Source organism: Leptinotarsa decemlineata, unplaced genomic scaffold (assembly GCF_025532065.1).
Source record: "Leptinotarsa decemlineata unplaced genomic scaffold, Ldec_3_MD MMD2_tig00002974_RagTag_RagTag, whole genome shotgun sequence".
In the NCBI taxonomy this organism is placed as follows: domain Eukaryota; kingdom Metazoa; phylum Arthropoda; class Insecta; order Coleoptera; family Chrysomelidae; genus Leptinotarsa; species Leptinotarsa decemlineata.
In genome coordinates this window covers 1,377,812-1,521,990 of record NW_027412578.1, presented here as the reverse complement: position 1 = coordinate 1,521,990, position 144,179 = coordinate 1,377,812, and the positions used below count along the sequence as shown (strand labels likewise).

Sequence of the window (144,179 nt, the reverse complement as noted above, 5' to 3'; positions counted from 1 at the left end):
TGTTTTTGCTTCATAGGTACCAATGTCAAACAAAGCGTATACAGATGTCTTTTTAGCGTGCGAGTTATATTTAATGATGTAGTAATACTAACAAATTGCCATACATTCCTGTAACAAAATGATTGTCATTTGCCCGCATATGTTGAATAAATGAAATATTGAAAGATGATGTTTACAAAGTAACGTGTTAAAAATATTTTCAACACTAGTGTTGAAGTATTTTTAACAGGATTTTTCCTACCAATGAACATGATATAATTCTATTTTCAAAGAAGTTTTTTTATGAACAACAAATAGATACAATTAAATTCTGTTACTGTTACTGTTGTAGACTACCATCCTCCTCAATGTCCGTATATTTACTCCTGCTACCAAAGAAGCAGAAGACCTTCTGAAACAGTGACCTGTATATTCTTTTGGTTCCGGGAAGTTCAGAAACTCAGCAATGGTTGAGAGCATTTTTCCAAACGTGTTTATACTAACTGGCTTGGCACTGCACTCATAATTTGAGTATTTCAGAAAAAACGTTGATGATTGATAAAACAAAGGCATAACCCAACGTATTTATTAAAATAGTCAATATTATTCCCACAATGCTAAAAGAACGACCTCTTTTCGTTTTTGTATATGGAATTTGAATAATCAATTATTCATCCATTAATTTAATGTCTCCTATTAATAAGAAGCACACACAGCTCGTCACGTCGACAGGCTCCATATATACCGAAAATAGTAGCAACATTTATCACAAAATATTGCATTTATCTTCTAGATAGGCTGAGAAGTCGGTTTCGCCAACAAAATAAAACCTCACTTTTAACACTCATATCATAAATAGCTATTGCGGCACGTTGCGTCACATCCTGATAAAGTTTTCTAGTTTATGTTTCTATTACAAAGTATACAACAAATGAAAAAAAGTTTGTCGGTAGGGAAGGTTTTGGCTTTCCACTTCTCCATCTTACTATGAAACATGTGGAAATCTTCCAAAGATTATGTTATACAGCGTGACTCACGGTCGATGGTAGGTTAGACGTTTCTGGAAAAGGCAAAGCATGATTTTTCAGAAAATTTCACCTCTCACATTTCCCTACCTGTTCTATCGATCTAAAATATTTTTAGCATTGCGGCGTTGCCACTTCCATCAAAAAGTCCTAGCAACTTAATTTCTTTAAATAGAACATCCCGTATATTAATACATTTTTGGAATCGCTCTGATATTTTAATACTTTTTGTCGATAATGTTCTATACCTATCTCTATCTGTTTTTGAGATGAAAAATAAATTGTGCTAAATATGGTCCAAAATATAGCCTTAATTGAAATTAAGTACATCAGTACTCTCAATTCATGAAAAGTTGATATTTTGATGATAGTTTGAACAAACTCGAAATATTCAAATAACACCAAGAAATCGACTCCATATCATACAGGGCGTGCTAAAATTACTATTATTTCCATTGTGCATAAAAATAGTCAAAAGTTCATTTTTTTCAAATGAAACCCCTGTATATTACTCGGTAAATTGAAAGATAGTGGAAAATGCTTCAAGCTGATATATCATGTCTCTATATCTAATTCGTCAAGTTTTCTCAATAAAGTCGCTTCTTCTAGAAACATTGTTATTTTTAGAATTTGGATTTAGGTAGCAGTGGAATTATCAAGCTTATAGCAGTTCGGTTACTTTTATAAGTAATTATTCAAACGAAGTTCTTATGAAATTATCTATTATACACATGAACAAAGTGATCAAATCATTGTCAGAACGTGAAAAAAATTCAACCAAATTTATGCTGAATTAACACCAATTTTTCACACGTTCTGATAATGATTTGATTACTTTGTTCATGTGTATAATAAATAATTTCATTAGAACTTCGTTTGAATAATCGATACTTGCATTCTTTTTGGAAGATGATTCGAAACACCGTCGAAAACTCTTTGTAAATTACTTAAAAAAGTAACCGAACTGCTATAAACTTGATAATTTCACTGCTACCTGAATCCAAATTCTAAAAAAAAATAATGTTTCTAGAAGAAGCGACTTTATTGAGAAAACTTGCCGATTTTGGTATAGGGACATGATATATTATCTTGAAGCATTTTTTACCATCTTTCAATTTACCGAGTAATATACAGGGGGTTTCATTTGAAAAAATGAACTTTTGACTACTTTTATGCACAATGGAAATAATAGTAATTTTAGCACGCCCTGTATGATATGCAGTCGATTTCTAGATGTTATTTGAATATTTCGAGTTTGTCCAAACTATCATCAAAATATCAACTTTTCATGAATTGAGAGTACTGATGTGCTTAATTTCAATTAGGGCTATATTTTGGATCATATTTAGCACAATTTATTTTTTATCTCAAAAACAGATAGAGATAGGTATAGAACATTATCAACAGAAAGTATTAAAATATCAGAGCGATTCCAAAAATATATTGATATACGGGGTGTTCTATTCGAAAAAATAAAGTTGCTAGGACTTTTTTATGGAAGTGGCAACGCCGCAATGCTGAAAATATTTCAGATCGATAGAACAGGTAAGGAAATGTGAGATGTGAAATTTTCAGAAAAATCATGCTTTGCGTTTTCCAGAAACGTCTAACCTACCATCGATCGTGAGTCACGCTGTATATGGGACTCCACTTGCGTTGACACGGTCGCGGCTTCCCATCTACCATGAAGTTCGAAGTCTGCTGAAACTGCAACATTGTCTGGCGAGAAATTGAAAAGAAAAAAATACCAAAATCTTGATAACAACTATCTGCTTCATCCAGTAGCGGTTGAAACTTTTGATGTGTATGGCCCGGAGTCTCTGTTATTCGCTCATGAACTCGAAAGGAGAACAGGCTAGGCAACGAATGTTCACCGTTCTACCTCTTTTTTGATAGAAAGAATTAGTATTGCTATTCAACGTGGCAATGCTGCTTCGGTCCTTGGAACTACTCCTCCTTCACATAATTTTGATGAGATCATGCATTGCCCTAATTTCAGTACGGAACTGAAATATCTTCGAAACAAGCCGAGATATGTGGATATTCATCAGTCCTCTGTCAAGATTAATTCACAAGTGATTGATCCACCTTCTTCTTTTTCAGTGCGGTAAATGGATTTAGGTCATTCTTGCCCCCAAATATGAGTTGCAGTCCTTGTAGTTCTGGTTACCTTTCAGTGGAAGAGCTACATGAAGCAAGAGCCGAATCGATCCCTCTACGAAACCCTTCTTTACTTGGAAGGATCGATCGCAGCATGAGAAATGGTTCTTATGGAGATTATGTGAATCAGTAGAGAGTTGTCCTTAAAGTCTAGAGAAGAAAATTGGATTGGATAATTTCGGAAACACTTGCTACATGAAAAGCATTTTACAAGTGTTGTTCATCACGAAGAATTTCAAGAACGAGGTTTTAATGATGAACGAGAACGAGAGTGTTCCCTACTTATTCATCAAACTCAAACACCTGTTCATGCAGCCGCAGTTTTGTAAGAATGTATCATCTTTTTCTCCAACCGATTTCCTGGAATGTTTGAAGTCCACTAGATACTCGTTAGGACAACAAGAGGATTGTTCCGAATTCTTAGGGTTCTTGTTGAATACTCTTCGTGAGCAAAACAATAGCAAAATCAATACTCCTGATCATCAATGATTCCGTACAGTCCATCTCGTCTTGTGTTTGTAAATCTTTTGCTGGATAAATCCTCACTTGTTCACTTCGCAGTAAATGTTCAAGAGATAGTGAAAACTTATGTGAATTTCTGGAACTTCATCTAGCTTTTCCTAATGTGACTAATAACCAGTCCGTGCAGAGTTTATTGTTCAATCATCTGAAAATGGAATTTTTTAACAGGTGTTGATCGACTGTATTGCCAAACATGCGCCAAACTAACTGACTGTTATAAAGAAACAAGTATATCTGAGGCACCAGTCAATCTAATAATAACACTGATGAATTTCAAACAAGCCTCAAACTTTGATGGAAGCAAGAAACTCTTTCGAAGGTTCGAAATAGATGAACATTTCAATCTAGCAGACCACTATTATATATATCCAAGCAGTCATTGTTCACTGTGTTTCTGTCGCTGAATTTGGTCATTATTACGCCTTGGTCAAAGACGAAACGGACTGGTTTGAGTTTGACATTAGTCATGTCATGTTCTGGCGATGTATTGAATCTATTGGAGCCTCTGGAGACACCCTACATTTTATTTTATGAGAGAGAGTACATTGGCCGATCAAGATCTTCAGATGATGTGATGCTGCAGGTTTTTCCGGGTTTTCCTGCAGCTGAAAAAGCAAATGCGCCACTGGAATCAATGAAGTCGCCCCGGAGCGCCAATTAATTTTTATTGTTGTTTTTATTTTTATCTTTGTTTTATAATTTCACGAATAAAAAGAGAAGCAATCAATTTTAAAAAAGGTTACTCTATAGAGAGATGTGTAGACCATGCAATGAAGTAACTTTCAGACACAAACTGGAAAAAAAGCCCTCTCGAAAGTTACTTCTTTGCACGATCTACACATATCTGTATAAAGTTACCTTTTTTGAAATTGATTGTTTCATTCTTTTCCTGTGGAGAATTCCCACATTTCTTTGTATAAAGATGAAGAAGTAAAATGCCAGAACCTTTTCTTCCCAAAAATTATTTTCTCCTGAAAACATACCACTTTCAATTTATAAAAAAGGTGATGTTTCTTCAATGAACATATTCCACAATATGATGCAGGCAAACATATTGTTTTGAGATAGGTACCTAAACTAATTAGATCAATGATTTGTTTTGGTAAAGCAGGTAGATTTTGGAAAAAAAAATTGCATTAGTACTTCTAGGAAAATAGTTAATTTATAAAATTGAGCGATAACGGAAAAGCACAAGAGTCCTGGCAGAGATATTTGAATATGAACAACTCCAAGATTGTAGACTATTTCGTTGGTCAATTAAAATCCACTATGAAGTGCACACACTGTGGACACTCATCAGTAATCTTTGATCCTTTATGGGATTTGTCCCTTCCCATACCACAAAGATCTGGCCAAGTGAGTTTGTCACATTGCTTGGATTCTTTCACAAGAGAGGAAACTCTGGATGGAGATGAAAAACCAATGTGTTCGAGGTGCAAGCAAAGGAGAAAATGTACAAAGTCCTTATCAATATATAAGTTTCCCCGTATTTTAGTAATTCATTTGAAAAGATTCTCTCCGACGGAAAGGTTCAGAGGCAAATTGAATGTTTTCATTGACTTTTTTTCAGATGGATTAGATATGAGCAGTTATGCAGCAGACAATGTGGCTCCTTGTCATTATAATCTATATGCACTTTCAAATCACAGTGGGACTACTTACAACGGACATTACACAGCATATTGCAGACACCCATATAGTGGCACATGGCATGAATACAACGATTCACACGTGTTCCCAATTTCGCCAAAATCAATTGTGAGCAATGAGGCATATGTCCTCTTTTATGAACAGGAGGGAACGAAGTAGCACCTTTGATGTGTTTTTTTTCTTCTTTCCTTTTTTTTTATAATCTTAGTTCTTTGAATTGATTTGTATTTATAGTTGTGTCACATTTATAAATACATCAATTCTTAGTATTTTATGGAAACAAGTTCAGCAGGTTAATTTATTTATTCATTCATTTAAAAAAATTATCAATTGAACAACAAATCAATGTGCCTATAGATAACTACATCAAACCAACATTCTGGATAAAGACGGAAACTATGTTTCTACTGATCAAAGCAACAAAAAATTAGCCCCTGATAATCCGTTGAAATTAGTCCACTACAATTGCATTAAAAACTGTTCAAACAGATGTGGATGCTGGAAGGCCGAACTTTCATGTTCGTCTCTTTGTAAATATTGCGAAATGAATATTTGTGAAACCGGCAAAAGGTGACGAATTCAACATTTGGAATGAAGACGATACTGCTGGAGCTGAAAATTCTCTGTTTGTACCAGAGCTTTTGGAAACTTCACTGGGGAGCGAAAAAAACATTGAAAGAAATGAAGAACAAGATAATACTTGAATGTCATGAGCCACCATCTCAGAAACTCCCTCAGAAAAGACAGTAATCCGAAATTGTATTTGAAAAAATTTTCATTAAATGTAAAAATTATTAATAGAAAAATTGAAGGGGTATATTTTTAGGAGAGATCAATTTTTGGAAAAAAAGGTTAAGGCTTTCTACTTCTCCATTTTTTGTATCAATAACGAGAAGTAGAAAGCTGAAACCTTTTTCCCAATAAAAGTTAATGAAAAAACTTTATCAAAAAGAATACAATCTCCATTTTATTTTTAGTTTATGAGATGCTTAGTCTCATAAACTTGAGGATACATTTCTTCGTTAACCTATTTCATTTATAATTGATGAAATAATAGATTCAAAGTAACATTGATGAGCTGGAATGATTTATAAATATACTTCGGATAGAAAATTATATAAGTGATATACAACTATTCATTATAGTTCATATGATATGATGATGAGTATGAAAAAGTTTGTAGTTTTTTCATCGTATCTCAATTAGTTTATAAATTATAATGAGTTTAAACATAGAAAACCAAGTGAGAATGGTGTAGTTAGTACAGGAGAACAGACTTTTTAAAATTCGATATAAAATATGAATAACTTTTTTTCTGAAGAAATAATACATGTTTGTTTTCGTTACCTTGTGTGGAGAGGGAAAACAATATACAGAAAAATTTAATTGTTCAAAACAAATTGTTTATTGAATAAACAATAAATTTTGAATGAAAACAGATTTATTTTTTGGTTATCAGAGAGCAAGATGAATTATGATTAATAAAACTTCAATCCATTATTTGCATGAAAGATTATATTTTCGATAATAATTTTCAAATTATCTTCCGAACAACGTATTTGTTTATAAATTTTTTGTACAATAACAGATACTAATTTTTTTTAATCATTTTCATGGAGCTTCCTACCTGAACCCTCTGGGAAAATTCCAATTTTAGCGAACGTAATGATTTGACACTTATCGGTGTTTACTTCCAACAAATTATTTTTACACCACATTGAAAAATCTTCGATACTCGATTACTTCGAGCTTGATTACTTGCAAAACATTCCCGCCTATACCAAGCGCTTGAGTATTAGATATAAGTAAGCTGGGGTTGACTCTGTTAAAGGCTTTGGAAAAGTCAGTAAAGACAGAGTCAACCTGTAGCCTCCTCTCCAGATTTTCAGTTAATTGTGAGATTTTTACTGGACAGTTTAGAAAACTTACACACGTGTTTCGCTATACAAAAGCTTTCTCAAGCGTTTGTAATGCTACTGTACAGCGAAACACGTGTTGCGTGTTGTACTTTGCTTGTACTTGCTTAAATGTTGCTTGTCTTTTTACTTTCCTCTCTTGGCATGACCTTCGTCATCTACTCCCGCTTGTTAAGTCTGAAAACTGGTGGAAATAATAAGTTGCCACAAAAATTACCATAATCAAAGAGTTCATCTCTTCGTAGTTGAAAAATTCAATTTTTTTTATTGATCGAATCGTTTAGATTCCGCTACTTATCTCTTCATCTGAACCGTCTGGATCGGTTTCCGGCGCCCTACACTTTTTCTCACTCTCTTCTTGTCTGGGCTTCTGATTTGTGGGCGTCGCGTTTTGTTTGTGAATTTCGCCGCCTCGTTGCCGCGGTGAGTGAAATATTAACACATCCTCGAATTCTTCAGCAAGCTCCTCGATGGTGAGGAGTGATACGGCACTGCGACCAGCATCTTGAATGCAATGTTTCTTCTTCAATGGGATTTGTGCATGACCTTTTTCGTAAGGTGGAATGCCGAAGAAAGAGTTTGTCGTTAGTGTTGTATTGGATTTCTGAGAGAAAATAATTTTCGCCAACTCTCTAAGAAAAGATCACGTTGTGATGTAGGTTTGCCTGATTTATAGGATTTCATTTTCCAAAGTGGTGACGAAGCAGACTGAGAGTTATTCATGCTTTCTTATATTTCTGAAAAGTGATTCGATGTGCCCTAATATGATTGGTACCATTTGTCATGAACAAATCATACTTAGAATTCGCTCTGACAAATATAAACTTCAGAATAAACTGGAAAACTTTGAAAACGATGAAAAAAGTGTGAAGGAAATATAATGGAAACTCAGCTCTCATATGAACAATTCAAATTACAATAATTAATGTTTTATCATTATTTTATCACTTCATTGGAACGATTTTTCTTTCATTATTTATTATTATATTAAAATACTGAAAACAAAGAAAAATTAGTTGCATCATTCAATATATATATATATATATATATATATATATATATATATATATATATATATATATATATATATATATATATATATATATATATATATATATATATATCGGAAAAGTCTAGGGATATTTTTAAAAATGGCAATAATTTTTTTTTAGATCGCTTTACGGAAAAAAAGTTGACGGGTGATTATTAAACGAATGTAACTTACAACATAATTTATTAAATGGTCAAAAATACTGAGTGCGCATATAAGCAAAACTAAAAAATAATATGGCTCTTCTTTGGCACCCCGAAAAAAAATCATAATATAAAAAAAATTGGAATCAGTACAAAGTATGGCCTCCAAGCTGGTTTATTACGGCCCTACATCTATCGTGCATCGACAAAATGAGATTGTCAATGTCTTGTTGAGGTAAATTTGCCCATTCAGCGATTAAAAGCTCTCTCAATTGAAATGTTGTGTGAATGTTCCCCATATGCGGAGTAATTCTTTGTTGAAGCATGTCCCACACATGCTCGATGGGATTCAGGTCCGGTGATTGTGCTGGCCATGGCAATACATCGACTCCTTTGTTGGTCAGTCACTAGACGCGCGACATGTGGACGAGCATTATCGTGCATTAGGTGGAAGTTTTCACCAACAGCACCAGCAAACGGACGGACGATAGGTAGAAGAATGGTGTCGAGGTACTGTCGAGCTGTGAGGGAGCGATTTGGAAAAACGAGATCGGTTCTGCCGCCGATCATGATTCCGCCCCATAGCATAACTGTACCACCTCTGTATGTGTGGACTTCCTGGACGTGTCTCAAACGTTCATTATTTCCAGGTCGTCTCCACAGTCTTACTCGACGAGAATCTGGATGAAATCCAAATCTAGATTCGTCTGTAAACAAAACTGTGGCCCAATCATTTGCATCCCAGTTTTGATGTTCTTGACACCACTCTAATCTTCTACCGCGATTGCCTCTCGACAAAGGTGGACATCTAAGTGGCCTTCTGTTGTGGAGATCTGCTTCATGCAGTCGATTTCTGATAGTATCACGACCAATGGTTACGTGGTGCGTCTGCTGCAACACGTTAATCAACTCAGGTGCTGTGATTGTCGGTTGTCTTCTTGCGGTTAAGACCAAAAATCGGTCTTGAACTGCAGTTGTAGCGCGTCCTCGCCCTGGATGTTGTTCGGCTGGACTGCCAGTTTCACGGAAACGCCGCCACAATCGACTGATAACATTTTGGGAGACCCCCAAACGAAGAGCTACATCATTTTGTCGCATGCCACCTTGAAGAAGCCCTACAGCTCTATTCATCTCAGCCAATGGTAAGTGATGGCGTTCCATGTTAAAGCACAATATTTCCAGTTTAATTGCTGAGCAAGAACTGCATAGAATGTACAAACACGACACTTTCAGATTATTCATTTTAGCCGAAAACCTACAGTTTGTAAAAAACTTGATAAAAGATTAGTTACCGTTTTTGCAGGCTTTGTTCAACACATAGAAATCTACAGGGTGGTCGAGTGTACCAATTTAAACGAAATTAAACGACCTCATGCATTTATTTTTATGATATTTAATCTGTTATAAAAATATCCCTAGACTTTTCCGATGTGTGTATATATTTATATCTATTATTTTTTGCTTTTCATGGAATTATTTTCCAGCAGCTTAACTGCATTAACCTTTCTAGATTTCATATCATTTCTAGAAAAATGTGGATTCGTTTTCCGATGGCATTTCAGGTTAGCTTCCCAAATTTCTGCTACCGCAGTTGTCGGTTGATTGGTCAAACCACCAACACTGACATAAAAACTTGGCAAGTTGACTTGGGTGTCACACCAATAGGTGGTTCCACTTATGTTTTGCTTGCGTTTACGCAACTATTTTTATCAAGTACTTCCTTGGTTTTTCTCATTTTGTCTTCAATCGAGGACCGCCTGCCCGGTACTGACGATGCCCAATAGGCTGAAACAGCTGTCTACCGGTGGCTCTTAAATTTAAATCAATATGAGAATGATCAAAAAGTTCTATCTATTTATTTTTTGATTTCCATGGAATTATTTTCCAGCAGCTTAACTGCATTAACTTTTCTAGATTTTATATATAGATACATATATATATATATATATATATATATATATATATATATATATATATATATATAGAAAATTTGACGTTGTTCTTGTCTATATTTATTTATCTGTTCTGAGTATTTGTTAAGCAATTCATCTATTCTTATACTTTCCATAACTATTTGACGTTTTTTATTATTTTGAATCTAAATTCTAGTTTTGAAAACCGTTGGAAGCGCGAATGCAGGTCTATGTAGAAAAAAAGTCGAAAAAGCATATGAAATGAATTTTTTGTTGAGTCGTGAATGCAAATTAGGTCAAGATATCATCGCAGTGCGGCCCTCGAGAGTTGAAGAGGAGTTGGCTAATAATGTTAAGAGGTCTCTGGTACCAGTGAATCTAAGCGGTATTAACAAGCTGAAATAGTTGTGGTTTGAAGTCTCAGCCTTTGGAACATCATTAGAAAATCGACTCCACCTGACTGTTGGGACCTCTACAGTATAAATATTTCCTCTCCATCCTGCGGACAACCCTCAGTATCGGGGTTAGTCAGTCGAGTTAGATTCCTGACTTACTTTATATGTCAATTGAGTTAAGTTGCGAAAATAGCTTCGTAAAACGAATGAAACTCAGTGAAACCGAGAAATCTTTGCTTTAGTCAAACCATACTGAAGTCTGAGGTCACTTGAATGCTTGCTCGTAATGCAGACTAGGGTCAAACAAGCGTAAAATGAAATTTTGATACCTTTACCTACGGCTACCAAATTTCCAAAATCTGAAGCACGCTACGATGCTTTCGTGCTCTGCGCAATGATATTCGGTGGACACCAGAGTACGACGGTCTCTAACCGTCAAGAGATAAGATAAGAGATTCGTACAACAAATGCAGTCAGTATATGTATTAAAACTACAAATGAGCATTAACTCACTGTTGAAAACGTAGGCATGAATGTCTCACCTCGGTTATTCGCACAACAATTATCAATGGCACAGAAGAGACTGTAATGTAGAGAAGCAGGGTACATGCGATGTCTGGCATCCCCAGAGTGGCATCCTCCGGAATTCCCAGGAGATAGGACTGCCCCACGTAGGATTGGCTCTGCCTTACAGAGATATAACTCAGTACCTTGCGAAAGAGCAAGGGAATGGTAGAAGGCCGGGGTGTTTCTCTAGGCCAAAGGAGGCCTAGAGGGGCATTCATGGCAGGGTCGTTTCTGTACAAAGCTAAATCATGCAGAGAGGGAAAACGAACCAACAGCCGGACCAGTATCGGCCGCTGCATCTAGATGTAAACTGGGACCTAAAATCCCTAGGACCCAGGTCTAGGGGCTGGAAGGCCTAAATAACAAAATTCGACACCAAAGGCCACGAGAAGCCAAATGGATATTATTTCTAGACAATGGATATCGGGTATTCTTTTATGTCGCTCAGCGCAGCACTGGCGCAGTAACGAGCACCGGTGATCGTATTGTGGAACAATACATACAACACGACATGTATATGTTCTTTCATGGATCGCTTACTATTTTTGAATTTAAATAAAACAGTGCGTGTGTGAGATATCATCGAAGTTTTGCATTCGTTGGAAAGACCTATTGGTGCCAATATGTGTGAAACAAAACATCGTTCAAATGTCCGCCACAGCTTTTCGGGTGAAGCGCAACCAAAACGTTCAATTTTCTATGACTCTAGCGCATAAATCAGGCTAAATTTGACCGATGAAATGGGTTATGTTGACTTTGAGCACTGCTGTAGTTTGTGACTTAATCGTATACGCCTGCGACTTGAGAAAACTTCACAAGAGAAATGCTTACGGGGTTAAATCGGATGATCTTGACGGCCAGTTTACACCACCTTTACGTGAGATGACCATGCCCTCAAATCACTCGTGAAGAATATACAAATGTGGCATGAGCTGTGTGGCACGTAGCTCCTTCCGTTTGAAACCACATGTCATTGGTGTTCAGATCATCCAATACGGGTCGAAACCAGTTGGTAATCATTGACCTATAGTGGTCGCCTTTGACAGTGATGACCTGGCCAACGTCGTTTCCAAAGGAATATGGATCGATCGATCGTTTCGGCCAGCCGAAAATCTACAGCAAACAGTGACTTTTTCGGGATGCATTGGACGCTCTTGGGTTTCTTGTGGATTGGTATAGTTCCAAATTAGACAATTTTGTTTGTTCACGTACCCATTCATCCAGAAATGGACCTCATCGCTGAAGAACATTCTTCGATGAAAATAAGTGTCAGTTGGCAATTGCTCCAGAACCCATTCATCGAACACATGTCGATGTCTATGGTCGTTACCTTCAGTTCCTGGTTCAGATGAATCTGTACGGATGGAAACCCAAGTCACGATGCAAAATTCTCCAAGTTGTGGTCTGCAAAAGGCCGAGTTCTTATGAGCGATCGACTGCCTCTGATTCTCCTGCACAGTCTCACAGACTGCGACATACTGATGTTGGTCGATCGTTCACTGAACCAGTGGACTCAAATTCATCCAATTTATTGCGAGCAGTCCTCTAGGTGGGGCGATTATGGCGACCGTAAAATGGACGAAACGCGGTACGCGGCAAAAGAGGCTGAATAAATGGAAACTAATTTGACAGATGTAGCTTCAACAAAATGGCCGTTATCAATCGTCGAAGTTCGTCGTTGATGGTTTATTATCGTATATTCTGAGTCATTTTAGTTCTTTTCAACTCTTATTTGACACCTTAATATGTTTAATGTGTGCCTAACTTTAGTATGTTTTAAGTATAGTTTCATGATTCCTATTTTCCTGGAGAAGAACAAATGAATTGAAATGAAATAAAATGTATTGTCTCTTTATGTTTGTTACATCAGGTGAATAAAGAAATGTCATTATTATCATTATTACTATTATTGAACGATCAGAATCCGATTATGAACATCATCACGCACCCCTTCCATACTTTTTCTTTGTCTGACATACAAACACAATAAAAAGAATGTCCCAGCAAGCGCCACGCCATCGTGCCAGACGTGGGAATCAGTTCGATCTTTCTCTCGGTGTCCCATCACCATCGCCCACCCCATAACATGATTAACCAGTGTCACACACTGGTCGCCTAACGAGAGCACTCACATCAAGACACCCGATGTCCCGGCCACCCACCCAGTGTCGAACTATGCTAATTAGGGTAGGTGGAAAAGGCGATGGAAGCCGAATTTCAATGAAGGAGTTTCGTTTACGAATCTTTCCTTTGAACAAAAACAAGGACCTTCAATAACAGGTACCTACAATATGCCACATACAGATAGTTTTTATGTGCGAAAACACTTACAGTTTGGTTCCAAAAATTTCAGAATGATTTCCCACATGTCGGTTGCTGTGTACAGTCAAAATATTGAAATTACAAGTTCCCAAAGAACCGTGTCTACAAAGTTCTCAAATACGAGGGTGATATGATAAGTTTGCGACATGAACATGAAGATAGCAGCACTTGTAATTGAAATTTCATTGTTCATCTGTTGTCAGTTACTCACCAAAGTTTCAGCCATTTCGGACGCGCAGTTGTGGTGTAAGAGTCGTGTGAGTGACTTGATGTGAGTGTTTATGACAATGGACCAAATCGAGTATCAAACTGTCATTAAATATTTGTTTCTGAAAGGCAATACGCCTATGAAAATCGAAAATGAATTGGATTCTGTGTTTTACATTCTTGAAGCTGGAATTTGAATGCCGGAACTCATCGGAGAGGGATGTCGGGTAAAAAAAAATTCAACTTAGAATTGTATAATATATTTCATTCGACAATGTAGATGTATGTGAAGGTGATCACTACAAGCTTGTGGCCCAGAAGTATATACTCTTGGTTCACAGTGATGAGGTAGGTGACCTTAGTTGATCGCAAACTTATGAATTAATCAAGGTTTTCTCCTCAGAACCCAAGTTGTACCATTTATTGACTGTGACATATTCAATTTGGTTCCTGGGTTCTATGTCTGGTACGAATATATGAGGAAAGATTTTACTTGTCGTGGAATGTACGAATAGCCAAGTCGAGCTGCCAGCAAGACAATATAGGTAGGCGTAGGCGGTTCAGCCAAACAGTGGCACTGTTTTCTAAAGATAGCTTGCTCCTGGATTGGTATAACTGTCACCCTTCCAACAATATTGACATTACAGAATGATTTCTGTCGGAGGCAGAATAAGGAAGGTTGAGGGTGGAAATAAATAGACCTAGGAGGAGAAATTGGTCAAATTAGCATGTTTTTTTTTGTTTATACTCGCGAAAAAATTCTTACCGTAAATGATGGATGGCCTTATTAGATTGAATTGTGGTATATTGCAAATATTCCCAAAACAGTGGGTATGTTATACGTTCAGATAACACTGAATAATACTCACTGGTATTTTTCTATTTTGGTTCTTAATCCACAAATGTGTTAAGCTGAAACTCTTGCTCAGGAAAAGATAACCATAACTTCTCTTGATGAAAATAAAAAGTGAACATTTTTTTCACTTGAATATTAGGATTTTTGCTCCAAGGTCAAATCAAATCAAATCAGTTTTTATTTTCAGAGACTCTACAGCATGAAAGAAGTCAATTAAACTGAAATATAGAAATTACCAATATTAAAATATCAAACAGAAGTATGAAAAAATATGAACAGTTTAGTTTGAACACTAATACTATCCAATATGGAAGTTGAGAATATATTAAGGAATGTAGGTTTGATAGTTGTTTGAGAATTATAGGTAGTTTGTTGAATAACTTGATGGGCATAATTAGAGGGCCGTTTGCTGCTTTCGTCAATTTATGGTGGGGAACAACAAAATTATAGTTAGATCTTAACGTATATCATATGGCGAGCCGAAGATTATCTCTTGATTCAAATTTGTCCAGATGTGTTTTGACATAAACAACACAGTAGAATATATATTGTGAAATAATGGTTAAAATATCCAAATCGGTAAACAGCTCCCTACATGAGTCATTATATTTTTTGAAACACATTTTTCTCATTATTTTTTTTGAGTTATTAGTAATTTGTTTATTCCTGTACAGTTACCAAAGTTAATCAGACAATAACTGAGTGAAGATAGAATATAAACATAGTAGTAGGTAGCTCTTCAATATAAATAAAATTAATGTACTTGTTTCAAGAGAGTTGATCATCAATGTTCAAACCTAAAAATTTTACAGATGAGGTTTGTTGTATTGACTCGTTATATTGACTCGTTATATTGACTCTTTTATATAAAATTTTCACGAATTTACGAGTCGTTCATACAATTATTTATTTCAATTCTGTCCACAGGAATTTCACTTCATAAAAATAGTAGTATATTCGGAAGGGATACATTTTTTGAAAAAAAAAATAAAAAATAGTGCACGATCTACACATCTTCGAAAGAATTCATTATACCGTCAACTTTTTCTTCATTTCTTCAGAAGCTCGGCACTATTCACATGTGAATGGGCATCGTAAGAAGCCGAAAAGAACTTTTCCTGAACAAAGTTCATGATCATAGAAAATCAGAACACTGTTTACCAACAGATAGTATACTTTGTGTTATCCCAATTGACATTTTGGTTAACACTTTCAAATTGGATCTTACTTTGTATCATACTAATGAAAATACCAAATTGATTACTCCTGAAACTGTCTCCTTGATGATTATCTTTCGTGAAATCTACAATTTATAGCAACAACTCTCATCAAAATACCATGAAAGTACGTTCAGACAAAATAATACCGTGGAATATATATATTTTTTAATACTCTTTTAGCAGCTCTTCGTATTGTTGAAACTTTATTAGTGTTCGAATATTTATAAATTTTACTACCTGGTTTTATTCTCTCGAATCATAAACATGAAACATTATTATTCTTGAAGGAGTTATTATAATAGACATCTATATTGGTCAATATCGGTTATTAAAAGTCGATACCAGGATGATTTACTGTTACTTCACAGGGTCAAATTTACTCGTGGCAGAGTGGTACTTAAAAAAATCCCAAAATTTGAGTTCTAATCGAATACATGGGGTTGACTGTCTTTGTTCATTGTCTCACTGCTTGAACTGGATCCCATCCGCCACAGCAAAAAAAAATTAACGGACAAAATAACTATCGCGAAAAACTGACCTGACTAATAACCTAACATTTCGAAAGTACTATATTACTTCTATATAGTACTAATTTTCGCGGAAAATCATGCGCGCTATTTGAGGACGTGCTGAATTTTATGCTATGATAAAGATTTACTTGCTGCTTTCTGAATGTGACTTGGCTGGGGTTATAGAATGGTTAGCTTTTTACTTATCGGGTGTCTCCTTCCACGATAGCACCGCCAGATATGGGACTAACAGCTGTAGAAAAATATTCAAATCTTCCCATATTCCATGTTTTCGTACTGAGTTGCATAAATAACTTTGACACCTAATGGTGAGGTCCTGGCGATTCTTATATTTTATATGTCTGAAAGAAATACACCCATCGATTGAAACTACTTTGGGATACCAAATTCTCGAGATGGATCTCATTTTTCTTCCTACACATGGGACCCTTTTCACAATCCAATGTAGTCAAAATATCCATTAGTCCTTGGGTCTAAAGAAGAGCTGCGATCTCCAACCGACCTCTTTGTTCATTGGATAAAGAGCGTGAACTCCTAAGTTTTCCAGCTCTTGAAAATCTAATCTAGGCCAAGAAGACTAGGTGGAGCAGCCAAGAAGAGACATCGTTTTCTTGAGCAGCAGAAGCAAAATCTGCATGAGGAGAGAAAACAAACCATTCCTTAGCAGGTCACCACATGCAAAGATAATGATTTACGAAAAAAAAAATGCATGACTGAATGTCGTCAGGTGTAGCTGACTTACCGAAGTCTCTACATGGAAGAGTTGCTGCGTACATCAAAATATGAATCTTGCACTTCGACTATCTGAGACACTCAATATCGATCAATCATCTGTAACCTCTCCAGTATGCTCCAGTATAACTTCTGTGAAGGTTTTTCCGAGGAATGGTTCAGATTTTTGATTCCGGAGTTACACATTCAGATCTGAATGGTAACAGGTTATCTGTGAGGATCAGGAGACCAACTCATGGCTGGTGGATTCAGTTAAAGCCCTGGATCCATGCCAGGAAGCAGTCTGAAATGCGTCTCCGGAAATCAAATGTCTTTGTACTCGCTTACCTGATAAAGGTAGTCGTAGCAATTTGCTTTGTCCAGCAATCTGCTTCTCACTAGATTGAGGAAAATAAACCATGATCTGGCAACTTCAAGGGGCAAGGTGTTAAATCAATTTACTCTTTCAGCAAAGTAATTCTTGGTGTATATGTTGAAATATATACATCAATATAGAGTATGAAAAATGAATTAATTAAAAGGGGTTCCATTTTAGGATGATTACTTCTTCAAAAAGAAGGGCTCTATGAAAAATTATATAATCCTATATGAATTCAAAATTACTGTATGTACCTACTTACAGGTCAAATTGGAGAAATGGTGAAAGACAGGAAAGATATGATGTCATATTTTGTGATCTAGATCTAAATGAGTTTCACTTATTCAACAGGAATTGAAGAATAACTAGAAACACTGAAATCAATAATATTACTAAACATACCAAATCACTTTGACCCTCTGACGACAATTGAATATATTGAAAAGAAAATGCGAATTAACAAATTTGATGTATTTTTTTTTAATAATTCAAATAAGAAATCGGGCTTTCGGGTTCGAATACATTTCAAACGATTACATTTTAGGGTCAACTTAGTTGCTATGCGCTTCTGAAATTTAGAAGAGGCATTTTTCCTGGATTCTTAATTTATGCGACAAATAGTTTCAGTGATACAACTTAATATGCCTAAATTTTGTGTATATGCTTTCTTCAGTATCTGAGGTGAATCCAACCCTGTCTTTGACGAGTGTTGGGCACCAACAACTCTATGCAAAATGCTGTGTTTTGTCGGCACATTTATGGGTATTTGAGCACATTATAGAATATTCGAAAAGTGATTTATAACCCTTAAAACTGAGTGATAAAATCGACTGTCTTGTGAAGAATAATCAGCTGGAGAAATGGGTTCGGTTTATTGACTTAGCGTATTGAGAGTTATCGAAAAGCTTTTACAGTGAGAAGAACTTGAAAAATTGGAATTTTATAGATCCTCAAATCAGATTCTAGTATTCGAAATCAATCCTATATTCTATCTACAATATAATTGGATTATCCGGTATACATAAGCATATTGAAGGAACATGAATTTCATTTTAGGCTTTAACTTACTTAGGTGTGCCTAACCAGTGGACTAAAAAGGAGTAAAAAGCGATTGTATACTGACTGAAATAAATGTATCCATTATGGGTACCGTAGGATGGTTTGGAAACCTACCATAAATATTTGTGATGCTTTATTATGATTTTTTTCTATAGCGGCAAAATCCATCATAAATCATCACGAATAATATAATTATTTTTGATACATAAGGGATATTGTTTTTTCTATGAGATTCATCCCTCCTGCTGAAAACTTTAGAAATATTGGAATCAGAAAAGAAGGAGAATGTCTTAGAAATACTGAATTTCGAAAATGACATTCTTTCATCAAACAACAATTTTCTGGATCTCCAAGAATATTTTGTGATTCTGTGAATATAATAACTTTTGAAATACTGAACTTAATTGAACGAAACTTGGTAATAGGAGGTTTTTGAGGTGTCGAATTCGAGCCTGATGTTTTTATTGCTCTTACTCGTAGGGGGCGCCACCTACACGTCTTTTTCTTTTTTAAAGATTCATAACTTTTTTGGGCGTACTTCTAACACACTCGTTTGAAGAGTTCATTACTGTTGGGTACGTTCCTTTATGACATCCTTAAGCGAAATAGTTATTTTTGTATTAAGGGTGCATAATCAGTATTTGTTTTAATAAAATTTGCAAGAAATGTCAGCATTTTATTTCAGGAAATTTTGAATATGTAGAATAAACTAAAATAAACGAAACTAACTTGTATTCAAATAAATTGTTGGAAGTGTCCACCTTCAGCGAAGATACAGGCAGTCAGTCGTCTAGTCATTGAATCTCGTACCCGCTCAAAAATTATTGGTGTGTTTCTTATTGTTTCACAGGCGTCTACTATTCGGTTTCTTAGATCTTCCCCGTTCACTACTGGAGTCTTATAAACTAGTGACTTCAAATGTCCCCAAAAATAAAAATCTATCGGGTTTAGATCTGGGGACCTTGGTGCCCACGCCTGGTTATGTTCTTCTACACCTCTACCGATCCATCGATTCGGATAGACTGTGTTAAGGAATTCCCTGGCTACAACGCTAAAATAGGCCGGAGCCCCACATGCGGATACGAATTTCTAATGGTACATTCTGAAGTAGTGTCTGTAAGTTGCGCCATTCAGTCGGAGCGGAAGAAAGAAAGGACCTATCAAGTAATTATCAATTATTGCCGCCCATACATTTACAGAAAATTGATACTGATAATGCCTTTCACTAACTGCGTGCGGATTTTCGAGAGCCCAAACATGATTGTTATGAAAGTTTGTGATAGCATTTCGTGAGAAGTTTGCCTCGTCCGTGAAGAGTACATATCTTAAATATTGAGGATTTCCAGCCAATTTTCTCAAAAACCATTGACACATAGTAATGCGTTGGGGAAAGTCTCGTGGCAAAAGAGTTTGTACCCTTTGAATATGGTATGGATAAAACTGTTGATCGTGGATAATTCTCCAAACTGTGGACTGAGTAGAATTGCCGGCTTCAGCAATTACTCTTGTGCTTGTTTCTGGATTCTCCTCGAGAGCGTTCAAAACAGCTTCTTCCAAATCTGGGGTTCGGACTGCTCGTGGTCTTCCAATAATATCAGCTGCTCTCTTTAAACTACCTATTTCTGCCAAACGACGGTGGAGACTAGCAAATGTTGGAGCTGAAGCCAGTACTCGATTAGGAAATCGCTCCTGGTAAATACGTCTTGCTTCGCGCGCATTGCCATCCGCAAGGCCATAAACGAAATGCATATCGGCTAAATGAGCATTATTGTTTAAATAATCCTTTTTTCAAAATAAGTGTTTTCTACTTCTACTTACGGAAACTTCAACAAAACGTCTAACTGTCACAAAATAGGTAATTACCAAAACTACTCACAAACGTCAAATATATTTCCAAAGCATTCTTGTGAAAAATGCAAAATATTCGTAATATCTTCAACATGCATCGATTATCAAATAATCGACTTGAAGTTTTCAAGTCCAAATATTTAGAAAACGGTTGCTTACAGCGACTAGTAAGAAGGGTAGCTTATTTACGTAGATATGATAGAGGAATCGATTTTTTTACTGAAAAATGTGCTAGAAGTACGCCCAAAAAAAGTTATGAATCTTTAAAAAAGAAAAAGACGTGTAGGTGGCGCCCCCTACGAGTAAGAGCAATAAGAACATCAGGTTCGAATTCGACACCTAAAAAACCTCCTATTACCAAGTTTCGTTTAATTAAGTTCAGTATTCCAAAAGTTATTTAAAAAAAACGAAAATAAAAATAAAACTTCAACATCCTGTATCTGTATATATATATATATATATATATATATATATATATATATATATATATATATATATATATATATATATATATGTATATATATGTGTATATTGTGTGATGTGTGATGTTTCACTATTACAGTTGTCATTTGAATCAATAATGAATTTATTTTCACCATTGATATGGAAGTGTACAATCTCCATATAGTCTTTTTTAACTAAAATTACTTTTTTATTCCTGTTCTGCCAGTCTTTTTCGGTAAAATTAGATACTACTTCTTCAATTAGCTCTATTACCTGTTTAAAAAATTTTGTTTGCAGGAATGTTAGGCGTACACATTCTCGAACCATCAGCCCACCTTTTCGTAACTGTATCGTGAGTGTCATACCAAGTTTCGCCCAAATAGAAAAATGGCCGTTTTTCTTGTCTATATTTAGTTATTTGTTCTAAGTATTTGTAACTCAACTTCACTATTCTTCTGCTTTCTATAACTGCTTAACGTTCGTTTATTATTTCAAATTTAAATCCTAATTTCTTTATCAAATCTGAAGAGTCTTGTCACAGCAGCATAAGTATTCAATTTCTTCTTCATGATTTCAGTTGTAGGAATTCCATTGCTTCTATAACAGTCGTATATTGTTTTTTTCAATGATTTTATCAGATGAAGGTTTTGGCAATCCTTTATTACATCGCGTCTAGCGTTCATAAGGTTTGTTTTTAACTATTTTACGAACAGTTGAGAAAGGAATTTCGATCAAATCTGATGTTGCTAGTAATAGTTTGTTTCCCTCGAAACCAAACTTGAGATGTAGATTTTTATATACATTGAAACATACTTTCTGTGTTTCAATATTCAAATGCATCCGAATCTTATTCACTGGTATCTTTTTTTCGCATTGTTTAACATCGCTTTTAAAATCACTACACTGGAAAAAGTCTGCGTTGTTATAACACTCGTTATTATTATTAGTACTTGTCCAAGGACGCCACATTTTAAACAGATTACAAAAAAATTGAGTAATCATAACTGCACCAATATCGAATTTTCAACACTCAAATCGCGATCACTTCCTGAACACGACGGCGATAACAGTCCCCGCATTCCCCTTTAGCCAATCATAAAACTCGGTTAGTAAACATTATCCAATACGAACCGCCAATTCTACGGTCCACGTGGACTACTTCCCAGCCAGTTCATTTTTATGTATTGGAATTTTTGGCCTTTGAGAGTGCCGACAACTTTAAATATGCACAATATCGTTAACTTCGACTATACAAATCAGTACAGAAAACAAGATTGTCAAAATGGGTGTTACGAAAAAGATAAAGGAAAACGTAATAATCCCACAAGTCAGACGTCTCTCAAGTAATCGAGAAAAAAAACAGATTTGAGTTGTGGATTAGGTTTATTTAAGAAAGCACTATGTACATAACACAATCGACTTGAAAATTCTAGTCGAATTAGCGAGTAACCCCTCATCCGCGATGTCCAAGGATGATAACAGAATCTGAGGCCAGTCCGAGACAGAAAGGTAGTGAATTGCATACCTTCAGGAGTCCTTTTGCTACGACCCATACCGACAGGTAGAATTATGTTAGTTTTTTTATAAAGTAGTTTGTGATGTTAACATGCAATAAAAAAAATTGATTGTGGATTTTGGCCGTGTTCGTTTGGTAGGAAATTTGCATTTTACAATATTATCGTCGAGGAAAATCTTTTATTTTTGTATCGGTGGATGATAATTTTGGTTTACAAAATGCCCACTTTGTATATTTATCACGGACTGTCTTCGGAGGTGATTTTTATGTGGGTGGCTGGATAGTGTTAATTGCTAATGGAATTGGAGATTGCTTTACTTCATGTAAATTAACTTATAAAGAACGGGTTGAACGGAATGGATCTGAAAAACAGAATGACAAACCTGTAATATCCCCGTTAATCAATAATAACTGAAATATTTGTCAATTGATGAATAATTAATAATAATAATTTCCAAATTTGAAATATATATATTGTTAAATCTTCTGAAAATGGAATTTTTAACGGGTGATTATCGACTGTATTGCCAGACATGCGCCAAACTAACTGTTATAAGAAAACGAGTATAGCTGAGGCACCAGTCATTCTAATAATAACACTGATGATCTTCAAACATGACTCAACCTCTGGCGGAAGCACCAAACTCTTACGAAGGTTCTAAATAGATAAACACTTCAATCCAACGTACCACTATTATAATCTGCATGCAGACATCACTGTGGTTCTAGCGTTGAATCTGGTCATTATTACGCCTTGGTCAAAGACGAAACGGATTTAAATTTGACGATAGTCGTGTCAATAAGTGTTCTGGCGATGTATTAAATTTATTGGAGCCTCTGGAGACACCCTACATTTTGTGTTATGAGAGAGAGGATATTGGCAGATCAAGATATTCAGATGATGTGGTGCTGCAGGTTTTTCCTGCAGCTTAAAAGGCAAATGCGCCACTGGAATCAATGAAGTCGCCCCGGAGCGCCAAATAATTTTTGTTGTTGTTTTATAATTTCATTATTTGTATTTTGGAAGTGTTATCAATATCGTATCATTGAGATCTGAACTTTGCTTATTATATGAATGAAGTATCATCTTAATTCAATTACGCATTTCACCATTTCAAGGGTGGATGACTGCTCCTAGCTATATAGGTGATGACTGTTTCTTGATTCAAGAAAATGGTTGATATTCAACGTAGTCAATATTGAATGAATAACTAATTCTGAACCTGCATTTGTAGATATTATTTATATGTTCGTATTTTTTTATGTACATAGTTTCTATCGTATTTTTTATGTACATAGTTTCTATATGTTATTAATGATAATGTTAACATCATAAAAAACACATTGAAGTTTTTGGGAAGGATAGAAGCTAATATCACAATTATACCTAGAGAGTACATTTTCAACCAAGAAATGATTTACATTATTTTTCACGAAATTTGTGTTGAGATTTCCTCCTGAGATTACGGATTTATTTTCTATACATGTTTTTCGTCATAATTTTTGGGGGTAATATTTTAGAGAATTGGTCTCTGAGAATTTTCTATAGTAGTATTAAGAATATCATCAATTTTGTATTCTGTTCTGTCTGTTTAAATTCTGTTTATCCGTTAACCAGCTGTCGCACCCCTACGAACGACAACCCTCAGAAGTCGAAACTTGTGCGAGCTAAGGATTAACGAGGTCTTACCTTTTAACGTGTGATTCCTAGCACGGGTTGGACGATAGCAAGTGAAGATCGATCGTTCAGACTAGGGCTTGAACCAACGACCAACACGGCAGTCAACTCGAGTGAGTGAACAAAGCACCCACGCCGAACCGCTTGGCTACCGACCGACCAATGCAAAAACATTACATCTCCTCTATGGTTGGTTGTATTGTACATTTTACTGATTCAAGGGTATAATGTACCTACATTTGAAGAGTCTAAGATAATACTTTCAATATTACTACAGACACATTTTGCTATTTTTCCCTCTACGATCAACTAGGATCTGATATAAGAGTTCCTATTGGGTTTGATTCAATTCGTTATGGCCTTATCAAATTCTTCAGAGAGTATGTGCTTCACCGATTGCTGTTTCTCTATTACAATGTATATATTTGTATATCTTCCAATTCGAAGTACGTTTTTCGAAGTTAAATTGGAAGCTTCACTATCACTGATATTATTAGAGTTGTATTTCTATGTATTTATCTATTTCATACTCGTAGTCCTTCACAATGATCTAGAGGACTCTTGCAAAATCCCTGGTATATTCGTCAACTGCAATGAAAATTTTAATACTGATTCTTTTTTCAGAAGAGACTACATATTGCGTTTTTATGCATTCACCACTTTCGTCTGGTTCTATCTCCTTTTCTTTAGTGAGGTTATTCCACTCTTCCTCGTCTAGACAAACATTCAGATCTGTTTATGAGCTCAATATGGCATTTTTCAACCCATTATCTCAACTCCCATTATCAATGAGTTTATTGACTCTTTTGCCTCATTATAAACTTTTTCCTCTTGAAAAATCCAATTTGAGTTTTCCAAGCCTTCTTATTTCGCCATGTTCTAACTCTTTTCTTTTTTATTTTGGTTTGGTGATTTGGTTTGATTTTTCTTTCTTGTCGTTTCTGGTTTCAACCCTAGAAAGTCATCTTTATCGTATCCTGCTATATCCCTCATGTTTATTAACGCTGTCAATTTATCTCCAGTGATCTGTCTAGGAGAAGTAGTCATTTGTATTTTAGTCTCCGTCATTGTGTTAACTATTTTCATTCTGATTTGGGAGCCCACAGATATAAGTTCTCTATCCGTCAGTTTGTCACCAATTCTTTCAATTCAGATATTGTTAGTATTTGTTCCGAGATGACGTGCCAGAGTAGGTATTATCTATCTAATTATATTTGTATGAGGTTATCAAAAGTTCTGAGTTTATTTCAGTAGATCGACCAATATTCAACCAATATTCATATTTTCTGTTAAAATTAGTAAAATTACACCTGAAATAATTTCTATTCTTCCGTGAGATTTTCAGTATCAGTTTTATCAAATAAATAAAATCTATAAGGAAATTTTCTTGATTACAAAACATAAAATTCTAATTTCAGAAGTACAAAATCTAAATAAATAAAATCTGGAGTATAAAATCAAAAATTTACTATTAAATTTATTTTTCAAATATAGAAAATAATACCAACTGAAATAAATACGTCATAATCACAAAAACTCAAAAAACGTGATATGAAGGACATATTATTGAATGTTCATACCAAACGTGGTGAACGTACAACGAATAAATGACGCAAATGCACAAAAACTTGAAAGAAATCCGGAAAATATACAGGGTGTAACTGAGTAAAACATTTAAGTAGGTGATTCCTCATCGAAAAAAAGATAGGACCTTTCATATAAAGAAACTTCATTGGAGCATCCCTCGTTAAGATACAGCCCCTTAAAGGGGGTACAGAAAATTTGTATAATGATTTTTTTCACAAGCACTGAAAAAGTTACAATATTCAAATTAACCTGACGTTATGTACTACCAAAAAGTCACTCAGCCAGTAATTTATTTGGTTTACTCCATGATTGTAAGGGGTGGAAAACACAACCCCTAAAATTAATTTCCAATGTAACTTTTTGTCTTATTATTTATTTACCATTTTAAAATTTATTTCCGATAACTTATTTCATTCTAAACAAAAAATGTCTCTCGGGTTTTGTGCCTAAAATAAACCAGTTCGCAGCAAAAAATTATTTTACGTACAACTACAGAGATACATCGTCATAAATGTGAACTGGAGTTATTGTTATTTTGTAGTTAGTACCTGCATTAAACTATTAAAGGGTAATAAACAAAACTAATTTATTAATAACAAAACACACAACATGTAGATTACCTGCACGCATCGATGATGCGGTTTCATAAGTCCTCTACATCGCGAATAGGAGTACGATAAACCAAATGCTACAGCATTTGGTTTATCCTCTATGGAGAATAGAGAAATCGAGAGGATTGAAATCCGGGGATCGAGCAGGCCAGTTCTGTGGTTCTCCTCGACCTATCCACGGATTAGCATGTTTCAGTTGAATGCTGACGTGATACTTGACTAAAATGGGCGGAAGCCCCATCATGCATAAAAACCATATCCCTTCTGACGCCCAAAGGAACTTCCTCCAGCAGTAGTGGATGCACTTCTCTCAATATAATTGAACGTATGCCTCACCATTTAATCGAGGAGGTAGAAAATGAGGCCCAATTAAATCATCCCCAATAACTCCGAGCCACACGTCAAGAGAAAACTGTTCTTAATGGTTAGTTTCGACAATAGCGTGAGGGTTTTCATCAGCCCATATGTGGTAATTATGAAAATTAATAATCTTGACACGAGAAAAACTACATTCGTCTGTTCTATCGTCTTCAGAAAGTCACAATTTCTTCTAATCATTTCCAGCATCCAATTGCAAAATTCAAGACGGTTCGGAAAGTCTCGCAGTAACAGTGCCTGTACTCGTTGCAGATGGTAAGGGTATAAGAGTTGTTCCTTTAAAATTCGAAATACCGTCATATTATCAACATGTAGCTTGAAAGCAATCTTTCTAGTACTGTTGTAGTTGTTGTTGTAGTAGGTTGTTCTTCAATCAAATTAAGTACTGCTTCCTCAAGCTGTGGTGTTCGTACTACTCGATGGCGACCACAATTCTGCGTTCTTTTGTCGAATGAATGAACCATATTCTCGTAGTCGTTGATGAAGTCGAGCAAATACATATTCTATGTGAAGGATGCCGCCGTTGAGGATACATTTCAGCATATATTCTGGAAGCTCCTAACCAATTCCCCTGCGACAGAGCGTAAACGTAATGCATATCAGCCATTTCCTCATTTGTGTATGCCATTTTAATAACAAGTGAATTATTGTAGAAACAAATTAAGAACAGAACAACACCACACAATTAGTAATAATTTAATTTCGAAAATTCACAAACATACCAATTTAATTGTCACTATCGCTAATAGCGACCTACTAGATAGATTAATGAATCGAAGAGGTTTTGTATTAAAGTGTATAATATATTAAAATTCTTGCAAAGCGCTTTCGACTTTTGTCATCATGCGCTTTGCAAGAATTTTAATATATTATACACTTTAATACAAAACCTCTTCGATTCATTATTTCCAATAAGTGTATTCAGCTTTTCCAAATCCTTTTACTAGATAGATTAGTTTCGTATTTTCGCATAACATAACTACTATTATTTTTTTGAAAGAAAAGCTTACTTTATTGAGTCGAACTATTTTCTTTGTATTGATGTGTATAACTTTTAGATACAAACTACCTAATTTACTTTATACGGGATCAAAAAAAACTTTGCATCACCTGTATTCAATTTTAATAACCCAATTAGATTTTTTGAAAAAATACGCATTCAATATGTCGCTGCTTCAAATAAAATGTGTCTAAAATAAAGTATCATCCAAACTAGGGAGTACTATGAGCTGTCAAATAACTTTTTTGAAAATTTTTGAATCCCACTTTTGGAATTTTTTCTTAAAAAATATCACAATATGACAGATGCGAATCAAATGATTATTTCATCTCTTTCAAAGCAGAAATTTTTGCCGAAGTGAAATTTTGAATAAGGCTATCGATAAAAAATATTCCCATATGATGCGAATTCTACTATTTTCTGTGTCATTTAAAAAATTTCACTAGCGTCGTCTTCATAATCCTGATACGTTTCATCTATATAGCGAAAATATATAAGAAAACGCCGTAAATTGAATAAAAAAATCGACCTATCGGAAAAATTTTTCGGGAACAAGTTGCGTTCCACAGAAAATCAATTAATTTCCACCGTTGCGTGTAAGCTGTACGAATAAATGACACAACTTTGGAAATTTTCATAGTTTCTACCACCTTAGGTAGTTGAATATTCGGTCTAAGATATATTCAACGAACAAGATCCTCTGCGTCTAGTAAATCCACGTCCTATCAATTTCGAAATTATTTCTAAGAATTTCGACAGAATTCCACTGAACAAACCCATTAAAAAGAACAAACGAAATACCGATAAGTCGATGATCGGGGATCGAGACTGAGTCGTATTTGTTTTTCCCACCTGCATGGTTAGTTGGAGATGTGCGAGCAAGCAGGCACTAGATTTATACAGATTGCCAACATAACGACGGTGCACTTAGCCAAATAATCTAAATGTTGAACCAACTCGGAACGATTGTGTGTGTGTAAACCACGGTTCTGGTCACGATTATATTATTTGTGATGGAGCATGTAAATTGCTCCACGTAAATTCTGGAAGACAGATGTTGTTTTCCACAAGTAGATCGCAAATTTTTAAAAATCTGTTTATCCGTTAATCAGCTGTCGCTCCCATACGAACGACAACTCTCAGAAGTTGAGAAACTTGTGCGAACTGAGGACTAACGAGGTCTTACCTTTTAACGTGTGATTCCTAACACGGTGTGGAAGAACATTTTCTAGAACTCCTCACGTGTTTTATTAATACTAATAATGACTTCACTCTTTAGCATTAACAAATATTCATCTTATCAGCAATCACTTGCCTCACAGAAAATTTCGACAGAGAATTCAAAAAAATAAATAACTCAACGATATACTTAGTAAAAAAGAAGCAATCAAGAATGGGGCTCCCCAAGGTACTGGCTTAGGACCAATCCTCTTCTCACGATATATAAATAACCTACTGTTCTCAGGAAGTATTATCAGCTTTATCGACGACACATATCGAAAAGCAAACTGAAAACATCTGGAAATTATATTCAATTTGTTAATACAGAAACGGCATTTGATAAATTCTGAGAGATGTTTCCCAGAAACAATTTCCATATTTGAGCTGGGATACGATTAACGCAAAATACGATTATATATTGTCAATGAGTAGGTATAGTCGAAGTAAACGATATTGTGCACACTTAAAGTTGGCGGCACTCTCAAAGGCCAAAAAAACCAATCCTGGAAATGAACCGGCTGCGAACTAGTCCACGTGGACTGTAGAATTGGCGGTTCGTATAGGATAATTTTTACTAACCGAGTTTTATGATTGGCTAAAGAGTCATAAAATCAAATTTGAAGTCATGTTACGTTGACGACTAGAAGTCGAGGAATGTGGGGATAGTTATAACCGTCGTGTCATCAATGTCATCAATTCAAGAAACTGATCGCGGTTTGAATGTTGAAATTCGATATTGGTGCAGTTATAATTGCTTGAAATTTTTGTTATATGTTTAAAATGTGCCGTCCTTGGACAAGTGCTAATAGTAATAACGAGTGTAATAACAACGAAGACTTTTTCCAGTGCAGTGATTCCAATAGCGATGGTAACTAATACGAAAAAGAGATACCAGTGAATGAGATTCTCAAGTTTGGTTTCGAGGGAAACAAACTATTACAAGCAACATCAAATTTGACCGAAATCCCTTTCTCAAGTGTACGTAAAATAGTTAAAAACAAACCTTATGAACGCAAGACGCGATGCAATTCAGGATTACAAAAACCTATAGATGTTTATCTAATAAAATCATTGAAAAAAAACAATATACGACTGTTACAACTGAAATCATAAGGAAGAAATTGAATACTTCCGGCCATAACGTTAGCTGCTGTGACTTTTGTGACATCATAATTGGATAAAGAAACTAGGATTTAGATTTAAAATAATAAACAAACGTCAAGCAGTTATGGAAAGCAAAAGAATAGTGGAATTGCGTAACGAATACTTAGAACAAATAACTATAATATAGAAAAGAACAACGGCAGATTTTCTATTTGGACGAATCTTTGTATGGCACTCACGACACAGTTACGAAAGGGTGGATTGATGGTTCGAGAATGTGTACGCCTAACATGCCTGCAAAAAAAGGAGTATGTATTGCGGAGGAAGTAAAGGATGGGTCAAGAATTCTTTGCAATTATGTGGAAAAAAACTTGAGGACTGGAATGTTGATTATCATAAGAACATAGATGCTAATATTTTCGAAAAATGGTTTGAAAACACGTTGATCCCAAATTTCGATGCGAATAGTGTAATAGTTCGTGACAACGCTCCCTATCATTCGCGACAGCTCATCAAAGTATCGAATAAAAATTCCAGGAAAGATGGAATACGAAGTTTTTTAATGGATAAAAATTTGTATTGTGACGATCACTATACCAAAAACCAACTACTTGAAGTTTTACGGACAAAAACATTTCAAAAAGTGTATGCCCTTGAGAGTATTCCTGGAAAGTACGGACACACCTACTGAGACTTCTTCCCCCCTATTTTTGTGTTTTCAATCCCATCGAATTGATTTGAGGAAAATTGAAACAAAGCATCAGGCGTAAAAATAATTTTCCAAAATTTGATAAGAAGGTAATAGAGATAATTAAAGAAGAAGTATCTAATATCACCGAATAAGACTGGCAGAAAAGGATTAAAAAAGTAATTCCAGTGGAAAAAGACTATATGGAGATTGGACACTTCCATATTATTGGATTGATTTAAATGACGACAGTGATAGTGAAACAGAGAATATAGAGAAGGAATAATCAGAAGCTTTCGAAGAAAGTTAGTGAAGTGTGTTTGTAGCGATCAAATTATCACCCTGTCATTTGAATTCGTGGTTTGCCACTCACCTATATAAACGATTGAAGACGGTCCTCGATTGAAGACAAAATCAGAAAAACCAAAGAAGTACTTGATAAAAATAGCTGCGTAAACGCAAGCGAAACATAAGTGGAACCACCTATTGGTGTGACACCCAAGTCAACTTGCCAAGTTTTTATGTCAGTGTTGGTGGTTTGACCAATCAACCGATAACTGCGGTAGCAGAAATTTGGGAAGCTGACCTGAAATGCCATCGGAAAACGAATCCACATGTTTCTAGAAATGATATGAAATCTAGAAAGGTTGATGCAGTCAAGCATTCCATGAAAATCAAAAAATAAATAGATAGCACTTTTTGATCATTTCCATATTGATTTCAATTCAAGAGCCACCGGTAGAAAGCTGTTTCAGCCTATTGGGCAACGTCAGTACCGGGCAGGCGGTCCTCGATTGAAGACAAAATGAGAAAAACCAAGGAAGTACTTGATAAAAATAGCTGCGTAAACGCAAGCGAAACATAAGTGGAACCACCTATTGGTGTGACACCCAAGTCAACTTGCCATCATGTTTCTAGAAATGATATGAAATGTAGAAAGTGTAATGCAGTCAAGCATTCCATGAAAATCAAAAAAAAATTAGATAGAACTTTTTTGATCATTCCCATATTGATTTCAATTTAAGAGCCACTGGTAGATAGCTGTTTCAGCCTATTGGGCCTTTAAATTGAGATGTAAGCTATCCTATCTTTCAAGTTGGATCAAACTGCACACATGGTCCAAATTTGATCGAAATCGGTTAAGTAGTTCAGAAGTCCATCGCAGACAAACAACTTGACACGTAATTGATATATATTAGATATATAATATATATTACATAGTTATTGTGATTCTTCTATAGTCAGAAATGATTACTGAATAACTAAATTAGTAAGCTCCCTAACTATATTATTAAAGGGGAGCTGTTGTTAGGTAGGTTACACTATATCGTTTATTTGAACTATTTTAGGTATGAATCCATATTTGAGTCCCGTTATTGTGGTTATATCGTATGATAATGAACATGCTTTACATACTGGTGAATATTTCGGTTTCCAAGTTGAATTTGTTGAATATTCCTTTTTTGAAATGTCATTTACAAAAACCCGATGACAAACCGATGACATAAAATTAATCAGAAACTTTTCTGACCTATTTGAGAATATCACCAAAATTTTATTTTCTTTCTGTCAAAAGTTTGACATCCGCATTTCTCAAATTTCAATTGAATGACTCTCACTTGATATGAGTAACTCCGGAATTACGAAATGATGCGTAACCCCACATTCATGACACCTCAGATCAATTTACTATTGAATGGCGCCAAATTCTATATCTACTATATCCAGAGGCGACGGCCTATAGGATGTGACAAATCTTGTTTCGTAACAATGCGGGTGAAAGATCGACTATTTTTATCAGTATTATACACCGCAAACAATTTGCCCGTTATCTTGGAGTTGATCAACCTCTGATTCATCGAAATGAAAAAACTGTTGAATGAATGGTGATATGATGGTTACCTTCGGAAAAATAATTCTTGCTTTAATTTCTGCTATTTGATAAATTCAATTCATTTCAATTATTTTCAAATAAAACTCAACCATGTGTACTGAGAGGCTCAAACATCCATTTGGATAAGGGAAAATTAGTGTTACGTTTTATAGTTCATCAAATAATTGACCACAAGCCCATGGTACAATTTTAGAGAGTCATTTGATACCGCTTGCAAATGTATGATTTCTATAAATTTGAAAAGATGGGTTTCAGCTTCATATCATCAGTAGTAAGCGGTGCAAGTGAAAATTTAGGAAAAGTAACAGCAATAACCCAAAATAATTTGCCAAAAGTTTTTTTGAGGCTTTCATAAATTCAGATACTAATCACGACTGGGAAAAAATGGAAAAAAATGAAAACGGAAACATTTTCCATTTTCTGGAAAGTTAACTCTATATGTAGATATGCTAAGACATTGGGTATAGTTCAAATTAGTTTATATATCAAAAACAGTCATTTATTTTGTAGAAATTAGTCGTCTAATTGGGCATGGACGTGAAATGAACCTTACAAAAATAAATGACTTTGAACCTTAATTCTAGGGTGGGGTTGATCTAAGGCTTCCATGAACAAACCTGTATGGCACGAAAATATAAATTACCTCTTTAATGAAAAAACTGATTTTATAAAAGTCGTACAGAAATTCAAGCCGTACCTACATCTGCAGTTGCTTCGGTAAAATGAGCTTCTGCGTCCTATAAAATTATAGGTCTGACAGTCGTGTCAAGGGTCTCTGTCGAAATATACGAAATATATATTTCATTCTCACCGGAATATGTATTTGTGGTGTTTCTTTCGAACTTTGCCGGCAGATGGCGCTATGGCCAAATCAACTGCAAGCAAAGCTTGTGAGTTGCATTGAACCGTATTTCATATTCACTGATATAAAAGCATTTTTCAGTAGGGACATTTACTTAGTAGTATTACAATTGCTATATTTGAAGTAGTTGGCGAATTATTGTAAAATTTTGCCCTCATGTCAGGGGGGCAATCTTCAAAGACAGTGATAGATCAACGGGCTGTTTGGAATGAGACCTTTGTTGAGGCTCTCTTGGTTAATAATCGAATCATGTTAGTGTGAAAAGATGTTCCAAGAGATTGGGATCATATCCTTTACTATATCATTAAAATTCATTATCAGACAATTTCTAAAACACCAAGTTGATAACTCAGAGTACATTAGATTCACTTTATCTTGAATTTCTATTGGGAAATTGGCATCCGCTGCAAGAGCTTATAGTTTAACACTATTAGTACTTAAATGGTTTGGTGAATCGCTAAAGGAAAAAAAATTAATGATTCTGAAATGAAAACTTTGAGGAACATCAAAATTCATGTTATAAGGTTGTGATTGGCAATCATCGATTTCCACCTTCAACTTTCTATAACTTCTTTTTCTCTCCTCTGAAAACAAGTTGATAAAGTTTACTGAAAATAAGACCGTGATAAAATCAAGAGAGCAATCGTAAACCGACCAGTTCTTCCCTTGGAGTGAATATTATTGTTGATTCCAAATTTTTCTTGAATGTTATATATTATGTCACCAAGTAGTGTTATAGGAATTGTTTTAAATACGTCGGAAAAGTTGCGAATGAAAAATATTAGATCAACTTGGTAATGGGCTCTGATATTATATCTGATATATCATTTAGAAATTTACTGTTGAGTCTGTATAATCGAAACAGTAATATATCAAGCGTTCAGTTGAATTTGAAACTTCACGTGAAATATCAGGGACAGAGAAAAAGTGAATTTGGTAGTTGCTGTGATTTTTCCAGATAATTCTTTCGAATTTAATAAAGTCTTCTCTACTATATTCTGCCAACACACGAGAGTAAAAAAAAGAACTGACCGAAACCACTATTCCATTTTCCTCATAATCATTTTGTGATTGATTAACTTCAACCCACTCATGCCCAAAGCTTCGAAGATGTTTGTTCAGGTTCTCATTGCATTTTGTGTTAATACTTTTTCATGAAATCCCAATTTTGATTTTGATGATATTTTGTAATTTTCCATTAAATGACATCTTTTATTACCATTTTCTCAATGGCTTTGGACCAGTTGGAAATAAGGGATGAAGGTATGTAATTGTTCATCTCACATATACGTATAGCCATTTCCATAAATTATTGTGAATATACACAGTTTGATAGCAGAAAGATTCCCATCTCTATAGATTCATTATTGAAGGTTTAGTTATATATTTCATAATCAGATGCAACGTTTCTGATTTCAAACTATCATAACCTGGAACTTTTCTTTTCTCAAGTCCAGAAATTATTTGTTTTGTGGGGAACAAAAAAATTTAATGATCGTTCATGTATCTACGATCTGTCTAATTTTGATCTAAGTTTATTTTTAGGCTAAATTTCTCCCTACTGTGGCAAAATATTCATTGAAACATACTGCTATACTATATGGGACATTCATTATGTAACTGTTTTCATTTAAAATAGTTTGCTTGCGATTTACCTAGTTCATTTTCAATTTCAGTTTGTGATAATCATATTGTTGCCCTAAAGAAAATAACGCCGGCCGCCACTGGTAGCCATAAATCACTCTAAACCGCTCTAGATGTAGCGAGAATAATACTACCGATTTCGATGGGGTTTCAGCGAAATTTTCTAGCGCATTCGATCATGATATATAAACGCTAGCCACGAGAATATCGATATAGTCAAGTGGAAGTTACAGTGCGGTATGCGAAGCGATTTAGTAAGGCGATAGAAATTCAAATGATAGTTGAAGTTTTAGTTGAAGTGTTTGTTGTATTTAAAGTGAAATAAAGTTAAGTTTCATTATCGAATACATAAACGTCAAATATGCAATTTGTCGCACATTTGTTATTGTTGCAAAAAATCAAATCCGTTTTCCAAAATTTTCATTTTTCTTGGACATCTCCAGAGATAATATAGAAATAATAATGGAAATATCTCGCTTGCGATTGAACTCCATCATCATTATTTCATTTTTGATTTAACTCTAATTGATGTAACAACTTTTCAATGATATTCAATTACCACACTCTACGCCACTGTTCGTTCTTTGTCAAATATCTAACTTAGAAATTCCGATATTGAAATGGAATGTGGGACACTTTGTCGCATGATTAATGCAGGTGTTTACTCATAGAAAAACGTTATTCAAACGATGGTAAAAGTTAAACGTAGGTGGCTGAGCTTTAAGTCCAAACCCGAAGCAACGGTACTCATTTCCATGAAAATCACACCGAGTTCATGAGAAAGGCTCAGGGGGTTTTGATCGAGATTGATAAATTTAAAGCGATGTTGCCACTATGACAAATTTGACGGAGGTGCTGGGTAGCTTTTCTGCGAGATTGTCTTCAGTTCTAAAGGTTGGTTCCTATACCAAACTTCCATGTTTTCTCTATAACAAGGGCCAAGTTGAGTTAACAATTTGGCCAAAGTCCTTGTATAAAATTGAATTTTCAAAATTTTGGTTGTCTTTAGCTGTTATTGTCATCATATTCTGGAAAGTGAATAGAAATACATAGTTTTGAATCTCAATTAAAATTGACCACATCATTTGCTGGCGTAGGCTCAAGACATCAAATGCATTTATATACTCACGGACAGAAGTACCTGTAAGGGTACAAACAGATAATCAACAGTTGAATTATGGTACACGACTGCTCCGATTATTTTCATTGAGAGTAAAAGTAAAAATCTCAGTCAATCGATGACTGCATAACATGAAATTTTGTTTCACTCATGATATCAACAAATATGGTTGGATATACTCCTGCTGAAAGCTACGATTCCAAACATGGGATATACGTGAAAATAAAAGTAGTAGCGCGTCATCTTAACTGAATTTTTATTTCAATGAGTTTGAGATCTCGATACGCCCACCGAGATATTGATAATCACAAATGAAAAATATGACATACCTACAGAAAAAAAAACTAATCTATGAAGTGTATTGTATGATTTTTACTATAAAAGTGAAGCATAAGCATAAAGCATAAACTCAAGCAGTTTATGCTTGAGGAAGCTATTGTATAGCGAAACACGTGTCGCGGTTTTTGTAAAGCCCTTTTATAGTGAAAATAATACAATAAACTGTGATAATTAGTTTTTCAATATGGATTTTCATCGAGTATCGACCAGTTCTAGTCAATAAGACATATCTTTAATAACATTTATCATTTTGATGGTATTTTAATACAACAATAAATGAACAATCATCGGATTATGTTTACTGACATGTCCATTTGGCAATTATTCTTATGTTTAGGAGGGTTCAATGTCTGGTCACAATAAAATATATATCTTTTCGTGACAAGAACTTGAATTTATCCAGAAAATTAGAGAATCCTTCTTACTTTCTTTTGATTGAATGAGTAACTATTGAGAAGGTTCAGTCACACAATAAAGTTTACATTGAACAGAAACAAATAAATCATGATTCAATGAAATATATCGAAATTCAATAAATGAGATCAATAATGAAGCTCAGATCAGACCTTCTTTGGAGTATTATTCTCAGGTATTGAGCTCTGCCCCCAAACATACCCTGAAGAGCCTGATTGGAGACGGGAACATCACGTGCAACCTTAATAGCCTGAAATATCGAAGAAGGGTTGGAAATTTGTCTCTCTTCTATAAATATTTTCATGGAAAGTGTTCAAGTGAATTGGCACATTTGATTCCACCAAGAGTGGTATATATCAGGAATACGCGACGGACTGTGGCTGCTCATCGTTTTGAGGTTCAACTCAGTACACCTCGAACTTCACTATTCAAGAAGTCTTCCATTTAAAGAACAGCGTTCATGTGGAATAGGCTTCCTGAGAACGTTTTTACAAATTGATTTGATATCCAGCGATTCACATCCAATGTGTATCACTACTATCGCACAGGCACCGTGATTCAGTATTTTTTAGTGGACAAATATTCAAAGGAACTTTTTATAAAACAACAACAACGAATTGCCCCCTAAAGTTTCATTTCATAGGTGACAAACATCATGTATAATGACTCTATTAAAACCTGAAGATCATGTTGCAGAATCTGAGATATAGTTCATTTAAGATCTGAAAAATATACACCCATGAAATTTATTTACTTTTCAGCAGCTCTAATGATGTATTCACTCTTCATTGTCTTCTCTTGTAGCATCTGATAATATTAGGTAACAACTGCGCCACCAAGAGAAAGACCATTCTCTGAACTCAACAGAAGAGTCACGAAATTCTAGTTAGAAGTATATTTTGTAATAATTGTCAAGGAAGGACAGTCTTTGATGACTAGTTAGGAACAAGGCCATAGTAAAAATCAACCAGTAAATCCACTTCCACTACTTTCATTCATATATTCACAAAGTTCTCGGTGACTTCGAAACGAAGTGTGGAGCTAATTTTGTTCTTTCACCATAGGCGTGCGCTCATATAAAAACGAAATCAAGGATATTATAGAAGATTTTATGGTGACTTACTTATAACCAACTACAAAAACCAAAACAATAATAACAACAGCGAATTTCCGACAATTTATTATAACTTTACCGATGCCCGTGGTACCGTCGAATCCTTCGATACTACAGCACTGAACGCGTTGGATGAGAATCTCATCCTAGGAGCGGTCCGAGTTGCCGGCCCCGGCGGATCACGTGGTAAGAGTGCCTACTGGTTGTATTATTCTACTGTGACAAGGCTTTGAAATTATTAGCGATAGCAGCGAAAGCGCAAGTGTACTCTTTTAACATTATAATTCCAACATTTCGACAATGTTTACTGTCATTATCAGGAAGCTACAAGATGATGATTCACTGGAAAAATTGATTGAACTATTAATACTTATGATGCCAATGAGATTAGTCGCTGGTTGTTGAAATATAAAATGTTTTTTTTTCAAGAATGAAAAACCATGAAGTGGTGAATAAATATTCGAAAAAGGCATAGCACATTGAGGATATAAAATAATATTTAAATTTTCATATGGAAAAACGTGTTAAATATCAGGTTAGAAACTGAAAACCGTTGTCATTTGAAAATTTTGAAGAAGAGATCAACTTGACCTAGGCCGCTGGAGCATTGAGTTCATTACATCTGTAGGTGTTTTAAAGGAGTGGTTTTTGAAGATAAATCAAATTTGAAAATATTTTGTAAATTATGGAAAAATTGTTATATTTATATAATTTTTTTTTTGATAGGAGTAAATATGAATGACTTTCACCTTTATTATTCACATCAGTTTTTTCATGAAGACAATTTTCTGATCAATATTTTTAAAGAGTTGAAGTCCATTGCATGACTTTTCCTGTAGACATGTTCACTGAGTGCACAGCTCTCAGGATGTAGTTTGCAATTGTTTTTATGAGAGAAATGTTTTAAAGAGGTTACTCTTGGAAATTGTAATCACAAAGTTGCTTTAATGAAAAAAGTTATGAGAACCATTCAAGTGGATATCATTCATATTTGCTCTTAATAGATGAAAATTGGAATATTCTCAGTGATTACTCTTTTGCAGTAGCTTGAACAACATTCTATCTCAATGAAATTAACAATTTTACAATTTTACAATTAACAATTTTACAATAAACTTCAAAATATTTTCAGATTTACTTCATCTCTATAAATCACTCCTCCAAAACACCTACAATCTGTATTTGAATTTATGCTTCGTCCAAATTTTCAAATGACAACAGTATTAGTACTTTTTCAATCATTTATTCACTATTTTATATGTTATACAATTCTTATGATGCACTGTTTGGAACCTTTGGTGTAGTAATGAATATTACTGGACACTCGACACCAGCAATTGATCTCATTGACATTGTATCAATAGTTCTATCAAGGTTTCAAATTTTCAATCCACATCATCATTCCCGAATTAAGACACGCCCGAGGAAGCCATTGTATGGCGAAACAAGTGTTGCGTTTTTGGAAAACTGTCTAGTGAAAATCACACAAAGTGTTTTAAGAATACGTTCATCATTCGCGTAACTCTCTGATGATGACAATGACCATAGTTGAAATATTGGAAATATTTCATAAAATATGTCAAATATATGTTGAAGTTCTGATAAACATACCAAACCTTTGCCTTTCAGGTGAGACCTATGATTTTGTAGTACATGTATCAGATGAAAATACTACAGCAGGTCTGCAGGTGACTAACAATTAGCATCTGATCAACATCCGACTCTGGGAATTAATCTTCCTCGATCATGAACATGAAACCGGTGGACATAATTGACATGATCATATATATATTGATATAAACAAATTTTATATTTGATGATTTTGATATAAATTAGAAATAATGCTTCTTTATCAGCTAGAGAAAATAAAAGGATTTCGATGTTTATTCATCATTTACTGTAAACACTTTGGCAAAATCTTTTATGGTAACCCAAATGGAAAGATTGTTACGAAGCGGCAACAAAGCTTTTGGACACTGAACATAAATCAAACAGATCTCGTGAACTTTGTCATTGACATTGACCGGTTTCACTGTTTTGGATAATTAACTCGACCTTGATCATGACAGTTTAATAGAATTTCAGATGATGATATCGCCTATATTTTTAATGGTTCCTTGATTACAAAATTTATTGAACTATACACGATCTCTTCTGAATAGATATAAATGGTATGTGAACCAGTCATTGCTGTTTGAATTGAAAGGTGATGCTGAAGGTTCCAAGGGTAAGAACAAACCTGCAGAGATTGGCTCTATTTTAAACTCCGCCTTTTGGTGTTACTTTTGTACCAATGAAGATCATTATTATTTTATTATTACAATTACTATCACTTTTTCCTTTAAAATTACGCCGTTCGAGCGCTATCCCCCAAAGCCTCGATACATTCAGGAGACCTCACCAGCATTATTATTCAATGACCACTCCACATGCCGTGGGATAAGTGATCAGTGGAATCGAGAATCATGTGCCTTCAGCAAGCATAGTGAGCAAAGAATGACAGCCTTTGACAGCATTTGTGTGGTGAGCAGGCATGATTTCGAGATTCGAGAGTAGAGATGGCAAATTCCATCAAAGACTCTAATAATCAGAACAACCATCTTGACAGAGTGGTCTGGATAGAATATGTGAAGAGGAAATCTCGATATTTTATCTGTTTTTTTCTCCACTTTTCAGACAATATTCCTCTCGCCAGGAGATGAAAACACTACGATAAATGTCATCTTACTCTGTGGATCGAGAACAACATCATGCTCATTAGCTCGTTTGAGCTTGAAGATGGGGAACAAATAGATCCAATAAATTCGGCACTCCTTGATTGCCATAACGGATTCAATATCTCCCGGAGCGTATGGCAACACCGGTGTATCGTCAATACCGTAAAAGTAGCGTAAGTGGTAATACAGCACTCTTAGGGCCGAGTTAAATCGATGGATATACGCTGAGACCACATATGCTGGACATGCTGACAGCAAATGCATTAGGGTCTCAGGCACCCCGCGGCATGCCCTGCACCTTGTGACGAGAACCTATATACACATCATGCGACTGCGGTAGACTAAGGTTTTGAGGACACCATCGTGGTATAGATCTTTTCATGAACGGATTCCAACTCTGTGTCGGAGCTGTAATCACCTCATTCAGAGTCAAAAACTGAACACTGAACTGCTCTTTTATCATTATTATCATTATTATCATCATTATTATTATTTTTGCTCCGTAGTGTGCGCTGGGCAGGCCCTATCCCACGAAGCCCCGATACATTCGGGAGGACGCGCCAGCATTATCAACCAATGACCACTCCACACACATTCCACCAAGGACTCCAACAATCAGAACGACCATCTTGACAGAGTGATCTGGATAGAGTCTGCGGAGTTCGAAGAGAAAATCTCGATATTTTATCCGATTTTCCTCCTCTTTTCTGACGATATTCGTCTCGCCAGGAGCTGAAACCTCCACGACAAATATCATTTTGGTCTGGTGGTCGATAAGGACTACATTAGGCTTATTAGCTTGTATGAGCCTGAGAGTGGGGAACGGATAGTTCCAATAAATTCGGCACTTCTCGTTCCCCACAACGGATTCAATATCCCCCGGAGCGTAGGGCAACACCGGTATCTCGTCAATACCGTAAGAGTGCCGTATATGGTAATCTAGCACTCTTAGGGCCGCGTTATGTCGATGTATATAGGGCGAGACCGCATATGCTGGACATGTTGATAGCAAGTGCATTAGGGTCTCGGGCGCCTCGCGGCAGGCCCTGCACCTTGTGTCAGGAACCTCTATATCCATCACGCGACTGCGGTAGACTAAGGTGTTGAAGACACCATCCTGGCAAGCCATGCTGAACCCCTCAGTTTCCGACTTCAGCCCACTCGACCTGAAAAAAGCGAACGTCAGGCGCTTTGATAAGCCAAGGTTTTCAATGTAATTGAAGAAGACCCCGTGCATCGGCTTATCCCTGTGTCTCCGCAGAAGTAAGGTGATCTCTGCGGCTTTTATCTGAGCTTTTTGCTGAACGGGTTCCAACTCGGTGACAGAGTTGTAGTCACCTCGTTCAGAGTCGAATACTATACCGAGTTCATCAGCTGCTCGAGCAGCTGCCCTAAGGAGAAATGCTCCAATTCCTGCTCTCTCATGGTCACGGACCATGCAGAGAAGGGGATCCGAACTCCTGACGACTTTACAGGCTGTATCCAGTACCATTCTGTCATGTAGACACTCCAAACTCAAAAGTCCACGACCTCCCTGTTGTCGGGGGAAGTACAACCGTGGAAAGGACGATTTGGGATGCAAACTCCTATAGAGATGCATCATTTTTCGGGTCCTTACGTCGAGTTGATACAGCTCCTTCCGAGTCCACTTCACTACTCCAAACGAGTAGAGTAAGATTGGAACGGCAAGCTAATTTGTTGCAGCAACTTCCCCGACAGTTCCGATGACCAGATCTGTCGAAGTTTGTGCTGATACTTGCCGCGGAGAGAGTTTTTCACTGCAGTTACCTCTTGTGAGTGGCGTTGTTCCACCCCGAGGTAAGTATACGTCTCTCCGGCATCCAGATGATGTAGGATGCTTCCATCTACGAGCTGCACATCCTCTCCGTAGTCCCCGCATCGTCCTCTTTTGAGATGAACCATTGCACATTTGTCTATCCCGAATTTCATACCGATAGCATGCGTGTACTCTTCCACCACCCTCAAGGACTGATGGAGATCCTTCTCTCCAGAGGCATAAAGTTTAAGATCATCCATATAAAACAGATGGGTGACCTTGTGATTATTATTATTATTATTATTTCCCGGAAAAGATCGTGTATGTCGGACCTTGAACAGAAGTTCGGATACATTCGGGAAGTGCATAATCAGCTCCTCACACAGTGAAGTGGGTGATCATGTGCCAGAAAACAAACGCAGTTGGCTAGGAGCGATAGCCTTCTGCATTTGTCTTGCGAAGATTGCTACCTTAGTGCGATATCCGGTACGATATTTCATGCATCTTTTTTCGTTTTTCATACGATATTGGCCTCGTTGAAAACTCCACCATGAATATCATTTTATTCTGATAGTATAAGAGGTCTGCACCAGGATTATCAGCTTGTATCAGCCTGACGGTAAAGAATGAATTATTTCCATGAATTCGACACTTCTCATTACCCACAACAAAGTCAATATCCCCTGGAATATAAAGCAATACTGGTTTCTCGTTGTAGTGCCGTAGGTAGTGGGAAAGCACTGTTAGAGCCGCCTTATGCCAATGGATATAGATTGGGATCGCATAAGCTGTTCAAGCCGACGGTTCATTCGAGTCTCAGGCGCTACGTGGTAGGCCCTATAACTAGTGTCATCAACCTTTATACCCATCACGCGACTTCGGTTATACTGGCAGACCATGATAAACAACTCAGTCTCCAACTTCAGTCCACTTCTCCTGAAGAAAGTGAAGATGAGTGGCTTTGATAAACCAAGTCCTTCAATGTTGTTGAAGGAAACCCCATGCATTGACTTATCCTTATTTTGCTGCAGGAGTAAAGTGAGTTCTGCGTCATTTATGTGGGCCTTTTGCTGAACGGGTTCCCACTCGGTCACAGAGTTGTGATCACCTTCAGTGTAATTAATATTATCACTTGTGTACACATTTTATTTTTTCAGTTAGTTGAACATTTCTAGAATGCTATGTCTTCAATGCAAATGATATAATACTGAATAGTTTTTAGGAGGTCTTCGGTTATTCCTTATAATATTGCCTCATTTCGAAATGATAGTTCAATTGATCGATTATCTCATGATAATTCAGAACTCAACTGATTTTGTCATGGTCTGAGTATAAATATTTTTTATATCAACTCCAATGAACAAAAAACGAATGAATAATTCGCCAACTTGTATATCTATATTCGTAGTGAATTGACCTTCCACACCACACACAAACACTCACACAAAGTAAGAATAATTACGCGAAGGAAATCAGTGCACTAGATTCCACATTTGTGTATCTGAAGTGATGAATTCATTCATGCATCATATCTGCAAAAACCACTCCTGTTACAATCATCGAATATTGTAACAAAAAAACCTTCATATCTTCATTAGAAAATCACATATCGTACGGACATCCATAACGTGAATATTCAATATAAAAATATAATTGCAATGCCAAAATTCAAAACAGAAGGGTTCAGGTCTTTCAGGTACCAAATTTGTCGAAAGTATAATTATGTCCCCAAACCCCTCAAAAAATGGAATTTCACAAAGTTCAAAACAAAATGTAAATACTATTTGTTAGACTGAAATTAAATCAAATTATTGATATCTTGTAAGGAATAGGTAAACTCTTTTTGTAAGATGTTTATTCGTATTTACATTAAAATATAATTATATATAACAATCACAGTTTTATTTTTGTTTTTCTTTTCTTTTTATTTGTTTCCTTTTCAGGGTTGAATGGAAGAACATTTTCCGTGATGTATTTCATTACGGACAATGAACTTTGCCTATTATTAACTTTGCGATATTATTATTATACTCCATATTGAAACTCAGAACTTACTGTGAGAGTTTCACTATGAAGGAAACCAATTATCATTATTCTATCAAAATCTGATGTTTATAATGAAACTATTTCAAATATACAGGGTGATTTATAAATTAATGCTGATCCTGGAGGAAGATAATCCTTGAATGATTTCAAGGTAAACTTTTCATGTGAACATGATCCGCATACACTTCATTTCTAACATACAAGACGTTATGATTCAAAAATACAATTTCAATCTTCAAATCTCTTATCGAAATAATTATACGGCACTGTCTGTTTCCAAATAAATATTATTTTTGTAATTCCCGTTCATCTTCTCATAAACATGTCCTTTTGCCTTTTTTCGTTCGGCGAACGGTTTCTGAGGTGAAAAATGAAATGCATCCTTATGCGAATTCAGCTGTTGAGGTGTAGCCAATCGAGGAATCCCATCACCAGGAGGAGTTCTCATTGAATATTTGGACTGAAATCATAGAAGATTACCTAATTATACATTATTTCACCACGCAGATCTAATGGACATAGTTGTCGCCAATTTCTTGAAGATAATTTGAAAATTCTGTTAGATGTTCTTATTTTATTGCTAAATCGCATGTGGTTCATTTACGATGGTGCAACTGCTCATTTCAGTGCTCTAGCACGCGCATATTCAAACCGAAATTACCATAATCGTTGGATAGGCGGTGGAGAAACAGACTCATGGCCAGCTAAATCACCAGATTCAAACATTCTTGATTAGTTTGTTTGACCACATCTTGAGACTTTGGTGTATGGTCAAACTGAGGGAGAATTGCAAAACCGTGTAAGAGTTTCCTGTGCAGCAATAGAGAATACTCCAGAAATGTTCTAAAGAGTATGCTAGTGAGTGAGAAGGCGAACTAAAGCACGCATACTTGCAGGAGGCGGACATTTCGAACAGTTAATATGATTTCGATGTTGTTTGTTTATAACAAGTTTGTTTTCAAAATAAACAATTTGTTTTTATGCGTATTCATTACAAAAACTGAATAATTCATAAAAATATATATATAAATGAAAACTTATGAATGTTTGGCCTACATTCTTTGGTTACCACACTTGTTACCTCATGGTCGATCAATCAGTTAGAATCTCTTCAGTGTGCCACATTACCTGCCATAGATAATATTCCAGAAGGTGATTCACAAGTCCAGAGCTGCTTATTTCAACGTGGATGGCTACAGAGAAATCCTGAGAGGACCAGGAAAATGTCTAGTGGTTGGTGAGAGATGTTAGTACCCTGAAGCCATGGAAGGTCGTCTCCCTGAAATCCGTGACAGTAGAACCTACTGCCTTCCAAACCACACATCCATGTTGCTTAGTTAGAAATAAACTGATCGGCTTTCAGACGCAGACTGACCGTTGATCAGGTCATCACTAGATTGAAGAAAATGAACCATAGTCCGTCAAGATTGGAGGAAACTTAGTTCCTGGCAACAGAACGCATATTGTGTGCCTACCTTTATACGGACCTAAGTAGGTGGTTAGCATTCGGCACAGTCCTACTCTTGTCAGCTTACCTGAAAGATGTACCACCAAATGTAATCAGCTTGTTTAAGGAGCAGGATTCATTTAGTCAAGTTTGGATAGGTGTGACCCATAACAAACCCTCGAGAGTTACAGTTGGAAGGTACAATAGACCGTTTTGCGTTGGACTCAACTTAGCTACCTTACCTTCATTACAACCAGTCAAGGTAATTTAAGAGTCTGAATAATGTTTTAAATATCAGATATAAACTACACAGGCCCCTGTATAAAACATTAACTGCTAGTCATCGTTTAAAAGATTCATTACAATCCTTTTGCAACAATAATTTGTTCAGTAATCGACTGATGATACAATATGGTCATAATTTCTAAAAATACGTGTTATGTTGGATTGATGATCTTTGACTCGATGCAAAAAATGTGCAAATCACAATTGGAGGTGTTTGATCATAGATAGACTAGTGATTACGGAAGCAATTAATTATTTGAGATATAGACAAATTGATTGCCAATCATCAAATTACATTTCTTTTAATCATAAACTGTACGAGGAAACCGATTATTATTCGGTGTTTCAAATATTTACAATTCAATAACTTTTTAGCAACACATAATTGAAAAGGAATAGTCCCGTGCACATGAGTTTTTGATCTTCGAAGGTGCACCAAGAAAATCAAATAAATTATTCTTACGGGAATTAGAAAGTACGGGAAAGCTCTGGAATGATCCAATATCGCCGTAGACAAAAATCAAAAAAAAACTACTGCAGCAGCCAGATTTATATTTTGAAGTTGGTATTTGGGAGTATAATTTTCAACTTCTCACCAATTCATCAATAAAATTTGAATGGCAAGAAAAAAGTACACCGTATAACTCGATTGACTTTTTTTTCATACTGAATACAATGAAATGTTTGTGAGAATCAAAATAACCAAGAAATTGTGAAAATAAACGCTCTTCTAGGTCATTGAAACTTCAAAATCAATCAGGTGATTGAACGGATTTCTCAATTTCATTCCGTTCGGAGGGTCACTATTTTAGTCAGAAGTATTCTCAATATTGCCGATAACAAAATGTTTCATCATAAGAACATGGACTTTATCAACTAACGGAAAAGAAATGGAAGACATAAAAATTGGAATAATTTTATTTACGGTAGAGTAATATCTGTTTGCAGAGGTGTTAAATTCCTGTGAAGCTTTCGTCAAATCAGTTTTTTTTTCATTTAGAAAAAACCGCATCAGCCATAGCTATTAGCGGCAAATATATGAAATATATCTAAAACATGCAGTTGTTTACATTACAGTTTAGATAAAAGGTTACATTCTTTAAGAAATTCAAGTTTAAAATGAGGTCGCCCATTTGTTCATTCCGTACGAAATAGTTGGTTTATGGGGAGGTAAACGTGAGATCAAACATATAAGAATAAATGACCTTGAACCCTGATTCCAGGGTAGGGGTTGAAGTTTACAATTCTATGAACTAACGAATTCACATGGCATGACACAATAAACTAACCTTTAAGGTTTGAAAACAAATTTTATAAAAATTGTATAAGAGTTTATTACCTGTTCATATAGACGTTTCACTTTTGAAAAGTTCCCAACTGACTGAATTATTGAAAACCTCACATGAACTCTTTTCTGCAACACCTACAACAACATCTCATCTTTCACTCCAGAATAATAAAAATCTATATTTTTGAGAATATATTACCAAAAATGTTTCTGGGCTTGCAATCTATAACATATAAGTTTGATATGTTGACAATTTTAAATAAAGCATTATGCAATGAAGCTGCTGTCCTTTCGACCTACACTACTCTATATACCATATAGGCACTTCAAATTTGAACAATGCTTTGCTATGACCTTTTCGGATATTTTACCCTGTATAATTCATAAGAACTGTTTTAAAAATGATTTCAAAACTCCTCCCTAAGTAATGAATACGTAGAAGAGACGGGTCATTCATTTAATGATTTTGTTGAAAAATATTTTCGATTTTGTGAATAAAAATATTAAATACAAGCTGACCCAGCAAAATTCGAAACGCCTTATGAATAATGAATGTTAAATTATTAACTGAAGTTATATTTATATTTTTTTATGTTATACTTGTGAAGCACGAACTTGGGCAAAAATAATACGACCAGAAATGCCAGGTAATTTTTATGTTTAGTCAAAAAACAATAGAAATTACATCTTATAGATACATACTACAAACATGATGATTTCCACTATTCAGAAGTCACAAATAGTGAAACAGTACCTCGAGATATACAGTAAAAACATTAGACCTGGCAACACAAAACAGGGCGTTCCTCTCGCGCGATTTCTCCTTCAATTGCAGTGGATTGATTTACAATATTCCATAGTCTATGGCTTCGTAGCGAAATATTTGATCTTCCTGCCTGTGACATTGTGAATAAAATGGATATTGCAGCTTTGCTTCTACTATGGCGTAACAATCATTCAGATACATAACCTCAATTGTCTTTTCGAGCACCATGACAACTGTCATAACCTAACGAATCGAATATGGTCCATTTGAGTGAGAAAGTTATCGAAGTTTTTAAAAAGATGGTAATCGGATGGCGAGAGGTCTGGGAAGTATCGTGGGTGAGGCAGAACTTTGACTCAATTTTGAACGGTGATTTTGGAAACATGCGGACGGTTGTTATCAAGAAACAAGATCGAATCTCTACTGTTGACCAGTGTGAGCAAATGACACTACCATACTTTGGAATAATAGAAACACTTGTGAGTTGCACAAAATAATCTTTGCCGACTTGAAAAAAATTAAAGATTGCTGTGATTGAAACATTTCATCTTTTAACTCAACTAAAACAAAATTATTATCGTTCAGATGCTCAATCAACGAACTTTTTTTTGAAGACAGATCACTGAAATCTAAAAATAACACTAAATTTCTAGGAGTGTTCATTGACAAGAATTTGAAATTTGTGGATCATGTTAAACAACTCACTAGAAAAGTCGCCTCTGGCTGTTATGCGGTTAAAGTGATTTATAAACAATTGGAGTTCAGCACTGCGAAGATGGCGTACTTTGCACTCATAGATTCTCACTTACGCTATGGAATGACGTTTTGGGGAGCATTCAGTGCAACTCTATTCAAAAGTATACTAATTTTACAGAAACGGGCAATAAGGTATATAGGAAACCTTAAACCAAGAGTCTCCTGTAGAACCTTCTTCAAAAAACATAATATTTTAACGGTAACTGCATTATTTCTACTGGAAACTGTAAGTTTAATAAATAAGCATATATTAAATTTTGCTGCATCCTCTTCCCACTATAACACCCGAACCAGCAGACACACTCTGAAACTCACGGTGCCAACTAATAACATTACCAGAGACTCCATATTCTACAACGGTGGAAAAATGTACAATCATTTGCCTATAGACATAAGATCTGCCAATATAAATGACTTCCAATTCAGGAAGTCAGTCGAACAATTTCTATCTGATAGACCCTATTATACTTTTGATGAATATTTTAACGATAGCTTTTAACCTGACTTATGCATATATTTTATCTTTACTCATTAAGGAGCTCCTAAGTTGTTACTTTTTATGTGTACTCTTTTATAAACTTGACTTTTACTCTTTTATATATACATATCTTTTATATCCTCCATTTCAACATAGTTTGTACCCATGCACCATTTTTATTTTTATTTCATTTGGTATGTATTGTATTTTTTTAAGTATTTACTACCCAAGCTTTGTGTAGAAGAGTATGTCTTATGATGATGAAGCATATTATTATCATTATTATAGTGGCGGCTGCTGCTTTTCGGTACATTTCATCGATTTCCTCATAAAAGGACTCTACCGTGTGAGGAATGACACGTTAGAAGGTAAGACCTCGTTAGTCCTTAGCTCGTACAAGTTTCTCATCTTCTGAGAGTTGTCGTTCGTATGGGGGCGACAGCTGATTAACGGAAAAACAGATTTTGAACAGATTTTTCAAAACTGTGATGGTTTGGCCCGGTTGCAAGAAATTATAGTTAGTCACACCAACCGCTGACCTCCATTCACAGTGTCCACCAAGTTTGACATTTTATCTCTGATGACAGGTAACAAAATGTCACTTTTCATGAAATTACTTTTTTCACAGATGTCCGTGAAAAAAGTGAGTAAAGGTAGAAATTTAATTTTTCAATAATAAATCGTCGTTTTTCCCGTCACAGAAAAAAATTGTGTATTATTTTATTTCTCATATTGCCGAAAACTCGTACAAAATAGTGTGTTTTCGGTTGCCAATATTTTTACTCGCAATCTGAATAAATATTTTGTGTTCACACTAAAAGTATAATAGACGTCTGAAAACAATGTAGTTTCAAATGTGTAATAACAATAATGCCCCTTATTGTCACCTCGATATTAGTTGAGCATACACGGTCCATTGAAAGGTGTTAACATGTACTCTGTTATTTGCCGAACTCATCTATTTTGTCAACTAAATTTTGGCCCTTCATAGTTTATTTATTTTGGGCATTCAACATGTACACATGCTTTGTTAACGGATTCATCGTCACTGAGATTTTCGGCATTTCTTTGTCCACACGGCGCTTATACGATAAGTATGACAACTGTTGGGAATTTCATTCACAACTAAGGTTGGTCAAGGTAAATAATAGTGGTGCCATGCTATTAAGTTCCTGACAGGCAAAGTTTACTAAAATAATAATATCAATAATAGTAATAATTAATTACACCAAATTGAGGTTGTCCAAGTATGTTTCATTATTAAATTAAAAAATACTCACAATTTAAAACACAAAGAAATGTTGAAAAATAAAATACTGAAGGTAGAACTGCAACATCTGCCAAAGAATAATTCTAAACCAAGCACTGATCTCAAATACCCGAAATGCAACACTATTCTCGATGTGCGTTTTATCATCCAAGTTGACGTTTCCAAGAAGGAGTCTACTTCTGCTCCTGAAAACGCCAAACGCGCGTCGAGAAGAGTGTTGCAGTTTTGGTTTCATCCTAATGCTTTCTTCGAAAGAGAAGTACCTATCAAGATGTTATTTACATAAGATTATGAGGTGAATGAATAAGCTATTAGGAAAAATCTCTAATTCCAAAATAATATCGATAAAAATTGCAACTTTTGTAACATTATCAAGTTGTTATGTCGTCTTTGAGTAGTTATATGTCTTTTTATGTGTTTTACATTTTCATAAAAGTTTTCGTAACATTTTAGGTATTATTACAATTTCAACTTTTTCATTATTAGTTCAGGAAAAACTAATTTTGTAGCTCCCTGATGATGACAGTATCCAATGGCGAAATATTGGAAATTCAATGTAACATACACTTTTGCTGCTATCCATTAAAATTATAAAAAATTTGATGTTGATATGTCTTGAAACAATATCAATGAATAGTATTATAGGCGTTCCTAAATATATTCCAATGGAGTCTCTGAACAAACTGTTAAATGTTACATCCTCAACCCTCAGTTTATTAATGTGTAACCGTAATGGTTTTGTTTTCATATTTTCTTGAGATAATCATTTCTCATTTAGGTATAGTTAATTTGTTTACCTATCATTTATGTTGTTTCTGAGTGAAAAACTGCAGAGTGTCACTACTGAAAGTTTTGCCTAGTCTTCATACGTAATTTCTATAGATTCATTTTACATGATCTTTCTTAACTGAAATACTTTGTTTTTTATCCAAATTTTCATATTTATTTTATATTCCATTGTTTTCCCCATATATGAACAAAATTCACTACATACACATTTGTAAGTATGTCTAATATATTTCTTCACTTCGTAGTGCCCTGAGGATTTTACAAAAATCGAAACGTCGACAGTAACGATATTATTTTTACATTTCTTCAACTGATTCAAGTATTTCTCCTCTAAGTAGTATTTTTTTCTTCTATTTTTGACTTTCTACTCATTGTTTATACTTTTTCTGATTTATATTTTTCAAAAATCACTCTTCTATCATTTTTACAATTCATATACATTATGCATTGCATCACATACGTTTTTAATATTATATTTCAATTATCTGATTCAAATATTTTGAACCCAACGAGATTGATCCCATTCACTTATCTATTTTTTCACTTATTCTTTACTTATTGTTGCTAACATCCTGTCTAGCCTATATTATTACACAATTTCTAATTCAGAAAACAAAAATTGGTTTTCTTAACAAATTGTAGTTATTATATTGTTCACATCAAAGATCCGGTGTCTGTTTCTTTTCATATTATTTTGAAACTATTTTCACTTTTTTGACACACATATCCATCCTAACAATTCAATATTTCACCCATTTAGTTCTTCCCAAATTTCAAAACTATTGAAACTTTTTCAGTCAATGGATTGGATTTCAAACACTACAGTGTAGAAAATAATTCTAATATGGCTCATAGATTTAGTGATCAAATACATTTTATTCCTCGGTTTTTTTGTTCCCAATGTTGGTGTTGTTAAGATTTTTCGAAGATGCGCATGTAATAATGTTATTTTTTAGAGAGTATGTTACAGTTGAAATTGATAAAACAATTAGGACAGAATTTCAGTGTCGACTGGATCTTTAACTTGAATTATATTCGTTCGAACTTTTATATTGGTTGAATCAGCAGCATATTTCCCATAAGAATGAAAGAACATAGCAATACATGTTTGACCGGGAACGCCAATTTGATATTTATGAACTACCTTGTAAAAGACAAAAGGTGGCCTTTTGTTGTAAAATCATTCACGAATTAGAAGTATTACGTTTGGAAGAGATCAGTTCAATCAGATCCCTCATTTTTTTTAAACTTTTGAAATTCAAGATCAAGAATACAAAATACTAATCCAGAATGCATATATGATGATAAAACAAAACCAAACATCAGAGCATTTCAAGGATTTGGACATTCAGATCTCATAATTGAGTGTTCCCATATATATTAACTTTATTATAACAGATATCCTTTATTTTTTATATTTGGTACAATATCTACTATAAAAAAACATCGTAAATACAAAGGAAGAACATACCTAAGCAATGAAATCTGGTGTAGTAGTGTTCCATTTGGGTATCTTGATTTAAGTTTTATACACTGCAATTTTCGAAAATTAATATTGTGTAGTTGAAGTTTATCATAAGAATTATTTTGTATTAGTTGCGGTGGTTGGATAATGCAAAATAGAAAATGAGAAAGAATAAGTAATAGGTGATAAGTAATAGAGGAGTGTGTATAAGCTGAAAATATAATTCAGTGTTTTTTTATTAATAAAACAACAATAAAAATAAAATAAAAACAACAATAAAAATTAATTGGCGCTCCGGGGCGCGAGAATAAAACTTTTAATGTTTCGTTTGTAGTTCGCCATTTTTGTTATATGTCTAACTATCAGAGGTAACATATTGTACAGCTTAGGTCCGAAATAAAATACAAATCTTTATGTTTGACTCTTTCTGAATTTGGGGATTCTGAGATAGATTTCCAACAGATCTTGTATATTTTTCCGTCAGATTTTGCCGTAATCCTGTTTGTTTTCGAAAATTCACTAAAGACATTGATAGAAACATAAACCCCCGACATTCAAGATCTCAATATCTTTATATAGTTGTTGTGTTGGTAATAACCTAGGTTTCTTTAATAGAATGTTCATTGAGTGTTCTGTGTTGTTTGGGAAGACTAAATATTTTATTTTACTTCTTTATCGATATTTTTGGGTATTTTCACCTTCCACAATCTAAAAAATATGAAAATTAAAATGGATAACTTTATACAAGCGTAGAAATGGCAAACTTTTCAGTTTACCCCGATAAATTACGAAATCAAAGTATTTTTCACAAAGGAAAATGTTCCGTTTATCAGTAACTTGTCGTATTTCACAATTTTGCTTATCAAAAAATATAATACAATATAATATAATACAATACAATACTTATCTTAACTAATTTGAAAGGGTTATATTTATAGGAGTGACTAGTTTTTGGAAAAGAAAGTTTTTGACTTTCTATATCGATGTCTACCAGTGACCATGACAGTGTTCCATGTAAGTGAAATTTTTACCTTTCAATTAGTATATTGTCCAGAAATCCTGTGAATGATATCTGATTCAATTCCATAACGAATATTTGAAATACAAACTGAGTTGAAAAAATAGTTTTCTGTATAATTCAGTGTTCATATAAAAGTATTTGTTTCGAAATAATTTATCTTTCGTGTAATTCAATGTTTATATGAAAATCACTGATTCAGGAAGGCTTTTTTTCCAGCTTGTGTCTGAAAGTTACTTCTTTGCATGATCTACACATCTATGTATAAAGATATATGCAGTTATTCCTTTGCTGATTATTTATTTCTCACTGAATTATCTATTTGACATCTGTCGAAGAAGTAGAGAAATAAATAATCAGCAAATAAATAACTGCATATATCTTTGGATTTTTTGTCCATTTCTGAAGACGGAGACAGATTTGGGCCTCCGAAACTTCAAGATAAGTAGGTATTGTATTATTTCTAAACATTTTTTTTTTGTGAAAAATACTTTGATTTCACGCAGTACTTATCGGGGTGAACTAAACAGTTTGCCCTTTCTACACTTGTATGAAGGTTTTCATTATACTTTTCATGTTTTTTAGATTGTGGGAGGTGAAAATAACAAAAAAAATTCGATAAAAAACTGATGTTTCTCCACAAAAAATGACTTTTGTTCAATATTTCATCATATATTCCACCCCAAACATTCATACCTACAGATTCCGCAAGAGGTTTATATAATATAAGATTTATTTTACCCAAGATATCTCGTAATTGATAGCAGCTTCAAATTAACATTCTGATACTTTTCACTAGGTAATCAGAGTGAGCAGCATCCCATGGCAGATGCTAATCAACCATAATACCTAGACATTTTATATTTATCAACATATTATATCTATCAATGGACAAGAGCAATTTTGTTTCACACCCTGTTTGATGTATACTCAAAGTATGTTTTTCGCTGATCATTTCGTAGTAAAGTGAAAGTTGAAAATTTTGTTTTATCATTATTTAGATACAGAAGGTTATAATTTAACCATAGCTTTAGTACCTTCTGTGAATTTTTGTATACATTTTTCCATGAGTACCCTGTAATAACAATTGCAGTGTCATCTGCCTATGATACGAGTATGAGATGTCCTTTGAAGTTTTTTATTGTACTCAAACTGTTTATATAAATAAGAAACAGAATCGGTCCTAGTACTGTTTGAAATTACTATTGTGAATAATTATAAATACGAATCATTCGAGATTAACTTTGACCGAATAAGATGTAGTTGACCTTGAGCAACACATTTGGAATTTTCAGTCGGGGATGTTGAAGGAAGCATTTCAAATGCTCAAAAATAATAATAACATTTCATGTGAGTACTATCATATATTTGTATCACAGCTAAAATTTAATAAAAACACAGTAATTTCATAAAAAATACTGATATCGTATTATCACTTAGTAAAATATATACAACTTAGTATAAATAAAATAATAATATTAAATAAATAAACTTACAGTGAAAAATAAATTAGGGCATTACAAAATTACTATAAATAAAAATAAATAAAATTTCATTAAGTAAGTACCTAGCTGCCGTGTCGTTTCAGTATTACATACAAATTTTCAACTGTAGGAACAAACTCAGCGGAGTGAGTACATTGAAAGAAAGAAAATTAAGAAATCGGTTTTTCAAATATATTGTTTAGTCAATTTTGCAAAATTTAAAAGGTCACATAACTATCGTTCACTATTCCCAAAATCCAAAATCTTGACAATTTTAGGTCAACACTCATCAAATTTAACCATTATTAGAGAGCCGATTAAGAAATTATCGCAAAATTTCCGTCGTCATATACACAATTAACAGAAACATGATTTCTCAAGTCATCTTTCCAACTGTAGACTGAATTTCATTGTCTCAATACTCTTCTTATATTTTTTCAGAAACACTATTGACAACCATTTATACTTTGCTCGCCAAGTGGCTGAACACCTTCTTGACATGTTCCAGGGTATTTTCGTAAGTTCTGAGAATGATGTAATCCCTAACATTGCTCTCTGTCACACTCTCAACAGATCTAAGTGATTCAGGCATTATGCTCCTCTCGGCATCTCTATTGATTTTAATGTTCATGTCGTTGATATACATTTGGATTTCACATAGTACTATTATCAGGTAGTTCTGCTGTGCTTTAAATTCACTAGGAAAATGGCCGGGTCTATCTTGCTGATCCCAAATCACTTGTTCCAAGCCAACTGCAACTTGTTGAAGATAGTAGTAAGAATCCAATAAAATATCTTCAGTCTGAAATAAAAAAAAACGATTAATAGTAACTTCGTGCGGTTACACAAACAAATTTCAACATGAAAATTTCATAATCAGTCTTAAACAATTACAAACACCCTTTCAAACATCATATCAATTTCATTCAGACAGTTGGGTCGAAAAAAAGTGCACATGCACTTGTGAACGATTAAATACAGTAATAGTGAAAACCCCAGGATACGATTTTGGATCATTTTCAATTTTCAACTCCAATATCTGGCAATTTTAAATACTTCAGTGTGCGGAACATTAGAAACAGCGATTCCTGATTTTAGGTTGGAAATGATTAGTATATGAAATGCCCATAGTCCATTGGCTGTGAAAACAATTATATATGTAGTATAAAAATTGAAACCGTATATACTTTTCAATAAAGAAAATGTTAACAATGTAAACTGTCAAACGATAGTAAACGTCTGAAAAATCTGAAAAACTGTAGACAACTTATGTTTGTATACCTATTTCTTTTCAATGAATAGAAGCTATCATGCAAACGTTAATAATGTTTTCTTTATTTTTGACTTGTACAAGAAAAGAAAGCCATATAAAAGTATGTTTTATATCGCTTATTTCAAAGATGACATCTGTGTATTCTTTCGTCGAACCAACTGTAAATATAATACAAGAACATTAGAGTGTTGGTCATGAAAATAATTTCTTTCTTCTGCAAAAAAAATTCTGACTATAACAAAATGAGGAATGATATCTAGAAGGATAATAAATATATTTAAAAAACCTAAAAATTTTTTAAAGAACATTATTAACACGCGGGCGCGCGTGTTAATAAAAAACATACTTTTTTCAAATGAAGAAATACATGTGAAGTGAGTTCGAATTATATCAAATAGGTTGCGTACAGCGCCATCTGCCCGCGAATAGATCAAGCAATAATATCGATAATTCTGTCAAATACAGATCCCGAGCTTGAGAGTTACAAACAAACAAAAAACATTCATACTGGTGAAGCTAATATAAAGCATGTAAATATAAAAGATCATTTTTACCAATCAGAAGCATTGAAATTATCAAAAAACATTCATTCAAGATCTATTGAGGGATATCTTTCAGAAATTAATTTCAATAAATAGTAACTAACCTTCTTAGAGTTGTCTTCTAAAAACATCAGATCGGGTAGATTAGGTAACCAATCGTACCTTTGTTCTTCGAAGACTTTGTCAACGTTTTCACTCTTGAATATTTTCCTTGTCTGAAACAAAAAAAAAACAGATTATTTCAGTGAACAGAAATATATACAGCGTTGCATTATCATAGTGATGCTCCCTATGTGGCTCGAGGAATTACCGACATAACCTATCTAGGACACGAGGCGAACGACCATAGCAATCGATGACGTTAATACCGGAAAGAATAAATAAAATAAATTCACGAAAACTAATGCCAATTGTCACGACGTAATCCTAACCAATGCGTGTCATAAATTTATATATAGGTGAAACAAGGAAATATGAAAAGGAAAAACACGTGGATATGTAAGAAAAGTGCTTGAAATTATTTGTAGTGCTAAGCTCATTTTAGTTCTTTGAACTCAGGTGTGCAGTCTTTATTATATTTGTTCTTCACTTGTTTCTACGGAGGTTTAGGTTGTTATTTCATGTTCAACATGAATATTGCGGTTATGGATTTTTTTGTCATAGGGATGGAAGAGAATTAGAATTTTAATGAACATTACTTGTCATGACGTATAAGAAAATATTGCTAGGACTTCATCCAAAACATTAGTGTTTCAGTATGTTTCAAACTTATTGTTTATTCAATCTTGAACTGTTTGGTGTGGTGTCATTCGAAGAATTTACCCTTCATATATAAATGACTTCGTGTAAGAGGAAAATTATGAATTGATTGAAACAAAGAGAAATAGTTGAATGATAACATTTTTTTAAAGTGTTTTTCCGTTAATCTATTGTCCTCAGTTACCTGAAATAAAAAATGCATTTGGATCGATACTTTTATCAAATCGTGGTTTCTCGGAGCTCAGACTATAATGATTCAATGAAATAATAAAATTGTTATGTTAACGTACTTGTTAACAAAAATATAATTTCTAGCCATTCAATTAGTGCGGGCCTAATTATATCGACTTGATAACTACTATCAAAATCATTTTCCTTTTTGTTCTGAACAAGTGTTATAATGAAAAGCGGTTATACTAGCATCTTACATTTATAAGCTGAACTTGAATGTCGATCAAACGAAATCTGCAAAACTGAATAAATGAAAAATAACTCTTCATTATTAATGAAGAATGTTCTACAAATCATGAAATTATGAAATCTTATTTACGAAGTTACGGCCCTTTAGAGTTCAGAAAAGGGCAACTTTTCAGCCGTCTTTTTCACAAGATGAACTATTTAAAAACACAAACATTTATTTACTAAGTCACCTTTACACCTTATTCCTCCTTAATTGACAGTTTTCAATTCAGCAATCAACAATTTTCTTATAAAAAACTTAATTTAAAAACGAATGATTCTTCTGGTGACATTTTTCTATTTCTAGGTTAGTTACTAGTGGTTGGTATTTGCCGCCACTTACTATTTCAAATTCGTAGATTTGGATATTTAGTTTGACGTGAATGGTTAGAAAAACATAAAATTACTTTGAACAAAATTAATTTGAAAAAAATTAATAATTTAGTTAACGTAAGAGAAAATTCAATTCTTCATTTAGTTCAAGTAGGAGTATTTGCAGCAACAATACGGCAGCATCAGTCGTACCAACTACGCCAATTAACCTTAAAAACGTAGAATACAGAGACATATAAAACCAACAAGCAGCTCCTTACATTTTTTTTACATTTTTAATAAAAAAATATTGATTCTTGAAGTGAAAAGTGTCAAGGAAGGAGGAATAAGGTGTAAAGGTGACCTAGTGAATAAATGCTTGTGTTTTTAAATAGTTTATATTGTGAAAAAGAATGCTGAAAAGTTTCCCTTTTCTGAACTTTGAAGGGCCGTAACTTTGTAAATAAAGGAGAGCGCCGCATCAAAATACGTAAGTACACTCAAAAATTTTTTCAAAATCGCCGGGTGCCCTCAAAACAAATATTTACCATCATTTTGCAGGTAACCTCTTCAATTTTTTACAGATTCTTTCAAGGATTTCAAATTAATTCCATATCATATTAGACAATGGTAGTCCGAACTAATGAAATGCATCATGAAACATTGTCAACCACCTTAAAACAATCTGTTATTGTTCAGTAGGATCCTCATCTCTAGTTGATTCAGTTTAATATACCACGATGTCATTTCCAATATTGAATATTGAAAGAAATAACCATACGAACACTTTATTTTTGACCATGATGAACACTGCACGACCATGTACAAGTGTAAAATGAATTCATCGAGTCGACAAACGTTAACAACTTTTACTTTTACAATAATTTCCACAGCACGTTTCAGCATATCGAACAGCTAGCACAGTAAACAAACCCACGTTTCTATGGGCGTCATGCTGTCTGCCAGTCGAGGCCAATTTACTATATGCTTGATCTCATTTCATATGAAATCGACCAACTCCGAATATCTGCTGCCAGCTATCAGAATTCGATAAACTGAGTTTATCCTTTCTGTTCGTCCAAGCAAATTGTTAGAAATCAGAGAGTAGGCATAATAATTCAATATATTTTATGAATTTTTCAAACCTCAGCTGGTTTATTCCAACAAACAACAAATACAAATATTGAAAAAATCGTGTCAGTTCAGGTTTTTACCAGCCACAACAAACGTGTTATGAAGCACACGTTAACTAGAAGGAATTTTCATTTCAGAAATTGTTTTAATTTCTCTTTGGTAGGATGCAGTCCAGTAGAATCGATGGGATGACCTAAATAATGTATTTCTTTTTGTAAAAATTTGCATTCATCCAAATTTATTGTGAGATCTGATTGTTTAATTTTTTCAACATGTTGTTCTGTATTTGAACCTGTGACAAGTACGTCATCCATTAAAACACTTACTCCTTCCATATTACCAAAAATTGTATCCATTAGTTTTTGAAAAATACTTGGAATAGATGCTATACCATACGGTAAACGATTGTAACAAAATACCTTTTGTTGTATTTATAGCAACAAGTTTCCTGGAGTCTTCGTCTAGTTATATTTGTAAAAATGCTTGGGAAAAATCTATTTTACTAAAAAGAACTCCGCCTGCTAAGTTTGCGAAAATTTGTTCAATTCTTGGGAGAGGATATTTACTTATGTGTAAATTTGGATTTACTGATATCTTGAAGTCGTCGTATATGCGGATTCCACCGTTTTTTTTTACAACCGGAACAATCTGACTTGCCCAGTTACTGTAATCCACCGGAGTTAAAATGACCTCCTCGACTAACTTATCCAATTCCTCTTCAACTTTCAATTTCAAATTTACAGTCAAAGATCTAGCCCTACAAAATACTAGAACGGATTGAGGTTTTAAATGTAAAGTAGTTTTGAAATTTTTCAATTTTCCTAATTTGGTGCCAAAAATAGATGAATATTCTGAAATGAGATTTTTATTTGAACACCCTCTTTATCAGCAAATATATTATCACAGGCAAAATTATTGATAATATTGATATTTAGTTCAGATAGCCATTTTCGGCCAATGAGAGGTGGGCCTCTCCTCGGAATTAAGTTTCTATCTGATATGATATGATATAGGTATATGTTTGAAATGTTGCAAATAAAAGCTTTCGGAAATCAAAGAAACCGCTGATCCAGTATCAACTTCCATATCTAATGATACATTTTTAATTTTCATTTTAAACTTTTATTGGACTATATTTGTTATTAACAAAAATGGTATACAAATTGATAGATGTATTCGAGTCAGAATCATCGCATTTGGATTCTTGTTCAATTTTATCTTTAATGAAATAATGATTTCGGTTTTTATTTTTTTGATATTGCCTACACATATTTTTGAGATGACCTTTTCTTGTACATATTTCACAACTGCAATTTCTATAAAAACACTAACTTGTATGATGATTTTGCCTACCGCAAACCTCACATTCGCGGATTGTTTTCTGCTTTCCTTCCCTTGTAGTCTTTGAAGACGGTGATGGCTGTTGATTACCTTTGTAGAATTCTTCCGAACTGGTGCTTGGTCTAGAAAATATTTTCTATGCCCTTTGGTTTATTTTATGTACTGCAGAGGGTCCTACCACGCAGGATACTTGTTTTTCAGCAGCTTCCATGTTCCGTGCGATTTCATAAGCATGAGCATAATTCAGAAACTTTTCAGAAAATAACCGTTGTTTAATAGTCTCATTGTATAACCCGGAAAAGAACTGATCTCGTAAATTTTCTTCTAAGAGTCTTTAAAACCACATGTTTTTGCCATATTTTTGAGAGCCGCCATATATTCTGCCACTGTTTCCCACCCGTCTTGTCGTTTCAACCGAAATTTGTGTCTTTCTGTGATGACGGAAGGATACGGTTTCAGAGGATTTTTCACAATTTTAACAAGGGTTTCGTAAGATTTGTCTTCTGGGGCATCGGGGCTACACAAATCCACCATTAATTCGTAGGTAGTATCCCCAACGACTGTGATTAAAGTAGCTACCTTTAGTTCGTCGGGAATACCATTTGCTATGGAATATTGTTTTAAGCGAGCCACGTATGTTTTTCAGCTCGATCCGATTTGGAATTCATTTATTCTGCCGTGTGCCATCTTGATTTAGAAACCACTCTTCTTGAAAATATTTTCCTCGTCGCCAGTTGTCAGGTTTTTATGTAATAATAATATTTAATATGTTAAATAAGACGCAGACACTTCAGTTACATTTTATTGAATCACGAAAAATCGACCTCGAATTCTGAAAAACTCCAACAAAAGAAAAAACACGAAAAGAAAATAACATTTAGTTTCTTGTACAATGCTCACCAGTGGCAGGTGGTATTCGAATTTACCACACTTACCATTCATAAATTCATGTCTTATTGAAAGTTTTGACGTTATGAAGTCTCAGAGGAATTGAAAGGTTTCAAACCTGATATTTTTGAACTATTCTCACTGTATTCGTCTATTTTCTTAGATTAACGCTTTAGGAATCACACGCTGAAAGGTAAGACCTTGTTAGTCCTTAGCTCGCACAAGTTTCGACTTCTGAGGGTTGTCGTTCATAGGGGTGCGACAGCTGGTTAACGGAAAAACATATTTTGAACAGATTTTTTAAACTATAAATATGTATTCAGCTGTTGATCCTAATGATGAAGGTTCGATTCAAAAAATTACTTGAGATACAGACTGGTGTACCTGTTGAAATAATGTTCATGCACATAATTGGAAATAAAACAGAATGTGTCTAATTTTCATAAAGAAAATATCCTTTGTACAAGAGGTATCATAGAAAAACTATTCAATGATGAATTTGGTGTAACCTCGGTAGACTACAAAAATTGCAAAAAAAGTATTGAATAAATAACATATTTATTTCATGATCCTAGTAGGTACTACACGGACTGAGTCATTACCGGTTAGAGAAATCGTATCTGCGTTTGGGTCGGTGTATGAAATCTGTTTTTCCGTTAATCAGCTGTCGCCCCCATACGAATGACAACTCAGGAGTTGAGAAACTTGTGCGAGCTAAGGACTAACGATGTCTTACCTTTTAACGTGTGATTTCCAACACGGAAAAAAGTATTAAGAAAGAAGGATTAGAAACTTTTGTTAGCAATTTTACGTAGTACGGCTCGAATAACCTAACATACTGATAACAGATTTCTACACATCTACTGCACATCTTGAGGGGGGGGGGCTTCTCACCGGCCATGAGAGGTAGCTGTACATATAACCATATTTTAACAAAATGAGTTCAATTTGGAATAAAGCTTTAGTGATGATATGAAATAAAGATCTTGTGTCGTTCCATCATTTTATGCCAATGAAGTGGAATCTTTCCATTTGACTAATCAAAGATAAACGAAGTCGGTGTGTTTTTTACTCTGTTTCACCAATTCAAAAGAAAAGGTTGCTACTACATACCAGCTGATTTCCTATCTTATGTAGATCTAAAAATTTATTCTTCATTACAGAAGTCGATAAAGTGTCTGTAGATAAATTGATGCAGTTGCAAGCATCTTTATAAACATGTCTGGCTGATATATGTTGTACAAGCTTATTTTTATCGTCGGCCTGAGGTCGTTATTATTGATAAGGTCCTCTCAGAATATTACCGATTATTCCTAGAAATAGTTTCAACGATTCTGAACAATAAAATATTTAGTGACTCCGTACTCAAGAGAATTTCGTACAAACAAGCTAATTTTTTCAAGTTACCTAAATAATTTTAAGGAGAATTAGAGATTTTCTTTTCAACTTCAGATTACTTCTACTACAAATTAAAGGAAATATCACGATCTGATTATCATGTAGATTAATTTCAATCAAAATAGTGTATTTGTCTATTTCAATGTACCATTTCTATAAAACGATTCTATCCATCACTTCTAGTAAAGTCAAATCAGTGCGTGCAGGAAGGTTTAAAGCATTTCGCAGAAGACAGATTGAACAGATAGTGGATTCGAAAAACTTTTGCATCATCCAGTTTTCGAAATCATTCAGGCATGAAAATTCTCCAGAGCATAAATTTCGCGGAACGTTAGAGGAAATAGTAGCGTGATCTGCAACAGGTGGCTATGAAAGCGAATACTCCGACACTCCAATACAATTGTTTTGAGATACGATGTGATAACATAAAACTTTGCGTTTTCACATAAGCAGTTTAGTTGGACGCATGAGAAACGCCATGTAATGTTTTGATGAATATCGTTAACCGAGGGAACATACTTCTTCATCGAAATATCTTGAGATGACTCATTCAGAGAAGCTACAACTTGAAAGTTTAAAACAAATACTGTTGAAAAAATAAGGAAATTGGATGAAATTGAGACTAATCTTCACCGAACTCATCTCCATTTGCGAAATATCTTTTTGCCTTGTCATAAGATGTTTCAATTTTTTCTGAATGCAACAAATTTAGTGTTGACAGTGTTTGCATTCCCATTGATTTTGATTCAATGTAGCGAACGTTTCGAAAGGTACCCAGACACGATCAGGAGAATTTTCTTGAATAATTCCGTCAATTCAGTTCCACAACTATTTCATTCATTCAGTTGAAACTACTACGTTCAGCGATTTGTATTCTCTATCGGTAGAATATTGTACAGCCACTTGATGTCTGATTACACACTATCATATTTTTTGTTTCTTTCTTTGATTGAATTCCACGCTGGTATTGTCTTTTTCTATCGGATATAAATAACTTACGTCTTCCCTACATCCGGCAAAAGGTGTCATTCGCCATTGGGGTACGACGAGTTTTTCTAGAGGGGAAAACTGGATTATTTGGAAAATTATAGAGAGTTCGTGGATTTTGTTCAATATTTTCCATAAATTGATTCAAACGATTCAGGATTTATATTTTGTTCGTTATATTTGAAATGGTTATGATGAATTTCACTATCAAAAGAATAGGAGTACGTAAATTATAAAAATTAATATGACAATTAACGATCTAGATTACTGCAACTCGATCAATTGATATTGAGTTAAATTCAATGAATATGATTTTTCTGATATTTACCGAGTTGAATTCTACATATACGTACATTTGCGTTTTGCAAAAAAAATTATCGTGAATTTCACTGGTTCATCATGAATGCCAGGTAATTTGATTCATTGGTACCGCCTTTTTTAAGGACAATGTAAAAACATTTTATAAATTCGAAATGCATCTAAAACTGCACTAGATACGAAACTCTAAAGAGGATGATATTCAGGATATTTTTTTACTAATTCTGCCATTTTCAATCAAAAAAATCAAAATGCAATTGAAATGCGTAAAATAAGTTTTAGTGTCAGTAGCACCAGACATTCTGGAAACGGCAAACTTGATTATGATCTTCATTCACGTTTCAAACGGTTCTCTTCTGGAAACGAAGGAGAATTTATTATTCATATTCTTCGAAGCAGTGTCTAGACGAAGGATTTTTTACTTGCATTCGTGATTGCGTACGCTACTGTCACATTCTGGTGTCATTAAAGTGACTATTGACGCTTCGAAACTTATCGATTCGCTGAAGAGGAAGTCAGTGCAATTCATTGGGACAATAATATACTTCCTTTGCTAGCAATTATTTCGGTTCGAAGATGAAATAGGTAATTATTTTTGTACGTTACCTCCCTGTGGGAGTTTTATAGAAAATAGAACTAGAGGAAAAATATGTTCATTATTCAATAATTGCGCTTTATTATTTTGATGAATTTCGGTAGTGAAGTTTAAGTGTTATGTTTTACAGAAAATGGAGTACCTATTGCTTTATCTCTCAGTTGAGTTTTTCCAAGGGGGACCTTCGAACTCAATGAAATCCAGAAAAGTTCTCAGTACCTATTATGAGGACAATTTTTTTTTTCAGTACTGATATTACCTTCTATTAATTTGTAAACATATTTTCCGATTACTAACGGGATTGTTAGGTTTACAGCACATTGGAATGAATGTAATAGAAGGCATTCAAAAAAAATTATTCGTCGATAGTCAAATAAATTTGGTAAAAGAACAGATAAAACGGAGACTACTAATGAACTCAAAAAAACATAATATGTGACGTGTAGGTATGAAATAAGGGGAAGAAAGAGCTTCATTTTGTCAAATCAAGAAAAAATGAAGATTTGTGTGTATATCTAGCTAGAATGCTGAATGAAATACACAAAGTAACTCAAATCTTGAGACTAATTCGAAAGACTAATGAGAAAATACAATTGGTTTGAAAATATTTCCAGCGTGGATGAAAATATTATATTTCCATTAAGAACTTGTCAGTTGAAAAGAAAAAAAAACGAGAGTTCTAGAAAATAAGGATCTATTAGTAAAGGTATTATGAAACTGAGAAGAAGGAACAGAAAACATAGTTGAGAGTTTTAGATTGCAAAAAATCAGATCCGAATGGAAATTCCGAATGAAAAATCAGGTTTTGTGATATATAAATTAAAAAAAGGACCAGAAAACGTAGTGTATATTCCATCACATATAGGAAACGTAGTGTGAATGTTTTTTGAAAGGGAGACATTAAACTTTCGTATTTGAATCTTCAAATAGTTTATTTGACAAAGGTACTTACGAAATTTTCTTTGAAAGCCTCTGCATGTCTGAGAGCAATTCCAGCCTGTTTTGAAATCTGCAACAGCAATTCCCTTTTCTCGCTAGCATTCAGTTTGGAAATTGAATCCGTTGTGTCCTCAGGCATACCACAGGGATTGACCCATCTAGGATTTTGTTTACGATCCATACTCAACGGGGCTGAACTAGAAGATGGCAGGGTTATCAAGGTGAGGTAGACTAATACTAATAGGACGTTTTTGAGACCTGAAATGAAAATGAAAGTTTGAATTACTTCAAGTTCCAATATCATGTGAAATTTCATATATGAATTATAAATATTGCAATAGAAACCAGCCTCAGATATGACGAGCGAAAATGTTTAAATTTATCATTTTTTCCTCAGAACCAGACATAAATCACAATACGATTACGTTGGTAGGTGGTCAATTAGGTATATATGATAGTCATCTAAATGAACTTTGTTTCTGATATGTATATATACATTTTTTGTGCTTCAAATATTTGTTGATATATAAAACATCCTAAATCAGACCATTTTCTCTGAGATAATGAAAATACGTTTGCTTGTCATCAATGAAAATATGTATTTCTGTAGATGAATCAAAAACATTAGATGAAAAATGTTTTTTGAATTGAAGGGGTTATATTTTCAGGAGTGATTAATTTTTGGGAAAGAAAGTTTTTGGTTTTCTACTATTCCATCTTGATATAAAAAAATGTGGGAATCTTCCAAAGAAAGGAAGGAAGAAATCAATTCGAAAATAAGTAACTCTATACATGGATGTGTAGATCATTCAAAGAAGCAACTTTCAGACACAAACTGGAAGAAAGCCCTCCTGAAACAGCTACTTTCATATAAACATTAAATTACACGAAAGAAAAAAAATCTTTCGAAACAAATATTTTTATGTGAACACTGAATTATACAGAAGATAGTTTTCTCTACTCAGTTTGTATTCCAAACATTTGTTATGGAATGAAATTCAGATATCATTCACAAAAGTTCTACTTTAAATGAAAGGTAACAAATTGAACTTACATATTTTATTATATCACCAATAGAAAATGAACAAATATTTGAAGGCATTTCTGATGCTACGCAAAAATTTTGTAAGTGGAATTTTATATCAATCATTCATTTCGAATAACTATTCAAACAATAGTTAAATTTTCTATCTTTCTTTGAAGTTATCAGTTACTTATTACACAATTACTACACTAAACTTGGTGGTAGGTATTTTCTAAGCATTAAACCTACAGTCGTATCACGACAACGGTGATAATCAAAAACAGACATAATCGTCGGAAAAATTAGTCGTCAAAATAAATTTCAAAGCCTCAAAAATTCATTTAACGACAAGTTAGTCATAATATTCATAAAAGACGCTGTGCAACACTATAATATTCGAGCCGGCAAAGCCATTTGGAGATGGTAGAACGACACAGGCTATATAAATATACAAGATTGTGGACACATAATGTGGGACCGTGAGAAATCTTCAAAGTCATATAGGGTCAGTAGAGACAGTTTCAGCAGGTCATTTATTTTCGGTGGAAGCTGAAGAAATATCGTCTGTAGACTGACGTGTTCGGTTTGAAAAAGGAATTACGAACAAATTACCACTAAAAAAGATAAAATATTGATTTCACTCATTTCGCTTCATTCAGTATGCTTTGAATTTATAATAGAAGCTCATTGATTTTCAACGTTTAATTTGAATGTTATTTTTTTGCCATTTTGTACCATTTTTGGGGACAATTCAGAGTGTGTTCCGAAAGTTCTAATATGTACTCATGCTGAACGCATATTTGAATGATTTTAAGTCTAGTTTGTTCTCAATTCATCTTTAGTGTCTAGTAAAATTGCATTCTGAAAAAATAAATGTCCATCCTAATTTGTATGAACAAGTGGTCAAAACGAATACCTACGTATATATACGCATTAAGAAATATATACGCATACGTATATATTTCTTAATGTATGTTGCATGTAATGGGATCTAAATCACTCTCAATGTAGATCCAATTTCATTTTACTGTTAAATTAATGTTCATGTTCCCAGTGTTAGTTTGATTGTGTTCATCAATGCACGAAAGCGAAGTTTTTACAGCTAAATCCACTGGATCTGTTCAAGCAATTGAAAGAAATAGAACTCGAAACTCTCGACAACCGTTCAGAACACCAATATTTTTGACACGTATTTATAATTTTTCAAAAATTTCCAAAAATCATGAAATTTCGAACGTATTCATTTTTTCCTGATTCGTTTCCAAACGTGTGCACATATTTCTACCGATTGATGTTGTTGCACTCGAAAAATAAGCAATTATTATGATTTAGAGATGGGAAGTATTCTAAAAATATAAGTGGAAGGTGGATTGAATTTTGAGTGTGATGTGAAGATAAGAAAAATAGAAAGAAGGAAATAGAAAAAAGAGGGAAATAAAGAAGAATAAAAAAAACGAGAACAAGAAGAGAAAAAATGTGTATATATGTTAATTCTTAAATAACAAATTCATTCAACAAGAAATTACAAAAAACGAAAGAATAAGAACAAATAAAATGGAAAAACATTAATAAAACATTAAGAGAAAAAGAAAGGAAGAGAAAAACAACATATTGAGACTAACCTTCAGAAATAGGGAATAGTGTACTATACATCTTGAAAAATATTGTAGAAATTTTACATATTAAAATAGACCGGCAAACTGGTTATACCAACGCCATTTGAACACTTCACACACGCACACACTATACACGGAAAACTACCCCTGTCAAAGAACACTTCGTTGTTACCACGTAATTTTAGTGTTTACTATATTCTCATATCATTCATGGATATGTCGGTATATAAGAATTTCTTTGAAAGCTGCATCAGTCAATTCATTTGATATAAGTTCTCTTCATATACATTATTTGGCACTTCAGTTAAAGGAGTGAACTGACTATGGATTTTCACTTAGGTACAAAAGGTCAAACTTAACTACAAGTTGATAGAAGGATTATCTTTGTAGGTACCCTATAAATGTATCTTACAGACTGAAGAACTGGCTGCGAACATAGTAGGTACTTAAATCATTACAGCCCAAAAGGTTAGGAAAACTCACTGAATACCTACGTTACACAGATTAGTAAATATTGAATCGCTGTTGGAATTATAATAATTGGCAGGTAATTTGAAACGGATGTAATTTTTGTTTTTCCCAATCCCAAAGAGAATCTACCTAAGTTATTCATTTTACAATGTAACATTCAGTGACAACAAATATATCTTCCATATCATGTTACTACAACGAATATTGCGGAAGTACAATAAATTGTTTTTTTTTCAGTTTTGAGTGCCATTTTCAGAAGGATTGATATAGGAAAAAGAGGTAGTTGCCGAAATGTTATCTGATTCATTTGAAATTAGTTTTTTTTTGTCTAGAAATATTATAAATAGAGATTTTTGGAAGTCGAATAAATACGTATTTGAATTTCACATAAACTTAGTTTCATTTATGAACGATTCATTTTCAAAAGTTTTTTGATTTCAGAGGAGAAAAAACTGATAAATCAAGACTGACAGAAAGTGATTATGTATCTGAATCAAGAATAAGATGAGAGAAACGTTACTGAATACCTATGCAATCTCCAAATACATAAGTATTGAACAAATCTGAAGGTGAATGGCTATACATAACATTCAGTCGATTCATTCGCTGTTGCAAATAAACTGGTTCCGGAACAGTTTTCAAGTCTAAACTTGTAAACGAACCGTACAGTCCAAAGCTCAAACAATAGATCTGTTATTGGGCACGCAGAGTCTCAAAAGAATTTTTATAAAAACGACAACTGGACTATATCGTTGAAGTCTCGACAATAATGAACCGCGATACAAAATTAAGATTCATACTTACACTCGGAGGTAATGGCAGATGGAATTCCACAGAAATTGCTAATAATGTGAGTTGTCTTTAAGTACATACCTACGTCTAAATAATGAAAGAAAACAGTATATAAAGATCAGTTACGAACCCAGGTGTAGGTAACTTGATCTATTTATTGTTAAGTGCAGCTACAATGAACTATGAGCATAAGATTCGTTAATCGACAGTAATAGCTGATAATTGCAAGCTATTTCACTTCAATGTATCATTCTCAACTATTTACCGCATTTTTGTAAAATTATAATTGTAAGAAAAACGGCTGAAGTCGGCAGAGCAACACAGGTGTACCAACTGACAATTTATAAAATAAAAATCATTTTGAGACAACTAATACGGAGACAGCAATGTAATGGTTAATTTAATTATTGGCTTTTTATCGAAAGTACCCAACTAACCAAGGATTAACAGTGTTTTCTGAGGAAAAAAACTGGTTTAACGATTGTGTAGCGGATTCTTCGTTTACTTGGATTTGTACTGACTTTAAGCGTTCGCAAACTAAATCCCATACCCATTCTTCACAGATTACAAGAGAATACGCATATCCAGCTGAAGTATCTACTCAATATCGAATAATCAACGAAAATGAATTTCAGGAGATATAAGTAGATCTTAAAACTTATGACAGAACCATAAACCGTATAATAATCTCTTTGAATTACAACAATACCTACTTAGTTCAGCATTGGGCAAAAATGCAGTAATATCTAAAAGATATTGTTGGCAGAGACATATTCTATCAAATTAACTGAAAATTAAAGTCGTAGACTTCCTAAATACTTCAATTTAAGGAACTATAAACAAGCCTTCAAATATTACATATATAACATTATAAAATATCTTATAACAATCGATGTTTTGGTTTTTATTAACATCATGAGAAGTTGATGGAAAAGGTGAATATTTGAAATTTATCCTGATTGTTCCCTCTATTGAGATATGAATGAACTCTTTGGTTAAACAAATTCAAAGTCACCATTATATCGGTATCAAAGTGAACGAGGCTATATAAGCAAACACCTCAAAATTTGCATAATTTGAAATAACAGGTACAAAGTGTTTGTGATCTTTATAGTGACAATTAAATTGTCTGAAATGGCGTGTGTAGTAATATTACATAACAACCAAAAAACTATTCCAGACTACGAATGAATCACGCCAGGCAAGGTCAATGAAATTATATAAAGGTATTAACGGATCAAGACGAGAAATATAAAAAAAATTAAAACAGTTTCATCCTCATCGAAAATGTTTATATGAGATTTGCTGGGAAATACCGCGTGAATTGTTTTTGACTTGATTATGCAAGTCATTAGTTTCAGCTAATTGTTTTATAATTGAGAAGCTGTCAATCATTTACTGCATGCAACAATAAAAATCGGAAGGAGGTACCTACGTCATATAAATGTAATGCTTTAGGTAAATCATAAATGTTGAAGCTCACTATTCTTCCCAATGATCTTTTTTAAAATTGCCATGCAAATAAAAATGATCAACTTTTTTCTCATTTCTGTTCATCACCATGATTATTATTTTTTACAATGTATGAAGAAAATCGTGACGTTCAACTTGAATCTTCATTATGTCAGTGGTGATGTCTTTGATTTCTTAAATGACATGTATATATTTTTATCCTAATTTCAAAACACTCTGTGATAAACTTTCTTCTACGGTTAGCTTTTTGAAATATTTCTGTTAGATTAAAATTAAAAAAAGAATATTTATGATTCTGAAACTTATTTTTTTAACCAATTCAAATCGTGACAATTTTAATATAACATTTCACAAACGAAATTCAACTTGTACATTCATTCAACCTGATATACTTCAAATATTCTATTTATCTCTACTTTGTAAATATATGTTATAACTCATATAACATATATGAGAATCTCTACACGTAATGATAATAAAAACTATCAAAAATCTTATCGTATCTTCAATGTCTGTGGCATGTGCCTCATTGATAATTATAACTTGATCACCTGTCAATAATCAAAGCATCTTTAAAGAGATTCCACTACCCCTCTCGTCGACAAGCCGATAACCCCTAATCAGTCATTAAACACAATGCTCTGACTCATAAAATTTCCCCGCTCACCGTTTCGCTTTAATTTCAAGTTCATAGGTAAGCGCTATGAATCATCCTGCTCCAATTCGCGGGTATTCGACATAGCACACGTTACGTACCATAACAGAATTTGGCCAAAGGAATCTCAAATACGGAGAACAACCTGCTGTTTTCGATATAAAGTGAGCGCTATCGAGAAATTGTGAATTCCGACAGAGGGGAACACCGCCTGATTGGCTACCTGTTGCACTCGCCCCGCCCCTCAGCGTAAGAGATCTGACGGGAACCTCTTGGCCAACTTGGATTTTCACACAATTTCGACGAGAGATTCAGGATTACAGCATATCGTTATCTTATCGCAGAACAGGTGTCACGATGACTTACGAAAAATTCATTACAGTAATGTGAGATAACAATTTTAAGATGCAGTGTCATCACCTGATGAAATTCGAAGAAATGTTATATTACTTACGTTGAAAACTGTGTATTAAGTATCCTTTTCTCCAATTTAAGTATAGAAATCTTGTACTCGTTTTCGTACTGCTAATAATACTGCTACGGTTCGAAGTGGAACTGGAATTTTCAGTACTGTCCCGAAAACTATTTGTTTTTGGCACTTGCTTATCACTAAGGAACAGGGGAATTTTAGCAGTCCTCTGATCGCGGTCTAACATTCCCGTTGGATGCATTTCGGATGGCACCTCAAAAAATTAAACTAATACTTTCACACAGTTGGCGCGTACACTCGCGATTGTTTGTAAATAGAAACAGAGCTTGCTTGATCACCGACAGCACGTCTGTCAGACTTTAAACTGGACAACGTTAAGCGATACCTCTAAACTTACTATTTAAGAGGTGTGTCCTAAGAGGTGGGTTTATCAATGAATCCCCCCCACTTCACTCTCTCGAATCCTGAATTTTTGCAAGCGTAAGAAATTCAATACCGTAGGGAATTTTGTCAGTACCATGTGCTACGCTACAAAGGTCGTAAAAACTAGGTTTATGGTGTTATGGTTTTAATTCGATACGATTTGCATCATTTGTTTTCCGCTCATCCGCGTTCCTTTAATCGCAATTGACAATGAAATTCTGCGATTCTCGAGAATTATTGACCGAGTTCTGGAAATCACAAACGCAAATATTTTTTCGAGAATGATTTTCAGAAGTATTATATAAGAAATGCAATTGATGTCACTGGAGTTTCCCTACAATTTGTTCTTGAGTTTATGTTACATCGACAATCTCAATTTTTTTTTCAGTGTGTATCGTGAAACTGAAAATATTTTGTGGGCTCCGAAGATTAAATTAAACAGTTTCTATGCAACATATTACTTATGCCTGTTTTATACCCATCGTAATATATTCACTTATACTGCATTATTTAAAATACACGAGTCGAATTTTCAGTCAAATTATTGTGTAGAAATAGAAATAATTCACCGTGAATAATTATCAGAATATATCTATGGAATATACTTTTGAATTCATATTGGTTATCAGGAAATATTGATTTGTGACAAACATGGAAAAACATAAAAAATATTTTTATATGTTATACATATGGATGTTTTGCAGATTTACTTAAACCGGTTAAATTAATAGTAATAATAAATACATTGGTTACGTAATCACTGTAAATTAATATTTTTAGATTTTTTATGATTGGAAATAGTTTCATGGAGTCTTTCATCTTCATTTGCTATCAAAAATATATGAAATTATTATAACAATTATTCAATCTGATTCAGCAAATAGATCTGTTTGTTGTTCATAAAAGGTATAACCTTGTACATGAGTATGATTTTACTAATATATTAATGAACGTTGTAAAATTGGTGATATAAAATGTGAAATGTAAACATTAAGATATACAGTGAAAATACATTTGGAGTTCAGTTCGTCGAGAATCAATTGAAAGTTTAACGTAAAGGAGGGAAGCGGTCGAAAAAATATCCCATATGAAAAGTTATGAATTCAAGGTATATAGCAGAAGTGTGGTGCATGAAACTTCGAATTTTTTCATTGTCAGAGTGATCTTCTAGAAAAAATCATGAGCAAAATGAAAAAGTTATTATTTGATAACAAAAGAACTATAATGTGATAGAACTGACCGATACTTGATGATGACGTATTCAAAAAAAACTTGAAAGTTGAAAAACCGCGACACGTCTTCAAATTATACGATAGCATTGGTATAGCATTTTCGGGTGTCACAGTAATGGTTTGTACAAATTCTGTGTAGTGCTTTTATAGTTATCTGAATAATTATGAATATTACTACCTGCCGAATTTATACATGATAAATTCATTACTTGAAATATTTACCTAACTAAAAACAATTCATGAGACTGCGGAATAATGAATAACAATTTTTACGTTCATCGTACCTGTGCTATCCTATACTTTTGAAATCTGTCCTAATTACCAATTTGCTCGTTGCAAACTAAATTCAATAAAGAAGAACAATTGAAATATATTCGATTATCTAGGAATGGTCCTTAATTTTCACATGCATTGATTTCTAAAAATTCCAAAATGTTGAGTTTTGAACCTTTCTTTAATAAATGCAATACGTTTTATAATGATAATTGAACTCTTGCTCCTCTGGCGGATAACGATTCGTAACTGTTGAATTGGTCTTTGCATTTGAAAAACAACGTATATGCTCTTTTATTCTTTTGGAAAAAGTTCTTCCGGTTTGTCCGATATAAAATTTTCGACAAAAATCCGATCAATCCGACACTGAATTTTCATCTTTATTGTTTTGAATGACTTCACTCCAATTATTATTTGTTCTGTAGGCTATGTCAAATTCTGTGCTTTTCAAATAACGGGCGATAAATTAGTAGGATCATTAAAGTAAGTTAGAGTTAGGTAACGTTCAGTATCATTCTTCGAATATGGGCAGACCTGGTTCATAGCTTATTTCTGCATTTTTTTGGAAATAATTGAGTCAATAATATCCACTTCGTAATCGTTGCTGACAGCAATATGTTTCATGAAAATCAGTTCTATTTGAAAATTGCTTTCTGAAAGAGGACTATTCATACTATTGAACGCTGTTACTTTATGTTGATATGGATGTATAGATGAATTGTGTATAAAAATGTCCCTGTAAGATCTTTTGTGGAAAATTGCAAATCTTGTTAATTATTTATTTTAGTGATGGCCAAATCTAGAAAATTTATAGACTCATTCATTTCCATCTCAGTTGAGAATTCTTTGAAGGGTGGATGGAATTGAGAAATTCGATAAACTTACCAAGCTACGAGCCTCTTTCAGTTAAACAGACTAAGATATACCAATAGTATAATCAACAAGTCCAAAAACATGAAAAATAGAGATAAAGGTTCTACAAATATGAGAGACAGCTCATTCGATTCGGAATCACCTCTAGAAAAATGTTTTTGAAGGATTTTGGTGTAGGTAAAAAACTGCAATTGTTATTAACAAAATAAGATTTAAAAAAATGGTATTTAGTTTTTCGTTAATAACTCAAAAAATGTTGATATTTAGGCAATTTTGAAAAAAGCTCGTTGAAAAGAAGGAAATTTTCGATAAAAAAGTCCGGATTCCCGAAACTCTATCTCCATTATTTATAATTTTAATTTGACGTTGAAAATAGGGTTCCGCGCGGCTGTTACGGCATGAGCGCGCTGCCGCTAAAGAGGGTTTATCAAAAGAAATAATTTTTTTATAACATAAAATGTCATTTTAAAAATCTGAAACAATCTAGTATCTTCTTAACACATGAATGAATCGAGTCCCGTAGAAAAAAAAAGTTTTATCACCATTTTTCAAAAAGTTATTCAATTGTTGAATAACAAATTTTTTCACAATCTCCGTTGGCATAAATAATGGGATAAAAGGTATAAATAATTGGTCTTATGGCGAAACATCAATGTCTACCAGTGAGGATGACAGTGTACCAAGTAAGTAAGTAAAATCATACAATAAACTGTATTAATGAGTTTCAATATGAATTTTCATTCAAGTATCGGCCAGTTCCACTCAATTACTTAGGTTATTAACTACATTTCATGTATATTAATGTGACAATGTAAGAAAAGGTTATTTACAAATGAAATCTTTTAATGATTATTTTGTGTATGTACATATAGTATACCTACCATAAGCCAATTGTTACTTTTTTCAGGATCGAATAATGATACTGATAATATACACACACAAATAAAGCATCATCATTTTTGAGCCAAGTTTTACATAATAAAAAAATATTAAGTGCTTGCTGGTGAGATTTCTATAATACTGTCAATCTCACACTAAATACTGAGCGTATGTCTGACGAAAGAAAAAGAGCGTGCCTTCCACTGACGTATGCGTGAGAGAAAGGGAAGCCAGACAGACTGGCGCTGTAACGCGTTACGTAACGAAGCGATCCAAATATTTTGGAGTACAAACGGAATAGTTTGGTTTGGTTTGTCACATTGAACAAATAGTTGAAATTATTTTTTTATCGACCCAAAACTTCAGGTTTCCAACTTCAAAACTGACGAAATTCAATACAATCTTTGAACCCCTATTTTTCCCCCTTGAGGGTGGAAATTCCTGATTCCCTTTTTCGATACTTATTTACGCAATACAAAGAACCTACCTGCAAATTTCAAGACTCTAGTAACTTCGGCTGTATAAGAGCGGGCAATAGCTAGTTATTATATTTTTACTTCAAAAACACAGTAACTGAAAAAATATGACAACTGCACTAATTAATTAATTGAAAATCAAATTAGGTTACCTATAGAAAAATTCGCAAAACTAACGCAAACGTCAACGACGTCTACCCTCAGGCGTCTGCCTGCGTTCTAGACGCGTTCTCGGGGATGGCGCTTCATTGCTTAGCTGCCCCTCTACCCCCGCGCATCGCCTACTGTCGTCTTACACTAGACGCGACGCGTAATTACTCACAGCGTTGCGTCAAGTTAATCTTATCGTGATAACTTTTAGACGATTCGTCCAACTTGCTGAGTCTGAAAGACACAATTTATATATATTTATTATTTTATTTTTATCTATTATATTATATTATCATATCAATTCAATGTTCATTCGAAAGTAGCTGTTTCAATTTTTTTTGTGTAATTCTATGTTTGTATGAAAGTAATTGTTTCGAGAAAGCTTTTACTTTTAGTTTTTGTCATAAAATGTATTTATTTCTTCATTTCCAAAATACAAATCATGAAATTATAAAACAAAAATTAATTGGCGCTCCGGGACGACACAATTTTGAAATTAATTATTTACTTTCTTCACTTCATTGGAAGATTCAATTTCACATGGAGAAGTAGAAAGCCAAAAGCTTTCTTTCCCAAGACATTTGTATATTTATATCTGCAATGTTTGTAGTATAACTTCACTTATAAAAATTAAGTAATTCATTCAATGTTTTACGATTCGAGCATATTAAAACAACATCAGTTTGTAGGAAAAATAACTTCATGTTGACATGTTTTTGCAGATAAAAAGGTAAGCATTCAGTGCGATTAAAATAACATTAGAGTTGAAGGCAAGGTTGAAATTTGTAGATGATAGTAAAAGAACGTGTAAGTAAAGTAACTTTAGAATCTCAGTACACAAATTCAAAGTCGAGACGAGAAGTGATATGCTGAAACAGTATAGAAGACATTCAAGCTCATGGTTGACTAATTTAACCGGTAGATATATAGAAAGTACTAGGGTGTATATACCGGGTGTCCCAAATTTTATGTGACAGGCAATATCTGGTTTGTTGAAGGAGATACATAAAAATGTTTCATACAAAAGTTTTAGGAGTTCATGAGAGCTATATTTTGATATAATTTTTAAATATACAGGGTGTTTGGTGTAGGTGCTACAGACCAAAATTCCATTTTTTAAAATAGAACGCCCTGTATATCATTACATATTCAGATGCTACGTTAAATTCTGATATCATTTCATGTTTGGTTTTTGAAATTCGGTTACGGAGTTGTTGAGTTATTGCTTAAAATGTAAAGTCTTGAGAACGACTATTATTTTTAAAAATATCTCATACAATTATTCTCTCTGCATCAGATCACATGAAAATTAGTCAAAATTTTGGGTTTTCGAAGTAATGGTTTCAATTTTGAGTTGTGGAATTCAGTCAGGAATCATTTTGAATATGAAACAATTGCGAAATTGAAAGAGGTGTATTCGAAAACAAATCTTTAATTAAACACAATGTAAATAATATAACTTGATAAATCATTTCATAAGAATGATAGGTACCTAGAAATAAGTCATAAAAATTGTTCAAAGTGATGCCCATTAGATATTATACAGGCTTCGAAACGTCGAATCACTTCTCTCGTACAAGTCGCTCTTATAATATCAGGCGTAATATCACTGCACGCTAGTCGAATTTTCATTTTCAGATCATCCACATTGAAAGGGGGAGTAGTGAAAACAATATCTTTTAAATAACCCCATAGGAAAAAATCAAGCGGTGATAAATCTGGGGAACGAGCCGGCCACCGAATTGGACCCTTATTACCAATCCATCTATTTGGGTACGTTCTATCCAGATATTCAGTAACAACCTGTGAATTGTGAGGAGGAGCACCATCTTGTTGCCACCAAATTCCTTGTCGTTCTGCTATGGGAATATCTTCCATCAACTGGATCAAATCATTTTCTAGAAAATGTAAATATCGCAATCCATTGAGATTTTCATTGAAAAAGTAAGGTCCTATGATGCGGCCATTGAACAATCCACACCATACATTAATACCCCAAGTAGTTTGAAAATTACTTTCGCGGACCCAGTGGGGATTTTCTTGAGATCAATAGTGACTGTTATGTCGATTCACAACTCCATTATTGTGGAATCGCGATTCATCGCTCCACAAAATTTGACTGAATATGTTAGGACTTTCATGTAATATTACCTGAATACAAGCAATGAATTAAAGTCGTCGTTCAAAGTCCGTGGGTTTCAAACCTTGTACCAACTGAATTTTGAATGGGTGGTATTTATTTTCTTTCAGAATTCTTTGTACATTAGATTTACTCACACCGACTTCTTCTGCAAGAGTACGGATAGAAACATGTGGATGAATAATAATATAAGCCAACACATTGATCTCTAAATCTTCAGTTCTAACAGATCTCGTATGATGACGATGCTTTATAGTAGAAGGAAATGACCCAGTTCGCAATTTTTCTACAACTCTCGAAAAAGTCATTCGTGACGGAATGGGTCTGTCTGGAAAACGTTCTTGGTATAGACGTTGTGCTTGACGGCAGTTTTTCTGACATTCCTCAAAAATTAATAACATATCAATGCAATCACTTGGACTAAACGCGAAAGGCATAATGGAGTTTTCGCACAAAGAACACAGTTACTGTTTTGCAAAGAATCACTAAATCGAACTGACAAGTAGATACAATTCAACAACATGTGTTACTATGGCATCAACAAGCATGAGCTACTTGATGAAATTGTGCAATATAAAGCAATTCACCCTCAAGTTAGTCACATTCTCAAGAATTTCAATATTATATTCAACTGATATCGATATCGTATCGTAGATGTGAGAATAATGGTTTATATTCAGTAGTAGTCTAGTTCAATTTAATAAAAGATATAGACTGGATTCGTGTACGAGTAAATCAGTTTTTTTGAAACTTTATATTTAAGGAAAAGTGCAATAACTCAACAACGCCGTAACCGAATTTTAAAAACCAAACATGAAATGATATCAGAATTTAACGTAGCATCTGAATATGTAATGATATATAGGGCGTTCTATTTTAAAAAATGGAATTTTGGTCTGTAGCACCTACACCAAACACCCTGTATATTTAAAAATTGTATCAAAATATAGCTCTCATGAACTTCTAAAACTTTTGTATGAAACATTTTTGTGTATCTCCTTCAACAAACCAGATATTGCCTGTCACATAAAATGTGGGACACCCGGTATACTGGTTCAATTTTATTTCATTCATATTTAAAAATGTGGTAACTGGATGATTTTTTTGTGTTCTACTGGAACTTCATCTCAATATCCTAGCAGCTGCAATTCGACAAATAGGGATTTTGATATTTGAGTATTTTCCGAATGATCTGATCTAGGTGAATAAATGAATTTGAATGGACACTGTTCAATTTGCTATTTCTTCTCGGTATATTCTCAAACATGATACATCAATTACTCAAAAGATACTTTTTTGTTGACTCTTAACTTGTCAGTTTTTTTATAAAATACAGGTTTCCAGCCATATAAAAATCTTGCTCGGTTCATTTCTCAAATTCCTATTTCTCTACCCCATTCTCAGTTGAAAACAATTGCATTGGTCGATGAACAACATTCTGTTGAAATTCCTTTTTTTAGAAAATTATTGTTCTGAAATAAAAATGCATTATCTTTCCTCAGAAGGAAAAAAATATTTAACGTACAATAATAAAAAGTTACTACCTGAGTAGTCACTCTTCCTCTTGAAGATGATCACTTGGTGATCGAAACACGTGTCGAGGTGTAGACTCCAGTAATATTCATTACTACACTAAAGGTTCCAAACAGTACATCACAACTACCTGAGTAATCATTTTCATTCTTTAATATTGATATGTTCCCTTTCAGACAAGGGTAGATAATTTTTCGAACCAATTATTTGAAACCCATTAGAAAAAAAGGGAAAAATGATAGAAATAAAAATGAATTACGGGCGATCTGAGTTCGGCAAGTGGAAGGGGGTGAGTTTTTAAGGGTAAAAAATGGTTTATCTCGATTTCCGGCAAAACTACAAGTCCTATGGAAGAAAGTTAAATGACAAAATGTAGGTGATGAAAAGATCTACAACTTTCGAGTCCACAATTTTTTCACATAACCTCAAAATTTATGTGAAAAATTCAAATAATCATGTTTTTTGTTTTCAATTTTTATCTTTTTCAAGAAGATTTTTATTACGAAATTTGGTGAAAGATTACATTTTTATGTCCCAAATACATTGTGATTCATTTGATTTGAAATATTTATTTTTTCCCCTTATTTTGACTTAATATCAAAAAGCACCCTAATTTCCAATCGAAAATTCTCGTGTTGAAGAATCAGCTTTTTTCAAAAAGTCGGTATGCTTTTTGTTTGTTGAAATCTCTAGTTTCTGAAGGTGTAAAAAAATATACATTACTATTGTGAATGTTCTGAGAAAATGCAAAAATTCGAAAAAAACTCGACTTCCAAATTTTCTTTTTAATCATTATGTACAATTTCATCAGAAAAATGTCATTGTTGCAATTTTTTTCAGTTAAAAAGTTTATTTATCAAATTCTAATCACATTCATGTCACAGAGAATCTCAAAAATATAAATATTCATGTGAAACGTACTATTGAATTTAGATACTTCATTCTGATTACGTTATTGATTATAATATTTCTAAATATTGTTATTTATAAAAATACCATCACCTTCTTTGTCAACAATATCATTTCCAGTCTGCATTGGTTCTTCAACCACAATTTCATCTGAATCATTAACTTACACGTGAGTTTTTTCTTTCATATCGCAGCAATTTTCAGAACCATGACAGTTTGAGCATAAATTTGTGAATTTTAAACCATGTTTTCGACAGCCACATTTTAAAGTGTTACATCCAGTTTCACAGCTGCAGCAAATGGTTGCCGGAAATAACCCTTTTTCTGTAAATTTGGGCATGAGGACACGTAGATGTTGCTTTCAACCCCAATTTGTTGCTTTCAGTTCGTTAGTCAACCAAGTTTGAAGCTGATAATATGCCCTGTAACACTGTTGTTCCACTGCTGCTTCTATGGGTGGGAACTTTGCCAAAATGAAAGATGATGCAAGTTTTGCCAATTGATATTTTTGAAATCTTAATTCATTTTTACATTTATAAATAGGTTTGATTAATTGTAATCCATTTTTTCATATCTTCTTTACTTGCATCTTACTTATAAAAACTTTGGCTGAATTTGACAAATTTTTAGCGTCTAATAATCGATCCACGATACTTTTCTTTCCTTTTCAGATGTTGTATCGCAACCGGAAAAAGAATGCAGAAATGCAACAATATTTTTAAAAGATTCATGTTTGAAACTATTATACGTGAAAAATAGATCCTTTACATTTCCAGAACGTGTCATGATTATTTGAATTTGATTGATTTAAAAAGACCAAAAGATCAATATCTTGACCCACAACAATGACAGTTTTAGTACCTAAATTTGGCAATTTCTATCGAGGTCTTGATTATGTCAGCATCAGTATCGTTTTCTATATACTTGTTTACAGGAAAACCCTTGTGACTGTAATTTTTTCATTAAAGTTTTTATTATTTTGTCGTTGTTTCTCTCGTTAGACAAAAATTTTTCTTGGTATTCAAAACAGCAATAAATAGATGTCTATTCATTGCTGTTTCATTTATCAACTTCATTAAGTTATTTGTTTGTTGATTATAGTAGTATATTTCGATTTTCAATTGTTTTGTTCATCAAAGTAACATGGAATCTTATGTTTTTTGAGTAATTAAAGTGTAAATTTCAACAAATAGCTCAATATTGTAGATAATGATTAAAAAAAAATCGAAATCGACTTTTTGTTCGATTTTTTGCATTTTCTGAGAACATTTATCATAGTCATGTATCAGAGATTTCAACGAATAAAAAGCACACCGATTTTTTAAAAAAAGCTGATATTTTGAACTTCTGAAAAGCGCTTCTCAGCAATCACCATCATAGAGACATCCTAATTAACCCAATACTCACACTCTATCACTAACCCAGTGTATAGGTTCACAAAAGTTTAAACTGCATACAATCAGGTGTCACAGAGTTTAATAGACATTACGAGATGTTTGAGGTTTTCCTAATATCTTTATCAGCAAAGCCACTCCACCTCAAACGGCTGACTGTTTGTACAGAGGGGTTATCTAATTAAAATCTTGTATGTTTATTGATTCATTGCCACCTCCACAGTGCCAATGTTTGTTTGAATTTCGCAGCTGTGTCATATTATCGTACTGAATACAGTAATCTTGATCCCAAGTCACGTCACTGATATGGTTTATCTTCTGTAACAGTGGTATTCTTTCACAAACATTACCTTTTAAATATGTTGCAATATTGGTTGAGACATGTTAATAGATAGCGGTAAAATTAATTTTCAGACTAGGTAATATGCACAGAGATAAATAAAAAGTATACACTTTAGGGCAAAAATTAACAACAAACCTATATAGAAATGTAAGTTTCACTTTTCATCAAGCGAAAACTATATTACCATTGTGCTTTTACGGTAAATATTGAAAGATATTTTACCCTTCTCAAAAGCAAATAGTTTCTTTTATAGTGAAAAATCGCATATGGTTTCAGTCAACTCCTGATGATGGTAATGCTCATCGAGAGACGGGATTTTTGTTCTGGCGACAGCATGTTGCTGGTCACAACCCAAAATTTTGAGAGAAGCAGAAGTCTCAAGTACGGAACGCAGCACCCTTTTATTACAGATGTAGCAACAGATGTAGCTCTCCATGACTTTTAGTCTCCTTTCTGATGCGTTTTTTTTATAGTTATTCCACTTTGAGTTAAAAAAAGTATCAAGTTTGCCAGGTGACGACGAAATATTGCAAAAAAATTAATGCCGCCTTGTGATATGCTGGGAGTAATGCAATCCATACCTTAAACTTGAAAATGTCTTTCACAGAAATTTTCGAATTTCAGAACATTTTTCTGTAGAGTTTCTGGTTTGTACTTAAAAAAAAACTTTCGGTAATTACACATACAGCGGCAGTTGTGTCGCCAACAGCATGTGCAGGAATAACTTCGGTGAAGAATCCTGCACTGACACCTGTTGGATATAATCCAACGCCCTTCGTGGTATTAGCCAGGAGAGTAGTTGTTTTCTGATAGGTGTCAGTCCTTTAACGTACAGTCTGGGAAGTTGGAACTGGTCTGGACGAATTGTTCTTTTAGATGATTTGATTTATAGCCAGTCTTCAAGTATGCCCGCTGACTATATGTGAAAAGTTTTCTTTCCTAATACAAGGAATTGGGTAAATTTCGGATATGCGGTTGAATACCTCCAAGAGCAAGCTTTCTGTCATTGAAATCTTATTCAAGACATAGTAATATTTGAATGAATGAAAATATTAATGAATATATATGTAAATAATGAATATTATTATATATGATAAGTGTGTGCTCATAAACATGATTTAATTGAACAGAAATCCATTGAACACTGGAAATGAGAAATGAGAATTATATTTCGAAATAATTCTTCAGAATGCTTAAGAATTCAAAGAGCTCTTGGAAACTGAGTATACAGAAAATTCTCCGAATTCTTTATCAATTTATGTTTCGAACTGATATACACATTATTATGACAGATGTATTCAATATTACTCTTACAAACTAAATTTTTTTGCGATCTAGTTTTTTTTTGCGCCATCAACGCTGGTGTTTTTCAGGGATCCATATTGTCTCCAACCCTCTTTTTATTTTATATCAACGACTTATTGGAAAAACCAAGACTCCAATATATTGCTTTGCTGACGACAGCACACTTTCTCCCCATTCCATTGGGATTCCAGGACATCGGCTGCGGATGCACATCTTCACTGGCAGCAGAACGTTGCATATCTTAATGAGGATCTAGAAGTGATTTCGAATTGGGGTGAAAGTCACTAGGATCAATTCAATGCCACAAAAACCCAGGCAACGGTTTTCTCCAAGAAGATATTTGTCTCAGAACCGGATATAATAATGTCAGGTCAGACAATTCCGCTTTCTGCTTCGATGAGTTTGTTGGGGGTTGAAATGGAGACCAATATGTCTTGGTACAATCATGTCGCTGGAATTGCAAAAACTGCTTCTCAAAAGCTTGGAACAGTCTTCCGAACCAGAAAGCTGAAGCACACCTCAGCAACTTTTGATGCTTTTTAAAGCTCAGATCAGATTTCTTTGGAGTATGGCTCTCATGTACGGAGCTCTGCCCCTAAACATACCCTGAAGTTGCTGGAATCCATCCAGAAAAGAGCCATCCGTCTGATTGGAAACGCGAACATCACTTGTAACCTTGATACCCTGGAACATCGAAAAAAGGTTGGAGATTTGTCTCTCTTCTATATATACTTTCACGGGAGATGTTTAGGTGACTTGGCACATTTGATTCCACCAAGAGCGGAACATATCAGAAATACGCGACGGATTGTGGCTGCTTAGTACACCACAAACTTCACTTTTTAAGAACTCTTTCATCTTGAGAACTTCGTTTCTGTGGAATGAACTTCCTGAGAACGTTTTATCAAATGGCAACCTCCAGCGATTCAAATCCAATGTGAATCGCTACTTTCGCGCAGGCACCGCTCTGCGAGCGCCTTAAGGATTTTCCTGTAGTGCTTGTGTATTGTCCTTAAAAAAAACGGAGATTGCTTACATGAAGTCGAGCCGCTTCAGAAATAATCAAATCCCAGACATACTGATGTTTGAGTCGGGTCTTTCCTGCACTGATGAGAGTTATTACTTCGAAACCGATCTGTACGTGCTCTACGCAATCGGTTTCAGCATGGTCCTGCTGCTGGATGAACAGGACACAGCTGCAAGACTAATCTCTGCATATCTGTCAGATATAATTCAATGTCCAGCGTGGTATTGGCCGGGAAAATAGTTTTTTTGGCAAGCATTCACCAGAATCACGGTGTAGGTTCTTGTGATTTCGAAATATTTATTTTACCGAATTCTAAATTATCGGTCGAATGTGTAGTTCAGAAAAAGTTATGAGTCCAGCCAACAGTCAATAGTGATTAATAGTGTTGAAGACCGTTTGAAAATCTATATATACAACATCCGCCTGTCTCTAAGACGGGTCAATATAAAATGTTTTTCAACAAGTAAAATTATATACAACTCCTTTAAAGGTGACGTTAGTCAAAATTCATACGGTCGTCAGTTGACACCGATACGATATTTCTGATCCGATGAATGAAATATTCACATAGATGAATGAGATTTCTAAATAGGTGCAATCCACCTGTATTATTCACCTCCTAACGAATGCGATTGGCGCCGATTGTTCTGATGATTAAGCAGGGAAAGAATGTGCATTTTACGAATTTCCTAAATTACTGATACATCTGAATCACTCGCAAGGTCGTGTTATAGAAATCGCCCCCAAGTAGAAGTAGGTCAAGAAATCAAAAGAGGATGCTGCCTTTGGTATTATTCATACCTCAATAAAATATCGTGTCTTGCACATTCTGTGAAATATTTTTTGACGAAACGCATTATTTGCTGCCCACACTTTCAGCCAATATGCAGTGCATTTCTTTAATGTCCCCTCCTTTAATTTTTGAACGGGTCAACTAAAAAGATTGAAATTTGGGATAATGGAATTAATGCATGAATACTTTATTATGAAGTGAAATTGACAGATGAAACTTTCAAGATGGCGACTACGGCTTGTGCAAGAAACACCAACTTTGACTTTAATGAAAAAATATTATTTCGATCCATTTTTTATGATAAGGAAATACAAGAAAATCATCTTTAAATCTTTGTATCTGCCATTGTTTGGAAAATTATTATGAACAAGAACTTTGTTCATAAGATAATTTGAAAGTTTTTTTGGAAACATAATATTTGATGCAAATTATTATTTAAAACAAACTCGTTTCTTAAAGAAATTAGTGCTCAAAAACGAGTTTGTTGATTGAAAATTTTTTATTTCACTTGTAATTTTGTAATTGATATTGAGGAAGCATTTTTTCAACTCATAATTTATTTTGCTGTTTGATAGCTCAAAATATATGTTTCATTTTAGTCTTCATTGGTTATTCAATAAACAATTTATTTTAAACAATTACATTTTTTCTTTATACTATCTTAACTTTTTACACAAAGTGACAAAAACAAGCATGTACCATTTCTTGAGAAAAAAAAATTATATTTCATATCGAATTTTCGAAATTCTATCCCTATCACATCATTCTCACCTGGGTTTTTATGTTTTAATGGGGATACGATGAAAAAACTTATGACTCATTTTCATCTATCAATTGAAAAACAAATTTAGTTCAAAATTCAAACTCCAAAAAATTTGTATGATACATTTGTTAAAAGTGATTTTATTTTGCTCGTGAGTTTGCTCCACTTGCTGACGCTCGTTTTGCAATAATCCCCACTCACAAAATAAAATGCCACTTTCAACACTTGTAGGTAAAACGTGAATAACTATTTTTCCACAAAAACGGCTTTATTAAGAAAACTTGACGATTTAGGTATAGTGACATGACATATCATCTTGAAGCATTTTTCGCCATCTTTCAAATTACCGAGTAATATACAAGGGGTTTCATTTGAAAAAGTGAACTTTTGACTACTTTTATGCACAATGGAAAAAATAGTAATTTTAGCACGCCCTGTATGATATGGTGTCGATTTCTTGGTGTTATTCAAATATTTCGAGTTTGTCCAAACTGTCATCAAAATATCAACTTTTCATGGATTGAGAGTACTGATTTACTCAATTTCAATTAAGGCAATGTTTTGGACCATATTTAGCACAATTTGTTCTTTATCTCGAAAAAAGATAGAGATAGGTATAGGACATTTTCAACAAAAAAGTATTAAAATTCCAGAACGATTCCAAAAATGTATTAATATACGGTTGGTATAAAGTTGCTAGGACTTTTTGATGGAAGTGGCAACGCCGCAATGCTGAAAATATTTTAGATCGATAGAACAGATAAGGAAATGTGAGAGGTGAAATTTTCAGAAAAATCATGCTTTGTGTTTTCCAGAACGTCTAACCTACCATCGACCGTGAGTCACGCTGTATAAATGTATGCATATTTTTCATGTTTTTACTTCATTTGTTTCCTCGCATCCCCTACACTAAACAAACTTCAAAATAAGTTTCATCTAATGATCGCAGTTTATAATATTATTCGAATTTATAGTTATCATAACTTTCTACATATACTAATCGAACTTTCGATTAGGAATTTTAAGACATATGATTATGATTAGTGATGCCAGTTGTCAGCAATATTGAAGAATGGGTTCACATCAATAAACAATAATAACCAATGAATTTGAAACATTTCAGAACTTAAAACCTATCATTTCCTAAACGGTCGACCGCAAAACTGTTTTTGCGGCACATCCGATGTAACTCTATTCATTCTATATTCACCAGAATTTCTCAACCCGAATTAATATTTCGTCTTTGATCTACCTGTATGAGTATCAGTTCCTCGAAAGTTTGATGAAGATCAGCAATAGCTACGTGCAGACAGTGATTCATTGTTACACCACAAAATTATCATCCAAAAATGTAGGTTAAAAGACGATAAAATCGCCGAAACCACGAAAGAAAAACCCGTCGGAACAATATCTATTAGAGATTTGATTGTTGTTTGTGGTCAAAATGATTTTATTAATATGAACATAATACGTGTGCCAATAATTGAATTCCAAAATATTCTTTGCCCACTTGTCCTCAAAGAGTGATTCAATGGACGGTGTGGATGAAAATTTGTACTGATAGCTAGATATTTCGAGATTAAACTTACTCAAGTGTGTATATTAACTATAGAGTTTTTCATTCAGCGCTTTCTATCTTTAAATTTGAATAAAATAAAGTGTGCGTGAGATATCATTGAAATTTTGTATTCGTTTGGAAAACCTATTGATGCCATTATTTGTGGAATATAACATCGTTGAAACGTCCGAAACGTCCAATTTTCCATGACTCTGAAGCATGAATCAGGCTGAATTCGACCGACGACATGGGTTATGTTGGCTTTGAGGATCGCTGTGGTTTGTGGCTTATTCGCATACACTTGCGACTTAGGAAACCTCACAAGAAAAACTCTAACGAGGACAAATCGCACAATCTTGGTGGCCAGTTCACATCACCTCCACGTGAAATGAACGTGCCCTCAAATTCCTTGTGCAGAATATCCAATTTGGCATGACCTCTGTGGCAATCACATGTCGTTGGTGTCCAGATCATCCAATTCAGGCCAGAAGAAGTTGGTAATTATTGACCTACAGTACTCGCCGTTGACAGTGCTGACATGAACAATGTCGTTCTCAAAGAAATATGGACCACCAACCCAAAATCCACACCAAAAAGAGACCTTTCGGCATGCATTGGATGAATTGGTATCACCTCAAGTTTGACAATTTTGTTTGTTCACGTACACAATCATCCAGAAATGAGCCTCATCGCTAAAGGTGATTTTTTTGATGAAAATTATCAAGGTCGGTTTCCAACTGCTTCAGAGCCAATTCAGCGAACTCACGTCGTTGTCTGTGGTCGTCTACAGACAGCCATTTTCAGTTCAATCAGGTTGGAGTCTAGCTCCCTTACCCTTGCAGCTAATTTTTGTTCAGAGAGACAAATGGGTTTATGACTAAGAGGTGGTTGCGGTATCAGACATCAGTACCGCCCTTCACGGTGTACCCCTACCTGGCTGTGGTGGGATGGATGAAGAAATTGTTCATCCGTTAACGGTCGTCTACAGCACAGTCTATAGCTTTTCTAACTAACGGTTTTTCATGAGTTAACGCACTATCAAAAACTCGTCCATTCCTTGACTGAATGGACTGCTGGATGGAAGGCAGCTGCAAATCTCTACGGATGGCTTCATTCCGCACGAACCACGGAGCATTCACAATCATCCGTATTAGCTTATTTTGTACTCTCTCCAGAATGGAGATATTAAACGGAGTCGCTTGTCCCCAGACACTTGAAGCATACATGATGACAGGCTTGAACATCGTGTTGTAGATCGTAATTTTGTTTTTAAGGCTCTGTTTAGATCGTCTGTTGATCAGAGGGTACAGACTTTTGATCCGACCCTTCACCTTTGCCTTTACGGTTGTAGTGTGCGGGTTCCAGGTAAGCCTACGGTCTATCAGAAGACCGAGGTACTTTACCCGCGCTTGCCAATCGATCTCCCTTCCAGAGATCCTCACTTTTCTGGTAGGAGAAGATATCGTTCTTCCCATGTTTATCGCCTGAGTCTTATCCTGGTTCACTCATGGAAGATGAGAGGAGAGCCGTGTCACCGGCGTAGAGAGATATCATCACACGCTCGGATCTCGGAAGGTCACTGGTTTAGAGAGACTACAGCGTGGGAGAGAGCACAGCCCCCTGTGGCACTCCGGCGAAGATCTCTCTGTTGTCAGACAGAGAGCCCTCTACTCTAACCTGAAATGTTCTGTCTTTCAGGAAAGGCCAATCCATCGGATCAGGCCCAGAGGCAGGTCGAACGCGATGAGCTTATGCAGAAGACCTTCGTACCATACACGGTCGAAGGCCTTCGAGATTTTGGTTTAGCTCTGCGATGGTGTTTTCGACCTGTCTCAGTGCCTGGAGCTCAGTGGAGTTGTGGTCTTCTACTTTCAGTTCCTGAGTCAGTTGAATTTTGTACGGTTGCAGACCCAAGTCATGAAGCAAAACTTGCCAAGCTGTGGTCTACGAAAGGACGAGTTCTTGTGACTGACGCCAAAGCAAATGCCTCGGACAGATAGTGACGAGGTTTTTGGCAGATCTTGTATTGCGTCGACGTACGGGTGTTGGTCGATCGTTAACTGAACAAGTGGACTCAGATGTATCCACCATATTGCGAATAGTGTTCGCGGTAGGACGATTATGGCGATCGTAAAATAGGCGAAGCGCAAGGTACGTTGCCCGATAAATCAATTTTATTGTTTGCACGTGTTGTTGAATGATTTATCCACCAATGGTGATTTAGCAAAACAGACTGAATAAATGACAACAAATTTGACAGATATAGCTTCAAAAAGATGGCCGTTATCAATTGTCAAATGTCGAAAGTCCCTGTTAGAAAACCCGATCCCTATACCTTTAGTTTGAACTGAGTAGTTCAAGCTTGTGTTTTGAGTTTGTACTTATTTTTCCAGCAAAAACACTCTTATTACTAGAGATGTATTCCAGAACAGTAGAACTGAGCTTCAACTTGAGTTCGGCTCAGCTCAAAATCGATAAAGGTTTTTTTTTTCCAAAAATTACATAAACAAATGGACAACAAAATTAAACAGAATTTCTATATCTGGGATTGAACACATTAGCGTATGGCTTCACGTACTGTCATCATGACATGAGTAGACTTGTCTCTTCCCTAATATTATCGTAAGTCGTAATATTATCTTGTAGTGTTATCCAGAAAGGTGGTGATGAGATTAAATAAGACACGTGTTTTATTTCGAAACTTCGAAATCCGGCATTGAAAATATTAGATAGATAGATCTTTATTGTCTGAATGTAATACAATAAGTCGACAAAGGGTGTCATGTTTATAAACACATGAAATGTTAAAAATACATGAAAATGTTGTTTTTTTAAAGACTATATAGTATTCACAAAAATACAGTGAAGATTAAAAATAACAGACGAAAAACAATCCACAAATAGCAAATATAAAGAAAAATGTACAAATATGTTACCAACAAAACAACACAATTTTAAAATTACTTGAAATAAATCGTAATATACTAGAATTTGTATGCAAAATACTCTTCCAAACTGTAGAAACACTTTCCCAAAACAAGGTTATTTACTGATTTTCTGAATTTTTCAAGTTCAATAATAGATGTAATATTGTTTGAAGGTAGTTGACAATGTTTTGTTGTGTATTTCATCAGTTCGGACTTTCATTGTCTAATATATAAATTGATTTGAAATCCCTGAAATTTCGGGTGATAACTGGTTATCACCAGAAGACGAATGTGGATACTAACAATAAAAACGTCGTGACGTAACTTGGCTTGGAATCTTTTATTTTTATTTTTCATTTTTTGTTAATAATATTTTTAATTTTCAGCTTTTATAAATATTTGAACTTTTTTTTTGGTTGTTGCTTGTATGTTATTTCTTTGTAATTCCAGTTTTTGTTTAATAAAATTGTTATTTTCGGTCAATCTTTCAATTTTTTTTTTCAGGGATTTTTAATCAATTTATATTATATTAGACAATAAAAGTCCGAACTGATGAAATAGATGTAATATGTTTCAGTAGATGATTAAATATTTGTCAACCTTTATAGCTTTCAGACTGCCCGGTCAAAGATGGGGTGGACAGTTGAAGAGCAAGGTTTTTATCGCTACGCGTATGACTTTCAAACTTTTCTTAATGCTTTTGAAGTCTTCAGAATGAATATTTGATATACTGTTAATATTTCATTTCTGCAGAAAGTGGCCTACACGATTCACGCATTTCAATTTGAATATTAGTCTCAAAGCTCTATTCTAGATATCGAATATATGTACTCTGCATCAAAATTTGACTCTCAGAGCCCCAAAAAGAAATTTCATGTTCTATGTAATGTATTTTCTGAACAACTTATTATTTACAATATTGTTTCAATATTATCATGTATCTCTATACGTGCGGACGTGAATAGTTCCCTCCACTCTCAACTTTCAAATGGGACGAGATATCAAAGTTGGATAAAATTTGTATGAGAATGAATCATTTTAATGCATTTGATAAAAAAGCAAATGATGTGACGTCACTCCCCGCATCAGAAGGGATCCTGTCAACTTTTTTATACAAATAGAAAAGGAGGTCTTGTGATCTTTCGCTCGACTTTTACCGTATGAATTAATATTTTTGAAAACAAAAGTGGATTCAAACAGCTGAAAAGTTATCACAAGTCACACAAAGTATATACTGTGTAGCTAAAAAAATAAACTATTCACAAAAATTATTAATATTTATAATAAAATCAAACCAAAGTGTTTAACAAAAAAACGTCTCTCTTTTTTAACCCAATGGAGGAATATTTTGTGGTTTTTAAACAGTGAAGTGTACTGAGTCGAACCTCAAACCGATAAGCAGCCACAGTCCGTCGCCTGTTTCTGATATATACCGCTCTTGGTAGAATCGAATGTGCCAAGTCACTTGACCACCTTCCGTGAAAGTATCTATGAAAGAGAGGCAAATCTCCAACCTTTTTTCGATGTTCCAGACTTTTTTCGATGTTCCAGACTATCAAGATTGCAAGATTGGAATCCAGAATACTCCGAAGAAAGTGTGATCTGAGCTTAATAAAGCATCAAAAGTTGTCCTCGTTCGGAACAGTGTTTCAAGCTTTTGAGAAGCAACCTTTCCAATTTCAGCGACATGCTTGTACCAAGACATATCGGTGTCCATATTAACCCCCAAAAAACTCATCGAAGCAGAAAGTGGAATTGTTTGTCCTGTCAATATTATATCCGGTTCGTAGACCTAGGCATTTCTTCAGAAATGCCTAGGTGCATGCCTTTCAGGAAGCTGGAAAGTCATGCACAAAAATGATTCGTCAAGCCATAGCATTGAAGTTTGCCCATCAAACCCTTATGGCACACATGGTCAAAGACCTTAGGAGATGTCAAGTGTAACAGTACTCCACTCTCCATGTTTCTCGATTGCGTTATTTCAAATATGGGTGACATAAAATAGAAGGTCGCCTGTTGATCTTTGTTTCCGAAAGCCATATTCATGATCGCTCAAGATGTTGAAACCTCCCAAATATTCAAGGATATGGTGATTTAATCCATGATCTTCGACGTCACTGACGTCAGTGACTTCAAAAATCATGGTCTATAGCTATTTGGTAGATTTTTCTAGCTCCTTTTTGGGAATATACTGAATGTGAGCAATCTTCCAACAACAAGAAAAAACCTCCTTTCTTGTAAGACATGTTGAAAAGCCTGCAAAATACTGGTGCGAATTCATTAGCGCTCTTTTCAAGTATGATGTTGGGCCTTCATTAGGACCAGACACCTAGTTGATATTGAGCTGATAAACTGAACAGCTTTTTGATGAAAAATTACTACGAAAATTTTGTACGACTCTGAAATCTTGAGAGAGTTGCGAGGAGGGAAAGACCATTCACTTCCGCACTGTTTAATTTCTTCTTATTTCTCTGACGTTGTTTCATGATCAAAGAACGGTTTGGTGAAAAATTGCGTTTTCTGCAATTTCATCTACCAGAAAATTCTAACAATCCTGGACTATACAGTGATCTTATACCCTTCATTTACTTAGCACAAAACATGAAGTTCCTTATTTTGAGGGAATTATAAAGTTTATTTCGTAGGTAGAAAAAAAATTGTACTCAAGAAAATGACATTTAACTTGATACAGAAGAGTAAAAACCTCCTCACTAAAATGAAAACACAACTATTCCAGTGTCAACAAAGCATTTTTTTTTGGATAAATCGCATAGCATTCATTGCTCTCAAATGACCCTCGTCGAATATCTCGGATAACAAATTTGTGACACATAACAGTTCCGTGTATTCGTTGGAGCCAATTTATTTAAAATTATGACACGTCATCGGCTCCCGCCTAAATCATTACCTCTAGAGAAACATTTCAATTTACTCTCACATGTCGAGCGTAATAGTATTTACAACAATTTAGCATTCGACGTGGAATTTATTATCATCAAGGCGCCATGCCAGGGAGCATTTCGTGGGAGAACAGGATTCTTACGAATTTTTGGTACCCACGTCTATCCCAAACTACGATATTTTCGAGAATTATAAATTTAACAAATATTGTCGACAAATATGAACACGCGCCTCCGTGAGATAGTTGTTTTGCATAATACTCATACGTATAATTATGATATTTACCATCTCTGACACAATTTGATAGTTTTGCGATCATATGCGATGGAATTGGCCGATGAAAAATTATGCGAGTCGCGATTTGGTGAACTTGTGATAGAATGTTTGTAACCAATCGTGTAGTAATGAATATTACTGGAGTTTTTTCCCAACATAAACCGTTATTTTCAACACCTCGACTCGTATTTCGATCACCTTCATCATCATCTTCAAGAGGAAGATCAAACTAATCCTACTTACAAAGTTATCCTTATTTATACCATAGGTAACTCTTCTAAGTACCTGCATCTTCTAAAGTGTCTTGAATAAATTTCACAATATTGCCTTATCTACTAGTATTGAATTTATTTTACAATGTGTTCTTGTGTAATAAGTCAGGTAAATCTAATAATTGAAATATTATTTTAATAAGCTATATAAAATCATTTTAACAATATCGCCTTATCTACTAGTCTTAAATTAATTTTACAATGTGTCCTTGTGTAATAGTCAGGTAAATCTAATAATTAAAATATTATTTCAACAAGCTATATATATACTATTAGGTATAGGTCCACCATCGTTATTAATAATATTATTATGTTTACTTATTTCTACTCTCTCATAGGCATCTAGATGCCTGTTGTTGTTTACTTGTCTAACTGATCCTAATAAAGTAAAGTCTATAGAATGGTTTTGTTGCAAAATATGATGGGCAACTGCTGATTTTTTAGGTCTTCCATATTTTAAGGGTGCTAAGTGTTCCTCATATATTATTTCAATAGATCTTTTTGTCTATACATATTATTTTGTATCGCAGTCCTTACATTTAATTTACTGAATTTCATACTTTTCTAAAGTCTCGACTTGGACTTCCTAAAAGGTTCTGTAGTATATGACTTGTTTGAAAACCACCTCCATACCTTGTTCCTTAAAAATCTTTCCACAAAGAACACTAAAGACGCAGGTATCTAGAAGTTATGGTATAAAAAATAAGGATAACTTTGTAAGTAGGATTAGTTTGATCTTCCTCCTGAAGATGATCACTTGGTGATCGAAACAAGTGTCGGGGTGTTGAAAAATAACGGTTTGGTGTTGGGAAAAGACTCCAGTAATATTCATTACGTGAACTGATTTGTGAAATCTCACAATAAAGTGGGTTCATTCAAAAAAATGTGGAATCTCTATCGTAAAATGTATCTATTAAAAAAATATATTGGTATATTGACGAAGACTGAGATCATACCTAGTAATAACTATAAACCAGTATTATGAAAGTAATTGTCATAATTCAAAGTCGCAGCCAACTATTTTTCATAAAAAAATATGTAGTGTGCTTCCTTGTCTCTGATATTCATTGGGAATAAACATCCACACCTATGAGTACAATTCCATAATAATAGGGAGTAAATTCTCTCAAATATTATTGCATTAAAACGAAAAAAATGTTGTCAAGGTTGTGATTCTATATATTTTATTATTATTTTTCCTCATCTGTTCAGTATAATTTCCATACCCCACTGCAAGAGACATATTGAGGCAGAAACTATTTTGCCTTCCCACCAACCTTAGTAAGTGGAGAATGTAATTATGAAATGACCTTCAAAATTACATTTTTATACTATTAAGCTCAACAAAAATTAGTGAATTTTATTTAATTTGGACCTATAGCAGGGGAGCCCACGATGCAAAATGGGGATTCACTCAAGCGTCTTTGAGACATATTTGGTTGCAAAGCTTATATGATAAGAAGAAAAAAATGTTATACTATATATACATTCTCATCGGTGGGGAAGCGGCTATAGAATTTTAAATATGTAAAAAAATACTGTTGCATGGACATACTCGAGCGAGTCAGATATTGATAGCATCAATGTCCTACATATTTTTAATAATGTTGGTATGTTAATCTGATCGTTTGCATGATGTGGGTGGTTGTACGTAAGGGTTAAAAGTGAAAAAAAAAATGAATCGAGCGCGTCAGATTTCCCAAGGGGGTGTTGAGTGCAACAAAAAAAAAGCTCTCATTCAATAATCTGACGATATCCATCTGATGCAAACTCGCGGCCATTATTATAATGTGCAAAAAAAATTCGTCATTTTGAAATACTCAAGCGCGTCAGATTAAGATATATATGGTTCATCTTTATATTTTAGACATGCTGTCTCATAATCTGACGATTATCTAGAGCTAGAGGGATTCGCTTAATCTGACAAAAACAATATTTTTTTTTATTTTTTTCAATTCATTGAACTTACTTAATTGAAACGCTCAGGAAATAGCAGGCAAATAAATAAGTGTATGTTTTCATGTAGAATACCTACTTGTATTTATGAGAAAATATTTTTTTTAAAATGTTCAAAAAAATTTAATTTTTCATAATCAATTAATTATTGAAGAAAAGAGAAATGAAACTTTCTATGTTCTTTACCACTTTTATTTGTAACCAACGCTACTGCAGTTTCGTCCTATAAGGATATTTTCAAACTTATATATTGTATTAGCTTGAAAATGTCCTTATATATTGTATAAGTTTGAAAATGTCCTCATAGGACGAAACTGCAGTTACGTTAGTTACAAATAAAAGTGGTAAAAAACATAGAAAGTTTAATTTCTCTTTTCTTCATTATGATGTCCTACCACGTAGTAACGGCTACATCCATCAATCATTTGATTAATTAATCATCATCTTCATCACGAACAAGTCTCTGTGATCAGCTGTGATGGCGTCATGGCAACATAATTCAGAGTGGGGACGGAGTGAGAGAGTAATAGATAGAGAAAAAGTGAATAGAGGAAAAGAAACTCGGAGAGAAATACAGGTATCACACAGCTGCACGCATTAAACTTTATCGACGAATTTTTGTTATTTCGACTTGCGGAAATCGTCAGATTATATATTTTTCGTTATCCTTGAATTATTTCCTTCAAAATAAATAAAAATTAGCAACGCTCGAAAATGTCGAGCGGCCTTATATATGGGGCTCATATTTGGTGGAGGTGCTTAACCGGGTACAAGGTATCCCCCTGTATATTAATCTGCCGTGCTTAAGAAAATACCGAAATCACCGCTTGAGCTCTCCTATTACTATATTTATAAACACAGTTTATACACTTCTACTTGTAAAATGAATGTTTTTACCAACTATGTAATAGAATACCTATTATTATTTTTAATATATTCTGCTCAATCAGAATAGGTAATTTTTTTTTTCATAAACAACACCTTACGATTTGATTTCCACAAACTTTATTTCAGAAATATATCACGACATGTTTCGCTAACACAGTAACTTCTTCAACAGTGATGTGAATACTACAAGTTGCTTCCTACACTAATATTTTATAGGTATAAATAACCGGCAACTGAAATTGAGACTACTTTCATCAAATTATGATTAGGTACCTGAATCATAACACTACACCTCACTACACCAATAATAATATGTCCTCGGTTATTTTTGTAAGAAAACAAGTTCAATAATGGTGATCTATTCAAATCCAGTTGGTCATTCATTAGAATGTTTGAATTTTTAAGTTTATTAATTTCCATTGCTTCTAAATGATTCAGTTTCAAACCTTTATTTTCTATGTGTGAAATTTCGAACTCCCCGTTTAAGATATGATTTATTTGTAAAAGAATATTTGAACTTGTTTTCTTATTTACATAGCTCATATGATTATCCTAGATTCGATTCCTAAATGTTCTGCCAGTTTGACCAATTAATACCTTAGGATACGTTCCACACTTTAATTTATATGCTCCTGATTTCTCAAATTTAAATGTTTCGTCTTCATTATTGTCAACTAACTTTCCCAACGTATTACTTGTTCTATATGCAATTTTAATATCTCATTTCATCAAAAATGAAGCCATTTTTTCTGAGGTTTGTCCAAAATACGTTAAAGCTCTATGATTTTGATCATCTAACTTATCAATAGGAAAAACGGCTTGAACCGCTTGTGCGTATGCTTTTTTGGAAAGTATTTTGTTTATTAATTCACCTTTTAACCCATTGTTTACTGCAATTTGCTTGATGATATTTAGTTCTTTATTGAAATTATCTATTGAAAGAGGGACATTGACTAATCTGTGAATCATGCTATTATAAGCTGATACTTTGTTGATATGGATGATATGGATGGGTAGAATCGTAATGTATAGTAAAAGGACGGTTTGTGATAAATTGCAAAATCATGTTTGTTGTTCATTCTACTAATTGTTCAGTCCCAGAAATTTATTGAGTTTGAATTGTCTGCTTCTACTTCAATAGTGACTTCAATGTTTCCATGAATTTTGTTAATATCCCTATGAAAATTATCTAATTGCCTCTTTGTAGCTGTAAAACATACCAAAACGTCATGTGCATATATATGCCAATACAATAAATTCTTAATCACTATGGAAATCACTATGGATCTTCATCAAGTAACGGCCGAATCAATCAGAAAAAAGAGAAAGGTTGTTTTTATTTTATTGAGCCCAAAATCTATTGATACCTGATGATAATCTTTAGGCCTTTTCACTTGTAAAATATGAGATCTCCCAAGTGGTTCATGATGTCACTTTTTGAAGTCTGTTCCTCTTTGCTTTGATCGTCACGTGTGATGAAAAGTGGATCTATGACAACAGAATACGTTCAGAAAAGTGGTTGGACATCGATGAGCCACCCAAGCAATTGCCAAAGACAAAAACCTACTAAAAAAGATCTTGATTACTATATGGTGGTCAGCGGCTGATGTGATTCATTATAACTTATGACAAAATCGACGAAATGTACCGAAAATCAGGTCATCAGCAGCCGGAACTGATTAAAAGAATAGGTCAGATCTTGCTCCACGACAACACCCGTTCGCAAGTTTCACAAATCACTGTGTGAAAATTAAACGAATTGATCGTTGAAGTTCTGTCTCACCTACCATACTTTCCAGACCTCTCGCCAACCGACTACCACCTTTTCGGGCACTTCGATTACTTCATCACCAGTAGAATCTTCGCCAATCAGGACCAGGCAAAAACGGACTTCGTCCCATTTCGAATAAATTGAATAAGTATCCACTGAGATATTACAGTTTGAAGTAGAGTCATAAAAATGGACAAAATGTTTGAAACAACCTATAATATACCCTGGAAATGTGACTCAAAACAGCTCTGTGGGGTGTGGCATTACAAATACTTTCGTTTTAGGCTGCAAATCAAATCAAATCACTTCATTTTTTTTAAGACAACATACAGACGTATAAGAAAGTCATGGTTACAACCGCATATTAGTAGTTGAAAATCTTTGCGCCCATTCGAACAGAGAGAGAGAGAGACAGAAAGAGATTACATTTTCGTCATCGACATCGAATCCTGTCTTCGAAACAGGAGACTCATCTTGAATAAGCAAGGTAAAATGACATCTATGCTCAGTTATACCAATAATTTATTTTAAAGAACATTCAAGTCCAACAATGCTTTCGTGCTTCAATCTAGCAACATATGGAAGGTGGAAGGTCGGGCCTACGCCATTCAGTTTTGGATTACCCTGTATTTGGAATTCGATTCCATCTACCCAAAAAGAATGTTGACTTAGAAAAAATACTCCGAGAGGATGAATTAGTTCTCATTCTATATTCATAAATGAACACTTCAATTGAGTATTCAGTTTATTTGCCACTTTTCATTGTCACTAGTGATATTAGTTAACCATGTTTTTCTGGAAAAACGTTTGAATCAACTTTGATTAACAATTTAATACTTTTACGTAATCATGTATCATCGGGAAGTACAATTTTCAGAAAATCACCAATTTTTCAGACATAATAACATTTTTCTGAGTGTGATATCGAATTGAAAGGTCTTTTACTATATAATACTTATGAGTGTAGCCAAAAAACATTTTAGTGTCTACCAACAGGTTGTTTCCAATATTGATTTTCTTGCCCATTATTGAAGATTAACATTTGAAATAAAACAGGTGGTTTGTTGGATGAAAATTAATTGTGGAATGTTACTACTTCTATGACTGATGAAAATGGGAAATTACTACTTTGTGGGAAATGCTAAGCTGCATAGTGGAATCATACCATTAGAATTCCCATATATCTTACAGTCATTCAATATTTCATATTCTTGCGAAATAGTGACGTTCCTTAGTTGGAAATCATGTTGCAGGCATAACCCTTTAGGAAAATTGAAAAATTCAACAATATACGCATAATCGTAGATAAAAAAGTATTCATCTAGGTTCCAGGTTGTTCAGTCATACTATATAAGAGTACCTGCAAAGTTGAAAATAATCAGTTAGCAAACTCGTCCCTTTCTCCGAAATAAAAAAAATATTTTCAGAGCTGTTATTAAAATTTTGAAAATCATCAATTGTTTTAGGTTTTGTCCTTCCTACAACAAAATCAAGTGATTAAATCCACTAGTTTGGAAAGTTCCATCAAAAGTTATAACCGTATTTGAAAACCAGAGCCCTGAAAACGTTTTTATGATCCAAAACCAGACAGCGCTGTTTCGACCCGCCATCGGTCTCAGTGATACTAGTCTGAACCTCAAATGCGTTGCTGGACTTGACTATGCTAAAAGAACGTGCTTAGTCGATGAATTGAAATAATGTAAGAGTTTGTCAGTAATGTAAAAAAACAGTATAGGCTATTGCATAAAATTCAATAACAGTATATGGATGAATATAGAGAATAGAAAATAGTATGCCCATTACGAGAAAAACATTCTGAAGCCATCTAAGGTACGGGGGATGAAATGGGGTGAATTTATTGGTGACCACATGACTTGAAGTTTCTCGAAAGACAGTGAAAAATCTAGTTTTTTTGTTTTTAATTTTTTCTCCTACAAAAGCATTTGTTTTTCAAAATCTATAGTGATATTCAACTTTTTTGTATTTTGAATATGTTTTTTGATCGGAATGTTTATTTTGATGTGAATCTTGAAAAAAAAATACCTCATTTTTAGAGTGAAATAATCATGTACGTTTTTCACAATAACCAGTGTTTTTTTTGGATGATCTAATTCCAGATGGTGTGAAAAAAATTACAACATATTCAACATTACAATGGGAAAATTTGTCATGGGATATAAATGAATAAAAAAACGTAATACAGTAACATTTTTGAAGTGATACTTGAATCTTTATATATTTACAGAAAGTTTCAGTTGAATCCATGAAAAACGCATAATGCCGGAAAACTAATACAGGCGTAAAATCAACTGTCATTTCAATGTTCACTGCTCTGATTCTGACTAGTTGAAAGCTCAAGTAACTATTTGTTTTTTTCTTTCTTTTTGATCTTCTTCAGTATTTTTTATATCGCTGTCAGTTTATTGTAAACTGTTATTTCTTTTAATTTTTGTATTGTAAATGGAGGCAATTGAAATATATTTCCATTCATTTATTTATTATTAATTACTTTAATGATTTTTCCATGTGATGGTTTCGTAGTACAAGAACCTAAGGAGTAAAATTAATGTAATGAGTTCAGAAAAGTTAATCACCTCCAACATGCAAAATATTCAAGTTCTGTCTAAATTACAATTGTTATTATGTGTTAATGTAGGTATTTCCGAGTATTTTTCCTAAAGCTACATCAATTACATCAGATAAACGTCACTAAGGACATTTCCATTTCCTAATTATTCATAAAAAAGTCAATGGTATCAACGACAACGATTCAGATCAGTTGAATAGTGATTAATTAGCACGTCGTTCAAAACCAGATTCAATGATTTTATAACAAACCGGTAACGGAACTTTCAATTTTTGGGGTCAATCACACAAAATTCTAGTATGAACTTCGATCGATTCGTATCCGTATGTTGCACAATGAATAAATATAATCAAGAATCGCAAGTCCCAGAGTAGTTGTCTCATATAACATATATAATGAACAGTGTTGTATGTACAGAAATGCGTGCATATATCCCACAATATTATGTGCGTGACACCATCCATATGTCCTATTTCTCGTCCATCACAACTCTCGTGTTATTATACTCCCAAGGTTGTTCATTATGTTATGAATCACTTATTCAGTGCTTGGTAATTGTGCACCTGCTTCTGATTCCAATTGACCAAGTTTGAACTGATCGTCGGGATTCCCCAGTTCATTTTCTAAAATCACTCTTTATTTAAACAGTTTCGGGTACTTTGGTGTAACGGTTCATTTTGAGATTCTTATGTGAATGAGTGAACTCTATTACTGAACTGTCACTTGAAAAATACAATCTGCTGATTTGTTAAATATGTTCCGTTTTCATTTTTTGTTTCACATTTCGTAATAGGCGTAAAATCATGTCGGTATGAACGACCTCGATAGTATCAAGGCCTACATCCTATTGAGCATCAGATAATGCCTGTATTCGAGTGTATATATTGAAAAGAGTGTTTTGAGTACCTCAATTCATAATAATAATAATAATAATAATAATAATAATAATTTGTCTTTATTCTGTCAATCTAGGAAACCTATATAGATTTTTTTACATTTGGAACATTAATGATCCTAGGGCTGACGTCAAAGGCGAAGTTCGAATCAACAAATCAGTAATTTTGAATTATTGATTTGAACTTCGCCTATTGTTTTCGGATCTTATTATAGACAGGTGGCTAATATGATTCTGACGGCAGTAGTTTTTCAGAGCTTATAGCAATTATGACCTTGTTGGCTATAAAATTTAGATCTGGGACTTCAATAAAGTAGTCAGTCAGGATTTTGTCAGGAGACAGGATAGATCAGGGATAAATAATAATATACGTGCTGCAAAACATTTATCAATGAAAATATTTATTTGTTCAGCTAGGTAGAGAATCGTATTTTCAAATAATAATTATTGTCGGTTATACCGTATTCAACTAAAGATGATGATGATGTGATAATAAATCTGGATAATGATTGTGTGATCAGTGATAGTAATAAGTTTCTATGACGTTGACGTGATTGTTCTATAGCCCTGCTTGAATCACATCAACAGTTGCGTTGCTAAGGAAAATAAGGGTTGCTATGTTTTTTAAGGACAAAACAAAAGCACTACAGGAAACTCCTTGAAGCATATCATTTTTCAATACAGTGGCATACCGACAGTGAACCTTAGTTACGATGACAACATTTTAGGTGATGCAAAATAAAGATATCTCGATAAAACTTGAAATTGATAATCTCGATCGATTATCAATTTCAGGAAACCGCTGTATTTGGGATTGATTTCTTTTCAATATGATGTGTCACAAGTATAGTAGTCCCATTAGAAATAATGTTCCCCATTACACTGGTCTGAGCGATTTTCAACTTTTTTCACGAGTTCGCATAAGAGAAGTGAAACATTTTAGCTGGGACACACTGTATACCTATATCTACAAAGGGAGAATTTAGAATTCATATTTTTCGAATCTATCCAGTAAACAATTTATTTTATTTCAGGTTGCTAAAATTTGAAGCATTGCCTGATCATGTATAAGCGGTGAGCTATATCGAATAGAAAAAGATCAGACTGAACACATAGGGGGAAAATTATTTCTTACTCTTCCTGACACGAAGACAAAAATGAAATATGAAGATTCTAGACCATCCGGTTATTTATTTTATTTGAATACACTTATATTGACGCCCTCAAACAACTGTTTGCTATCTATAAATTTGGAAAAATGCTATTAGAAATAGCAAAATTTTCAAAATGACTAAACCCACGGAAATTTGCTGGTTGGTCATTGTTCCTGCAGAAGTTCTGCTGCAGTTTGTTAGCGGACACTGACTGATATAAGCACATTGAAAAGGCACTTTGGATATCATCAACAATAGCCGAAGGTTATATTGAAACTCTATAGCAGCAAAAACAAATGTTGGTGAAAGACTTTTCCCGTATCCCAAAAAAATACTGTCGGTTGTAGCAGTGTTTCACGAATGAATAAAAATAATTATACTATGATTACAAAGGGCAAAACGGAATATCATGGCAGTGGAGCAATGCTGGAATATTGTTCGCACATTACGGTATCTATTTTATTTCTTTACGACAATATAGAATTGTATAAGAACAGTCAGATAGATAAGATACAATGAAATATATAGGTACGTATGTATAGTATAGAGTCAGGTTGAGAATGATATATAAAAAGTATAGGCATACAGGGTCCTGCAACAGTGGCGCGGTGTTCCATATCTCAATTTAGGAAATAGATAGGAATCTAAATTTCTATAATATCACCTTATTGCACGAGCCTGACAGAATAAAAATATTGGCGTTCACACAGGGTGTTCATTTTTTCTGAGCGGATCCCAACTGTGTTTTTTTAAATGGCAACCTATATTTTTTATCGCTTTTTCGGTTTATACATAGAAAATAAAAGACACTTTATGTACATCTTCACTTCGAAAATTTTGACGGTTTTCGAGATATCTAGCATGACAGGTTTTTTTTCCAATATTCGTCACTCAGAATATTTGAAATTATAAAGTTGTCCAATTGTATTTATTTTTTGGTCAAATATTCTACAGTAGTAACTCTCTCAAACGATATATCTGAAGTCGACCTGTGATATACAGGGTTTGAAAAACCGCTTGCCACATATTGTAAATAAAAATTTGCAGAATCTTCCTTATTTTAAATGGAATACCCTGTATATTATTGATCCATAAGGAGCGCCAACGAAACCTCTACAAATTTCATTAAGTATTCCCTATGCCTAGGTTCAATAGTTTTTCTTAAAAAATCATTTTTTCCGAAAAATGATGGTTCTTCCTATTTCTACGTCATAAACTCGATGAAAGACTTTTTTCAAAGCGAAATCCATTTGACGACTGATAAGAATGTACGAAAGGTATCTTGTTTCAATTTTGTACATTATAGCGTGTCCAAACAAATATTTTTTTACGAAATAAATGTATGTACCTACCTACCACGTTTTTCTAAATGGAAAATTATTTTTTCCATTGGATGCAGAATTTTTCCCATGAATCGTGCAATATCAAACCAAACAAGATTAAATGAAAAAGTATTGTGAATATTACTAATTTTTTTTTCATGTTATGGGGTATATTCATGAATTCAGGGCTTAAGTTCTAGATATTTAAATTTTTCAACTGACAAACTACAAAACTAAAAAAGGAAGGTTAATGATGAAACTTTTGTAAAATATGTTCGTCATGTCTTCCATTTTTTTGAACGCAGAGCTGAAGTCTATGTTTGAAATACTGTGCTATCCTGCGCAAGACAGCTGGTGTAATGCTGCCAAAAGCATTCGTTATTTCTAAGTCACATATTTTCGGAAGAAGCTGGCGGCTCGGTGGCTCGAAATAAACCATATTTTTTATGTATCCCCATAAGAAAAAATCCAGTTTTGTTAAATCTGGTGATCTAGCGGGCCACCGTATAGGCCATTCCGTCCTAAACATTTATTGGGAAATACTTCATTTATATGATCTCTCACTTCTGCCGAATAGTGAGCAGGTGCACATACATTGTTCAATTCATATATCCCTGAAAAAAGTATGGACCAATTACGTATTCTCCAATGATGCCTCCCCAGACATTTATCAACCACCTATATTGATAGTCCACCTGTCTCAATAAGTGGGGATCTTCTGTCGAATAATAATGGTAATTATGTCGATTCACAAATCCATTTTTATGGAATGTCGATTCATCCGACCATAAAATGTTGTTGAAAAAATATTCGTTTCGACGAATTTTTCCCATGGCCCAATTGCAAAATCTCACTCTTTTCTCAAAATCGGCATACAGTAGTAAGAGATGGATGAAAGCGATGTTTCTTCAAAACTCGTTGCACTGATCTCTCACTTATATCCACTATTTCACCAATTTGTCGTTGATTCCTACTAGGATCTTCTTCAACAGCAAGAAAAACTTGCAATTCATTATCTTCATTAGTAGTTGGCTTGATGCGCTCATGTTTAGAATAATTGATACATCCGGTTTCAACAAATCGTTTAATTTTATTTTATTCGCTGAGGTTGTTTTAGACCCAAAAAAATGTGGCAGAAATTTTGAGATTATTGAAATTATTGTAATTATTCAGGAACGTACATTTTGCGGTGTAATTCAAAACTTGTTTATCTAGCAACAGGTAATTTTAGGCATGGGGCGATATTTTAAGGAAAGGCTTGGACAAAAACTATGCATCTAATGAAGAAACTGCACGGTGTTCTATTTAGAGAATAAATGTGTTATAAACATAATAATATCTCGATCACAGTCGTCACATATGGATTTCACAGTAAAAAAATCATTGATATTATGGCGATACAATAGAGTTGTCATTTTTAGAAAAAAAAAATTAGAAAAACTATAGGACACGCTATCATGTATAAAATTGAAACGAAATATCTTTCGTACATTCTTCAGTCGTCAAATGGATTTCGCTTTGAAAAAAGTCGAGTTTATGTCGTAGAAATAGGAAGAACGACCATTTTTCGAAAAAAATGCTTTTTTAAAAAAAACTAGCCATGGGGAATACTCAATAAAATTTGTAGAGGTTTCGTTGGTGCTCCTTATGAATCAATAATATACAGGGTGTTCCATTCAAAATAAGGAAGATTCTACAAATTTTTATTTACAATGTGTGGCAAGCGGTTTTTCATACCCTGTATATCACAGGTAGATTTCAGATATATCGATTGGGAGAGTTACCAATGTAGAATATTCGATCAAAAAAAAATTCAATTGGACTTGGTACAACTTTATAATTTCAAATATTCTGAGTGACGAATATTGAAAACAAAAACCTGTCATGTCAGATATGTCGAAAACCGTCAATATTTTCGGAATAAAGATATACATATACAGATATACATATACAGATATACAAATACACAGTTGGGATACGCCCAGAAAAAATTGAGCGCCCTGTGTGACTGCCAATATTTTTATTTTGTCGAGCTCCAGTAGTTAGGTAATATTATAGAAATTCAGATTCCTATCCGTTTCCTAAATAGAGATATGGAACACCGCGCCACTGTTGCAGGACCCTGTATATATAGTATATACAAATATAAGTGCATATAAATTGTTACACATAAGATGACTAATCATATACATGGTTGGTTAGTTGTTTGGAAGGATCCATTCATGGAGTATACACATTTTTCAACTAAATAAAGTTTTAAATATTTTTATTATTTTTTTTTAATGTATTCTCACGTTCCAGACCTTTGAGGGTATCAGGTAATTTATTAAAAATGTTCACTCCGATTCTACTTGGAGCTTTATATATAACATTAACCCTGGACAGTGGCAGTTGCAGATCATTGTTACGACGGGTGTTATAAGAGTGGAAGTCTCCATTGCATAAAAAAGAATGGTTATTTTTGAAAACAAATACACAAATTTCAAATACATACAGACCCGTACAGGTGGGAATATTGTAATATTTGAAGAGATTATGACATGAGTAGTCACTTTTGACAGCATCTATACATCTTATGACTTTTTTTGAGAAATAAAAACTTTCTGCGAGTGAGAAGAGTCTCTCCACAAACACGTTCCTTACCTGTGAATATCTACAACAATCATTGATATAATAATATTTTATCTACTTACCTTTTTGCTATGCTATGTGTTATGTTCGATATGTTATGTATTCTGATACATTTATTAATTTTAGAGTTGAGATCAAAATGAATTTCTGAATATTGTCGATCCTTTTATAAAAAAACTTTGTTTTCTAGTTATTTTCTTAGTTTTTTTTGGTCAGGTGCTTATGTAGAGCAAGATTTCGAAAAGATATTTTTTAATACCTCCGCATTGGAAAATCATTGCCTGGTCAGTAACAATGTCATTTCTACGATCGATAAATGCCACTAATATTGATGTCCAATACCAATCAGAGAAAAATATTTCATTGCATTAACGAATCAAATTGTTATTGAGTTGAGATCACATGATTGACCACGGTTCTTAGAATTAATTACCAAGACAAACATTGCCAAAGATGGTTCCAGAAGTGGATACTCCGAAGAATTTTTTTTCATTCAATTTGCATGATGAATGGATTTCAACCAGATATCATTCTTCGGAAATTTCATACAACATAGTAATAAGTACCGCAAATAACAAGTTGAGTGTAAATACTCGTACTATTTAATTAGTAGGATGACTGTTCACCATTTGATGAGAGAATTGATGTGGAAGTGATTGGATAGATTTGAAGATTTTTTTCGGGTATGAAATCAATAATTTTAGGGCCGGTACTTTGTGACGCGATTGAATATATTTGATTTTCATCAGTCTGATACCCAGGGTTCTATGTGTTTCATTATTTCTCGGTTATCATCTTTGAAAATGGTATGAATATAAACATAAAAAAACTTAAGATGACTTTTGTATAAAAACATTGTTTTTGGCTACGACTTCGGCTTCTTTATACAAAAAATTATGTAATTTGTAAATCTTGCATGGAAGTTATTTTAGATACAAACTGGAAGAAGAAGTCCATTCGATACAACATGAACATTGAATTATAAGAAAGACTAAACTGTGCCCATTCAAGAAACGGAGTGCTATGAAACATTATCATGCATAGGGCACGTTATCTCCCAGACAAGGCAGCTTGTACAGAGTAGCACTAAGGAACGAACGAAATCAAATTTCTTCTTTCATGAATGAAGAGAACAAAACCAAATTTGTATATTCAACATTGGATGAGCTACAAAAAATGGGGCCTCTCTCTCTCTATTTTAGATGGTCGCTGCTTCCTATCTTCAGGCGCATATGACCAATGCTCCTCCTGTTGGTTAACAGGAGCTTCGTCGGGGGGCGCAGCGGTCTTGCAAAAAGCAACGCTGCCAGCCATTTTTTTCTAACTTGTTATAATAAAAACATTAGTTTTTTTTAACATAACAACAATTCGATTTTTTGAAGTCGCCTCCTACTTGGGAGACCTTTTGGTAATTTTTCACATATATAGCCCCCTTTACAAGGTTATCCGAACCACCCCGGCCTGGATACTGGCGTGAATAAAGGGAGCCACTTATTCATCACTTTTTAGACACTCCACATTTCAATTTTAACACAACACAAAACGGAGCCCCACGATAGCACATGGCATCCGCGTACCTTCTTTGTGGACGAACGTTACACAACACAACAAAGTTTTTGTTTCGGGGTTGAAATTAGATGATTTTAATGTATTTCCACGTGTTAAAACCGAAAGTGACCATAAAAATTATATATTAGCTCTTGTTTTCAAGATATAGTATCATTATATTATATATATGTGTATTGAGTTTTCAACAAATGAAATATTTCATCACCAACAGTTGGTACACATGTTTGTTTACATAACACCCCTCTCATCAGCTGTTCTTAAGTAGTAAACATAACCTATGTGAGTTTGTCAATTGTACGCACGTGGTTGCTATTGAAATTATCGTGTAAAGTTGATTTTTAAATTAATTAAAGTGCTGATCTGAAATGCCTCGAAAGTGTGTGAATTCTGTCGATAGATTTTGCTATATATGTGGTGAAATAACAGTTAAGGCTCAGAAACGTAAAATGACACCTATCTTTAAGACAGCCTATGAACATTATTTTGGTGTGAAAGTTGGGGACCAAGATAAATCATGGGCTCCTCATATATATTGTAATTCTTGTTCCGTCATATTGCGAGAGTGGCTGAAAAATAAAAACCGGGCAATGGCTTTTGCAGTACCTATGGTTTGGCGTGAGCCTACCAATCATACAGACGACTGTTATTTCTGCTCAACTCCTCCCATTAAGCAAGGCTTATCTATGAAGAAAAGAGGAACGGTTAAATACCCTAATCTCCCATCTGCTCTTCGGCCTGTACCACACTCAGACAATTTGCCAGTCCCTTCTCCACCCCAAAACTATGAAATTTTAGAGGAAGGTGATGAAGACTGTTTAGAAGGAGCAACCCATCCTTCTACATCCTATGACCCTGATTTTGAGGTAAGCGATAGGTTTAGTGATCCGCACAGAATTAGTCAAGCAGAGTTGAGTGACCTTATAAGAGATCTTCGCTTGTCTAAGGAAAAGGCTGAGCTGTTAGGGTCAAGACTACAACAGTGGAATCTTCTAAAACATGATGTGAAAATATCTCAGTACAGACAGAGTCAAAAAGATTTGCTTTTTTTTTGAGAAAAAAGAAAACCTCGTAGTTTGTTCTGATGTTAATGGTTTGATGGACTGCTTGAATTTGGATCACATTCCATCTGAATGGAGACTGTTTATAGACTTTTCAAAACTAAGCCTAAAAGCTGTACTTCTGCATAATGGAAATCAGCTACCCTCTATTTCTATAGGTCATGCAGTTCACATGAAGGAAACGTATATAAATATGAAAACACTTCTCCAATCAATCAAATATGAACAACACAAGTGGCACATCTGTGGTGATCTGAAAGTCATTGCTATACTCCTAGGAATGCAATTAGGGTTCACCAAGTACTGTTGTAATGAAAAAAGAGCCTGGGAAGCCTTCAAGGGGGTTGTACATGGGTTTTTAGGTAACAAAAGAGATGATAACTTCACAGCATTGGTTAAAGAGCTTTTTCAAGCTTACCACCAACTTGGATGCAACATGTCCTTAAAAATTCATTTTCTTCACTCTCATCTTAATTTCTTCTCACAAAACTGTGGAGCCGTGAGTGACGAACATGGAGAAAGATTCCATCAAGACATTGCCTTAATGGAACAGAGATATCAGGGCCGTTGGAATGAAGCAATGCTTGCAGACTACTGCTGGTCTGTGTGTAGGGATGCTCCAGAAGTGTTTTATAAAAGACAAGCTAAACGACAGCGATCTTTCAATGAATCGGATGGACTTAATTGAAATTTGGTGGTACAAACTTCTTTTATTTGTCAAAACACTAAGAATAATGTTTTTTTTTTATTAATTTTGTACTTAAAATATTCTAAAAAAAACATAACAATATTGTTTTATGTACTTTCACTTTTCACGTATAGTATAACTACTCTTTAAGATTAAGTACTGTGTATCTCAAAAACCAGAGCTAATAAAATTTTTTCATTGTTATTTTCGTTTTTATCACCCCAAAATTAGTAGAAATTGACTAATTTAGTGTAGGAAACATTCAAAAAATATTTTTTTGTTGTGTTGTGTTATCAGTACGTCCGTCCACTTCCACGGCCACCACGGAACTCCTCAAAAATGGGGTCATTTTATTTTAGCGGGATAAACAGGTGAACAGTTTTTTTATTTCAAAATGATGTTTTTTCGTATGCATTGAAATAATAATGAATACTTTCGTCATTTTAGATCTATTATTTAGATGCTGAAGAACTGCTACTAGAAGAATCATCATTGATAATGACTTTCAACGGATTTCTGTCAAATAAATCATCCACTAAATGGTCTAATGTTAACATTTTCATTTCTACTTTATCTCTCACATGCCGATAATAGACGAAATTGGTAGAAGAATGATGAATTCTACCAATAACAACTGAGCCTATTCATTTTTAATTCAATGAATCAGTATCGCAATTCAAAGGTTAAATGCCACATCGATATTGGGCATTCTTCCGTCTACTCAAATATTAGATGGAATATTCCTGAACTCACAAATCAAATCAAGATTTCCTATGAACAACCCAAAATGGAGTGAGCAGATTGATCATTTCCCAATTGTCTCAGAAGATGCAGAGGAAAATAAACAAGTTCTGAAATTATTTTTCTCTCACAAATTCAAAAAAACCACCATGAATTTATCTAATTCAGTTTCGAGTAATTTAACTTCAAATTCCACATTTCGTTGGTCCAACAGCTACAACACAATTGGATCAGTGATATATTCCTCAGTCAAAACCCTTGGGCTTAATGGGTTGAAGTTGAAAATATTGGCAACACCTGTTTCATGAACAGTGTAATCCAATGTTTATCAAAAACGAGATGGTTACCGGAATATTTCAAAAAGGATGAGTACAAGAAAGATATAAATACTAATATTTCTAGTACGGAGGGTGCTTTAAGCAAAGCTTTCGCAGAAGTTATCAAGAAATTGTGGTCAGAAGATTCATCTGATAGAGCTGTGAACACAGTCTTCTTAAAAAGTCAGATTCAGAGTTTTGCCCCTTGATTCATGGGTCATGCGCATCAAGGCACCCAAGAGTTCCTTCGTTATCTTTTAGAAGATCCACATGATGACATTAACGTAGATTAACGAAAAATTGAGCGACAGCGGAAAAGAACAAGAGTCATGGCAGATTTATTTGAGTACATATAACTCTGATTGTAGATAAGTTCGTTGGTCAATTAAAATCCGCGATGAAGTGCCCACACTGTGGACACTCATGTGTAACCTTCGATCCTTTCTGGGATTTGTCACTCCCCATACCACAAAGAACTGACCAATTGAGTTTATCACAATGCTTGGATTTTTTCACAAGAGAGGAAACTTTGGATGAACATGAGAAACCGACGTGTTCGAGTTGCAAAGAAAGAAGAAAATGCACAAAACCTCTATCGATCCAAAATATTCTTTCTAACAGAAAGATTTAGAGGCAAATTAAATGCTGCCATCGAATTTCCTCTAGATAGATTAAATATGAACAATTATACAGCAGACAATGTGACTCCATGTCGTTATAATCTATGTGCACTTTCGAATCACAGTGGGTAGACTCAGAACGGACATTATACAACATTATGCAGACACGTGGCACGAATACAATAGTTCACACGTGTCACGAATTCCACTAAAATCGCTTGTGAGTGGAGATGCATACATCCTCTTTTATGAAAAGGAGGAAACGAGTTCGCTCCTTTAAGCGTTTTGAAAAGTTATTTTTGAACTGTTGATTTCAATGATATAATGAATTACTGAAAAATATTACTCATTTTTTGAAATAAAAAAAACAAATTATTTTTTTCAAAAAAAAAAAGAAAACTAATCAATAGAGTTTATTCTATGATTTTTACTATAGGGGTTTTACAGAAACCGTGACACGTGTTTCGCTATACAATAGCTTCTATATTGCTATTGTATAGCTTTTGTATAGCGAAACACGTGTCGCGGTTTTTGTAAAACCCTTATAGTGAAAATCATAGAATAAACTCTATTGATTAGTTTTTTTTAAATATAGATTTTCATCAAGTATCGGCCAGTTCTATTCAATTATTTTTTCAAATTTAGAAGTAGTATTTTTTGGTAACAGTTTGGCAGTTTATTATGTCCGCCCAAATGAGCTTTATTGGGTTAGCTCGCAGTAGTGGGGAGAAACGTAATGAGGAGGAATTATGTGCTTCAGCAGTTTAGTCAACAATATATTTGTTGTATTTGATTTTATGTTCATCCACTATCCTTGAAAGTTCTGCTTCCACCACGTTATCACCACGAATGGTATACTTTTCAAACGCATGCAGTCTTGAATTAATTTTTTTTTGTGGCTGTAGCAAGAATATTTCAGCTTTTCTGAATTGGTATCAAGCATTGTCTGAAAAAATTGCACAATTCTCTTTTAGCTTCCGAACTATGTTCCTAAACCAATTCTCAAAAGATATGCAACTACCAAAATACTTCAATATGATTGGTCAGTGATCATTTCAATTTTATATAATTCTATAATGTCATTGATCAACCTACATATAATACAACAGCATGCTTATTCTTTGGAAAATAAGTGTTCCTAATTTTTTTCTAACACTCATTAAATACACCTGCGGGTGAACCTGTAGCGCTACTTCATCACAATTGATTTCAGCATCTCAACAAGCCGACCCTATTGATGAACTAATTTGGGATTTATGACTATTTTATTTTATATTTAATTGTGGCGGCGTGAACAACAGATCAAACTCTACGACCAGGTGGTATTTTGTCTACATCTGTCGGCATTGCCCTGGTTGATATTTGTTGTATTGATTGGATTACCCTTTGAGGCCTTTGAAAGTTTCAATTATTCGATGAGAATATGGCGGCACCATCAGAAGGCGTACTTTTTGATCCTTTCTTAGCTATTGCTCAAGATATAAAAAAAATCAGAGATGGACAACCAATATCGATTGATGAGAAGTGAAATAGTTAGTCATTCGTTGATAGTTGATACAAAAAAATCTCTATGAGTTCAGACCGAATATTATTGAGAGAATTCTGAGAAATATTTTTCATTTTTCAAATCAAACTTCACTTAATTATCCGTATAATACTGAACTTTATTTTCTTTTTCTATCCATTCTGAATCTGGAAATCTTATCTACCATTAGGTACCTACTACTCTTATTTTATGATAAAGTCGGTGTTTCACTAGGTAAAGTGTTAGGCTACTTATTTTTTTACTAAATACTGGGTGAATGGTATGAGATACATTTAATTTCATGTTTATTTAATTTTCAGCTTGGAAATAGGGATACACTTCAATCAACAGTTGCTTAAGAAATCACTTCAGGCTAACTTTTAGTTTTATTGTGATCACTGTCCTGGCGAAATTTGAGAAAATTCAGCATTTTTGAAAATTCGGTGAGAACTTTTCAAGATGAAAAACACAACCTTTCAATTTAATGATGAATATCAAAATTTTATATCCACTGGTTATTTTATTTTATCGATCGGTTTCGGGATTTATCATATTATCAACTATAAAATCTAACTGAAAATTAGTTAGTTTTTAGTTAGTTTCAGTTAGCTTTTGAAGTTTATCAAGTTTTATACTTGATAATGGGATAAAACCCGAAACCGGTCGAAAAATTAAATATCTAGTGAAAATTATACAAAAGTGTTTTTATTCATTTTATTAAAGTTAAGTTTTCATATTTGATAATGAGTTAAAACCCTAAATCGGCCGTAAAAATAAAATAACCAGTGGAAATCAGTGTTTTCATTCATTACATTGTGGATTAACTAGAGGGCAGATGCATCATTTTTGAAAAAAAAAATTTTTTTCATTAATTCCATGTAACAACACAATTCAAATGCACTCTTCAATATGTTTGGAACATTCACCATCAGAAAATATTTTCAGTTCGATTATGCATAGGTATATCAACATGAAATAGTATATTATGCAACGATCATGTAATGATGGTTAACGAGCATTAACCGGGATACGAAACGAGCCGATGGCGAGTTTTGTATGGTATATGCGAGTGTATTAATAACCATTACATGAGAGTTGCATACGCTATTTTTTTCTAAACCCGATAAATAATGAAAAACTATATATATTATATTTGTATTGAACACATTTACAGTAATTAACTCATATTTTTTTTTAAAAACACAAACTTAATGGTATTATCATGGATATATGAAAACTATAAAGATTCTAATTATATTTATATTGAATATAACAACTGTAATTAATCTGATCTTTTAAAAATATTGGAGTCGATAGTATTCCTTCTATATCGCTGTTTTCAGACATTTTGATAATATAGGTAGGTAATATGAAAACTGATTTTGACAAATAAAGCAATTAGTTACTTAGGTTAGAATCTAGGACAAACAAAGGAACAGGATTCTTGATTGAAAAATTATGGGTTTCTATTGGTTGATAATCTATATCGTTATGAAAAATCTGTATCATAATGGATATCATTATGAAACGGATTATGGTCATATAAGTGTATTGTTAGAGTACGGGTGTAGAAAAAACGATATACAAATCGCATTCAAGTTCTGTAACTGGTAGCATCATTTAGAGATGTAAGCTACAATTGGTTCGAGTCATATCTCTCTGATAGAAAGCAACTTGTGAGTATGAAAGAGAACAACGCCAACTCCAAATAACGAAATATCAGGAGTGGCGTTCCACAAGGTTCAGTCCTTGGGCCGATATTATTCCTATTATATACAAATGACTTAGCCGGTATCAATATACAGAGTCAGTTCACAATCTTTGCTGATGACACGACACTGATGTGGAAGGAGTGTAATTTTGAGTTACTAAAATCAAAAATGGAAAATGATTTGAAAAAGGTAAAACACAGATGTGACTCAAACCATCTCTGCTTCAATGCAAAAAAACTAGCCTTCTAACCTTCAAATACATTCATGAACCTCTTATATTTGACACTATAACCATTGAAAACAAACTCTGTACCAAATTTCTTGGCGTTGAAATTGATAGTAACCTAACAATTCATATCCACATTCAAAGTCTCAAAGCACAAAATTTTGACTTCAACTTCCATTTAACAATTTGCCACCCTGTTTGAGAGAAATCTCCAGACACCATATTTTTCGAAAAAAAGTCAAAAAATACTTTTGCTCAAATTCTATTATACCCTACAGGAGTTTAACGACGATACTCACTTTCTTGTATTGTGATAAAATTTTGCCCTTGTCACCTTATTTCATGTACTATTTACAAATTTAATTAAACATATATTCATTTTAGATTATAAGCTATGTAAATATTATTTTTTTTACGATGATGCTCACTTTTTGTGTTATGAAAATTTTTGTATTTGTCAACTTGTGGTGGTATGTGGTATATTTGTCAAATTTAATTATGTACTGACTTTAGAATATAGAAAGCTTTGTCAATAAGAATATCTTTTCTTGGACAATAAAGTAGGTACATTGATTGATTGATTGATTGATCTTAATTTGTTACTACCAACTACAATTTTTAATGTTTTGTGAAATTATTGAAATGCATTCCTCTACATGTTATTTCATATTCATTGAGATATGTCTCTCATATTTTTATCACTATTTTTCACGAATTTCACTTGTGAACCAAACTATACCAGCATCGGGAAAAAAAATAATCAAAATTATACATTTATTCAGTTATACTTACAACAATAATCCGTAGGACTGTACTAGGTATGAATTAGTTATATGCGGAAATATTACTAATTGAAATCTTTAATAGAAATGAAAGTCAACTTGTGCTTATTGATTATCAATATGATACAAGGCTTAAAATGAGATCTGTTGCTATTCCTGGGGCTGAGATGATTCCCCTATTTTGGGCCTAAGCCATAAAACGATTCAAATTCAAAAACAACATATAAAAAATAGTCTCTTTTCAACTTCCACCGACTACTTGTCTAATATTTAGAATTCCTATAGCTTTTTGAATTGAATTGAACCCGGCATCTACACTTGATAGATAATTGAAATATTTATATTTCGTTCAAGTAACTTTCTTGTTTTATTTTTGAGAATTTTTGGATCATTTTTAATTTTTCAATATTCCATGTGATATCTGTATTTGTATTTTCAGTGTTTTCTTTCTCTCCGTCTATTTTACTCATACTTCACATAAGATAATTTCCACAGTATGGTATGCACCATAAGGAAAACTTATTTATTAAGGATTTTTCTACAAAAAGTTATTCTTGATAAAAGTTTGTGCATTCCCTAAAATTAAACGTGCACCAACAAAGTATGGTAAAACACACGTAATATACGAGGAGCCTTCAAATATTTGATTTTGAGACAAGAGTAAAGTACCCTTATTTTGGAAAATCTCAGAAAATGTTATTTAGAAATGTTGTTCAGTATTAAAAAATACATCTAGATTTGGAGTCATAGCCATCTAAGTGGAGTTTTATATTCTACCCATTTTTTTAATGGGGACTACGAAAAAAAAATTTGCTAAAACAATAAATAGACAGAATCCTGTATACAACGGTTCATTTCAAAAGCCTGTTTTTGGTGAGAAGTTATTTTCAATTTTTGTTATCACCGAAAATGTTTTGGACAAAAAGTACTTTCAATAAACTATGAAAAAACCTGTTTCGTTCCATTTTCTTGTTACGTCAGTGGCCTCCCGGACTACGATAAGTTACAAATTGATATAAGCTCGGATGAAACTATTACGATTAAAAGAGCCAATAATGCGAAATATCTGGGCATAATAGTGGATTGTCATCTTAGATGGGATAAACACCTGGTGCAAGTCTGTAAAACTCTACGTTCTCTCCTATACAGGTTCAAATTCTTTCAGCAAATACTGGATTTCAAATATCTCAAAATTCTTTATCAATCATTAGTGGAAACACGACTTACTTACGGTATTCTAGCTTGGGGGGCAGCAACGAATGCTCACTTGCAGAATCTTGAAGTAATACAAAAAAGATTTTTGAAAATTATATCATCCAAACCAATGAGGTATTCCTCCGACCTACTATTTGCAGAAACGGAAGTCTTTGATTTGCGTCAGCTTTATTACTATAAAATTGTGATAAGACAATTCAAAAACAGATTTAATCTCCCACTCATCAGCCATAACTACCAAACTCGTCTGAAAGCGAATAATTCTCTGAAAACGAAACCAGTCAGAAAGAAAATAGGACAGAGAAATCATTCTTTTTTATCTAGTAAATTTTATAACTTTTTGCCGACGGAAAACAAAGAAGTCTCAAACATATACTCCTTCAAAAAAAAGACTAAACATTATATTCTTTCTTTAGAACGTAAGGCTATCCATTCATTGTTTGAATATTAGAATATTCCATATATTTTATTTTATTGATTATTGATGTTCGTTACCTATGTTATGATATTTATGTTTCAATAATTGTGTGTAAGGCTCATTAGCCTTACACACAATTTATTAAATTGACTACAATTTTATTATGTCACAAACATTTTAGTGAATTATACATGATTTTATACATATAACTCTCATATAGAAATGCAACTGAGCCCAATTTTGAAGTGTACTAATTATTGTCAATATTTGGAATAAGTAAATCACCCACGCACAGGCACTGCCTTAGTGGATACTTGTTTATTCGAAATATCTCTGAATGAAAGTGCACTATTATTATATTATTGTATTTTATTTTAAGAAACTTATTATTATTTTGAGAATTTATTGAGAATAAACTTATTATTATTATTATTATTATTATTAAAAGTACTCAAAATTATATAGTATTGTAACGAGAACTTGATATTCAATAATATCAAATTACAAAACATCAAAATGAAATAGGTATTTCAGAACAAACTCATTGGTATTCTGGATATTATTTTGGAGAATTATTTTGTACATTGATTGATTTTCTGGAGATTTTCTTTCATTCTATCTAAAAATTAAGTATGACAAACGTATGACAATATTTACCAAAACAGTGGCAAATATCTTAAAAATGAGTTATGTGACATTCTTTGAGATCTTTCTTCAGTTTCCTATATTTTTGATAATTCATATCAAAATTTGTGAATTCTGTACATTGTATTTCCAGAAAAATTCCAGCAACCATATTATACTTGATTACAACGACTTCAGCGATATAAGATTAAGAAGGACTAATTATTTGTACAATATGTTTATATAGGTAATCAAAAAACACTCTTCAAAATATAATTTGTGCACCTCAAAGATCCATCCTTGGTCCTATTTTATCCTCATTTAAATTAATTCTCTAGTCAATTTGAAATTGAATGGTACATTTAAATTAATTATTTGGTGATAATATACTAAAATCATATATTTCACAGACAATTGTGAAAAAATATAAATTGATGTGAAAAATGTTTTGGAAGAAATTGTAATAGTGCTCAATGGATATAAATTGAGGTTTAATTTCAATAAATTCTCATTTGTGAACATTTCCATAGAACTAATTAATACCAACCAATTTGGTCATGTTTAATAAAAATTCTATTCAATATACAGGGATGACCAACATTTTCAGTTTTACACATTGATGAAAAATTGTTATGGAAAAAGAAACGATTTCCTCTTATTGAAATTTTGTACAAGATTAAAAACTTCACACCTATGAAGTGTTCAAAATATATATATATATATATATATATATATATATATATATATATATATATATATATATATAAATATATATCAGCTTTATTTATTTATGATGGCACTATCTTATTTCTGTTTGGAAAACAGCGAGAAAATCTCTAATCAAGAATTCGAAAACAAAATGATCAGAAGCATATATAAATTTCCTTATTTGAAACCAACATTAAACTTATATAAACCAAACTATTTATTAGACTCATATTCAATCTATAAACTCGAAATCAGTTGTTCCATTCATTCTATCAAAAATGATACAAAGAAATTGAACTTGGATTTTATTGAAATTGGACATATTCATAAGCATGCCACAAAAACCGAATCATTGTTAGAAATTAAAATACAAAAAATTTTACACACACATGAATGGATATATCACGATGGGATTATTATATATAATTCAATTCCAGAGAAAATAAAGGATATTTCATTACAAAACTTAAATATCAATAAAAAAAATCTAGTTAGTGGTGTTTCATAGTTTTCATTTTTTATTACCTCTGAATTCGTTCTGCAGCTGTACTATGTGAAACTAATTTTATATTCGACTACTTTTTTTCAAGATAAGTGTTTGTAGTAAAATATCTTATTTCTGTTACTGTTATTTCATTATACTTTGTAGCTAGTTATACTCTCTAATTATAAGCATTCATTGTTTTTGGGGCAATAAACTGAAATGAATTTAATTGAAAAAAGTACCTGTCATATTTTTTTATTTTCGATGAACGTAGCAAGCAACGTTTCGGAGTCATAATCAACACAGATGCAAATTTTGACATGGCAAATGGGCCTATCAAAATTGAACCAAAACAAAAAATGGAAAGATGTTTTACAGCTTGTGAAAAACGATTTTTCGATGACTCCATATAAAATAACCTACCAAGGAAAAATCTTCTAGAAATCAGTTGTGCTCGATGAGGTCTACGAAAAAATCGAATCCATTTTTGTGTTATCCAGGATATTTCGGAAAACATTTTGAAAATATCCACAGAACAAAATGTATCCGTCTCAGTGATTATTACTATTTTGTAGTTATTAATAATTTGAAAAATCGAATTTTTTATTGTATCTTAAAAAAATATATACTTACACGTTATATGTAAAAAAAGTCAAAGTGTGCACTACACGTAATAAATCCAAGTCCCCCGTCGCGTCTGTCGGTTAGAAGGCGATAAACTCAAAAAACTACCTAACGGATTTTCAAACTGTTGTCACCAATGGACGAAGGTATTCAAGAGAAAGTTTTATGCGTAAAATTTACCATTGTTTTGGGTATTCACCCAGACGAGATATGACGATGTTATTCGTGACAAGTCTGGTGGTGGTGCAACTAATCAATTCACTAGATATTGTTCTTTTTTTAAAGGTCTACAAAAAAGTTCACAATAGAATTTATAAATATGTTAGTTACATCAAGCATTTTCATAACTCTAGATGTTATAGCAAAATTTAAAAAACTGTCCCGCCGCGAGGAAATTAATTTTGAAAATTAAAATCGATAATTGTGAACATCATTATCGACAAAAAAAATGTTGGCATATATTTTCTATTACCGGTGCAAAACCAAGTCGGGTTGCTGTTGAACGTTAATGGTGTTCTACCAAATGAATATCAATTCTTTGGTGCACATAAACGACAATGATTTCACAAGTAGGTACCTCAGTTAGAGCCATAAAAAGCAATTGAAACCATAAATAATCATAAAATTGACCCGTTTCGGAAATTAAGTTGTTGGTGGATTTGACAGGGGATTTCATTTGCTGAATAGCTTATGTTCATTCAATAAGGGATTTTTACGGAAAGCGTGTCTAATTTTCCAAAACAGCAGGTGTTAAACTGAAATTGTCAGGTCATGATCTATAGCATGTCGACAGAAAGCAAGGATTAGATGAATTTGAAGTAAAACATGAAGTAGAAATTTGATTCAAGCTGCAAGTAGCAGCAAACTTCTATAGAATTTTCAGGAATTTTAAAGAATGAGTCACTTGGGATCATGATTGATTTTGCATAATGTTTAGCAACGTTTCAAATATTTCTTTTTCAAACTGGCAGTTCCACTAAATAGTAGACAGATATTGAGAGGATGTGTTGTGAATTATTAATATAACAATGTTTATTTTCGAAAAGTAGCAAAATACAAGAAGAAAAATGCTGTTCAACTCTGAAAATAGACGTGAAGGATCACTGAAGCTCCAAAAGTAATTTTGAGCTTTTGCGACAACTTTTTGTAACAAATAACAAAAGAGTTCTTGACCAAAAAGTGTACTGATTTTCAGTGTATGAGTAATTCATTGAAGCTTCATAAAATAAGAATACTTTTTATCATTATGTTAATAGCTACATATGAAATGAATTTCCAACATTTTATTTGAACTATTTGAGGCACCTTCTTAATTTGAGATTCTGCGACACCTTTTTGCAACAAATGACAAAAGAGTATTAGACCAAAAAGTAAACTGATTTTCAGTGTATGAGTCTTCATTGAAGCTTCATAAAAGTAATAAGAATACTTTTTATCATTATGTTCATATCTACATATGAAATGAATTTCCAACATTTTACTTTAATTATTTTAAGCACCTTCTTGATTTGAGATTTTGTGACAAACTGTTTGCAACGAATGACAACAGAGTATTTTCAGTGCATGAGTACTTCATTGAAGCTTCATACAAGTATTAAGATTATGTTCATATCTTCATATGAAATGAATTTCCAACATTTCATTTGAACTATTTGAGGCATCTTCTTAATTTGAGATTTTGCGACATCTTTTTGCAACAAATGACAAATGAGTATTCGACCAAAAAGTGTAATAAGAATATTTTTATCATAATGTTCATACCTACATGTGAAATGAATGTCCAACATTTCATTTCAACTAATTCGAGCACCTTCCTAATTTTAGATTTTGCGACACCTTTTTGCAACAAATGACAAAAGGGTATTTGACCAAAAAGTGTATTGATTTTCAGTGCATGAGTCTTCATTGAAGCTTCATAAAAGTAATAAGAATACTTTTTTCATTCATACCTAACTTTTTGCAACAAATGACAAAATATTATTTGATCAAAAAGTGTACTGATTTTCAGTGTATGAGTCTTCATTAAAGCTTCATAAAAGTAATAAGAATATTTTTCACAAATGACAAAACAAACAACAAATGACAAAAGATTATTTGAGCAAAAAGTGTACTGCTTTTTAGTGTATGAGTCTTCATTGAAGCTTCATAAAAGTAATAAAAATACTTTTTACCATTATGTTCATACCTACATGTGAGATGATTTTCCAACATTTTATTTGAACTATTTCAAGCACCTTCTTAATTTGAGATTTCGCGACAATTCTTTACAACAAATGACAAAAGAGTATTCGATCAAAGAATGTACTGATTTTCAGTGTATGAGTACTTCATTGAAGCTTCATAAAAGTAATAAGAATACTTTTTATCATTATGTTCATATCTACATATGAAATGAATTTCCAACATTTTATTGTAACTATTTCCAGCACCTTCTTAATTTTGCGAAAAATATTTGAACAAATGTTGTTCCGATGAATAATTTCAATGTTTTCATTTATGTTGAAAATAATCGATATAAAGATTTTCATGTTACTATATACCGGGTGTACGGGCTGATATCTTCGAAGTCGATGAAGATTGAGAAACAAAATTTTGACAATTATATATGAACAAAAAGATATACTTCTTTCCTCATTAGCAACTTTCATAGCCTTGCAAAGGCGACATCAGGGTGCTTCACACCAAAGTCTCAAACGGAATCCCATATTGATTTGTAATACTATTTGAAGGCCTTGAAGAACATTTCTGCATAAACTGTAACCGTAAACGGAAGAAAACGATTTCAAGTTACACAACAAAAATAATTATTTTCTTTTGTCACGTTTTGTGAATATAATTTTTACACGATTTTTTTTTATTCAACCGATTTGGCACAGAAAAATCATTAGTAAATTTCGTGATTTCATTCCTTCCGATATGGTTCGCCTGAATGAAGAACCTCCGGTAGGATTTTTTAGAAGAAGTTATCACACCTGCAGCTGCTATTGAAATTATGCTCTCAATTAATATCCAATTTGTTAGCAGTAATTTTTTGGTCGTTGTTTTGGTGGTAGGGGGTATATTTAATTGACATCAATGGGCTCCGCTTCACTTGATTTTTTTGTGGGTCATGTAAACGAGAGGAAATATTTAACAAAACCAGAAAACTTCCAAAAAGTATGGCAACAAATCACGAATGTATGCCATACTGTAATATCAAAAACTCTGACAAACAAAATTTGAAAGTAGACTCCATCATTTTCAAGTTGGTCTTAGTTATTTTGAACATATTACGAAATAAAATGAAACTCTATTTTGCGAATGGCATTGATTGATAATCTTCCTTATTGAACGGAAGAATCTCTAATCTGCGCAGAAATATTTTCAAAATGAGCTACATTTCGATATAGGGTTTCATTAAAAATTTTAGGGTGTAGCCACTTGGTGTCGCTGCTCATGAATATGTAAACAAGTAGATTTCTTTGTACATATAAGATATTGAAAATTCGGAGATATTAGCCCGTACAAGACTTTTCGGACACGCGGTATATAATCAACAATAAATTTATCAGATTTTCCACTCATGCCAATCTTGTTGTTGTTCGCATCAAAATTGAATTCCTTGGTGATTTCCTTGGGAAGGTTTTCAATGAAACTTAAGGTAGATTCATTCACTTCAAACGGTTTACATCGTTCAACCAAGCCATCGTTCATCACTTTGAATATTCTTAGTAAAACCATTGTCAGTGAGAGCTCCTTTCTATCCTAACAATTCTTTAATTTATTAAAATTTGGTATTAATCAAGATATTTATATGTAAAGCGAACAGCATGACTTTATTTTAAAACTTTTTCTAACGAAGGAAATGTAGTATTCTCCATCTCTTCAAGTTTAAAGTAAATAAGTAACTTCATTTCGTTGTGCTCCAAACTCCAAGTGTTCAGCTCCAAGTGAACACTAAACATCAGTGTTCACTTGGAGCTGAACGAGCTGAACGCGGTCAGATTACGACCCCAATAGCCAGAAACACGTGTTCGCGGTCTGCCTTCATATATATATATATATATATATATATATATATATATATATATATATATATATATATATATATATATATATATATATATATATATATATATATATATACTTTCAAGCAAACAATAGAAAACACCTTTTTTCACTACTTCATTTCTAAGAAAATATCGAGGAAAAATTTCCCAGAGACATAACTCCCAACAATTATAATTAGTTTGTACTTCACACCTATATTTGTCGACAAATAAATAAACAACAGAAATATCCCAGTACAAAATACAAAAATAAAAGTGAGATTGTTAAAGGTAATTAAAAATTGAACAAAATGCTTCCCTCATTAATAAGTAGTAAGTTATTGCGTTTTCATGCATTTATGAGGATTTATAATAACTTTTAAATGCAATCCGAACCTAGATTTATGAGGTGAGGACAGAACGTGACAAGTGTGTGAAAATAGGCGACTAAAAATAGAATGAAAAAATTGGATATGCAACTAACGAGTTGGGGCTTACCCTATTTGTTTGATTATTTATTTTTTATAAAATGTGCATATGAGCAATAGATAAAGCACCAGATGATTTTTGTATATTGTTGGGAGGACAGGTAACTGGAGCCAACCAAAATTAAAGAGTAATACGTAACTATTTATTAATTCATTTAATAACTCTTAAGTTTAGGGATAGAATCAGTAGAAATTCATAAGGAAATCTAGTCAGAGATGGACAAAGAGAAAAAATGCCTGAATGTAGGTTATGGCTCACACTCTAGATTGCATGGCCATTTGAAATAACATCAATAACAGTACAAAGAGCAGGTGATGACGTCTTCCCATACAAATACGCCATCTGCGGGTTCGATAGAAGACTCAATCCACCAATATGAAAGATAATCGGGTACCTCCAAAACACTCCTCTGCAAAACCAAACTTTGACATTGACCTCTAAACAAGATTCGATATCCGTCTTTCACTGCAGCTTTCACTGCAAAGCACCGGGTTGAAATGACAGCTCCCTGTCGATAAGCAGGGATGCCACTAACACCCTTGGCCTTTAGTGAGTTGCGCCACCACTTACCCGAGCAACTGGAGCAAAACCGGACCGGCAGCCCAGGCGCACCCAGGAAGGAGAACACTATCCTCCCTCCGGTGCTGTCGGTGGGTCCACGGGGCTAACCACCCGGTAGACCCAAAACATGGTTCCTGGTAATCAAGGAAGGGGTCCTCACAATCGACCCGCTCGAAAGGGTCAGAGGCAAGGTGGTGGGGCCCGTAACGATGATTTGCCTACCGATGACAACCCTGGCAATGACAACGGATATTTTGAGTAGACGCATGAGCTAAGAGATAGCCTTATGCATTGCTACGAGAGTAGTGAACCTGCGCGAAGTGGGTACATGGCGAGTGCATGCTCTGTGGTGTGAAATACATCTGGAGCATGCCGCCTTGGGGTAGGTAGGTAGGTCTAAAGTGAGTGGGTCTATTGGACCCTCCACCGCAACCCATAAGGGATAATTGTGGCTCACACCTATTCACACTCGGCCAAATGAACCCAGGTTCTTAACGAAGCCGATTAGTTTGTATGGTGAGTGGTCTTTCAGGTCAGATAGTGAGAGTACGGATCTGCCGAACTCAAAGAACCTGATTCGGTCCCCAGCGGGGCAGGCACCAAGTATATGCTCTGCAGTTTCATCATTTTCCAGACAGAGGCGACACACACTGTTTTCCGACAGTCCAAGTCTCTGCAAGTGAGCCAATCCTGGAAGATTCTGCCAGAAGTCCATAACTCTTCTTGCCATCCAGGTGTTCAGTGTTTGTTTGGCAAAGCCCAAAGCGATGCCAATGACAGGTTCTGGTTCAATGAATCCGCTTGCAGCACCCTTCTTTGCAATAGAGTCAGCAGCTTCATTGCCTTCCAGGCCAGTATGGTCAGGAATACAGGCCAGAGACAATCCTTTAGTCTTCCTATCGAGGAGAGTATTTTTTGGCAGTTTGCTACCAATTTAGACGTTGCTCGGTAGGAGCCAAGAGCTTCCAACGCCGCTTAACTGTCCGAGAATATTTTTATTGACTTGTGAGTGGGGTTGGATTTATCCAATCTCTCCGCTCACAATAGCGTAAATTTCCGCTTGAAATACAGTCGCATAAGTTCCTAGGCAGGTAGATAACTCTGTCATGGGTCTGCGACTGCACCAGAATCGGAATGTGTTTTAGATCCATCTGTGAACCAACAACTATCTGCTCTTAATATTCATTTCTTCCGCAGGATCCAGTCCTCTCTACTCGGGAATAGTACTTTATAAGGCAGTTCGTAGTTGACAGTTGGAGGCATAAAGTCAGAGGTCATTTCCAGAATGCTGTGACTTCCAATATCAACCAACAGTCTGTTGCACTCTGCATTGAATTGATTTGTGCAATTAGTAATATGCACAAGTCTGTATGCAGTCCATCTAGCCTCTCTTTCCAGAGAAATGTGGAGAGGAGGGGATCTGGAAGGATATCCATGGCCGTTGACGTTGTGGTACTAATGACACCACTGACAGCCAGACAAGCCTGTCTCTGTAAGCCAGAGAGCTTCGCTCGGTCCGTTTTCTGTAAATCCTTCGGCCACCAAGCAATTGCACCATAAGTGATCATTGGTCTTGACAATCATCACATAAATCCAATGGATTTGTTCGGGACCTAAACCCCAAGTCTTACCACAAATCCTTCGACATGTCCATATAGACAGTCTGGCTTACAGATCAGCTTTTCTTCTGTCGAGGGTATCAAGCAGACTATTCACAAGAACCACAGAAGGGGAGATATTACCCCACCTTGAGGGCAGCCCCTGGTGACCCTGAACCTGATAGCCTCGCCTTGAAGAGTCGTAGTTGAAGTTCTTAGGGATTACGTATCCTATCTTCGGCGGCAGGGCTATGAAGATCTTTCCCAGCCTGATATTTTTTTTTCATTTTTGTAGTTCACGCTAATGGGTGTCATGAATTTTTTCAACGAGAAATATGACCTATTGTAGCCGATTATCTTGAACGTATCCATGTAACAAGCGATATAATATGGAAAACTTCGTTGGATAATTTCCTTTCTATATCAAGAAATGGTGATAAAAAATTTGTGGAGTTGTATCCGATGTTTATCTTTTCTATATATAACTGTATCATGGAGATAGTTGGCTTGCTTGTATTTCAAAACTTTGTAGAAGTAGCAAAGTGTATGTATTTTACGTCTGTTGGACATATTGAGTCATTCAACTTCTTTGATTTCATAGAAAATTATCTACCTGCTTTTTTGCCGAATCAATCAGAAAATTTTCAACTATGAACTGATAAGAATATAACTAAGGGTATTTGAGGGCTCGAATCAGGAGTAGGTTTCGAAGTTGCATTAAGATCTAGTTTTTTTTCCTCCTCTTTCACAGTCCTTTGAAGTGAAAAAGAAATAGTAATGTTTGTAACGGCTTTTCTACCACTTGTCGTCTCCTAAAATTATTTGTTGTATCAGCCTTTCTTGATATCCATTCAGTTGAATTTCCCTTAATTCCTTGTTAAAAATTATCTCGTGGTAGTTTGTTTCGCACATCTAGATGTTTGACAGAAATCAATTATGATATTCTTCTTTCTTGTGATGCACTGTTTGGAAACTTTGATGTAATAAACCGTTATTTTTAACGCCTCGACACGTGGTTCAATTCTCTTGAAGATAATCACTAGGTGATTGAAACTTGTGTCGGAGCGTTAAAAATAACGGTTTGGTGTTGGGATGAAGTTACAGTAATATTCGGATTCTTTGTTATTGTGGATTTTAAGGTTTCACTCCTCTGATGGTTTTACATTATGAAGTAGTTTGTCAGCAAGCCTCCCAATCAGTCCTCGGATTCTTCAATAATCTTATATATGAATGTGTTGCAAAAATTAACAATCTACGGTCTTTTGTAAAATATATTTCTGTCGGCTGAAAACAGCTTTCAATACTACTATTTTCAATACTCGGGTCATTCAACTTCTTGATTTCAAATCTGTAGCCACTCTAGATTAGCTTGTTCAATTGAACAATCAATTAATTTTATCGACTGCTCTATGGCAAAATATATACATAAAAAAAATGCAAAGTATTGTGCAATTTTCAAGTTGTACAAACTCAGTTTTTTAAACCGAAAAAAGACCAGTGTAAAAACTGTGTAGCCTTCCAAAATATGACACCGGTCAAAAAAATTAAAAATAAAGAGTCATGCAATGAACACCTGACCAGAACGAGGGAGACAGGAATGATGACACGGAGTAGTGCTTGGAAGATCCATCAATTGTGAGTTTTAACTTCAACCTCCAAGCAGTTCTTAACACCCCAAAAGGACCATCATGGCAAATATTTTATTTAAGAAAATATGCCGCTTACAATCTGACTATATACAATTTGGGAAGTAAAGAGGCTATCTGATATTTATGGTCGGAATCCAATGGAAATAGGGACGCAAATGAGATAGCATCATGCATTGACGACTATATCATGTCAAAATCTGGTGTGAAAGAGATTCGCATGATGTCAGACAGCTTTGGAGGCCAGCAAAAAATATTATTTATTCAGCAATGTGCCTTGAGCTGGTAAAGAGGCACTCTACTCTCGAAATAATAAACCACAAATATTTTGAAACTGGTCACACGGAAATGGAGTGTGACTCTATCTACTCCAAAATTGAAAGATGTGCCAAGTTGATTTCAGTGTATGTCATACGAACTGCAAGGAAAAACCCTGCTCCATTAATTGTCAGAAGTAGGTATGGTTGTTAACGATTTTTTCAATTTCAAAGCAGTGACCAGTCTCCGCGTGAAAAAAGTAACCTTTCGAAGTATTTACTGGTTACAATATAAAAGAATTGCTCTCAGATTAGCTATAAAACTAACTTCAATGAAGATTTCCAGCACGTAGAAGAAAAAAGAAGAGGAAGACCACCTAATGCTACTTTACCTGCCGCCTACAGCGATGAGATCCCTATTGCAGCGGCAAAATACAAAGATCCACAGAAGATGTGGGCAGATCTAACCATCCCTAAAGAGCACCACCAATTTTACAAAAATTTAAAATCAAATGCAAATGTAAGGTACTGCATCCAACAACCGGACGCAGAAGAATCTGACCAAGACTATTATGAAACATAATAAATATGTCTGTATTTTATGTTCAATTTTTACTTCATATTACGAAAATCTGTTTAACAATATAAATTTTACTGTTTTATTGCAAGAATTCACTGTAGTCTATTTCCTAATTGTTCATGCTTGGGAGAAACAGTTTCGCGAAAGTGTGTTTTAATGCAGTTTAATTTTATGCCATAAACACGAAAGTGTGTTTTTCCATAAATTTCTAACTTTTATGAGCCGTGATATATCAGATGAAAACATGTTTATTATACAGCTATATTGAAAAAAGATTGGATGCGTTTAAGGAAAATCTGATTCTTAGAGACTCAAAACTCCTGATTTACACTTTTTCGTCTCTGGCATAAGGGTGACGATATATGAATGTGTTGCGAAAATTGACAATCTGTTGTCTTTTGCAAAATATATTTCCATCGACTGAAAACAGCTCTGGCTTCCAGATTTTCCCTAAATATTTCGATACTACTATTTTTAATACTCCAGTCATTCAACTTCTTGATTCCAAATCTTTACCCATTCTAGATTAGTTTGTTCAGGGGGCCGTACTCTCTCCGACGCTGTATTCGCTCTATACCAGCGACCTGCCTAGGTCCGAAAGATATCCCTGTACGTCGATGACACGGCTCTTCTCTCATCTTCCATGGGACGAGAGCTCGGCGTCGTCTACATGCAACGAGCATTGGACGACCTCGAGCGCTGGTACCTCGATTGGAAGATCCGAGTAAACCCGGAAAAGACTCGGGCGATAACCATGGGAAGATTACTATCTTCTCCGGCCAGAAAAGTGAGAATCTCTGGAAGGGAGATTGACTGGCAAGCGCGGGTAAAGTACCTCGGCCTTTTAATAGACCGTAGGCTACCTTGGAACCCGCACATTATGTACGTTAAATCTAAGGTCGAGGGTCGGATAGCCAGTCTGTACCCTCTGATCAATAGAAAGTCAAAAATGAGCTTAAAAAACAAAATTACGATCTACAACACGATGTTCAAGCCTGTCATCATGTACGCTTCAGGCGTCTGGGGACAAGCGGCTCCGTCCAACATTTCCATTTTGGAAAGGTTGCAAAATAAGTTAATTAGGATGATTGTGAATGCTCCTTGGTTCGTGCGGAATGAAGCCATCCGCAGAGATTTGCAGCTGCCTTCCATTCGGCAGTCCATTCAGTCGAAGAATGAGAGAGTTTTCGAAAAAACGGAAACTCATGAAAACCCGTTAGTTAGGGAAGCCACAGATTATGCTGTAGACCACCCCTTCCGATATAGAAGGCCCCGACACTCTGTCGAATGAGGCCCTCATGTCCCCCGTTAAAGGATGAATAACTTTTTCATCCATCCCACCCCAGCCAGGTAGGGGTATCCCGTGAAGGGCGGCACTGATGTCTAAGGACTTCATGCCTTCATTTATCAGTTGTGTACCCATTGGCCCCTCTCAAGGTCAATAATCAGCCAAAAGGGTAGGGGAGCTGGTCTCCAAACCTGGACGAAATCAGGATGACTCGTCACTAGATTAGTTTGTTCAATTGAACAAACAATTAATTTCATCGACTGCTAAGTGGTAAAATGTTTTTTTATTGTTTCTATACACCAACAAGAAATGGTAACAAGTTATTTCGTGAAGTTCTGTCCATTCGGTAAAATAATATTCCATTCGTTATCCAATTGATAGTAAATTCAAGAAATTGTAAAATTGATGAAAAATATTTCTCATAGTATATTCCATAACGATTCAAAGAGAACAAAATATTTTTTAATTCATTAATTGAACAATTACTTTCTGGGAGGTATTTTTTACGGAACGTGAACATACCGTTTTGAGAAATTAATCATATTTAATTGTGTTTCGGAATAAGCCGCACTCCGTTTCAACTACTATAGTAATTTTGATTGGGTTAAGTAATATGAGTCACAAAAACTCTACCAGATGTAACAAAGTATTAATTGGATTTTTCAGATGACATTATGATGAAGACGAAACATAAAATTTTGATTGCCTGAGATGAAACATCATGGTGATTTAACTAATTAAGGAATATTTTCCTGTTGCAGTGAGAAATTTCATAGTGTTTAGGATGCACTGAATTTTAATATTTTTAAGAGTATCTACGCATTGTCTTCTATTCTTTTATATCCTTTCTAATACGACTCTATGAGTTTTTTTTTTATTTCACTTGAATCAAAATTGACTACATAGGTACAAACTGAATTCATTGAGAACTCAAATTACACAAAATTACCCGCACAAAAAGTTTTAATTTGAAATGACCGATTATAGAAAAAACCGTATCCATTAAATAGTTAGGTATTGTTATTAACCAACATATGAGAAGGGGAAAAACAAATATCATATATAACACAAAGGATGAGATTACCCATGCATAAATTTTATACTCTCAGAGACATTTAAAAAAAAATATTTTTGATATATCAGTCTTTGACAGAATCCATAATGAGATAGTGTATACCTAAAAGCATCAGGTGGAATACTTGATGAAAATCCATAACAAATAACAAAAAACACTTTATTGTAACATTTCCGCTAAAACAGTTAGTAAAGACACATCCGAAAAAGCCATTGTATGGCGAAACACGTGTTGCGTTTTTGTAAAACTATTTAGTGAAAATCTCACAATTAACTGTTTTTTGGATACGTTAGCTAGAGGTGGTATTTTCAACAACCCCATTAATAGGTTACAAATAGTACAGAACCCAATTTAAAAAGTTATATTAAAAAATACACGTTTTTCAACAGACCATTTATATCAAGAGGTTAATTCACTCAACGTAAGACTTTTTGTTTTTCTGATTGATTCGGCCGTTACTTAATGAAGATCCATAGTAATTTCAATTCACTTCAAAGGTGTAAGTAAGATTTTTGTATAGTTACTAGTGCCTAGTATGGATGTTCACAAACTTTAACGAGTAAATAACTCAAAGCAGATCAAGAACTAAAGCATCCGAGAATTTCAATATCAAAAAATAATAATAATGGTTCGCGACCATGAAAGAAGAGGAAGTGGAGCATTTCTCTTTAGGGCAGCTGCCCGAGCAGCTGATGAACTCGGTTTAGTTTTCGACACTGAACGAGGTGACCACAACTCTGTCACCGAGTTGGAACCCGTTCAGCAAAAAAGCTCATATTGAAGGCGCAGAGATCACGTCACTTCTGCGGAAACACAAGGATAAGCCAATGCATGGGGTCTTCTTCGATAACATTGGAGACCTTGGCTTATCAAAGCGTCTGACTTTTGCTTTCCTCTGGTCGAGTGGTCTGAAGTCGGAAACTGAGGGGTTCATCATGGCTCGCCAGGATGGTGTCTTAAACACCTTAGTCTACCGCAGTCGCGTGATGGGTATAGAGGTTCCTGACACAAGGTGCAGGGCCTGCCACGAGACGCCCAAGACCCTAAGGCACTTGCTATCAGCATATCCAGCATATGTGGTCTCAGCATAACGTGCATCCATCGACATAACGCGCCACTAAGAGTGCTATATTACCATCTACGGCACTCTTACGGCATTGACGAGAAACCGGTGTTGTCTTACGCTCCGGGGAATATTGAACCCGTTGTGGGGAACGAGAAGTGCCGAATTTATTGGAACTATTCGTTACCCACACTCAGGCTCATACAAGCCAATGAGCCTGATGTAGTCCATCTCGACCACCAGAGCAAGATGATATTTGTCGTGGAGTTTTCAAAAAGAGGAGGAAATACGGATGAAATATCGAGATTTTCTCTTCGAACTGCGCAGACTCTATCCAGACTACTCTGTCAAGATGGTTGTTCTGATTATTGGAGTCCTTGGTGGAATGATGCCCTCTCTACTCTCGAATCTTAAAATCATACCGGCTTGCCGCACTAAGGCAGAAATCTTAGCCGGACCCAATGATCATTTACCACACGGTGTGGGAGTGGTCGTTGGTTGATAAGGTTGATAATGTATCGGGGCTTCGGGGGTTAGGGCCTGACCAGCGCATATTACGATGAAAATAATAATATTAATAATAATTTATATGAGCTTTTGTAAAACTCTTTATAGTGAAAATTATACAATAAACTGTATTAATGAGTTTTAGCACGTTTATCGTCAACGTGAAAGCACAGAAGTGATTGAATACTTTAAAATCTGTTTTAAATCTCTTTGAAATCTGTTTTTCCGTTAATCAGCTGTCGCCCCCATACGAACGACAACTTTTAGAAGTTGAGAAACTTCTGCGAGCTAAGGACTAACGAGGTGTTACCTTTTAACGTGCGATTCCTAACACGTTAAGGTGAAAAACTATCAACTTGTTTCAGATTATGTAGGTAACGTGTTAGGAACTTCTGCGAGCTAAGGACTAACGAGGTGTTACCTTTTTTCACCTTAACGTGTGATTCCCAACACGTTAAGGTGAAAAACTATCAACTTGTTTCAGATTATGTAGGTACCGTGTTAGGAATCACACGTTAAAAGGTAAGACCTTGTTAGTCCTTAGCTCGCACAAGTTTCTCAACTTCTGAGAGTTGTCGTTCGTAGGGGGGCGACAGCTGATGGAGGGAAAATCAGATTTTTTTTTTGAACCTCAGAAAGAATCGTCTTGCACAACCAATTTGAATTGAGCCACCATACCGAAAACATTGTTAAATTCGACAGATTTTCTGTCACATTCGAAATGATCTGGGCCATGTTAGGCTTCATTAATGTTAAAGATTTATGTAGAAGCTTTTTTTATGGTTTGCATAGTAGTTTTTTATAATCCCTCTACAGATTTTCAGAAAAGGCCCACTAGATAAAATAATTATCAGTATACTACCAATTGAACCCGAAAACATATATTTTTATGTCAACTGACTATTGGATAAAACTCCATTTGAGAACGGCTCAAGTTGCATTTAATAAAAAAAAACAAAAATGTCCAAAAATTAGATGTGATAAATGAAGCAAGTATACAAAAAATTTAGCTTCCTACAGTCTACATCTACAATTTGACAATTGGAAGCACATTCGTCAATAGAGCAAGAAAACTTTCTAGAGAAAGCTATTGTATAGCTAAACATGTGTCGCGGTTTTGTGAACCTTTAATAGTGAAAATCGAAATAGATCCCATTTCAATAATTCTCCCTTCCATATACTTAGCCTTGAAATTCATCAAGGAATTGTAATCACAAGTAATAACTTATTATTATTCAAAGTTGATATGATCAAATCCACAATGGCAAACCGAGAAAAATATGATTTTTTAACTCAAAAATATTTAAATTTTCTGATATTCTGGTACAGATGAAAACTTATGATTTTTTTGCAGCTTGCCAAGTTCCTTATTTGATTTGAAAACGAATTCTCAAATATGGTATGCTTCTGAAAATTCTAAATATTGTCTAGGCATTATATGTTTTATTAAGATTGTATAAGTATAACCCCAAAAACTGATATTGTAGTTCTCATATCCATCTCTCATTATTTGAAAAAATATATATTTCAACCTGAAATAGAAAAATTATTTTCATTTTTTTCAATATCCTAATAACCATTTTTCCTATAGTGTATGTTGTATGTTGGTCCTTGGAATGAAAAGTAAATAGTAATGAAATAAAAGAAGTCTGAACAAGAATTTTTCATTCCTCATTCGTGATGATAAGGTGATAAGTAATAATAGTTTAATTTCAAAACTTTAAATGAACTTTATGCTGAAAACTTCATATTAATGTTAAAAATTATGGTTATATTTAATTTTGTTACAAACTATATCAAATGGAAAAACTCACCATGAAAATATTGTTTCATGCAAACCATTTGGCATCTTCATTATTTCTGGAACAAATTTCCGCACTTTTCCGGTGACCGACAGCATTTTTCAAACCCAAATTTCGTCATATCTATTGTAAATATTGAAAAAGTTCGACACGATAATTTAAAAATATGTATACGCGCAAAACTGTCAAAATGGACACTGATTTTTGAATTCTTAGAAACTTCAAAATTCGAAGTAACTTTCAAATATCAGCTGTTCGTGTGCCAGCACGTTACGAAATCAATGAAAACAAATGAGGGTCCTTTATTATAGCGGGAAACTGTGGACTCGTCTAGCTGAGCCCAAATCTGGAAAAAGTTTCCAGAAGGGACGTATGCATACTATTGTAGAGGTTTGTCTTATGACATAATGACTTACAGAGTGTATCTCATATTTTTCTGAGGAACATACTTCCTGAGGTTGCGATTAAAGACAAGGACTTGTAAAAAATAAAAGAGTTTTTTATGAATAGGAAATAATGAAGTCATATTGAAGAAAAAAATCAACATTCATTATTATTTTTCCTCGATATAACATTCAATATCACGTGAAACTGAAGAATATATCTCTTTCAAAAAACTGAAGTGAATAAAAAATTTAAAATTCAATCGAGAACTTGTTGAGAACTTGTTTCAGAAATCAACTATTATAATGAAAGTGGTGAATTCAGATCAGTTTTGGAATATATCCACCTAATATTTTTGATAATTGAATAGAACTGGCCGATAATTAGTTTTTTAATATTTTTGAATCATTAATTCCGTACATAATCGTTTATGGGTCTTTCTGGGGATGATCACCTTTGATAAGCTAAAAAAATTGTAATGGAAAACTCTATACTTTATAGGGAGGTATAACATGTTCTTATAGAAATGTATGGATGTTTTCTGTCCTCAATGATCCAAACTTTGTGCATGAAGTGGCGTGAAATTGACTCCTGAATATAATTTAATTAAATTTCTTATTGCATTGCGTTGCAACATAGTAAAGAAGAAACATATTTTTCAAACAGATTTGGACAGATTTTTTATAGAGTGAAGAATGATCGATTGAATATACTCCTACTCATGACATCTACTTTTTCACATATATCGAATGAAAAATAAAAATGTATTGCGCAACAGATAAATCCATTGATATAACAGTTTTATAACCAACAAAAGTAATATAAAATATTCAAATTCAAATCAACATACTCTGCTCAACTATTGTTGACATTTTCCTGGGATAATCGTAGTGGATATCATAGGATAACATATATTTGTTGGAGTGTGAATATATTAAAAATATTAACTACTTTCAAGGTTTGTTCCAAATAACGAAATGTGAGAAGTGACTTTCAGCTTCTCAACACACGACGTAATCCGCATCAAAACTCAAATATCAAATCGTATATTTTTTTAATCTTGTAGATTATTTAATATCCTTTTGAATTACTGACATTCCCTTTGAATGAAATTCTCATCACAATAACTATGTCGATGTCACTGAAAATATTCAGTCAAATAATAAACCAAGACGACTATTCAACTTGACTACTGAACTTGGAACTCAAAATTATGTATACAAGGCTTCTCAAATTGCTTTCACTTGAATTTCACTTCAGATCAACAGAAGTTTCCTAACATCCATCTCAGAAATTGTGAAATTCACGATTTTATCTCATCTAGCCCTCCAAAAACATTGAAAAAAAAACTAAACAAAAAATACGAACATATCTGTTTAAAAAATCTGTTTTTCTATTAACCAGCTGTCGCACTCTTACGAACGACAACCCTCAGAAGTCGAAACTTGTACAAGCTGAGGATTAACGAGGTCTTGCCTTTTAACGGGTGATTCCTAACACGGGTTGGACGATAGGAAGTGAAAATCGATCGTCCGGCCTTGCGGTTTGAACCACCGGTTCGCACAGCGAACTTAATTAGCGAAACGCGCGTCGAGAAACGTATGATTGTTCTGGTTAATGGATAGACCTATACTAAAATTTCATAATACTACTTGGGGTGCACTGTTTGTAACCGTTATTTTAACACCTCGACACGTGTTTTGATCACCAAGTGATAATTTTCAAAAGGAAGGTTGAATTAAATATACGTACAATGTTATCCTTATTTATACCATAGATACCCCACCAAGTGATCACCATATATGAGAAATGTGTAATTATTAACACGGATAGTGTTGATCAAGCAACAGGTCAGTCCATTCATAAATATCAAAATGCAATATCTTCCTCGAAAATATGATAGAACCGAATGACCCTCGAAGGAAATCCATTATAACGTATTCAAAAAATACACTTAATTGTAAGATTTCCACTTGAAAGAGTTCAAAAAACCAAGACACGTGTTTCACTATATGTCAGCATCTTCGGGCCTCACAATACTGCCAAATTTCTACATGATAAATTCATTTCCTAAACCCAAAGTATATACTCGTGATGCTCTGTTTGGAACCTTTGGTATAGTAATGAATATAACTGGAGTTTTTTCCCAACACCAAACCGATATGTTCAACACCTCGACACGTGTTCCGATCACCAAGTGATCATTTTCAAGGAGAAGATCAAACAGTTTAATCTTCTTCTTGAAGAGGATCACTTGGATCGAAACACGTGTCGAGGAGTTGAAATAACGGTGATTGAAACATGTATCGAGGTGTTAAAATAACGGTGATCGGAACACGTGTCGAGGTTTTGAAATAACTGTTTGGTGGTTGGGATAAAACTCCAGTAATATTCAAGCATTCATGTCGTACTGTTTGGAACCTTTGGTGTATTAATGAATATTACTGGAGTTTTATACCAACACCAAACCGTTATTTTTAACACCTCGACGCGTGTTCCGATCAGCCAGGGATCATCTTCAGGAAGAAGTTCTTCCTCATCAAGAGGTGTTGGGAAAAATCTGCAGTAATATTCAATTTGAACTATATACCTATCTAGGAACAACTGGACTGGATAATAATTAATTCAATTTTTACCTGAATTATCATTTTATCTATTTTTAAGATCTGTCCTGATAACCAATATCCAATATCCAAACTGAATTCAATGAAGGGGAACAATTCAAATATATTTGATCATTGAGTAATAATCTCGTATTTTAACATCCATTAATTTCCAAACATTGCATAAGGTTGAATTTTGAAACTTCATCTTCCAAATCATAATCCTAATTGTGATTGAACTCGTGCCATTTTGTCAAAAGATGATTCGCAAATGTTAAATTGGTCTTTCTATTCAAAAAACTACTTTTGTGTTCTTTTATTCGTTCTGAGTAAGTTCTTTCGGTTCTTAAACCGGTGTCAATAAGATAACTTCTTTGAATGATTTTAATACAGTTTCTTTAACAATCGGAAACTGTTGATTAGAAGTAGAAAAAGAACATTTTTACGAAACATTTAAAGAAAAACAAATACTTGGGAAATCATTTGAAACACTCACCTGAATATAACCCTCATTCACAACTTCAGAAAGTGGATCTGAAAGTTGAAATTGCATCAGTCAAGTCTCAAAAGATAAAGTTCTTGCCTTGTAGAAATATATTTCGATCCAGTGACTTCTTTGTTGTTTGCGCAACATTATTATGTATCGTGATACCAGCAGAAAGTCACAAGAAGTTGGCATTCACACTCACAACAACATACATTTTTCCCGGAAGGTGGTAACTGGAAGTCTTTTCAGTAGGAACTTATCGAAGGAAATGTAGTAATGGGGATAGAAAAACATAAGTTGAGTAGTTTGCGTTACCACCATTATCTATGAAAAATGTAGTTATTCGAAAACTGTAGTTATTCGTTTCACCCATAACTACTTTGGATGACTACATTGCGTGGAAGCAATGCGTTGCGACTTCCTAGTTGGTATGCTATTGAATTAACCTCTCCATTGAACCACGGCTAACTAGAGTGGATAACCATAGTAACCATTCGAATTTGCGTTTGTGAAAGCCTAAAAATTCAATACAGTATTTTCATTTTGATATATACATCTTTCGTCTGACTACTTCTAGTAATAAATTGAACAGATCACAAGTACTTGTAATCAATCCTTCATCACTCTCAAGACAACATTCATAATTGAAGTCATATACCGTAGAGACCGAAGGATGAACAAACAGCTAGCACACAATCAACACATACGTCTGCTAGGCGGAAGTGCATATGATCTTAGAATGCTCAAAGATTTCAAATTTGATGTATCAAATGTCAAATTGCATTAGGAGCAATGCTACTCACTCACAGAAAACGCGAGTATATTTATATTTACAAGAATATGACAAATATTCAACGAAAAACTTGTTCAAACTGATACAGGAACAAATTTTTCAGTAAGGGTGTTTTTAAAAGAAGGAACAAAAAACCAATTGGGCCCATGATGTTATAGGGCAAGAGCTAGAGCCTGTGAACGCCAAACCTCCATCATTTCATGAAAACTAAGAAATCTTCAGTGCATGGCCCTGACAGTGGTAGAACATGATGGATTATGAAGTTTGAAACATCGTGGCTTTGGTAGATAACTGGTTGCGGAAGTGTGAAGACACCTTGCCGGAAACACTGTAAATGTACTCAGGTTAGATAAGGTTAGGTTCAAAAACAGAATTTCATATATTTCAATTTTTGGCTCAGCTTGCATAAGTTTCAACTTCTGAGTATTGTCATTCGTAAGGGAGTCACAACGTAACAACAAACATTCATTTCATGAGGTGCCCACAAATTGTGAAACAAATCCTGTATTTATCAGTACTCTATAGATCGCAATCGATCTCGCATCTACAACTGAATTCATATGATGCACTGTTTAGAACCTTTAGTGTAGTAATTAATAGTACTGGAGTTTTTTCCCAACACCAAACCGTTACTTTAATACCTCGACACGTGTTTCAAGCACCAAGTGATCATCTTTCAGACAAAGATCAAACTGATCATCCGTTATTTTAACACCTTGACACGTGTTTCGATCACCAAGTGATTATCTTCAAGAGGAAGATCAAACACGACACATTACGACACGACGTGTCGTAATGTTAAAATAACGGTTTGGTGATGGACAAAACTCCAGTAATATTCACCTGAATTCATGTTTGTGTGGCCAAATAGTAGAACTGTCAGAACTGAATTCCCTTAAACAAAAGTTTAACACAATCCAAAGAGGAGTTTTGACAGTTCCGCTGTCTGTTACCTGCTGAAGCCAGGATGTTCCAAAATTCATATCAGTCCATTATTACCTACCTGAGTTGTGGTAATGCACTGAAAAACTTTCTCAGACTACAGCATTTATGTGGCTTCTTGCCCTGAGAAGTTACGTTTGATTGTTCATGTAGAAATCGGAAAGTGTTTGGCAGAAAGAATTTCCTTTCTGTGTCCACCGCATGAACTGCTTTGGGAGCCATGGAGAATGAAATAATCTGTAGAAGGCAAACTATTGTTTCACTTTCGTTATTGACAAGTTTTTTAGCTGTTTGTACATGAACATACATTTTCCGTGGTCTCAAACCTACTGGTTTGTATACTAGTAGAAACAACTATTTACCTATTTCTCACGAAAAGAATATTTTTTGGGCTGAATACGATAGTAAGCGCTTTTATTAGGATTTTTGATTTCTTTTCAGACAACTACTTACAAGTTAGATGAGAAGTTGTATCATATGTAATATGTTATGTCCTAATACATTCTGTCACTTCACATTCCACCTCAACTTTTGCGAAACATCTTTTTCCAGTGTATACAAATGCATTTGATGAAATGAACTTCAATATCCGTTGATATGTTCAACACTGAGGTATCGGATATCACACCGATCTATCCAGTTACGGAGTTTCAGGAATTCATTTTTCCATTAGATTGTATGCAGCAAGTGTTTCATGTTTATATTTTTCGAGAATCGCAATCGATATTTGGATTAGGGTCAGGTCACGCTAAAGGGATGAAATGTAGTTGACCTTTATTGAATCGATTATCCTGTGACACACAACCTTGGCAATGGGCGAGTAAAAGTGATTTCGATTATTTGGGTAAATGAACTATATTCGGTTGTTAGTGATTTTCAATACAGAGTGGTAAATATGCAATTTGAGAAATGGTAATTTGAAATGCAACTCTATTGTTTTTGCCTAAAATTACTGGAGACTGAGAATTGGTCCCGTAAAATACTCAAAAAGTGTATACAGCGAAATATAATTTTTTTTCTCATATTTGGATTTCAATTGTGTTTCCATAGACAGATGGAAAAACTTGTATACCTGAATTGAAATTGAAGCACATTCATTTCCAATTAGTTTTTTTTCGTCAATGAGCAGTGTTATTTGTGATGCACTGTTCGAAACCTTATTGGAGTTCTATTCAAACACCAAACCGTTATTTTTAACACTTCGATAGGTGGTTCAATCACCAAGTGATCATTTTCCAGAGGAAGATTGAACTAAATGTACATACAATGTAGTTCTCATTGATACCATAGATACCTCTGCTGGGTACCTGCGTCTTAATGGTCTTGAAATTAATTTCATGATGTTGCCTCAACTACCAGTCAGGTTAATCTGCTAACTGAAAATATTATTTCAACAAGCTATGAAGTAAACTATTAGGTATTGGTCAACCATTGTTATTTATAATTGAAAATTATATTGAACTATCTAGAATATCAAAGGAAGTCGATGAGAAGGCAGAAAGTTCGTTAGTGACAAATCGACTTAAACTGAATACAGACAAAACGCAACAGTTACAGTTTTCAGCAAGCTCTGCCGCTACATCAAGTGCAAACAGTGTTAAATTACTTGGGTTAGTTGTCGATAGTACTCTCACTTGGACCTGTCATATTGACCAATTGAGTAAAAAATTATCTAAAACTCTTTTTTTATTGCGTCAGTTGAGAAATATAACTAGTTTCGATACACTGAAAATAACATATTTCTCCCTCTTCCATTCTCACATCAGCTATGGTGTTATACTCTGGGGCAACTCAACTAGGGCTGTGAAAATTTTTAATTTGTAGAAATAAGCTCTCAGAATAATTACTAATTCTGGTTATAGGGATCATTGTCTACCTCTGTTTTTGAAATCAAGAATAATGCTGTTACCCATATTATTTTCTCAAAGAAATTCATAAAAAATCAATTTCATTAATCAAGCAATCAGACTTCATGACTATGATACCAGACATTGTAACAAATTTTGGACACACCGCTATCGTTTGAGTAAATCACAGAAGAACAAATTGAATTTC

The 144,179-nt window shown here is 34.1% G+C and overlaps 1 protein-coding gene across 2 annotated transcripts; it reads right to left on the bottom strand.

Moving 5' to 3' along the window:
- Positions 1 to 55,513: 55,513 nt before the first annotated feature.
- On the bottom strand, positions 55,514 to 137,143 carry LOC111516658 (uncharacterized). Of its 2 annotated transcripts, none has more exons than XM_074177253.1 (4): positions 136,928 to 137,143; positions 66,612 to 66,856; positions 57,573 to 57,683; positions 55,514 to 56,455 (listed from the first exon to the last, which is right to left on the bottom strand). In XM_074177253.1, the coding sequence occupies exons 1-4, from the start codon at positions 136,953 to 136,955 to the stop codon at positions 56,114 to 56,116; spliced, it is 726 nt and encodes a 241-aa protein (XP_074033354.1). In that variant the 5' UTR covers positions 136,956 to 137,143; the 3' UTR covers positions 55,514 to 56,113. The 2 variants fall into 2 exon arrangements, with proteins under 2 accessions (XP_074033354.1, XP_074033353.1); XM_074177252.1 differs by lacking the exon at positions 136,928 to 137,143 and adding an exon at positions 73,084 to 73,429.
- Positions 137,144 to 144,179: the final 7,036 nt, after the last annotated feature.

Bases quoted from the DNA above. Each gene is read 5' to 3' on its own strand.
- LOC111516658 (XM_074177252.1), bottom strand. From the start codon at position 73,300: ATGCATCCAACGGGAATGTTAGACCGCGATCAGAGGACTGCTAAAATT. The intron at 66,857-73,083 runs GTAAGTAATATA...TTTTCATTTCAG, and splicing joins CTTAATACACAGTTTTCAAC to GTCTCAAAAACGTCCTATTA. The intron at 56,456-57,572 runs GTTAGTTACTAT...TTTTTATTTCAG, and splicing joins TAGAAGACAACTCTAAGAAG to ACTGAAGATATTTTATTGGA.